The sequence below is a fragment of the Urocitellus parryii genome, chromosome 9 (assembly GCF_045843805.1).
Source record: "Urocitellus parryii isolate mUroPar1 chromosome 9, mUroPar1.hap1, whole genome shotgun sequence".
In the NCBI taxonomy this organism is placed as follows: Eukaryota; Metazoa; Chordata; class Mammalia; order Rodentia; family Sciuridae; genus Urocitellus; species Urocitellus parryii.
In genome coordinates this window covers 144,964,826-145,095,300 of record NC_135539.1, presented here as the reverse complement: position 1 = coordinate 145,095,300, position 130,475 = coordinate 144,964,826, and the positions used below count along the sequence as shown (strand labels likewise).

The window sequence follows — 130,475 nt, the reverse complement described above, 5'->3', positions numbered from 1 at the left end:
CTGCCCCCACTGCTACCGGGGCCCCCCAGAAAGTGGGCTTCAAAGCCTAAGTTGGGTCTGGCCACTCCCAGGCTTCAAATCCTTTAAGGACTTTATATTGCACTGAGAAGAAATCCCTGTCCATAACTTGGCCTCGAGGTCCCCATGACCTGGCTACTTTGTCATCCTAAACTGATGAATTGACCATGGTCACACAGGCCTCTTGGACGCCTGGAACGCACCACGCTCTTTCCTGTCCCACCATCTTCCAGCCTGCAGTCTGTCCCTGTCGGCCTTGCCAGCCCCCGTAGACGGTCCCCTCCTCAGGAGAGCCATCCCGGGGACTGGAGCCGGCACAGACCTCCCAGCGACCTCCCTGTCAGTTCATCTTTATCATTTTGTATCCACTGACCCACAGTGAAGATGATGTTGCACCCTCAGACTCTAGTTTCTACCAGCACAGGGATCTGGGGCCTGCTGACTTCCGCCTGGAAGAGAGGCCTGGGTACAAAACGGACTGTATCCACCCACAAGGTGCATGCCAACATCAGAAATCAACCACTTGACTCTTGGTGCTAAAATCCCAGTGACTCAGGAGGACGAGGCAGGAGAATCACAAGTTCAAAGCCAGCCTCAGCAATTTAGCAAGGCCCTGAGAAACTTAGCAAGAGCCTGTCTCAAAAAATAAAAAAGGGTGAGGATGTGACTCCGTGGTTAAGCACCCCTGGGTTCAATCCCTGGTACGAAATATACATATACATACACATAGATATATTTCCAAGGATCCCTAGGTGTTGAGAAAGATCACCATCACACACACACAAAAATCTAGATGAATAAATTAAGCCCTGACCCCAGAGACAACAAAACAGGGCTTTCAGGATGTGTTACGTGTGCACACACCTGTGTGTGTGCTTTTGGGCAGGGATGGGGGGGTACCAGGATTGAACCCAGGTTGCTCTACCACTGAGTTACATCCCCAGCCCTGGTTAGTTTTCATTTTGAGACAGGGTCTTGCCAAATTACTGAGGCTGGTCTCAAACTTGTGATCCTCCTGCCTCAGCCTCCCAGGTCATTGGTATTAAAGGCAAGTGCAATGGGTCCTGGAAAAATAGAACTTTTAAAACCATTCCAGTTGTGTGCTTACAGAGACTAAGAGAGATATTACACCCATCAAACCAAAGCAGTCGCTATAAGAACTAAAGACTCAAACAGCAAGAAACAGTTATTACAGATTAAAGACACTCTGCTAAGGATGTACAGGAACAACGGGAAGAGAGACTCATCCTCCAGACCACAGGTGGAAAAGACAGAGAAGGAAGATATCCGAGAGAAGGCGGGGGGTGGGGACATAAAGGACTGATGAGAAGGGGGTCATCCATTGATGGCAGCTCCAGAGACTGAGCACAGAGGCAATGGAAGGCAGAAAATAATCAGGAAAGAGAGAGGACGCAGCCTGGAGCTCGCAGAAGTGCCAGCTGCACACCAGGCCACCCAGTCGGAGCCAGAAGGCACCGGCCTGGACAACAGCCTCGAAGCTCCCCAGAGAGGGAAGGCAGAGCTGGTCACCTGCAGGACAACCACTAGCAGACCAACCGCCACCACCAAACCGCGCCGGAGGAGAGCCTCTGGGCCAACGGCGGGAGCTGGGTCCTGAGGAGCAAAGACCAGGAGGCCCCCACGCCCACTTCTGCACACGGCACTCAGAGACCCGAAGAGTGGACGTAAGCCTGGGTGCCGTGGGTGGCCTGGTGGCAGCCCCGGAGCATCTGGGACACAAGCCCTGCAGAAGGACGGGGCTTTGAGGAAAATGCCCTCCAGAGCCGAGAAGCTTCCCGCAGAGCCGCGGGAATGGGAAGCCACAGGAACGGGAAGCCATGGGAATGGGAAGCCAGGGGAATGGGAAGCCAGGGAATGGGAAGCCAGGGAATGGGAAGCCATGGGAATGGGAAGCCAGGGAATGGGAAGCCAGGGAATGGGAAGCCAGGGAACGGGAAGCCAGGGAACGGGAAGCCATGGGAACGGGAAGCCATGGGAATGGGAAGCCAGGGGAATGGGAAGCCAGGGAATGGGAAGCCAGGGAACGGGAAGCCAGGGAACGGGAAGCCATGGGAACGGGAAGCCATGGGAATGGGAAGCCAGGGGAATGGGAAGCCAGGGAATGGGAAGCCAGGGAATGGGAAGCCAGGGAACGGGAAGCCATGGGAATGAGAAGCCAGGGAATGGGAAGCCAGGGAATGGGAAGCCATGGGAATGGGAAGCCAGGGAATGGGAAGCCAGGGAACGGGAAGCCATGGGAATGGGAAGCCAGGGAATGGGAAGCCATGGGAATGGGAAGCCAGGGAACGGGAAGCCAGGGAATGAGAAGCCAGGGAATGGGAAGCCAGGGAATGGGAAGCCATGGGAATGGGAAGCCAGGGAATGGGAAGCCAGGGAACGGGAAGCCATGGGAATGGGAAGCCAGGGAATGGGAAGCCATGGGAATGGGAAGCCAGGGAATGGGAAGCCATGGGAATGGGAAGCCAGGGAACGGGAAGCCAGGGAATGGGAAGCCAGGGAATGGGAAACCACAGGAATGGGAAACCACGGGAACGGGAAGCCACCTGGAAGAACAGCCTGTCCTGCCCAGGGGAAGAAAGAAAGGCCTCAGGAATCCCAGAAGCATGAGCCAGAAGAGCCACAGTCACACTCGGGACAGGAGAGGGGTGTGCCTGAGCGGGGCAGGACAGCTCCGCGGCCAGAGGGGTTCAGCAACAGTAAAGCATCCTCTCCACGGCCCTGGCAGGCCTCAGCTCTGAGAGAAGCGTGGAGAGCGTCCAGTGCTGATCCTCGCTGGCCTTCAGTGTAGCACAGGAACAAGGCAGAGCGCTCCTCCTGACTGAGGCATGTGCAGGGCAGCAGGGCCGGGAGGGCCAGGAGGGCCAGGAGGGCCGCAGGGCCCGGAGGGCCCACAGCCAGGGGCAGCAGGAGGCGAGTTGGAAACAGGAGGCCAGTCCACAGTTGCGGTGTTGACAGTCACCCTCCAAAACCACACATTAGAAGCTATGATCTTCAATTTGAAGGGTCGGGCGGGGGCCACTCAGAGGCAGGGCAAAAGCTTAGCCTGCTTCAGGCACTGGGCTCCACCCGCAGCAAAAAATAAAATGTGTGGTGGGCAGACAATAAAAAGCCAAACAGGAGCTCACAGCTTCCTCTCCCATGGTGAAAACCCAGTGAACACTGATTACAGTTGAAGGCCAAGAAAAGGGTGTGACATCTACACAGTGGAGCCTGGAAAACTCCGCAGAAGAACCAGGAGCAGTGGGTGGTCGGGACAGCGGAGGAAGAGGACCAGCAGGACCGGCAGGAGGGGGAGGGACACGGGTACTCTCACTCCGCCTGCTCTGGGCTTGTACTGCTCTAACTATTAAATGAGAGTGAGGAGCAGGCGCCTGAATAAATGGAAGCTCCAGCTGAGAGGCTGGGCCCAGAGGCTGAGAGGAGATGCAGTTGAACAGAGGAGCCCAGGGAAGTCCCCAAGTAGAGCACCTGTCCAGGTGTGCTCTTCTCATGCACAAACATCCTAAAGGCTGGTGTATGGGTGTATGAGGTCTAAGGGGTCTGAGAGGACCACAAGCTCCGGAGGAGCCAATCCTGCAGGTGGTCTACACTGGAGACTCCACAATGCTGGGCTGATTGAAGGTCGTATGACTTGGTGGTCAAAAATCACAGACTCTGGATCAGACAGCCGAACTGGACGGTCATCACTGGCCGTGAGACCTCGAGCAACTGAGGAAAATAATCATACTCGGGGCTGGGGGTGTGGCTCAAGCGGTAGCGCGCTCACCTAGCATGTGTGCAGCCCGGGTTCGATCCTCAGCACCACATACAAACGAAGATGTTGTGTCTGCCGAGAACTAAGAAAAAATAAATAAATGTTAAAATTCAAAAAAAAAAAAAAAAGAAAATAATCATACTCATCTCCAAGTTTTGAGCCTAAGGGAGCTCATTTGGGTTAAGCCTTAGGACCCAGCACAGAGTGAGCATTCACTGTCCTCACAGCCCCGTCACACCTGTCCCCTCACTCTCCTCCCCAGCCCCGTCACACCTGTCCACCTGACCTTCCTCAGCCCTGTCTCACCTGCCCACCTCACTCTCCTCCCCTCCTCCCGTCTCACCTGCCCGTCCCCCTCTCCCGTCTCACCTGCCCCCTCACCCTCCTCCCCAGCCCCATCTCACCTGCCCACCTGACCTTCCCCAGCCCTGTCTCACCTGTCCCCTCACTCTCCTCCCCAGCCCCGTCTCACCTGTCCACCTGACCTTCCCCAGCCCTGTCTCACCTGCCCACCTGACCTTCCCCAGCCCTGTCTCACCTGCCCACCTCACTCTCCTCCCCAGCCCCATCTCACCTGCCCACCTGGCCTTCCCCAGCCCCATCTCACCTGCCCACCTGAACTTCCCTAGCCCCATCTCACCTGCCCACCTGACCTTCCCCAGCCCCATCTCACCTGTCCCCTCACTCTCCTCCCCAGCCCCGTCTCACCTGCCCACCTGACCTTCCCCAGCCCTGTCTCACCTGCCCACCTCACTCTCCTCCCCAGCCCCCTCTCACCTGCCCATCCCCCCTCTCCCGTCTCACCTGCCCGTCCCCCTCCTTCCGTCTCACCTGCCCCCTCACTCTCCTCCCCAGCCCCGTCTCACCTGTCCACCTGACCTTCCCCAGCCCTGTCTCACCTGTCCCCTCACTCTCCTCCCCAGCCCCATCTCACCTGCCCACCTGACCTTCCCCAGCCCTGTCTCACCTGCCCACCTCACTCTCCTCCCCTCCTCCCGTCTCACCTGCCCCCTCACCCTCCTCCCCAGCCCCATCTCACCTGCCCGTCCCTCTCTCCCGTCTCACCGGCCGCCCCCTCTCCCCGCCGCCCTCCCCTCCCCTCCCCTCTCAGTGCACCTCTGCTCCCTGAGCGCTGGAGCAGACTCCGGCCCCCTCTTCTTATTACTTTCAGAAGCCCCTGTAGGTGGAAGACATTTATTGGGTAATAATGGTGCTTTCTATTTTTAGAGCCTTGCCTTCTGCACACCCTGCAGATTGCCACGGCACTCTGGAGTCGGCCAGGGGTTCAAGAGTCTTCTGAAGGTCTTCCAGGAAGCCTCCTGCAGCGAGGCCGACTTCCGGAAGCCTCCCTTGGGCAGGTGGTGGCCTCCGCTAGCCCGACTCCGGAAGCAAACTCGGCTCCAGGCCAGTAAGCTCCACCCAGCCTGTCCCCACCAGCAGACCCGCTGCCCACCCCCCCCAGTCGCTCTCTCTGTGGGAGTGGGTGCCACCAACCCCTGATGTCCTCCTGGCCTCTAGCCTCCCACCCAAACACCCTTCCCTAAGGTTAGATGGGCACAGAGTTGTGGGGCCGCGAGCAGGGATGAGGATAAGAAAAGTGTCACAACTGGGGCACAAAAGGAGTCACCAAAAAGAGGAGCCAGGGAGGACATGGCCCAGGACAGTTGTTCCTGAGTGCTGGGCATCGGCTCAGCAAGGATCGCGGAGCAGCCCCGGGAGGCACGCAGAGCACTGTGGAGCAGAGGAGCAGGGCCCCGGATGACAGAGGGCGTGGGGGGGACCCCCAGTGGAGGCCTTGGGCAGAGGAAAGACCCCGATTTAAATGGGAGAAGAGGTGGCTTGAGCCAAGAGGAGGGGGCACAGGGCAGGGACCACCTCACAGCCAGGTGCAGGGCTCCACCCACTGTCCCCACCCACGTCCCTGCACAAGAGGCCCGCCCCTTCTGCAGGGCAGATGACCCCTGACCTACGGCAGTGTCCAAACAGGGCCAGGGAGAGTCTTGGATTTGGAGCCAAAGGCCTGGCTCACTCTGCCGCGCACACACTGGGTCACCTCGCCGCTGCTCCTCCTCCTTCCTCCTCCCTCTCCCCACCCCCTCCCCTTTGCAGGGGAGTCACCCAGGGCTGTGTGCCCTCAACTACATCCTGCCCAGTGCCTCTGTGTCTGCAGCTCTGAAGTGCAACAGGGGCCCCCATGGAGGCCTGGCCAGTGTCCAGCAAGAACTCACTCAGGGAGACTTTCTACCTTTCTTCAGCACTGGCCAGGGGGCTTTACCACTGAGCCACACCCCCATCCCTTTTTATTTTTATTTGAGACGGTATTACGTGGTGAAGTCCTGTTGGGCTTGCAGGAGGAGAGGGCCACCTGGCTGGAGTCCTCCACTCCTGCCTGGTGGGTGCCCAGGAGAGCCTAGACTAGGGCCGCACGTCCACTCCCTCTCTGTGGAATCTCCACTGGGGCCACACAGCCCAAACGGACCCTCCCCCTGTGCACTGCCCCCCAGCCTTGGGGTGGTCCAGGACGGGGCGGAAGGGGACCCACCACAGTTTCCAGGGCTTCTTCCCAGGACAGAGTCTCTGAACACGTGCTTTTCCGTGACATCACTGGCGATGGCCTTTGGGGCCAGCAGGGTGGAGTCCCAGGGGAAGGGACAGGCCTCGATTCTTTAGTCATCACAAAGCTGGGGATTGTGAGCTGAGCAGAGCTGGAGGGCAGCCTCCGGCGGACATTGTCTCCTGCTGGACGGGACGACTTTCCTGCCCCTGGATGCGGGGACTATAGTGAGCCTCTTGTTTCTGCACTTTTTCTATATTAAAAAGCACATTGTTGAGCTCAGAGGCTGGGTGTGTGTGTGTGTGTGTGTGTGTGAGTGAGTGCACGCGCTCGTGTGGCCTTGCAAAAGTGAATTTTGCTCCTAGAACAAGTGGCGATGATGTGGAGTGGAAACTTCCCAGCCAGCAGAGAAGCCCATCTCACATGCCCCCGGAAGGGAGCCAGGGGCGGGAGGAGCTGCTGCAGGGAGAGCCCCAACTGTCACTGGGAGGATCAACCAGCTCAGAGTCCACGGCTGAGTCCAGCCCAGCCAACAGCCAACTGCCCACGTCACTCAGAGGAATGGCCAAGAACTCCTGAGGAAGAGACTCAATTACCTTATTGACCTGGGATTTCAGCCACCTCCCGCAACACGCAACACACATGGGCACCACCTCTGACCTTACATGTGTTGCTGGTGTTTTGCTCCTTTTTGAAAGCTAAAGCACTGGCATGGCCTGTTCCACCAGTTTGGAACATAAATAACGTGGCATGTGTTTTTTTTATGTGCATATAAATCACTTAAGTCCCCACCTGCCCAAGTGGAAGAAGGGCCAGTCCATCTCTCCTGGGCTCTCCTCCCCGGTGCATCCTGGGCCAACCCGTTAGTGTGAAGAAGTGACTGAGAGGCCTGATCCATCCATCAGCCCCTCCCACCCGTTTCCTGCTGGTGGGGGCTGCGGGTGAGACCACCAGCCTGCAGACTGACACCCGTCGAGGCCGGGCCAGTCCTGCTCACCCAGACCCTGCATGGGCAGCAGGGCTCCCGAGCGCAGTGCTCCTGCTTCTTGAGCATGCGCTTACCTCACTCGTCCCAAAGCCAGGTCCTCCCGAAGGACCAGCAGACCTAGCCAGGACCCTGGTGCTGGGACTGCAAAGGGCCCAACACCCGTGAGTCCACACCCTTGTTTCACTATGAGGAGATCCGGGCCTCTGGCCGCGTGTCCCACCCGAGCCATCCAGGCTTGGAGTGACTCTGGCAGGTGGGAGGATGGGAGATTGAGCCCAGGGGTTCTTGGCTCAGTCCCTGCCCTGCAATTTGAATGTGACCCGTCCCCTTGACCCCAATGCACTGGTATCGAGAGGCCGTGGGCCTCTAAGAGGTGCCGAGGCTTTCAGGGGTCAGGGCCTTTCCATGTCTGGACTGCAGCGTGAGAGCAGCCGAGAGCAAGGCCACCCCTGGCTCGTGCCTCTTCACACAAGACACTTGTCCTTCTGCCATCCACCTGAGTTGGCAGCACAGACCTGCACTAGAGCATGCTGGCTGCACACTGTGGACTTCCCAGCTCCAGAACCATGTGCAAGATGAACCTCTCCTCTGCAGTCACCCAGGCTTCACTCTCCAGAAAAGCCACCTGTGTGCCAGCCTGTCCCCCACGCCACAAGGAAATCCTGGGAGATAATTAACTGGCAAAAGGAAACAGCTTGTCTTGGCTCGTGGTTTTGGAGTTTCCAGTCCAGTATCCAGGGCCCAGGGCCCTGACCTCTGACAAGGCAGCACACCTGGGCAGGAGCAGCCAGCTCAGCAAGGTCTGTGCCATCGTCACTTGCCATTTACTCATCAGGAAGCTCAGGCAGTGGTGTGCAAGGTTCACACCAGCGTGAGTCCCACCAAGCCTCACTTTCTTTGTCACCTTCCCGGTGGGAACTCGTGTCTTCATGCTGAATGTGAGGGACCCTGGACACATGAGGCTGTGGGCATGCAGACCTCCGCTGGCCCTCCATTGAGGTCAGCGTGTAGCCCTGCTAACATGTATGCACTAAGCGCCTGCCTGGAGCCCACGGCAGGCAACTGCTCCAGCTCTCGCGGTTCCTGGAAGACAACCAGGCCAGGAGATGCCCAGGGCTGGCTGGGCTCAGCATGGACATCCTGGGCCAGGTGCCCCGGAGACAGACGTCTGGCCAGGAGAGGAGGAGCAGCCCAATCCAGGCACAGGTGAGCTCAGGTGAGAAGCCTCTGCTCCAGAAGAGGATGGAGGGGGCAGGGGAAGCCGCCACACCATGAGGAGGGAGGCAGGGCCCCGAGCAATGCGTGACTGTCAGCAGCATCCCCCAAAACCCGAGCCAACCGGAGCCGAGCAGCGCCCGAAGGTCGTGGGCAGAAACAATCATCACCCTGACACCCACCAGTGGCTGGGCCAAGGGGCCTGCGAGGCTGCAAGAGGCGTCCTGCAGGGAGGGCCACGTCCATCAGGGCTGAGAGGCAGGACAGGCCTAGGCTGGCAGAGAGGAGCGGACAGGACACTTCAGGTGGAGGACATGTGGCTCACAAGAGCCCAAAGACTGGCTGAAGGAGGGGCTGCGAGAGCGTAGAGGTGGAGAGGCCAGCAGGCTGCAGGCCGGGGAAGGGTGACTCACTGCAGGTCCTGGAGCAAGGCTGTCACCAGGGAGAGGCTTTCAGGATCACAACGGCAGCTCCTTGCTGGTGGGCGACACTCTGCTCAAGGTTTCTGGTCACCAGACACTGCTCCTGGTTCTTGTGACCACTCACCACAGGATGGTTATTGTCTTTTGTAACCAAGGAAATAGGAAGAGAAATCAAAAGGTTTGCCTGCAATGACACCCATACAGGGAAGAACAAAATCCAGGTCCTCGTCATGCGCCGGGGCGGGGGGGGGGGGACGGGGACGCACAGTGCCTTGGGAAGGGGTTGCTCTTGGAAGCAACGGGTTGGAGTTCCAATACCTCCCGCCAGTTCCCACTAAGCCTGGGCAGATGGATCACCTCTCTGAGCCTCACTCTCTAAGCTTTAAGAATAAGAACTCCTTAGACCACAGGCCACAGAAGAAGGAACACCAATGGTCCACAAACACATGGAAAGTCTTCAACATCCCCAGCAATTAGGGAAATGCAATCAAAACCACACCGAGATTCCATCTCTCCCCAGGCAGAACGGCAGTTACCGAGAACACAAGTAACAGTAACTGCTGCTGAGTTTGTGGGGGGAGTTTCACTCATACACTGCCACACTCATACGGACCATCCATCGCCCAGCTGGTGGGGCTGCAAATTGGTGCAACCACTCTGGAAAGCAGAGAGAAGTCCTCGGAAAACTTGGAATGGAACCACCATCAGCCTGGTTATCCCACTCCCCAGTCTGTACCCAAAGGATTAAAATCAGCCTACTACAGGGTCACAGCCACATCAATGTTTATAGCAGCTCAATTCACAATAGCTAAGCTATGGTGCCCTTCAACAGATCAATGGAGAAAGAAAATGTGATATATATATATATATATATATATATATATATATATATATATATACACACACACACACACACACACACACAGTGGAGTATGACTCAGCCATGAAGAAGAATGAAATTATGGCATTTGTTGGTAAATGGGTAGAACTGGAGACTATTATGGTAAGTGAAATAAGCCAATCTAAAAAAAAAAAAAGCCTCTAACACAAAATAAGAGGGTGGGAAGCAGGATAGAAGTTCATTGGATCAACAAAGGGGAATGAAGGGAAGGGGGTGGGAAGAGGAAGACAGTGGAATGAGTCAGATATAACTCTCTTGTGTTCTAATAGAACATTCAACCAGTGAAACTGCACATCACAGAGGTGAGACAAAGAACCTCACCCCCCCACTGGCACCAAGGCCAAATTTGGGGGTCAACAGAGGTGAGGCAAGAACCTCACCCCCCCACTGGTGCAAAGGCCTATCCACAGGCGTGGCTGTATGCTGGACCAGTAGTCAATGATGGGTATGATCCAATTGCAGTGGTACCAACCTAAGACAGGAGGCTGACGCCTAGAGGTCAGCTCATCTGATGACGGGTAAGGACCATATGTAGTATTGGACAACCTAGACAGGCAAGGTCCCTAAGCCACATGCTTGGTGTTTAATTAAACAGAAGGGGGGAGATGCTGAGAGCCACAGCCGAGTCGGAATGGCCCCTGGCATTTTGCCAGAAGTAATGGTTGAGAGGCGAGCCATTCAGATGATCCTGGATTGAGGCAGGCTGTGTATTCAATTGTATATAGACCCCTGCTGTCCACCTCGGGCGACCGCTACTTTGGAGTTCTCCCAGGGATTCCTGGGGAGTTCGCCTTGGTTGGTGAAGTTCCGGTGGAGGGAGTTCTGGTTGGTGTCGTGTGCCTGGAAGGGCCGCTTGGGTGGCGTTCGGGGGAGTTCAGAAATTAAGTTTGTTCCTGCTTGGGTGGCTCGTGGTCTGTGCCCAGCAAGACTGCGGCACTGCACATCATGTACATCATGTACACGGGGTCCTAACTGGAATAACTTACACTCCATGTATGTGTAACATGTCAAAATACACTCTACTGTCATGTATATCTAAAAAGAACAAATTTTCTTAAAAGATTAAAAATTCACTAAAAAAAAAAAAAGAAAGAAAAGCAAGAATCCCTGGGCCGGTGTGGTGGAGGGCACGGAGGGCGTCCTGCCAGCACAAGCTGCCTCCCTCTTCCTACGTTCCCACTTGGGTCCCAGCCAAACCAAGCTACTGACCCACACCCCCTCTGTCCCCTGGGGGCCAATTCCACCCCCAGGACCAAGCAGCAGCAGTGCTCAGCCCAGCCAGGAGGATGAGCCCCTGTGGGGGGCTGAGCCTGAGGGGTGCTCTGGGGAGCCGGCCCCCAGCTTTCTCCGCAGAGCAAGCCCCATGCTTTTATCCAAGCAGAACGGGGTAAGTGACGCCCGCACAGGACTGTTAGAAACCCACCCTGACCTGTCCCTGGGAATAAAAGCCATTTCTTCTCCCCAGGGGGGCATTTCCACACACATTGCTTCTGTTGACCCTCAGGACCCGGCAGGGGGACCGTGGGCTTAACTGTTCCCTCAGATCAGGTGAGAGCCCAGGTGAGAACCCAGGTGAGAGCCCAGGTGAGAACCCAGGTGAAACCCGGTGAGAACCCAGGTGAGGACCCAGGTGAGGACCCAGGTGAGAACCCAGGTGAGAGCCCAGGTGAGGACCCAGGTGAGAACCCAGGTGAGAACCCAGGTGAGAGCCCAGTGAGAACCCAGGTGAGGACCCAGGTGAGAACCCAGGTGAGAACCCAGGTGAGAGCCCAGGTGAGGACCCAGGTGAGAACCCAGGTGAGAGCCCGGTGAGAACCCAGGTGAGAACCCAGGTGAGGACCCAGGTGAGAGCCCAGGTGAGGACCCAGGTGAGAACCCAGGTGAGAGCCCGGTGAGAACCCAGGTGAGGACCCAGGTGAGAACCCAGGTGAGAACCCAGGTGAGAGCCCAGGTGAGGACCCAGGTGAGAACCCAGGTGAGAGCCCAGTGAGAACCCAGGTGAGGACCCAGGTGAGAACCCAGGTGAGAACCTAGGTAAGAACCCAGGTAAGAGCCCAGGTGAGAGCCCAGGTGAGAACCCAGGTGAGGACCCAGGTGAGAGCCCAGGTGAGAGCCCAGGTGAGGACCCAGGTGAGGACCCAGGTGAGAGCCCAGGTGAGAGCCCAGGTGAGGACCCAGGTGAGAACCCAGGTGAGAGCCCAGGTGAGAACCCAGGTGAGGACCCAGGTGAGAGCCCAGGTGAGAACCCAGGTGAGAGCCCGGTGAGAACCCAGGTGAGAGCCCAGGTGAGAACCCAGGTGAGAACCCAGGTAAGATCCCAGGTGAGAGCCCAGGTGAGAACACAGGTGAGGACCCAGGTGAGAGCCCAGGTGAGAGCCCAGGTGAGAACCCAAGTGAGATCCCAGGTGAGGACCCAGGTGAGGACCCAGGTGAGCGCGCTGCGCTCAGAGGAGGGGAGCCGACCCGAGCTCCCCGCTCCTTGTCCACACGGCTCCCTCCCTGTCACTGTTTATGTCCAGGACCATCCATGGCCAGCTGGGAAGCAGGTCTGGAACCCTCCCAGCCCACTCAGCCCAGGTCACAGCAGTGTCCACAGGTGGGAGGGCAGGTACAGCTTGATAAGGCAGCCCCCCCGCACGGCCTGCACCTGCGGGAAACCCCTCAGTACTAAGGGGGTCCAGAGCCACAGCCCCCACGAACCACCCCAGTGCCCAAACTCCTCTAGGCTGAGACCCTCACAGAAGCAGCGGTCTCCTTCGGAGGCGGCGCAGCTGAGGTCTGGGCCAGGCTGTCCCCCACTTCACTAGAGAACTTCAATAGGTCCCTTCCTTCCCTGACTTTCTTAGGCAGAGACCCTAAGGAAAGCAGGCCGCTGACCCAGCCAGACTGGCACCTGCCGGCGGGAGACCTGCTCCACGCAGAGCGCCCAGGGCTGGGGGCAGATGCAGCGTGAGGACACGCAGGGCACCGGGAACAGACAGCCAAAGTCCCTCTGGGCCTCCAGTTCAGCAAAAGGGAGGCAGAAAGAACAACCAGGAGCAACTTGGAAAACTGGGGGGTGTTGGGGAGATGCTGTGAGAGCAACAGGACTCCAGGGAGAGGGTGGGCTGTGGGAGCCGCTGTGCGGCCACTGTTCATAGGACGGCCATAGGAGAAGTGGATATTTCAACAAAGACCTGACGGAGTGAGGGAGCCGCCTGTGTGTGTGTGGGAGGGAAGGGTCTTCTGGGGGAGGGGACAACCGGCACAAAGGCCCACCCCCAGGGAAGCCAGGGTGGCTGGCACAGCCGGGGTGGCAGGAGGGGAAGGAGGGAACAGGAACTGGGTCCTGTGGACTCACAGGGTCCTCTAGGATGTCTGAGCATCTGGCTTTTCCTCTGAGTCAAATGGGCACACTTGCAGGATTTTAAGGAGAGGACTGAAGTGACAGAATCCTTAGAGGGTCGTTGGCCTCCCGTTGTGCACAGACCGAATGGGGGAGGGCAAACAAGGAGCAGGGAGGGAGCGGGCAGGACCCACTGAGGAGGAAGGAGAAGTGGTGGTCTGGTGGTGTTCTAGAGGTGAGCCCAACAGGATTTCCCGAAGGATGGGGTGGGAGGCGGAGGAGAGGGTCCACGTCAACCCACCATGTGGAGGAAGCGAGGTCCATTTCTCAGCAGGACAGAGCAGGGGAGGTCCAGATGGAGCTCGGGTTTGGATGGTCGAGCCGAGATGGCCACTCGGGTCCAAGTGGAGATGCTGAGGAAGCAAGCCACTGAGGCCGCTGTGTCCTGGCTGGCACCTGCAGGCCACGAAGCAATGCCCACCTCCCCGACCCAGGCCCAGGGTGGACTGCCCTCAAGAGAGGCCTGTGGTCAGCCTGGTTGTTGGTCACCAGGGGTCCATCTTCCAGGCCTTGCCCAGGGACCCGCTCCACCCAGGAGGTGGCTCTGAAGGCTCAGCAGCTTGCGCACGCAGCGCTCCTGTCCCCTGACCACCTCATCTTGGTTTCCCTCAGTGCTCCTTCATGATCTAGGACTACGAGAGGTGCTGGCTTCTCTGTGGTTTCTCCTGCTCTTCCCAGAACAAGCCATCTCTCCAGGGGCCCCGTCGGTTTACTGGTCAGTGACAATTGCAAACCCCACTCTGGTTGCCAGGTGTGCCCTGGCCACTGGGTGTGCACACAGGCCCGTCCGTGGACGAGGTGCCGGCCACGTGTGCACTGGGCACTCTCTGCGCCCGTCTCCTGCTGGCACTCAAGCAAATGTGAGCTTACGATGACATCTCGGGCCCGGAGGCAGCAGAGGTTCACTCCACCCCTCCCCTTGGTCTGCAGCTTTGCGCCTTCCCTGCTGGTTTCTCCAGTGATGACCGATGCTCTCCAGTGTGCCCCGTAACCCCCGGGGGCTACTCAGGACCGGGCTGCTGGGACCGACCCAGAGCTGGGGCCTAGCAGTGTGCAGTTCTAGCAGCCCTCAGGTGATGCCTGGCCTGGGGCCTCCCTGCAGGAAGCCCTGATCCGCAGGAGCCTGGGCACCCGAGAGGGGCCTTCCCACTCAGAAGGTGGAGCTGCAGGCCTCGGGGAGCTGAGGGCTCTGTTCTGTGACCTGCCACCACTGACTCAGAGGACGCCTTCTGAGCTGGGACCCTGCCCATCCCCACTCCACCTCCCGTGGCAGAGACACCGCCTACTTGGCAGGCTCTGTGTCTCTGAGTCTTCATTCTTTCATCTTCTGAGAGGGGAAATCGTATTGCCTCGAAGGCTGGCTTTGAGGACTGAATATAGACTCACACCCCTTTCCCTTTAAAACAGTGCTGCAGAAAGTTGCTCCAGGAAAACCACGTTTGACCCTTTAATCCTGACTGTCCATAAAGCTGAGGTCTCTCACAGGCCACCGGCTGCTGAGAGGAGTGCTGTGGTCAGGCCATTGTGAGGAAATTCCAGGACATCCCGCCAGCCTGGGACATGTGTTTCACCCGTGGGAGGGAGAACGCTCTGTTTTAGATGCCACCCCGAGGGATCGTCCTGGTGACAGGCTCCTGTGTTCCCAGGGGCTGCAGAGCCCCTCACCCAGTTCTAAACAGCTCTGGCTCCAAACAGTTCCCCTTCTACAGGGCTGGAGGTGTCCCAGTGACAGCCACCAGCTGCGTGTGGCTGCTGGATTGGGCACCTGAAGTGCGGCCAGAACTACCGCCAACCTTTTTATTTTGTTTCATTAAATCTAAATCACGATGTTGGGTTGGCGGCTGCCCTGCTGCTGGCACAGCTCTGGGGAGCCCTTCCCCTTCTCCCACCTGGGAAAAGTCTCCTCGGACCCTCCTTCTCTTCCCTCAAAGAGGCAGACCCTCCGCAGGACCCCCAGAACCCCTCAGGCACGTCCCAGCATCTGTGTGCGGGGGAGTGATCTGGTTGTTCTGCTCCCCAGAACACAGAGCCGCGGGACGGCAAGGACTGTGGCCTCCCAATCTGTAATACCTGGCGCACAACAGGTGCCTATTTCACATTTGTTCAGCAAAACGGTGGTGATGGGCACAGGCTTCGTGGTTGTGCCCAGCCTGGGTCTCCTACTGCTACTGAGGGGAGAGGAGCCCGACCGTCCCATCTCCCCCTCGTCCTCTGACGGTAGGGAGGGAGAGGAGGCGAGAGCCAGGTTCAGACAGGGGCCCGCATTGGTGGGATCAGTATTCCCAGGAGGGACTTCTGACTTCGAAGCCCCCGGAGGGATAAAATACCTTTAAAAACAGGAAAACACGATAAGATCAGATCATATTTGTTAATGAGGCTGCCCAGTTTCTCCAGGCATTCACATTTGTGAAAACTATTCTTGTGGTCATCTGCTTCGTATTCTAGCACCTGAAGACGCCACACTGGAGTTTGTTTTAAGGAAGCCGCACTGGTGGCTCAAGTGTCCCCCAGGTTATGGGGGCTCAGGCTCTGGGGAAATGCCCGAGTCCCTCCAAAGCTGGCTGCTCACCACACCCTGAGGGTCACGTCATTCTTAAAAGCTGCACCACTTTCTTCAAAGCAGTTACTGAGCAAAGCACTGGCCACCAGGGCGCAGCTGGCCCCAGGCACGGGGGGGCCGTGTTCCCAGGTTGGCTGCTCCCCAAGGCTCAGAGACTCTGAGGGCAGGAGGGACTCTGGCAGGACTGCCAGCTCAGTAGGTGCTGCCTGGATGATAAGGTGGACACTGACTGGCCCGGATCCCGAATCAAGCCCTGAGAGGGACGAGGACCAAAGGGAAGAGGTGAGCTGGGCCCTGTCTCTTGCTGCAGCCAGCAAGTGGGTTGTGGGGTTGGGATGACTCCGCCCAGAAAAGGGACTGCCAGAGGAGCGGGGAGCAGGGAGGAGGGACCTGCCTGTCCCCGGGATGTGGCAGGCAGCTCTCCACTCAATGCCATGTTATGGGGCAGTTTTGAGGAGCTCCCGGGGGCCCAGGGCTCAGCCAGGAGGGAGGCCTGGGCCACCGAAACACAGTGGAAGAGTCCGCTAAGAAAGGAGAGGCCTTCACTGTGGGTCCACCACCTGTGCTGACCTCAGTCCACCAGGAGGAGGTGGGAGGGAGCGTGATGGCAGCCTGAGCAGGACCCTGCTGTCACCCCCTGCTGGCTGCAAGGCCCGGTTGTCCTGTGGTTAGCCCTCGTGGAACTGAGGGAGCTCCTGGGGTTCCCCAGAGTCCTGTAATGACAGTGTAGCCCCCAGGACCTCGAAGGTGACTGTGATGAGGGGCCTTTGGAGAGGCCACAGGGCAGGTCCCACGCCACCTGCCTGGTGCCTAGAGGAGAAACACCAGGGGCGGGAGCCAGGGAGGGCCAGGGAGGAGGCAGCCAGACGCCTCCATGGGACCAGCCTGCTGGCCCCTCGGCCTTGGGCTCCGCCCTCAGAACTGGGAGAATTCTGGCAGGCTGGTGGAACTGTGCCCTAGCGGGGTAGCACACGGGAGGCCTGAGCCAGGTATCCCAGGACGCTGGCCCCAGGGCAGGCCCCGGCATCTCACTGCCTGGCTCTGGGGTGGGACCCACCACAGTCTGCACACAGGAGCACTAACAGGGCACATGCCACACACAGCTCTGGTGACTCTGTCACCTATTGCCAGGTTTAGATGTTAAGGCAAACCTGTGGCTTTCACCCATGTCACCCAGCTGGGCACGGAGACCCAGGGAAGCCCAGGCCCTGAGTCCAGGTACCGTTTCTGGACCACGGCCTGGCTCCCTGGAGCGAAAGGCCAAGGCATGAGGACCACTCATTACTGACCCTTCCAAGGTCAGCTTGGTCCCCCCAGGAACGGCCACTGAGGTCTGTGTAAGGCCAGTGACATAGACAGAAAATATGTGGCAAGCCAGAATTCTACCTTTACTGGACCTTCTAAGCCCTACATCCTGCCCACCCGGCCACACCGAGCAGCTGGCTAAGAGGCCCGTGGACCCCGGGACCTCACAGGGTCACTTGAGAGGGGCTGCTGCTCCCACTGTTTCCCAGAACAGTGCTGCCAGGAGGGGTTACCCTGTGCATTTTTATTTTCTGTGGCTCATGGGCTGAACCCAAGGCTCCTCCTGCTAGGCCAGGGCCCTACCGCCGTGCCTAGTCCCCAGCCTCGACATCTATTTTTAATGGGATCTATTTATCATTTGGTGTATTTATAACCTCCTTCTCAGGGCACTTGTTTTCTTTCCAAAGTTGCAGAGGCTTTTTAATAGATGGACTTTGGCAGCAGAGAAATGATTAGAAGCAGGTGGGCCCAGTTGTCTGTGGGCCAAGGGCCCGCCCTGCTCCCTGCCTGCTCCTGCCTGCTCCCTGCCGGGCAGCCGCTCTCCATGAAGAACTGCCCTTGTGGGCTCCGGTCCTGTTCCTACCAGAGGTTGGTCTGTCCTGAAGACACAGACGGTGCTCGGTGCCTCCTGAGAAATGGGCACAGGCCAGCCCATGGCTGGGGTGGAAATCCTCTGCCCTCCCTCACAGGCCAACCACAGAGCCATCATCTGACACACGATGTTCTCAACAAAATTATTAGACACAATCATTGGAACAGGAAAAAGTCCTGGAGATTCTCTCCCTTTTGAGATGAAGAACAGGGAGTCTGAACAGGACTGAGTCCTGCCAGTCCAGGGTCCTGCCTCCTGGTCCAGTGGTTCTGACCCATCTGCGGCAGGGACACTCAGCCGAGCCTGGTGCCCACGCAGTTCTCTGTGCTGTGGCCACACACACACATCTGGGAAGGATCCGTGAAAAAATAATCAGAACTGACACAAGATGGAAAATAGATCTTTAAGTTAAGTACAGGGATTTCAACTGGACACGAGGAGACCCCTTCTGGCTGCCAGAGAGAGAAAACATCAGAATGCGCCATCACAGGGAACACAGAGATCCTCGGAGGCCAGAAATCAGCATGTGTCTTTGATTGTTGGAGGGTCACCTGACCCTGAAACGGGGAGCTGGCGGAGGAATGCCTTCATCTCACCCAGCTCTGCTGGACTTGAGCCCGACCCCAGCTGCCCCTGGAAGGCTCTGGCCAGATGGCAGCAACCAGGCCTGCAGCCCCCAGCTTCGACCTCGTTGGCAATCTCCTCTTAACCCTCCTGCGTCCTCTTGCTGTTGTAGTTTTAGAAGCCTTTGTCCTGGGCCTTTGTCCTAGGCACTTCTGGATCTTAGTTTTCCCAGAAGTGACATGCTGAGCAATTAGGTCCAGGCAGGCCCAAGGTCAAGTGCAGAGGAGAGCCACTGACCTGGGCAGGCAGCCAGCCACGGGACCACACAGCGGCAGGGAGCTGACCAGAGCAGAGAAGGCCGCTGCTTTCGATTCCTCTTACCTAACCTCCTAAATGGAGTTGCTTGAGGTTTAAGACCCACCAGGAGCAGAACGGAGTCAGAGGCCTGACCACCGTGGGGTCAGAGATGCCAGGATCTGCCCCACCCTGTGAAGCCACGTCAACACTAACACTGAGGCCAGACTTAAAGACAGGCAGTGGTGTGGCTAGGAAAATCGGGTCTGATATCGAGTCTAATAAAATGGAGTCCTTAAAGAAAAGGGGGTCTGATCCGAGCCCGGGAAGTCAGAGCTACACCTGGGAGGTTGAAATATTAATGTCCCTGAGGCCCTGCCCAGCAAAGAGGGAGGAGTAATCCAATCACCAATCACCAGCCCCTTCCTGCCCAGCTAACGCCTCCCCGCCCCCTGCTTTCCCCCTGAGGCCTTCCCACCTGCACCCCACCACATGCAGGGCAGAGGGAGATAATCGAGATAAAGGACAGGAATTCGGGAGGGCAGAAGAAGACCCTAGATATAAAAGGGATAAGACCGCCCAATCCCACAGAGTCCGCCTTTTGGGACCCCTCTTCCTGGGGTTGGGGGGGTCTTCTCTGCTATCCTCTGAAAAAGTCTTCTACTCTCCACTCTCCACTTGCTCAGTGCGCTTCCCAGTGTTGTGCCTCAGCCCTCGGGGAAGCAAGGACTCCTCGTGGTCACTGGCAGTATCCACATCACCCTGGGGACACCCAGAAAGAAAGGGGAACCCAACCCACCAAGGACCTTCCCATGTGCAGGAAAGGAGACAGTTCCACCCCCAGGTCACCCGAGGGTCCCTGCTTTCTCCCAGTGTCTTTCAAAATATGCCTTTAAGAGGCAGCTCTGCAATGTCCCTAACAGATGCCAGCAGCCACCTCCGTGCCTCCCTGGGACCCTCCTCAGTCCCTCCTCTCTGCTCAGTCTGGTTCCCCGAGAGGTCCAGCAATGGCCAAATACCTGTAACTGGAGGCTGCCTCCTGGGGTAGTTCCCCCTCAGATACCAGGAGGCGCCACCTGCCTGCCCCTGGGACCCTGCCCTGTGCAGAATGAGCCCCCATAGCTGCGGTCACAGGAGAGGTGGGCCCTCCCAGTGCTCCTGGACACTTGCTTCCTCCTGGGCTTGGGTTCCACCTGCTGTGTTCAAAGGCCTTAGCCAAAGCGCCAGAGGCGAGCAGAGCCAGGCCCTCTGGGCGGAACCACCAGGTGCCAAGTGCATGAGACTCGCGGCTCCGCAAAGCTGCTGCAGACTCACATGAAGGCGGGACCCTGTGCCGAGGCGACACGCAGTTCTGTCCTGCAGCTGGACCGCAGGCTCATCCTGAAACCCCACATCCTGTTGATGTCCTTACTCTTGAGCCAGAAGAGGACCCACAGTTGAGACTCGGCGGATTCTCCTTCCCTCTCTCCCTGTGCTGTGTCGGGTTCCTGCTTATATTTGCACCAGAAAAACATTCAGAAAAAAATCAATGCGCCTTCCTCCCCGCGTCCCCCAGAACCCAACAGAGAACTCGCTCCAGATGAACGAGGGTGTGGGCACGTACGTGTGTGCACGCACACACGCACACGCCACAGACACGGGCTGGCATCTGGCCGGCAGTGGAAGCCTCTTTTGACCACCACGTACGTGAAGAGCCCCAGCAGTGAGTCCACACCTCAGGGGACACCAGTGTCACTGGCCTGCATGTGTTCCCGTGCACCTCCGGGGCTGCTGGCTGGTTGAGGACAGGGACTGTGTCACTGCTTCAGAGTCCTGACCTCCAGCCCATGTCCAGACAGGACAGCACCCAATGCAGCTCTTCTCGAGTGAGTGAGTGAGTGAGAAGCTCTCCCTTTTCTGGAAATTGTCCCCAATAATTAGGAAAGGCTCCCCCGGCCCCACCCCCTCCTCACATCTCTACATCTGGGGAAATGAAACAGAAACTGCCCCAACCACGTGGGGACGCTGGGCCTCCAGCGACGTCAAAGCCAAGGTCTTACCTAGCGCTGCTCTGCCATGCCAAACCCCACCGCAAAATCACAGCCTCTCCAAAGGGTCGGTGCTCAGAGAGCCTTCCGGAAATGGATTCGAGGCACCCGGTCCAGGCACCTCTGCTGTCCACCACCCACGCCTGTCCACAGGGTCTCTGCAGCGAGAATGTGCAGAGCCCTGGGCGGCCCAGCACAAGCAGGGCCCTGCTGCTCTGTGGCTGCCTGAGCATGTGCCACCAGCAAACTTCCAATACGGAAACTGACGGGTTATTCCTGAAATTTTCCACGTACTATGTGTGGCTCATGCTTGACTCCAGGCACCTGAAACCACAGGAAGTGAAACCCTGGACCAAAAGAGGCTCTGTACTGACTTTCCCCACCAGAATCAGGGCCTTTGGCCTCTGCCTCCACTGACCCAAACATCGGCTCTGTGACGTGCCAGTCTCCTCCTCCAGAACCCGCCACAGTGTCACTCAGAACCTAGGCTGCAGGAGGCTGGAACCCGACCAGACTCATACTGCAGAGTCCACTGCGGCCTCTCCAAGGTCCTGCCTGACCACGCCCTCCCCTCAGGCTGGCCCTTGTGCCGGGGTGCACTGTGACGAAGATCCTTAGCTTCTCTGGGTTCAGCCTCACACACCTGGCTCCCCACCTAAAGGCAGAACATGCCAGGAGTCCACTGCCCGGTGCCCGGAGGCTCCAGGGAGGGGCGGACATGAACGTGTTCTCCTACAAGTGGCAGCTTCCCTGCCTGGGGTCTGACTAAGCGCCACCGGCAGCCACGGGGCCAGGAAGGCTCACGGAGCCGGGATCTGGTGAGTCTGGGAACGAGTAGGAATTTGACAAAGGAAAGGGAGTCGAGAGAAAACGGCCCAGCAGAAGCTCCAGGGGGGAGAAGGCAGGCGGCGCTCCGAGCCTGTGGTGAGGCCAGCAGAGGGCTGGAGAGGCCCGAGGCAAGCCCAGGATTCGGCAGTGACCCCCTCAGACCTCAGGAGTCGACGGATCCAGCTGGGATGTGAGCTGATTCGTTTTTAGGAAGGTAGGTCTGGTGCCAAGGGGTCGGTGGAGACTGGAGTTGGGAGCTGGGAGGGGCCTCAGTGGGGGAGCAGAGGTAAGTCTCCACCCCTCGTGGGAGCGCAGGCGCGTCACACACAGCAAACCTGACCTTGGGTGTAGTGGCTGTGCTCAGAGCCGGCGTCTGCCACCAGGGCCCCAGGGCCCCGCAGGCCACCTGGAGAGGACAGGCTGGGACCAGGACTGGGGTTTTCTCCTGGGTGCAGAGGCGGAGCTGAAGAGAGCAGCAGTGTCCAAGAGCAATACCTGAACCAGGAACCATTCCTCCACCAGGGGACGAGACCTGGCCACCCCAGAGGTCCCCAGAGAGGGTGGAGAAGAGCTGAAGAAGATGCTGGGTGCTCCCAGTTATGTCACCAATCTGTCCCAACATCATCATCACCTCAGCTCTCACCTTTAGTTGTCCCCTCTGAAACGCGCTGGGGACTTCCGCGGGGAAGCTGAGATGCAGAAGAGGAACCCTCGTCAGGACAAGAGCACACGGCCGACTGCCCGGGCCGGCCACCAAGGCACTGGCTTTAGCACTGCCAGAGCACCCTCCCAGAAACCCCGCCCTGGCAAACCAGGTGGCCGGCCACCCCAGAGCCACACAAGTACCGCGAAGGTACAGTGACTTCCCACTGATGAAACTTCATGGTGGATGGCTTAGGTTTCCACCTGGGGAAACAAGGTGGTCTATCTCCTGTGTGACCTTAGGACACCATTGATGGGAACCTGACGGCATCTCCTGTGCCAAGGCCCAACGTGGTGACTCCCAGAGACGGGGCACGGGAAGTCAATAGCATAGCGTCACACTGGGTGCTTCCTGCACGCCAGGCTCCGTCGTGAGAGCTCTGCACAGATCAAGTCACCTAGTGCCTCCTCCCAGGGACGTTCTGCAGATGAGAACGGAGGCACAGAGATGAAGTCCCCAACACATGTTCATGGGGGAACTCCGGCTGCCAGGTCCAAAGTCCAAGCTCTTAAATATTTCCTGGAGGTCAGAGTTGATGACTCGGTGTCCTGAGCACCTACTGTGTGCCGGTCACTTTACCCAGGGTGCTTTCCACACGGTGTTCCAGCTGACCCTCACCCTGGTCGTCTGGGACCGGATGGGCCTTCATCCCTGTCAACCTGGGCCTGTCCAGGAACCATGACATGGTACTTTTGTATGTGGAGGAGGCTGAGCTTCGGACCCAGACTGAGAGCAGGACCGGAGCAGTTTCTGAAGTGAGCACATTAGGACCAGAACATGGACGGCAGAGGGAAGGCGGAAGAGGAGACAGCAGGGTGACTCTGAGGTCTTCTGTACCGAGGGGCTGCTGGCGGGTGAGCCACCGTCAGGACAGGACCACAGAGGTCTGGTCTGAGAGATACCCTCAACCAAAAATCTGTGCCCTCAACTTCATATGTTGAACTCCTGCCCCCAACATGGCGCTGTGGACAAGGGGCCTTGGTGGGCAAAGCGGTCAGGGGCAGAGCCAGCTTGCATGAGAGCCAGCCCCAACCAGCCCACCACATGAGGGCACAGAGGACAGAGGCAGACCCCCGTCTGTGCACCAGGGCAGGCCCTGGCCAGACGTGGACTCTGTCTGCATCCTGAACCAGGACTTCCAGCCCACAGGACAGTGAGAAGAGAGCTTCTGTTGTCAATGAGCCGTCCGTCTGTGGTCATGTGTCACAGAGCCCCGAGGGACGCAGCCAGGAGGGAGGATGACCAGGACTACTGAGTTTCCACAAGCAGGCAGCACACGCACCAGGAGACTTGGCCAGAAGGCCTGCAAACCGTGTCGGAGCTCGGCAGCAAAGGCCGGGAGCCAGAGCCTCAGTGTGTGACTTAGGTCACAGGGTGTGTAAGGTTCCCCGAGAAGAGCAGACCAGGAAGGAGAGCCCCCTGGGGAACACAGCGTGCCAGAGACTCGCAGAGGGGAGTCGCCCAGAGGAGACGAGGCCCACAGGGGGAGGAGGAGGATGGGGAAGAGGAGGGGGGAAGGAGGAAAGAAGTAGGAGGAGGAGGAGGAAGGGGAGAAGGAGGGGGAGGGGAGGAGGAGGGGGAGGGGGAGGAGGATGGGGAAGAGAAGGGGGGAGGAGAAAAGAAGGAGGAGGAGGAGGAAGAGGAGAAGGAGGGGGAGGGGAGGAGGAGAGGGAGGAGGAGGGGGAAGAGAAGGGGGGAGGAGAAAAGAAGGAGGAGGAGGAGGGGGAGGGGAGGAGGAGAGGGAGGAGGAGGGGGAGGAGGAAGGGGAGGAGGAGGGGGAGGAGGGGAAGAAGAAGAGGAAGAAGAGTGGGGAGGAGGAGGGGAGGAGGAGGGGGAGGGGAGGAGGAGGGGGAGGGGGAGGAGGATGGGGAAGAGAAGGGGGGAGGAGAAAAGAAGGAGGAGGAGGAGGAAGAGGAGAAGGAGGGGGAGGGGAGGAGGAGGGGGAGGAGGAGGGGGAGAAGGAAGGGGAGGAGGAGGGGGAGGAGGGGAAGAAGAAGAGGAAGAAGAGTGGGGAGGAGGAGGGAAGAGGAGGAGGAGGAGGGGGAGGAGGGGAGGAGGGGAAGGAGGAGTGGGAGGAGGAGGGAGGAGGAGGAGGAGAGTGGGGAGGAGGGGAAGGAGGGGAGGAGGGGAGGAGAGGAGGAGGGGAAGGAGGAGTGGGAGGAGGAGGGAGGAGGAGGAGGGAAGGAGGAGAGTGGGGAGGAGGGGAGGGAGGGGAGGAGGGAAGGAGAGGAGGAGGGGGAGGAGGAGGGGGGAGGAGGAGAGTGGGGAAGAGGGGGAGGAGGGGAGAAGGAGGGGGAGGAGGAGAGTGGGGAAGAGGGGGAGGAGGGGAGAAGGAGGGGGAGGAGGAGAGTGGGGAAGAGGGGGAGGAGGGGAGAAGGAGGGGGAGGAGGAGGAGGAGGGAGAAGAGGGAGAGGAGAAGGAGGGGAGGAGGGGGAGGGAAGGAGGGGGAGGAGGAGGATCAGGCAATAGGCAGTAGCTTGGAGCGCACGGGCCAAACAGGAGGTGGCCAGCAGGGCTGTGCTGCAGGAAGGACACCAAGCCTGGGACAAGGTGCACGTGCAGGGTGGGGCCGGACAGCCACCAGTCACCCTGCTCCTGCCCTCAGTGCCCTGTGTTCCCTGGGGCAGGAATGAGGTCAGCCAAAGCCAGGGTCAGGCTGCCTCTGCCCCGGGCACCAGACTCCAGGGTGAGTCTGAAACTGAAGGCAGGTAGGCCACCGCTGCTCACAGGTGGACTCCCGGCTTCCTTCCGCTCCAAAGTCCCAGAGACACAAGGAAGCAGAAGCAGACATTTAAAAGCAAAACAAAACAAGAAAACCAAAACAATTGAGCTTTTTCCTCTATAGCAGGAGAAAAAGAAAAATTCTGCCCTGATGAAATCTCCGTGCAGGTTTACGGCTGCTGCTTACAGCCCCCGCCCTCTGACCCCACGTGGGAGATGAGCGCATCTTTCAGTTGTCAGCTAAAGGTAGTGCAGAGAGGGCTGAGCTTGCCAGGGCCCTTCCACCCCAGCCCCAGCAGCCTGCAGAGGCCTGCGGTTCTGAATGGGCGCCGTGGCGCTCACGGGAAGCATCTCTGCTTCAAGACACCCTGGGGGAAAACAGTGCTGGAGCCAAGGAGACCCCCACTCAACTCATGAGGGGGACACCCCACTGAAGTCAGAGGCTCGACCTGCTTGCGAGAGTTGCCGGTTATTTTATCTGCAGCCCTCCAGGGGTTTTGCTGGGTCACTTCTTAGGCTCTGAAACCAGGCTCCGTGCCCAGCCCGTGTGGTCATGCAGGCCTCCCGAGACCCCGCGAGTCGACCGCACTTCATTTTTCATGTAGCAAAAGGATCAAGTGAAGCATTCCTGTGGGGGAGACCCCGCCCCAGCCCCTCCAACCGCCTCTTTGGGTCTGATAAGCCTCCCTCGTAAATCATGCCAGAGAGGAGGCTTCCCAGTCACACAGCTTCCCTTCCTCCTGGCAGAACCCCAGCTCTGTCCCTGTCATAAATCCACCCTGCAGAGCCCCGAGGGTCCTGGGGGCAGGCGAGGAGTAAGTGGAGCCCTACACCCGGGCGAAGCCTCCTGCGGGCTGTTCCAAGCCTCCAGCTAGCAGCTGGCGCTGGCACTGTGCCCTTCTGGGTCTCATCGGCCTTCCTGCCAGAGCGATGCGGTAGTTTCCAGTCCTCCAGTCACCACCCCCATCCCTCTTCCCAGCGGTTGTCAAAGCAACAGGCTAATTCCCTGGGAGCTTCCGGGAGCAGAGACTGCAGGGGTGCACTGAGGTGAGACAAGCACCAGGTCCCACAGAGCCGCCCCCTGGCCCATCTCCACTGGCCGCAGGGCCCAGGACTGAGAATCACACTTCATCTCTGCACCACAAAAGCTGCCCATTCCTGGAACAAGAGGAGAGAGGGGTGCAAGGGGCTGGGGCTGTCAGTCTGCACCTGGCAGGCCAGGGTCCACAGCGGACAGACTCCTCCCAGGGCCTGGCCAGCCTGGCTGTCCTCTCCATTCAGGGACCCGTTGAGAACTGGACCAGAGGCTGCCACAACCGGCCAGCTACTGAGCACAGCATGGAGCCCAAGTCCAGCTCTTCCAAGTCCAACCACTTTCCCGTGGTGTCGCAGCCACTTGTGCGTGGTGGGAGGGTCCGCCAGGCAGATGAGCCAGTGTGGCTGCTGGGGCTCCTAAGAGAAACCCCGGTGGAGCTGGAGCCGTCCGCCCTATCAGCCACAGTGCAGCCGCACTTGGTCTTGGGGAAGCTTCAGACTCTGGAAGAAGGGGCGTCAGGGTGTTACGTGCCCCTGAACTGGGTCCCGAGGCTGGGAGGCTGTGGGGGAACCTGCCGCACGACTCCCAGGCCTTGGAGAAAGGCTGCGCGTCAAATCGCCACAGGTCTGCCTGGACACTCCCCAAAGGACTGGAGACTCCAGTGAGGCTGGTCTCCTTAAAACATTTAAAGTTAATTGAATGACATTATTCTGAGACTCGGGTGCGAACTTCACCATAACCTCACCTTGTCTCGGGCACTTAGGGTTCCTCCCCTGGAGCGAGCAGGGGTCAGTGCTCGGGGACCGGCCACCGTAACGTCAGGGAGCGCGGCAAAGCTTCTCCAGATCCCAGGCTCCCTCGAGGGCCACGCCTGCCGTGACCACCTCCTTGGCTCTGGCCCCCTGAGATCTCCAGCCGGGGCCTCTCCTAGAGCAGCTGGCTTTGGAGAGAGCTGGTGGGTTCTTGGAGGAAGGGGAGAGAGAGCAGCCATTCCTCCACAGCCACAGTCTCCCGATAAGAACGGCTGGCGTGCGTCACGCTGAGGAGGAGTGCAGAGGAAGTCCAGGGCAGCGCTCACCCCTTCCCCTCCACCCCAGCCCGTGGCATGAAGAAGGCTGCAGGGCTGTAAAATGCTGAGCTATCCCTCTCTGATTCAGCAGCTGTGGTGGGTCCCATGAGGCTGCTGCTGCTGGGGCCCACTGAGAACCTGTCTCTGCTCTGCCTCTGAGAGACTCTGCTGCCCCTCACCCTCCCCCAGCCCAGAACCGGAGCTCCAGGAAGGCCTGAGTGACAGGGGGTCAAGGGTCGCGCGTTTCCTCTCCTGGGTGGAAGCTAGAGAGGAAGTAGGAAAAGACCAGAGACCAGCGCAGAAGAGGAAAGGAGCAGGGAGGGAGGTGGGTGGGGACAGGGGGTGTCCTGGGGAGTGACACTGGCCTAATTATACTGTTACACTGTGTGTGTATGTGTGTGTGCCAGTATGTGACGATGCATCCCACCACTACGTACAGCCATAACGCACCAACACAAAATGTGGCAAACAAAGTAAATAGGAAGGAAGGAAGGAAGGAAGGAAGGAAGGCAGCCGTGAGTCATGCTGAGCAGCCTCTTGAGACGGCTCTAGTGGCCAGTCCTCCAGGAGGCCCAGCCACTCCTCAGACAGTGCTGAGGCAAGGCCTGGGCAGCTTCCCGGGGCCAGGTCCCAGCCTCCCCGGAGCCTCTCCAGGCGAGCAGACACTAGGGCCAGGCAGGGCTCGCCCCTTTTCCTATTTTCCTATTCTATGCTCCCATTTTGTTAAAAACACACTGTTGCTAATCAAGAGTAAGCTTCATCTGTTTGCGTAAACGATTCCCATGATGTTGGTGAAGTTATAAGTCACCAACTATAAGGTTAAACTATAAGGTTAGTTTATAAACTGCTCCTCCACTCACTCAGAGTGACTTCAGACCTGTGTGACAGCAGAATGCATGTGTTCATGGAAATCAGAGCCAGACAAAGCTCCGACTCGGCCACTCGGCAAGACGAGGCAGGGTGAAGCTGGCACATGGAGATGAAAACCTGATGAAGACTCAGTGAAGGAGACGCAACAGACTGAGATTCATGGTTCCGAGGAGGCTCTGTGGCAGGCACTCTCTGAAGGACACTCTGTGGTTAAAAAGCTCACCACAGATGTGGCCCACAGCATTCCATAATACCCCCACTAAATGTGGAAATGTCTTACACAGCACTTCCAGAGCTGCCCCCAGCGTGCACTTCAGGTCTGCAGAATACAGACCTCCAGGGACCTACGGGACCTTCGCGTCAGGCAGGCACCTGCCTGGAGCAGGTTTGCAGCCAGTATTTGGAGGGTGACTACTCTGCCATGTGGCTTTCGCCTCCCCGCCTGCAAGTCAGTATGAAGCACCATAGCTGCACGGTTCCCAGTGCCCCTGATGGGCACCTGGGCCGCTGTGGGGCTCCACTCACCAACTGGGGCTCACTTCAAGACTGCCACTAGCCCACCTGGCGACACTCATCACACAGTCTGATTTAAAAGTCCAGGCCTGGTGACGCACCCCTGTAATCTCAGCAGCTCGGGGGGCTGAGGCAGAAGGATTGCAAGTTCAAAGCCAGCCTCAGCCACTTCCTGAGGTCCTCAGCAACTTCATAAGACCCCCATCTCAAAATAAAAACAAAATTTAAAAGGGGTAGGGTTGTGGCTTAGTGTCAAAGTGCCCCTGGGTACAACCCCTGGTACCCCCAAAAAATTAGAAATTAAATATCCAGCTTTTGTCAAAAAACTCATGGACTCTCATCCAGAACGCTCATCAAATAACCCCTCAGCTAAGCTGGGTCTGGGGCACCCCCCTCTGACACTCTTCAGACCCTTCGTGGGTGCCAGGGAGCCCTGAGGCCAACATCAGGAGGCTGGGTTCTCATCCTGTCCCCTAACGCAGTGGCCCTGGGGCTCACTCCCCTCAGCCTTGGCTTCTCATTGGCCAAAAGGAGAGAAGGAAGCACACAAATACCCTCCTGACTAAGAAGGAACAAATGCCACCTCCTGTCTCTGGCCGTGGTCTCCACCAGCTCTCCTGGAGGTGGGAGCTGTGTGGGGTAGCCGTGTGATTCCCCGTGGCCACTGTGGCGCAGGAGGAGCAGCACGGTGGGTCAGGAAGCCGTCACAGAGCATCTACGCGGTTGGTCTTTGGAGCTTGGCGACCTGGTGGATACCAGGAGCTGATATGAAGAAGACTGTGCCCGAGAGCCAAGGGGCGTGACCCCAAAACTGCACCTTGAGATGGAAACCGGAGACGGTCGGAGCAAAACTCAGGAGACAGCCTGCCAACACCCCCAACTGCACTCGGCCTCTCAGTCCCTCACCAAGGGCAGCGAGGTCTGTTTAAAGGCAGGAGTGGCCGGCCGGCAGGGACCCTCTCGCCCAGCCTGACTTACAACTCACCAGGGGTGCTGCTTGCAAGCCCACCCAGGAGCAGGGAGCTCTAACAGGCCGGCCCAGCTTCCAGGCTCCCCTCGCCGGTGTCCTGGCCAAGATGCTGACCTCCGAGGTCAGGGATGAGCGGGGAGGAGGGGTCCACCTGCTGGAGTTCTCAAATTTGCCTCATTTCCACGCGGGCCCCACTCACAGAGGTCAGCTCTGGGTTGAGTTTGACAAAGTCCAGATTCCCCAGGGATTTTTCTTGATTTTAAAAGAAAGAGGTGGGGGAAGAGCCAGTGGTGTGGCTGACCCTGGGAGCGAACCCCAGGACATCGGGGACATCACCAGCCACAGGGGGAAATGACTGGACACCACTGCTCAAGCCAAGCCAACTCCCCAGCCTAGTGGAAATGCACAAGAGACGACGCAGGGTGGTTGTCCAGGGCCTGTTGTGTCGCAGGCACTCTAGGAGGGCCACCAAGGCCCGGGCCCTCTGCTCCCAGTGGCAAGAGTCAAGCTAATTATAGATGCTGCTCATCGCCTGGGCTCTTTGGTCCACCTTGATGCTAATCACAGATGTTTCTCCATAAAAGCACTCCAACAATTTCCTAATTTAGCTTCACTTATTGGGAATTTTCTCCGAACAGTGGTATTCAGATGTTGATTGCCAACAGAGAGGTCTGAAGCCAACTCTTTTTCAAATGACCTGTGGAAATGTGCACATTACCAACTGGGGTAGCCTGGCTACAGGAGGGCTCCACGCGATCCCACCTCCTCCCATCCATACCCTCCTGTGGCCTTTCCCAGAGGATATTCCAGGGTTGGTCAGGGACGGCTAAGTGACTTCTGACTGCCTGCACTAGGTCCTGAGACGCTCACAGCTCTGCCTCACCCTCTCAGATCACCTGAGCTGGGAGGAACTGCCCGCTGCTGTGAGGACAGCTGAGCCCTGTGGATAGCGTACCGCATTTCCAGCCACACGTGGGAAGCAGATACTCAGCCCTGATCGACCCTCCAGTTGACCACAGCCTCAGTTGGCACCATGGCTGCGTGGGGAGACCAGGACAGTGCCACTAATCTACTCCAGAACTCATAAAACAGTAAGTGCTCAGTGTTTAAGCCACTAAGTTGTGGGGTAATTGTTATGTAGCAACAGAAAACCTACCTATCTATGAATAACCCACATGCTGATTACAAATAGTTTTTATTATTCATTTAAACCAGATATCCAAAGCCATTTATTTCCCAAAACTTTAAAAACATTTCATAAAACCTTGTTGGTATAATTCTCCATCAGTATCCCAAGTGAACCTCGGGTTCTGGTATAGATTAATCAGTTTTTTACTTTGACCAATGGAATATTGTTCACCAAAGCTTAAGGTCCGTTCTAGCAATGGCCCACAGAGACAAGTCATCTAACAGTCCGTCTAGTGGATCTTTGTGGATATTTTATGATATTATTTGGGTTATGAATTAATAAGTTATTTCTGCTGCTTTTAAAAGCCATTGAGTCTCATTAAAAGACTTTATCTAAAACAATTTTATCTCATCAAAGGAATTTATTCTTCTCCCATAAATTTGGCAAAAGCTTTTAAGGTACCAGGAGAGAATGGGCAGCCTAGGTAGTCTCTGGATATTTTTGCCACCTGTAAAATAGATCAAAAGATTTCAGAATTACATCTTCCTGCGTAGGAGGAGTGAGACAGAGAAGCTAAAACCCAAGTAATTACCCCTCAACACAGGAGACGTGCCATCAGGGGTATCGTCCAAAGAGAATCGTCCTGAATCTCAGTGATGCATCCTGAGAGGCCGGCTCCGTCTCCTCGGGCTGCTGAGTTCTGAGAACACCGACCCAGCAGGAACTGGGAGGCCACAGAAAGACACGCTCCCAAGCCAACGTGGGTCGGGTCTGGAGCGTGGCCACCCTCAATTCCACGTGCTCCTTTAACTAGCGCAAATGATCAGAGCCAGCGATATCTGCAGAAGTCCTCGCCATGACTCATTTTCCTCAAGGAAGAATCCAATCCACCATTGTAGGCTATAAAATGAAAGAAATCAAACTCTCATCAAATTGTTGCCGAAAGGCCAAAGAAAAACAGGCTCCAGAGGCTGTTCCCCAGATCTTCCAGCATGACCCACACCAGGGAGTCCCCGGCGGCCTGGAGAGAACCCCTTCCCTCCGCCTGCTCCTGTGCCCAGCCGCTCACTCCCCCCCCCCACGACTCCTGCCTGACCACGGTGAAGCCCCAGGAACTGCTGTATCCTGCTTGTGGTGCTAGTCACAGGCTAGTTAATACCCGCAGAACTTTATACCCCACAAAGTGAATTTTACCATAAGTTTAAGAAAATAGAATTTTTAAAAAAATCTCCCGCATGAAAACTTAGTTGGAATTATCAACTGGGATCCATGGTCAACCTCCATTTAGATCAGTGCACTTAATTAAAAATTCCTCTGAATTCAAAGAGAACACTCAGACCCAAACAGCCAAACCTAAAGTGCATTCTGCTGCCAAAATCCAGACGAATCCACAAAGATTGCCAGAGAGAGCTGCACCCCTGGTTCTGTCTCCATGGGTGCTCAAAGTGCAGCCCCAGGCAGCTCTAGCAACCAACCCCTGGAGCATGTTCTAGAACCTCCAGTCCACAGTACCTTGCACTGAGGTGGACCCCCTCCACCAGAGAAATCATCAAGGTGGGAAAGACTGCACAACCCTGCAGCCTTCAAAACATTCCCCAAGACTTGCGAACTTGAGGCCCTGGGGGACGGCCTGGTTTATAAACAGGAGCTGTGTTCTAGCTTTGGTCAGGGGAGGGGAGTTTAGGAGACGCAAGTACAGAGTGTCTGGGAGAGGGTGAAAGGTGCTCCTGTGTCCCAAGGAGAAGCCATCGATGGCAGCGACACCCGCTATTAGAAACCTGAGGGCTCCCTGGCCTGGGGAAGGTCCTAGAACAGAAAGAGGAACAGGAAACCTCTGGGGTTCAGACGGTCCTGGGCTCTGGACTGTGGGTCCTCAAGGCCCAGAGAATTCTGAGACTGTCACTAGCCACAAGTAAACAAAGTGCTGTCTGTCGATGTTCTCTGTGACTCGGTCTGTCCACCACTCGGGGCTGAGAGCCTGCGGGCAGTGCCGTCCCCTTGGGGCAGGCTGCCACTAAGCAGGCCACGCTGCCCAGCTGGATGCAGCTTGATGTCAGATCAAGAGACACCACTGAAAAACAGCCAGATCTAGGCCCTCTGTGCCAAGATCCCTGCTCTTCTCCAGCTGTGATCATTTCAGGGAACTCCTGCCGAAGCCACAGCGGCTCCCTGGTCCCATCCACCCACAACCTCCCGCCCTCTCTACCTTCAGCTCCCTATGTGCCCTGGGCCGTCCTCCCAGGACGGGTCCACTCTCCCTCCCACAGCTAGGACACACACATTCACTTCAGAGGTGCCTTTGGCTGGTTCTCAGACGTCTGCTTTAATACGGATCTTGTGAAATTCTTAGGCAACCTTCTGGGAGCCAGTCGATATCTTCTCAGGTCTCACTGCAGTATCTTCTCATCATCGGGAGAAAATGAGGATAAAAGAGGCATGAACCCGTCACTGCTGAAACGTCTCGAGATCCTTCACTGACTGACTTGAGTCAATCGAGACCGACTCTGCCCCCTTCTGCAACACCGGACGCCTCCCATTGGGGCTGGTCCTTAGGGGCGGGCCAGCTCCTCACCACCGTCCTGTGGCTTCCTGGGTGGTCCCGATGCTTCAGTTAGCGTGGGTGCCTCCTCTCTGGGGAGGGGGGTGGAATGGGAGAAGCCACTTCAGGTCAGCATTAGCATCCCTTCCCGTCCCAAGATCCTGGGACGCTTTCACAGGTGCTAGCCAGCCTGTGTCCTGATGGCAGAAACAGGAGCTGTTGTGATTCATGTTGGAGCCCTGCATGCCCTGGAGCCCCAGGACAAAAGATGATGATCAACAGGACTTGGTGAGGAAGTCAAATGCCCAGGTGGGTCCTGCTCCAGGCTGCAGCCCCACCCTCTGTCGCTCTGACGGAGGAGGGTCAACTCAAGTACTTTATTTATTTATTTTTGCTGTGCTGGGGATCAAACCTGGGACACTCACATGTGCTAGGCCAGCACTCTGCCGCTGAGCTACATGAACTCTGGTAGGCACCACGTGTATGCACTGTGTGTATGCCAGGCTGCTGGGCATCCAGGGACATGAAGGCTCCTAGGACCAGGGACTGCCTGTGTCCACTGGGACTAGTTCAGCAGCATGTGGGGGAAAGCCTAGAATAACTGAGACTCAAACACAAGAAATGTCATTCTCCTGCACAAAAGGGATCTGTGGGGACCAAGTCTGTGATCCACGTGAGATCCACGGGACTGAGACTCCCTCCAACTTCCTGCTGTGCCTTCCCCAGGGCTTGGCTCCCACACCAATGGCTCAGGACGATCACAACAGTCTAGATGCTGCGTAAACTCCAGGCCCCCTGCTCTGCCAGCTGGTTACCGCTAAAGAGCCCCTTGGGCCCCAGGCAAACGCTCACCTAGACTTTAAGGAGTCAAGGGGCATGGGAAGTGGGTAGGCTGAAGGGGGTGCACTGCCGCCCTCCACGATACAGGAGTTCTGTTGTTGGAATGAGAGGGACGCGGCTGGGTGGACGGCCTGCAGCGGGGGCCACATGTCCCGCCCATCCTGTGGAGGAGGCCCTCAAGGGCTGCTGGTTTGACCGTCAGCCACAGGTGACCTGCTTACAAGTGGCTTTGCTTTTTGCATGGGTAAGAGGGCATCTCCACTATGGCAGGTAAGAGGGCTGCTCCCAACTCTGTGAATTAGGAATTGCCAAAGATAGTCTTCTCTTGATACTAAGGCTCTGTGTAAAAATGAAAACACGTCCCTTCAGTTTTCAGAACCATGACGTCTGGGTTGGATTAGAGATGGAACTCATGTCGGTGAATCTCCTGCACAGGGTCACCTGGATGGAGATGGTGGCATCTGAGAGTGGGCCAGGGCAGGCTCCCCCCAGGCTACCTACTGCCCACTCTCTCCAGAGGGAGGCCGACTCTGACGTTCCCCCAGCTGAAGAAAGGTGGTCTGTGGACCGTCTTCTTGTCCAGTCCCCACGTTGATAGAAATTCCTTGTCAGTAAGGCAAGGAAATGAGGGGCAAAGGGACTTCCTAATTCCAGAGGCAGACAGAGTAAGACTAAAAATAGGGGCTCAACTCAGCAGAGCCAAACTACTGGGGGACGGAGAACACCCACACTGCAAACCCAAAGCTGGAAATTCTGAACAGATTCAGGTACCCACGAAGTCGGTTGTCTTTTTCTTACTGTGGTACTGAGGGTCACCCAGGGCTGGCAAAGATTCTCTGCATCTGGCCCCGTCTGAGCCTGGTGAGATCTATGAAGTCACTAGTTTAACTCGACTGCTCCTTGGAAGCTGCTTGCTGATCAGGAACACACGGTGAGGGGAATAGGAAAGACCCTGAGGCACGTTCCCACCATCTCCACCCCAGGACGGTCTCCTCCCCAGGATGGTCTCCACACCAGGACGGTCTCCACACCAGGACGGTCTCCACACCAGGACGGTCTCCTCCCCAGGACGGTCTCCACACCAGGATGGTCTCCACCCCAGGACAGTCTCCACCCCAGGACATATCAGTGAACAGAGATGAAGTCCGTGACTGAGGGCTCACAGGAGTATCTCTGAGGCTTGCCCACGCCCAGAGGATCAGCTTAAATTCCTCTACCCTCTCTCTCCTCCCTTTAGAGCTGGAACATCCAGGACCCGGAGATGCTCAGTGAAGGGCCCAGTGTGGCTCAGCGAATCCCAGGAGACATGTGCAGACCCCTCCAGAGGCTGTTGGTCACCTCCATCTGTTGACCAGGACTGTGATCCCATCAAACAGGATGGAACGCAACGGGAGTGGGCCACGCAGGCCGCGTCTGCTCCCTTCCACTTAAGGGTTCCTGGGACCAGAGAACTCTGAAAAAGTCAGACTGGGTCTATCAAAGGGCATCCTGAAGTGACTTACACTCTTTTATTCCTGCCAAGAGCCAAGTGATGAAGCTGTACGGGACCAAAATACCCGTGTCTGTGTCCAGTGGGGTGCGCCGGGGAGGAGCCTACTCCAGCTCACCCCCCAGAGGTCCCAGCTGCCACCTCCTCAGCACAGGAGACAGCTGTGGTGGCTCTGAGGGGAGGGCCAGGCGTGCACGGGCGGTGCAGGCAGGCTCGGCTCTGCCACCGAAGGAGCCTCACCGTGGTTGGCCTGCCTCGGTCTCAGCCTGGGCCTGGTTTGCCTGCCGGCCATAGATGGGGTCCGTCTCACTTACGCTGCCCTCAAAAGGAGCGAGCTTTACAAGCAGTTAAAACTAAGGATCAGATGGTCCCACCCTTCTGCAGATCAGCAGCGACCGTCTGATTGCTGAAATTTAAGTGCAAGACACTCTGAAGGAGTCTAGGTGGACGTGCGACTCCAATGTACGTGACCCTCCAAACTTCAGATGTTGGGACTTCGACCCCAATGTGACAGTGTGAAAAAGTGGAACTCCAGGGCTGGGTGTGGTCAGTGGTAGCGCTCGCCTAGCACGTGTGAGGCACTGGGCGCCATCCTCAGCACCACATATAAATAAGTAAAGGTTCATGGAAAACTTAGGAAAAAAAGTGGGACTCCCAGAGAGGTTCAGTTATGAATGGGATTGGCAACCTTTGGAGAAGTTTGGAGGCGCCAGCTAAGCCTTCTCCCCTCAGTCCATCCACCCCGTGAGGACGCGGTCTGCATCCACCCAGAGGTCACAGCCAGAGGTGCCATCTTGGAAGCCAAGTGCAGCCCTCACCAGACACGGAACCTGCCAGAGCCTTGTCCTGAGCTTCCCGCTCCAGAGCTGTACAAAATAGAGACCTGCTCTTGATAACTGCCCAGCCCCAGGTGTTGTGTCGCAGCAGCACTAGGAGGAAGTCAGAGAAGAGCGCACTGGATAAAGTTGAAAGGAGAAAATAACTCATTCAAAATGCAGTAGAACTTTATTTCTCAAAGTCTTTAGATGCCATAGGAGGCCTGACTCTTAACCTGGGCCTCCTCGGTGACAGGTGTGAAGACGTCCGTAGCCATGGGACAAAAGCTCTGAAGGTGCCCAGGTGGACAGACCGCTTTTGCTGTAGACCCCTTTGGGGTTTTTGCTGTTGTTCTTGTTCACACACACACACACACACTCACACACACACACACACACACACACACACACACATGTCGGGGAGCACCAGTCTTCCTCCCCTCCGCGGGAAACAGTCCTTAATCTTAAGCTGTAGCAGCCGCCATCCCCAGCTGGGCACCATGTTGGCGGGGGCAGGAGGGCAGGGCGGCTGGATGGGCGTCCCCCCGCTCCTCGGTATGAAGTGCACTGTGTTTCTGTGTCTGCTCTTGGCCCCAAGCCCGTCCTTCCTCCGGCACCCCTGATGGCACTCATGGCTCCTGAGAAGCCGCGTGCAGTGAGGCGTTCACGAGGACAGGGAGGGAGGGCAGCAGGAGGAGAGGCTGGGGCTCAGGAGGGCAGCGCGGCCCGACTCCCGTGTTGTCTCTTCCCCTGGAACTGGCCAGGCTTCCTGTGGGCACCAGGGCTGCGAGCCCCAGTCTGGTGGCCTCTCTGTCCTGTTCATTCACTCTGCCCCACAGCACCCTGCCCGGCCACCACGCCCAGAAGTGATTCGCCGCCCTGTGAAACACACGAGCTGGTCTCCATGCTGCTGGGTGACAGGTGGGGACAGCGTGGGGAGGAGCCCTGCAGAACCCAGGAGGGCAGCCGAAACCAGGCTGCTACGGTTACCCGGCACTGAGTGGTCTGGCCACCCGTCCCCACAAGGCCAGCCCTCCCTGCGAAGCTCAGGAAGACGCCCAGGGCTCAAGCCCAGTTGGCTCTGAGAGCAGGGAGGGCAGTGATGCTGTCCCACTGCCCGCTGGTCACCATGCCAACAGCAGGTCAGGGGTCAGCAGCCTGGAGAGGAGAGCACCGTGGACCACCACTCAGCAACTAAGGTTAGAATGAGATCATGCCGCACACTGGAGACGGTGGGCCCTGAGCGCGGAGCTCTTCTGCTGTGCCCTGCTGTCCAGCTCGTTGCGGCCCTGGGACCTGGCCGCCCCGCCAACACAGGCCCGGCCCAGGCAGCACCACTCCTTCCACCTGAGCCTCACACTACGGCTTCCAGGCTCCAGATGGTGATCATGACTGTTAAAAAGCCGCCATTATGCCTGTTAATGAGGATAATAAAACCAAATGATTCCTAAGCACTGGAAACATATGGGGTGCCCTCAAAACACAGATTTACCCGGCATTATCAGGAAATGAAGTTTTCCACGTCAGTGAATACTCTGGAAAATTAGGGCCCACCTCTTTAGCTTCCATTTTTTCTAAAGATATTAACCATTTGGATGGAACTGTGTGTCCCATACATAACACGTTTTTCCATCTTGATGAACAGTTTCATAATGCAAAGACTTTATTTTTTCTGGATGTCTCCTTATCAACCATGAGGTGGCGGCTCCTCCAGAACACATTTGGGTCCTCACTAGGACCGGAGCCACTTGGCTGGGCGTGGTGTGCTATATGAGGGCTCCTGCACTCTACAGTAAGCTCTTTAAGCAAGAGCCCGGGCTTGTCGCTCTGTGACCTTGTGTGTCTGAGCCCTTGCCCCCCAGGAGGCGGCCCCAGGAACAGCCCGTCCGCAGGCCCGGGAGCCTGTCAGGAGGTGCCTCTCTGACCCACCCCAGGCCCACTGTGAGCTTCAGTCTAGATCTCACCTGCAGCTCCAGCGTGGCCTCTGCAGGGTAAGAGAAGCACTGCCCTCCAGCAGAGCTGGTCAGCAGGCCCCTGGCCAGCAGACCCCTGGCCACTGACATCCTGATCACCTGAAGAGCTTCGTAGGTGTGCAGGATTCAGGGAGAGAACCCCACAGACCTGCTGGTCCCACTCTGGGGTAACTGTGGTATGCACCAACCCTAGCAGAGGGCCCAGCTCTGGGCTGGCTCGTGGGACACTCTAAGTCCTGGTTAAGTGGGATGGAATGGTCATCCTGTCTCCTTCCCCATGAGAAGCTGAATGGAGTTAGTCCTTTCATCCAAGTCGATAAAATTCCCATCCTGATGCAGTGGCTGAGGCCTCTGCCTTACTAGGTGGAAACGCCAGACCCAGACGTCCATGAACCACATGAGCATTGACCTGAGATGTCCTGTAGGGACATGCCCACATGTCCAGCCTTCCAGGGACTGTAGGGGGCAGAACTGGGCAGCAGCTGCCAACGGGCGTGGGGCTTGTTTTCAGGGCAGGGAAGCGAAGTGTGGATTTGGTACACAGCCTCACAAACATGCTAACGCCCTGAACAGCCTGTCGAGGATGGAGTCTAACCACGTGAATCTGACTCCATTCTGGCACAGCCCTGGGATCCCCGTCAGGCCTCCTGAACTCAGTCCTCCTCCTGCCACATGGGAGCCTCGGACCCCCGGCAAGTCAGGACCTCTTCAAGACAAAACTCCTCTGTGAAGAGGATGCATGGTGTCTACTTGTGCGTCTATTATGAGATTTAAGGGGATTAGCAAAAAAAAAATGTCTATGGTAGGGCAAAACCTACCACCCCAAAATGTGACCGAGGAGAGAGAGTATTCCACCCTAAAATCAACCTCCTCGGTATAGTGACTGTCTCCAGCTGGTTATTTTGAGAAACTGCAGACACAGGAGCAGCTTGGCAAAGCTGCCCTTTTGTAAAAGGAAGTCTTCCTGGGAAAGACGTGTACCAAGAAGAGTTTCTAAGCCTTGCTCTTTGGGCTGGAGGTACAGGAGACCAGAGGGTGGGAGGTCAGAGAGACCTCGCTTCTGAGACCTTTCAGTGTCCTTCAGCCCAGAGTGCTCAGCACCTTGGGGTATCAGCTCTGAGCCCCAACATGGCTCATTTGGAATCCAACAGTTTTCAAACTTGAAAATGCAGAAGTATCACCTTGCAAGCTTGATAAAATGAATGCTCCTTAGGCTTTTGGATTTGCAAGTCTGGGGTGAGGCTTCAGGATCCGCATTTTTAATCAGCTTAGCATTCTGATGACAGATGGCCTGGACACGGCACTAGGAGAAAAACTGTCTGAACCTGGCAAACTAGGAAGAGAGTTGAACAATCCTTTAAGAATTACATGTTATTTTCCCACTCAGGATGTCGGAAACAAAGAACACTGCTCCTATCCTTACCCCAAAAAAATACATAAAGCTAGACAATCTGAGCTTTCATGAGTCCCCCACAGAGCTGAGGCTGAAGGGCAACCTGGGGAGCCAAGACCTAAAACACAGCACCCCCGGAGACAAAGGCACAGACACGTGGTCACCAGGGCAGAGGCCACCAGCCCCAGAGAGGAAAAATTCAGCTACAACTCTTAACAGATTGCTAAGGGCACAGCTCAGGCCAGGAAGAGACCATCAATCAAACTAGCCAGAGACAAGTACCAGAGACTACCAAGCCACAGCACAGAGTTTGACACCCTCTCATGGGCTTTTTTCCACGGACCTCACTGGGTACACACAGCCCAGGCACTGCAGGCCTTGGGAAGAGGAGCTGTGGCCGTGACAGATGCAAGGAGCAGCACTGGGTCCTGTCCTCCATCTCTCCTACAGAGAAAGACCTTGAAGTGTTGGTGGAGAACAGACACCCTCACTCCCGAGTGCGAGTGGAAGAGCCCTTGCAACTGAGAGAAGGGGGAGTGGAGGTGGAAATCTGCAGCCCGGGAAGAAGCAGGGATGTCCTCCAAGCCTCAGCCCACAGCTAAGCTGAAAGGCAGCCACTGAGACCCAGAAGGACAATAGGCTGCCACAAGAAGGCTCACCCCGCTCTCTCCAGCACTAGGCCACAGTGAGCATCTGTGGACGGGTAACAGTGGTCTTCTGCTGAGAGGTGTGAGGGCAGGGGAGACCCCACTGAGGCACGGTGCACAGCCAGGCCTGAAGCAGAGGCCAGCAAGTCAGCCCTGGTCCGAACACAAGAGGAACTCGAACCTTTGGATTTGCAAGTCTGGGGTGAGGCTTCAGAATCTGCATTGAGGATGACCACAGCCACAGAAACCCCCAAACTGGTTCAGCTCCCGAGTAGGTTGACTCATCCCCCACATTAAAGTCCAGGAATAAGAAAACATGACGATTCTAGGCATAGCCACTATTTAACTCAGTCCCTACCGCCCTACATAAGATATTTGAGTTTTGCAAAAAAAAAAAAAAAATGTAAGGTGTATAAAAAAAAAACTCACACAACAACAACAAGGAAAAAAAATAACAGTGCTGAGATGTAAAGCAATGAGCACAACCAGACACACAGCAGCAGATGGATAATGCATTCAGCAGGCTCCTTAGACTTGAAATTGTCGAGGAAAGTTAAGACAGACCAATAGAAATTACCCAAACTGAGACCCAAACATAAAGGAGCAGGCGAACAGAACCAGAGAGCACAGCTCCAGGCGCCTGCAGCCGTGCTGGTTTAATACGCGTACGGTGGAGTTTCAGAAAGAGCAGGAGCCAAAGAGGAAAATGAAGCAATGATGTGTCTACACTCCCTTCCTTCACTCCACAGTGGGTGCTCTCTGCTGCTTCTCTAACTAGGTATCCAGTGTCATTTTTGTCTGCCTAATAAAACGCCTGGCACTTGGTAGGTGCAAGTCTTGTGGCAAGATTGCTGTTTCCATCCTGTTGTCTGATGAGGTTGAAAGCTCCCTCATTTTTACTGTTTTCTGGTTATATAATTCTGGGTGGACAGTAAGTGTGCACTCCATTGTCTTCTGGCCTGCATGGTTTCCAGCAAGAAGTCTGCCGTATCTGTCACCTTGGATGGTCTTTTCCTCCACTCGTCTTCCAGGATACCTCATGTCTTTGCCTTTCAGTGGCTTGAGTGTGTGTGTGTGTGTGTGTGTGTGTGTGTGTACCTATCTTGCTTAGTGTTTTTTCAGTCCCTTGGATCAGTAGTTTAGTGTCTTAGCTTTGAACCTGTCTTTGGCTTATATTAGGATATAATGTTTAGGCTGAGAACTGAAGAATGAGAAAATCTGAGTCAAGAAGGAAAGGGTCAGAAGTGTTTCAGAGAAGAGGGCCTAGGAGATGGAGGAACAGCATGATGAATAACACGATTAAAGATCCTCCCCTCTAGGCAAATTAAAAAGACCATCATAGCTGAGTAAAAAGCAAGTGGGAAGGCGAAGTACACAAGGTCGGTCAGACTGACGGAGGACTTAAGTCACCGACACTTAGCACTTATCCTTAAGGGTTTATCAAGGTTTTTTAAGCTCAAAAATGGGACTCAAATCTGACAAAACCAGATTTAAATTCTTAACTTGATAATCCACAATGATCATTCAGCCTGCTGGGTAGAGAATGTGCCGAGTATGTTCTAGAAGTCAGGTCTACACATTCCCTTGGACACTCTCAAGCCATGGCTCCTCTCCTCCACCTTCCTCCCTCCACACATTGTCATCTAGTACCTACCTAGGCTGCCCAGGACTTACCATGATGTGGCCCTTTCCTTTGATCCACAGTCATCACATAGCTAACTCTATTTCCGAGCCTTCCTGCTGTTAGATGTGGCCATGTGCCTGAGTTCTGGCCAAAATGAACAGGAAATAAACTTCTATTGTTTTGCATCACTAAGGTTTAAGGATACTTAATCAGAGAACCTATCTTACCCTGAAAAATATACAGAGCAACCAACCATACAAAAATTAACTTTTTTTCACTGAATTCCTTCAATTGACAATTGCATACAAATATATTTTATAGGACTGCTGCAGATTTTATGAATAGGTTAAGAAACATAAGTAAAAGTTTGCATATTCCCCAACTCACACAACACGAATGGCCACACACTTAACCAATCTACCTCTACAGGGTTCCTGTCAAAATTCCTGGGACTCATGCTCTTAATTAAGCATGATATGGAACAATGGAAAGTTCCTTGCATTTGTAGTAGGAAGGCCAGTATTATTCTTTCTGAAATGCTACTGACCAGTCTTGTGGCCTTAGAAAACTTATTATTATTTTGATGTCCCTTTTTATCTATAAAAGGGAAAATAATAATGCCAGTCTTCAGGGACAAAGGATTATGCCGAATGTGGCAATATCTGTGTGGTAAAGGGCTGCATGCACCCATGATTTTCCCTTCCCCTTACCTACACCCTTTGCTAGGTGATTGCAACTTCATCAGCAAATGGAGTGAAGTGCATCTCCCCAAGCCTGGATGCTGAATGCAGCTACGTGACTTTCCTTGGCCAGCACATGAAGCCCTGGTGTTTCTGCTTGCTCTCTTCGGCCTCGTCCTCTTCCACCACCAGGAGACCACGGTTGAGTTAGCTTGATGAAAGATAAGAGATGCACAGGTCAGAGCTGAGTTTCCCAGGGCACTGAGTCAAGGCCATCCCAGGTCACCTGAGAGACAGCCAACCCCCAGATTTGTGAGCCCAGCCAAGGTCAGCAAAGCCACCTCACCAACCTCTGGACACAGGGGCAACAAACACATACTGTTGCACGCCACTGAGAGTCCGTGCTGTTTGTTACACAGTATGATTTTTGTTGGTGTATTGCTGTTGTACGTGATGACAGGGCTCATCGCTACCTATTCGTACATGCACACGATATGACCATAAGATCTGGGCCATGCCATCCCCAGTATCTCCCCTTTCTTCCCCCTCCTCCCTTCCCTGGCCCCTTCCCTCTACTCTCTTCATTTTCATGAGATCCCCCACCCCCACTTTCTTTTCCTTTTCCCTCTCTAGCTCCACATCTGAAAGAAAACATACAACCCTTGACTTTCTGAGTTTGACTTATTTCCTTTAACATCATGTTTTCAAGTTTCATCTATTTTCCTGCAAATGAAATGATTTCATTCTTCTTTATGGCTGAATGGAAGAACTCCGTGGCATATATATCTCACATTTTCTTTATCCAGTCACCCACTGATGGACCCCTAGGTTGGTTCCAGGGTTCGACAATTGTGAATCGTGCTGCTGTAAACACATGTTTTCTTACTATGACAACTTTCATCCTGTAGAATACCAAGGGGTGTTATAGCTGGGTCATGCAGAGATTCCATTCCTGGTCTTCTGAGGAACCTCCATTCTGATTTCCATGGTGACTGCACTAATTTACAATCCCACCAACAGTGTGTAAGTCTTCCTTTTTCCCCACATCCTCTTCAGCATTCCTTAGTGTCTGTATTCTTGATGACTGCCCTTCCGGCTTGTATGAGGTGAAATCTCAATGTAGTTTTGATCTGCATTTCTCTAGTCGCTAATGATGTTGAACATTTTTTTATACATTTGTTGGCCACTTGTATTTCTTCTTTTGAGAAGGGTCTGTTTAATTCATTTGCCCATTTAATAATTGGGCTATTTGGGTTTGGGGGTGTTAAGTGTTTTGAATTCTTTATTTATTCTGATATTAATCCTCTATGTAGCATTATTTTGACAATAGACAACCAGTAGTCTGCAATACTGGGTTGCCGTAACTGTAAAGGACTAGACAAATGTAAGTTATTAAACCCAGGAGAGACATAGATGTAGATACACCGAGGATCCCTTGGTCTAGGGTGTAGCAGGCCTTGAGAAAGAGCTCATTGCATCCTCTTCCAGGGCCCCAGGATCCCAGTTAGAGCTGGAAAGGCCTTGGAGACGCCTGGTCTAGCAGGGTACGAACACTCTTCTTTGTGCAGCCACATCCTCCTGTCTCTCTGTGCAGGCAGACGTGTGCTTTCTGGCACTTCCACACTCCAGGGGTCATAGAGGACCTCACCTTAGATCCTGCCCCCTCTCTCACAGTCCCTGGGCAGATAACCCAGGGGCTGGATCCCCGTCCCCAGTGGGCTGCGTCTAGGCCATGCTCTGATGGTGCTGGGGTCTGCAGTTTTCCAGGAGCTTCCACGTCAGCCCGCTCACAAGCTAGGTGCTGCCAACGCCAAGTCACTGGCCATCCTTCCCTGGGCATCAGGCCCCCCAGGACTTCCTCTCTGGGCCGAGGGGCCCGTCCACACACACTCGTGGAAAAGCGTCCTACTGCAATCCCCAGGATCAGAAGGCCACAGGAATAGGCTGGAAGGGAGAGCAGGCTTGAAGGGAGAGCAGGCCTGAAGGGAGAGCAGGCCTGAAGGGAGAGCAGGCCAGCTACGTTCATCCTCCGAGGAAGACTCACCCAGCTTGATGAGGCTCTGAGCGGCCTCTCGCAGTTCCTGCTAGAGGAACGCTTTTTGTTCTTCTTAACAATGAGGCAACCCGAGGCAGACCTTCTCTTCCCTAAAAGGAATAAGGAGTGTTTATTCTGCGTCCTGAATGGTGTGTTCACCTCGGCAGCTGAGGGAGCTCTTCTTCCCCTCTGCCCAGGGGAGGCAGGAGGCAGAGTGCCTGTCTAGAGAACTGACAGATGAGACATGACACACATGCAGAACCGTCACTTCTGTCACATTTCTCCCCTTAACTTTTTGCAGCAATTAAGGTTTCCATGAGCCTCCCACTCCTTTTCAAATCCTGCTCGTGAGGCAGTTGTAATTAAATCTCCTGACTCCTGGGCTGCTGTGTGACATGACTTTCTCTTAGGAAAGTTGCTAAGTTCCTGACTCTTCCTGGCTCAGACCCGAAGGTCAACAAGTCGCCTCCTCCGTCTCTTCTCCTGCTAAGTCCAGGGAGCGCAGCTGCCCCTCCAGAGGCCTTCCCTGGCCCAATCCCGCCCCACTGGGTGCCCCGTCTTCCCTTGGCCCACCGTCCTGTGGTCAGCACGCCCTGAGCCCTCCCGAGCTGGGCCTGGGGGCACAGCCTGGGGCTCTGCCTGGGCCACAGTGGAGCCTCCTCCCCAGGAGCACAAGTGGCAGCTTCCACCCCCGCAGCAACCCTCGTCCCCCGGGGAGCGCCGCCTCCTCCCTGCCTGACAGCAGCACCGGGAGGCACGACGCCCCGGTTCACCCCAAGACAGCAACCGGGGACCTCTGAAGTCTCCGCCCCATCTGAGGAATAAGCACAACCCCTGACACGGCTGCCCTGGTGCCACGAGACCCAACCAGCCAGGTGCCAGGCACCAAGTCTGCCTCACAGTGCACCAGCACCCGGTGAACCAGAGACCGTGCCAAGGAGGGGCGTGCAGCCTGGGGAGGCGCTGGGCAGGGGTCAGGGCGGCCAGCAGCGGGTCTGGAGGGAGCAGGGGCTTGGAGGGAGAGGCGCAGGCACAGCGCTTCCAGAGCACAGGTGAGCACAGGTGGAACTGCAGCCTCCTGGGACCTGGACACAGGCCGGCAGAGGAGCAGGACGGTTCCCAAGCCTGACCTCTGCAGTTCTCCCCACAGCAAGAACCGCCATCACCTCTGAGAGGCCTGTGGGCGCCGCCCTGAGCAGGGAGCCTGGGCTCAGGGAACCTGCACCAGGCCGCGCCCCTCAGCCCTCCAGAGTCCAGACCAACTCCTGGCCAGCGAAGCCGTCCCCCAGCCTGGACCTCCTGCACCCCAGCCCGCATGCAGGTGCACCCTGTGGTCACCTCTGTGCTGAACCCCAGTGACTCAGAGACTGAGGGGACGGAATTCCCAGCCTGGAAGAAGGCGGCCGCTGGTGGCTTCCCCCACAGCCCTAGCTCCTCCGCTTCCCAGAGGTGCTCTTCCTCCAGGGCCTCGCACGTGGACCTGCTGCCACCCCTCCTGCCCGGCGCCCTGTGTCGAGCTGGCAGAAAGAAACAGACAGGAAGGACAAGTCCGCACGGAAGGTCAAGGCGGAGCACCTGGGATGCGATGTCCCACCTGGGGCTACTCTCCCCTCGTGGCCAAGAGTGGCTTCTGCACATCCCTCTGACAGAAGCAAGCTGCTGCGGCTTCTCATCTAGGTGAAGAGTTGACCAGTGGCCACCCGCCATCGAGCGCCCAGCTAGCCCCTGGGAGCGTGCTGTGACCCAGCCTCTGGGCAGCCTCCAAAACAACGCAGAGCCTGGTGGCCACCCCCCAGGCCAGCCCAGTGCCTCCCACCTTTAAGTAACCCAGGACCCACCTCCCGAGGACCCCTCTCGACTTCTGAGGGAGCGTGTCCCCTCCTACCAGGCCCTGCCTCCTCACACACCGCCCACCACTCCCCTGACCCCTCCCAGCCCCAGTAGGGCGCCAGGCTCCTTCTGCCCCTCACCCTGAAGCTGGGTCTCAATAGCCGCCTCCTGACTCCTTTGTGGGTCACTCAGCCTCGACTACCCCGAGGGAGCCACTGTCCACCAGCTCCCCTTCAGGGCGGCCCAGCACTCTCAGTCTCCGCCGACTGCTCCTAGTGCTGTCCGCTGCCCTGAGAGTGCTGCTGTGTGGCTGTGCACCATGTTGTTCAGAAAACAGCGGCAAGGAGAGGTGTGCAGGTACCCCGGCAGGGCCACGCTTTTCCCCAATGCTTCCAAACCGCAGCTGGTAGGACCTGCGGCTGCAGAACCCACGGTACCAACTGCACTCCCACTGGGCCACGTGGTGATGACTCTGAGGACCCACGTGTCCAGGGCACTGATAAAGTGAATCCATGGTCACACTTTTTCCTCCCACGTAACTCTGAAGCAGACTTACATTTTCCTGTCTTAATCGGAAAATGGAGGCCAAGAGAGGCTGAATAACTTCCCTCCACTCAAGTAATAAACGGCACCGGGAAAATTACTTGGGAATAATTCCATGTAGATGTTTCACCTGACACCATAAGACAAATAAATCGCAGATGAATTAAAGGTCAAACATTTAAAAATTAACAAAAAAACAGAGCTAAACGTTCTTCCTGGTCTGTAAATAGGGGAGGATTTTTTAGGAATAAAAGCACTGGAGGAAATTCTACAACAACCCCCAAAATTAGCGCATTGGTCCATGTAAAAATGGGGAACTTTTATATGTCACGAAGCCAGATAAAAAGCCAAAAGCCCGACGGAAAGCCGCTAAGAAACAAGGGCCTTCTCAACAGCAGACTCCATGCAAATACCTATTGTGAATCTGTCTTAGAGTAGGAGGAGATTTCAATGGACAGACAACTTGCAGGACGTCGACACAATTTCCTAATAAATATTTCTAAGAGTCAGCTTTTGAGAGAATCAAAGACGTGCAAAATGAACACTTGAACCTGTCCATGTGATTGCAATGGTGGTTCTCCCCGGTGCAGGGGAGGGTGGTGGAGGGGACATGGTCAGCACACAGCAGAAAGCATGAGCCACTGAGACCCACCGTCAGGAGCCGTGAGAACACCCAGACAGGGGATCAAGACGCTCCATCTGAACCCACACTGCAGAAGCCGCCAGGGACACTCAAAGATGACCCTGCTGTGTTCCTCAGTGATACTTTAAGTAGCAATCTGCTCAATGCGACCTTCTATCATAGCCACGTAATAAGGAAGCAGGTACGGGCAGGACAGCTTCCTTCTTATCTCCCTGATACACGGGACCCAGGTGGGGACGATGACACTCAAGTCTCTGCTGTCCTGACCCGGGCCGTGCACCCCGACCTAGACACCCTGTCACTCCTGGATACGGGCTGGCACGTGCCTCAGGGACCCTGAGTCCAACACACTGGGGGCCTGAGCTCGGCCATCTCCTCCCCTGAAGAGAGAGGAAGGTCCAGGGGCTGGGACCCAAAGCCTGGGACGATCTTGCTCCCTCTCCCCCACCTCCTACGTTCCAGAGGCCTTCGCCCCAACACAAGCCTACGTCCCCTCGCTGGATCAGGGTGCGGCCCTGCCCCTCATTCTGGCCACACAGCAGACAGAGGGTGGTGTTACACCACAGATGGCTACCCTCCCCCGCCCCACTGTCCAGTGGCTTCCTACACCCCGAGAGCAAACCCCGACTCCTGGCCACTGCTGCAGGGCCCACCGGCCTGTCCCCTGCCTGCCTCCTCCCGGCTACACCCACTGGCTCTGCCCCAGCCACCCGGGCCCCCTTCCTGTCCTGCCGACTTGCTGTCCACCTCCCCACCCAGGGCCTGTGACCACCCTGCCCACGTCACGATCACTCCAGCATGTCCCTGGTGGCCTCCCCCGGCAGCTTTCCTCAGAGCCGGTCCCTTCTCTGCTCAGGCTGCTGTCCCTGGGCTCAGCAGCACAGACCCCCACCTGACGCACACTCGCACCCCGAGCCTGCTGTTTTCTCCCCAGTCACAGAAGGCTGAGGCTCAGGCCTGGCTGGATCCTCCACGGCTGGATCCTCGGCCCAGAGCAAGCAGAGCCGGCTCTCAGGAGGCAATTGAATATTTGTCGAGATGATTGATGGATGTATATGCATCACAGAGCAATCTCCAAGATATACTGCTGCATAAAACCACGTGCAGATGGCGCCCAGAACACCTCTGGAGCCCGCGGAGGAGCTCTACCCAGCCATCGCCTGTGGGAATGGAGAACAATGGCGCAAGAGGCGGATGTCGTTTTCAGTGACAGGTTTTTTGTTTTTATTATTGAGTTATTTCCATGAGCATGAATTACTTTTCAATTAAAACAAGTCTTCTGCCTGGTCCCCTGTGTTGCTCTGATTGCCCCATCAACTGGCCCCATTGGCCTTGACCGTAAAACCCAGGCTCCCCGGCTGCCCTCCAGCCCCGTGAGCTTCTCCCAGTCTCTGAATGGTGCCCTCGGTCCCCTCCGGGGGCATGGAGCTGCACTGCTTGATGGCTCCAGGAACAGAGGCTCTTCTGTGGAAAGACACTTCCACTCCCCCCAACAAAGCTGGGAGCTCGGCTGTCCCCTGCTCTCGTCCCCTGCTCACCCTGGGGCCACCGCATTCCCCGCCTCCAGGAAGCCAGTTCCAGATCCCCTCCCCCAGGCCACTGGCTGGAGGGTGCTCTCTGTCAAGGACAGCTGGGCGGCTCCAGCAGGGGCCAAGGGCTGTGTCCTGCCCACTGCTGGCCTGGCCCGGCTCCGTGGACCCAGAGACCCAGAGGCAGTGTCTCTTCTCTCAGATGAGGACAGGGCCGCACAGTGAGGTTCTGAAAGCACCGTCCCAGACCCTCTCTGATTTTGTCCCCCAGGCCCTGAACCCCACCAGTCACCCGCCCCTTTGCCTCTGGTTTTGAGAGGAGGGAGGAGGAGGATGGGTTCACAGCGGGGTCTCTGAGAGGCAGCAGCCTCTCCTGGCCCAGGCAAGCACGCTCAGGTGCACACGTGCGACTCTTAGGGACACCCCAGGACTGTCCTCAGACACTGGCACACCTTGAGATGCTCATAAGTCTCGACAGTCCAGAATCAGGTGTACCCCAAGTCCACCGCGAAACCTTCTCCTTCAGCAAAGAGTGGGTTGGTAAGGACAAAAGTAGAGATCCAATGATCCCATGAAGTGACTCTTCTCCTGGGTGATGCGTGACCACAGAGGACAATGTCACCTGATTTCTAAGGGATCCTTCCTCAGGTGTCCCACCCTCCCCTCTCCTAGTCCAACTGAGAGGCAGGACTGGGGAGCCACAGGTCTCAGGGGGCGTGAAGCAGGAGGCAGCCCTAGGTGTGGCCCTCCCGAGTCCCCAGACTTCCACATCAGCAGGTGACACTCTCAGAGGGTGGCTCTGTGTGGGGACCGGAGGTCGGCATCCACAGGCTGTGTCCTGACCTCCCCCAGTGGAGGGTCCAGAGACCTCGCCACTGGTCTCGCTAAATGCTAGCAGGTGTTCAGACGCACAGGTCGGACGCACAGGTCGGAAGCACAGGTCAGACGCACAGGTCGGAAGCACAGGTCGGAAGCACAGGCCGGAAGCACAGTCGGGGCAGCTTCTTTCTGAGGGACGGCTGAGCCAGGCAGCCTCAGAACTCTTCTGGAGGGGCTACAACCTCCGAGGGTCTCCACTACCGGTTAGCAACGTATTCCAACTCACCCACCAAGTGGCATCTGTGACAGCGACTGCTGCTTCTTTGGGAAAGCGTATTATTATTTTATTTTGTATTGTCATCACGTATTTTAGGAATGACTCAGAACCACCGTAAATTCAAAGAAAAGAGCTCCTTTCATTGAACATTCTCATCTCCAGGCACCGGGCTCACCAAGTGGCTTGAGCTTCTCACTCAATGCCCAAGCCAACCTCGGTGACACACTATGGTCATCTCCAGTCTACAGAAAGTGGACGGAGGAGAAGTTCAGCAGGCTGCCATGTCCCCTGCCGGGAAGCCACCACCAGCCACCAGGTCAAGTCACCTGCCAGCATTTAGTACTGACGAGGTGCTGCTGCCATCAGGAAGGAAGTAGTTTTTGTAGACTCTAACTTCCAGCCTTCTGCTGGTTAACCTGAGAGGTAGCCACGAACCCTCCGTTTAGCTTTATATACTGCAGCCAGGTACCTGAAGAAAATCATCCTTCAATATGGAATTGCACAACTTTTGCACTTCATTCTTTGTAGGGCTGGGGATCAACCCCAGAGCCTCCCACACGCTAGGCAAGTGCTCTATCACTGAGCTATACTCCAGTGGCAAACTGCAGAACTTTACAGGCATCACCACGGATAAGACAAGACAATTGCTCCCTTAAAAAATCGTTATGGTGGGCAGGGGTTGTGGCTCAGTGGTTTAGGGCTCACCTAGCACGTGCAAGGCCCTGGGTTCAATCCTCAGTACCACATAAACGTAAATAAATAAAATAAAGGTATTGTGTCAAGCTACAACTAAAAATGTCGATGTATTTCTAAAAATAAAGTTTATTAAAAAATCATTACGGCATCACAAAGCGTACTAACTGCCAAAGTGACATTGTTAACTTCATTTCTTCAACAGGAGGGATTCAGGAGCTGCAGGACCTAGTATGTAAATACGCAAATTAGTAAAGCCAGGTGCCTGCCCTCAAGGAGCCCAGCCAGGGGAGAAAGGCACAGCCAGGGGCACTGTGAGGAGAATGTCATGAAGGTACAAGGTCTGAGGACGCTTAGGGGCTCGGCAGGAGGAACCCCAGGATCTCACGCCCCAGCGGGTCTCACAGGGTGAGCAGGAGCTCGGAGAAGGAGGGGGCTGGGGCAACCCGAGTGACCCCAGAGCTCTCGGGCACCGACATAGTGGGCGTGGAGGGCAGCTGGGGTCCAGACCCGGAAGACTGGAGGACCCCGTGTCAACAAGGCTGCGCACCCCCAGACCAGGGCAATGGGGAGCCAGTACAGGATCCTGGCAAAGAGCAGCACCATCGACACACTCCCCGATGAGGGGCCCCTCTGGAGCTGCAGCCGTCCACAGATTAATAGGTGCCTGGGTCTCGCAGATCTGAGTGCTCTGAATATTTAATTAAATGAATTTCCTAAACACAAAAAGCATGATACATTTTAATGTGCTCCTCTCTCCTTCTCTATGGCAACTAATCTTAATTATCTCTGAACGCTGAGCTCAAGAAGAAATCTCGCCAGCTCATCTTCAGAGAGAGCAAGTCAAGGGTTTACTCGGAGTATTAAATGTGCATTTTTATAGGTTTAGGGCTTAATTAAATAGCACGGAATCCATGTGCAGGTTATTGAAAGTGTAAGTACCTGGAATGATGGGAAAATATTTAGAAAATTGCCATGTTGAAGCGGTTTAATTAAAGAAGAGGAGAGTCCGTGGAAACTCACGCGGCCCCCACTCTGTTACCTGCAGGGAGCGAGGCTTCAGAGCATCTCGGCACCAGGAAGTCAGCGAGGAAGCCACCCACGCCTACCCCTCGTCCTCTCCCTCCTCACCCCGTGGCACACAGACTCTCTCCTACCACCGACACCGGCACCGTGACCCAGTTCTGCCGGTGTGGCATTCATGACCCCGAGTTCTTAAAAAGTCATCCCAAAGCACGATAAGTCGGGGTGACCCCCAGGAGAGGGGCAAATGAAATAGGGGAACCATGCTATTCAAGCAAGCAAAAGGGGCAAAGCTGCAGAGGGTGGATCCAGGAGGTAGGTCCTGAGCTCACCAGCAACCACGGGGCGCCTTCTCCTCACCGAGCTGCATCCGCCTCTTACCAGGCCCCAGCTGCACCAACCATTCAGAGGAAGAAACTGAGGGTCAGAGAAACTCATTCACTTCAAGACCAGGCATCCACCAACTCCCCAAGGGGAACGTGAAGTGAGGCAAAGTAAACCACGGGGAGAGGTGAAGACCGAGCCACTGAAGGCTGAGCACAAGCTTCGGAGACCATGTGTCACGCAAGAAGCCCCTGTGTCACACAGACCCAGTGAGGGCACTGCGCACCCCAAAGGCAGGCAGTCTAGCAGAGCAGGGTGTTCCCCAAGCCCACCTTCTCCCCAGAAGTGAGAAAGACCCCACTGCACAACCCCCACCGAGGTACCCCGGGGCCGGGGCGTGTGCTGGGAGGGTGCTGCGGACTCTCGGGCTGAGACCCTGCTCCCAGCCACTCCTGCTGGGGACCGGCCGAGAGACCTCTGCACCAGGATGACCCCGGCCAGCCACTGGCCCTCCTAGAAGTCAGTCAGAGACCCCAGACACAGCCCCACCTGTCCCGCAAGGCCTGCTTGCTCTGCACCAGCTCTGCCCCCCAGGCCACCGTGCCCCTCCCTCCACCACCCAGTCAGGCGACTGACACCTTGGTGCCGTTCTACCTTCAAAGACACTGAGCGGAGCACTTTCTGTACCTGGGCAGAAAAGCCCTAAGGATTAGCCATCCACCATCCCCTCCACTTTGCATTGAAGAAAGTGAGACAGAGAGGTTAAGGATCTTTGCTAAGGTTGTCCAGCCTAGCAAGAGCCCTGATTTCAGAGACAAGCTGCATGTGAACCCATGCACTCAAACATGCACTGTGTGCCTCCAGCCCAAGGTCACTACACGAGGGCCTCCTTTCCCACTCCTCCTGGCTCTGTCCCAGGCCCAGCCCCCCGCCAGGACCTGCTCTGCATGCAGCAGGGCTGCGCTGGGCTTGGTAGGGTGGGTGGATGGGGGGGGGCAATCAGGGTTGTGAGGGCCAGGGAGGTGGGCGGTGGGGCTTTATCCGGCGGGGCGTCTGAGCCTGAGGAAGGGTGTCGTTGAGCCGTGCAGCCCCGTGGGGAGCACGCTCAGGTGGCGGGGCCGGAAGTCGGGCTGGGCACGAGGCGCAGGGTGGGAGTGGGGCGACAGGCAGGCTGCGAAGCAGACATTACCTCACCGCACAGCGAGACTGGAACTCAGCTAATGGTCCTGTTACCAGGGCAACAGCCGCAGCACCCATCCCAGGAAGCCCTTGCGGAGCATTCTCCGTGGCAGCACTAGAGGCAGCACTAGAGGCTCTGAGGTGCGAGAGGGTGAAGGCCGGGGGCTGCTGCCAGGCGAGGGGCGCTGCCCAGCACTGCCCAGACAGCCCGACCTGCGCCCTCTCAGCCAGCTCCCCAGGGAGGGAGGCAGCAGGGCCACTGAGGCCCACGGCAGACTGTGGATGCTCAGGCCAGTCTGAGACACCAGCGGTGCTGGGGCCCCGCGTCGCATCACAGACTCGTGGAGACTCGTGCAGGACGGCACGCATTTACCCAGAAGCCAACACACGCTCGCCTCCTGGCACTCGGCACCCCTGGAGCACGGCCAGTGTCCAGGGAGGTGTGGCAAGAGCCCTCCCCTGGAGGACCCAGGGGCTCCAGGTGCAGGGAGCCCGGCTGCTCCCCCAAGGCCCCAGGGACGTGAGCCTTCTTGCCGTGACCCCTCGGCTCACCACCTGTCCTTCCGTCCTGCCAGGACCCTCAGGATGAGCTAGGCCTCTCGTCCAACTGACCACTCTGAGTTGCCCAAAGGAGCAGCCCCCCAGAGGCATGAGGAAACTTGAGGCCCAGGCGAGAGGAACACGGGGTCTCACCTTCCAAACCGTCCCTCCCTGGTGGAGCAGCCTGACCAGCTGTCCAGCACCTGTGTTCAAAGCCCTCACCTCTGCGCCTCGCGTTTTCTCCAGACCCTTTCCATGAGATTGCCAAAGCAGAGAGGAAACAGGTCTCAGTTTCCCTCGGTCTCCTCTGTGACCTCGCCAGCCCGCAAAACACAGATACAGGTTTCACTGCCTCCAAATTTGTGTTTAGACGACTGCTTGAGGAGGAGTGGGGGATGGGCAGCTGTCCCTGCTCACAGACAGACTTCCGCAGAGCACTGTGCGCCCCTGGGCTTTGCTCTGCTTGTGCCAGTTTGCCCAGTGGGCACAGAGCACCCTGACTTCTTGGAAGGACTCCCTCCCAGCAGGAGTGACTTGGGGGGGTCTGAGGCCCCCCAGGCCTTGGAGGCTGACTGTAGCTGGCTCTAGTGCTCCTTTTCTGAGTGAGCTTAGACACTGCTTTGCCTGTTGGTTTATTCTCCCTGCAAAAGGAAGAAATTTATACTGAACAATCTCAAAGCTCAGTGTAAGCACTGAGAGAGCATCAGAAGCCTCTGAAAGACAAGGAGCCCCAATATGTAGACGATTGCACTAAAACAGTGGCCCGATCCCATGTGAAGTCAAGGTACCCTCGAGTGCAAAGAGGTGACGGTTCCCTGCGGGGAGCTGAGAAGGACGACCGAGCTGTCTCCAGCACTGGCACATGACTGGTGCCCCAGCTCAGCAGCGAGGGCCTGCGCCGGCCCAGGCCAGTCCTCCCCAGCCACTGTGCTTAGAGCTCCTGCTTCTGCATCCCTAAGATGGCCGGCTGGAAGGACCACTGCCCGACACAGGCGGTCACCATGGTTCCTCCAATCACAAGCCTCCTGTGCAGCAACCCGGGCACAGCTGCACCAGCACCCGGTTTACTAAAGAGGACACTAAGGCCCACAGAAGGCATCACGCTGGCCCGAAGCGCTGGGTGCGGCTTCTCGTTTCAGAGCCCCTGCCCCGCCACGCGCTGAGATCTGCAGGAGACCCACAGCAGAGCCCCTGTTGTCCCACCGCGGGTTCTGAGGGCTGCAGTCCTGGGGCACAGCCTGGCCCAGGGTTCACGCACACACAGGGCAGCACACGCCTGAGCGGAGCGGATCCCATCCCTCCCGGGACCGTGCCCCGCTGAGGCTGCCCTTGGAGCGCCCTGGAGAGAGGGTTGCAGAGGCGCTGCCTGGGGCCTGGAGACCGCGGCACCTGGGACCCGGGCTGCAGGCTTCCGCTGGCTCCCTCTTTCCACTCCCCAGTGGGACCATGCACCTCAGTGCTGGGGCAGACTGGGCTCCCACCTCCTCCCACAGGCTCCCACCCCCCCCCCCCACACACACACACAGGTTCCCACCCACACACACACACAGAGGCTCACACACACACACACACACACAGGCTCCCACCCCCACATACAGGTTCCCACCCACACACACACACAGAGGCTCACACACACACACACACACACAGGCTCCCACCCCCACATACAGGCTCCCACACCCACACACACACACAGGCTCCCACCCACACACACACACATAGGCTACACACACACACACATACACATACAGGCGCACACACACATAGGCTACACACACACACACACATACACATACAGGCACACACACACAGGCTACACACACAGGCTACACACACACACACACAGGTTCCCACCACCCACCCACCCCCCCCCACACACACTCCCACCCCGCACACACACACACACACACACAGAGGTCCCATTCTCACACACACACAGAGGCTCACACACACACACACACACACACACAGAGGCTCACACACACACACACACAGGCTACACACACACACACACACACACACACACGTTCCCCCAGCTGGCCTCCTGTTCGTCTCCACCCGTCGGCCCTGGGAGTTGCCCCTGCCCCGCCCACACTCCCTCAGAGTGCCCTGTCCAGGCAGGGTCAAAGTCTGGGTGAGTGGACCCTATGGGCAGCTTCTGCACAAAAGCCCTTGAGCTTTGACCTTCCTTAGACAGGAATCCTATTTCCCTGTGTGGGAAGCTGAGAATGCGGACTCCTGGCCCGGGTTGCTAAGCCCGTGGAAGTCCTGAGTTGAGCACACTGCAGTTTTCATAAATCCTCGGGTCCGGCAAGTATCCTACTATTTTCCTCCTGAGCCATAAAAGTGTGCCAAGATCAAATTCCCCTTGGCCCTATGCCAGACACCTGAGGGGCCCGCTCACAGGCACAGACCTGGCAGCCCTCGACTCTGCCCTGTGGCTGGGGTCCTGACACTTGGCCACATCTGGATGCAGTCTTTAGCTGGGAGGGCCTGAGCGTCTGTCTTCTCTACAGACAGGAAGTCAAGCCCTGTGTCTCTGCACTGCTGCCTCCTGCCCTTTCCTGCCCCTCAGGTCACCTGTGTGGAAGCTGCTGGCACCTTCCCACCCCCAGGTGGGGACGCCACAGACACAGCTGCCCCCACCCCCCAGCTGAGCTGCACCCGGAGGAGCCTGGGGCTCACCTGATACCCCACCTGTCCTGGGAGGGCCGTGGGCCAGCTGGGGACAGGGGGCCACTGGCTAACTCCCTGGGAATAGCAGGACCTGCTGTTGCAGCCCCCTGATAAGTGGGGTGAGCTGGTGTGGTAAGGAGCAGGCTGGCTCTTCTCTTGGCCCCCGATACTCCCCCCCTCCGCTGGTTTTCTGGGTGATGCCTGAGCCCTTGCCACAAGGGGACTGAAAATCCTAAGGAGACTCCCAAGTCATCTGGCCCTCCTCACCCAGACTTTGACCCTGCCTGGACACTGGGCACTCTGAGGGAGTGTGGGCGGGGCAGGGGCAAGTCCCAGGGAAGACGGGTAGATGATAAAATAAAGCCCAGAGAAGTTAAGCAACTCAACCAAGGGCAAACAGCCTGATCCAGACCCTCCCAGAGCAAGATTTCTGAAAAAAATAATCATGCAAGTTGTTCTCTGGGGGTAAAAAGTGTTTGTTTGTTTGTTTGTTTAATTTCTGAGATCAGGGAATTTGGGGAATGGCACACTCCCATCCTCCTTCTTCTGTCTATTCATTCTTCATTTAACAGATATTTGTTCAGTCTGACGGAGGGACCCATTTCAGGGATCTGGTCCAGCCTGGCAAAGTGGAAGTGAGCCCCACAGTGCTCAGGCTTCAGGACCACCGCTGCCCCGCTACCTCGAGCCGCAGGAGCGTTGCTCGAGGCTGGCCGTCCACAACGCTTTGCTAGCACTCCGGGGTGAGGCACGGCCGCGTCTTAAAACATCAGCCTGGACAAGAAGGCTGGAAATGGATGGCCGCAAGCCGCAGGTGCAGGCTCTGTGCAGGAGAGAAGCAGGGAGAGAGCCCTCCAGGAGCCCCAGTCAGGCGGCCACCATCTGTCCTGCAGAGGGAGAGGACGACGCACCCCTCCCAGCAGGGCCCTGCCACACCGGCCCACCCAGCCGCCTCCACCACGCTGACCCCCCCTCACCCTCCGGCTCCCCGGGGAGAACCCATTCTATTCTGCAGAGGACGTGTAAATTCCCCTCCTGGGCAATCCAGGAGGCATCTTATAAGATCCAGGCGGGTCTTATTTTTTTAATAGGTTTTTTTAATTATGTGGAAAGGGTGGCTCCCTCTCAGTTAAGTCATGGTGCCACCTGTACAGCTGTCACTGGGGTCATTAGAGTGAGTGAGTGGGATTGCTGCTGAAACAAGGTCACTTTCCATTAGGGAAACACTCCTAGTCGTCCCTGGGTCACGGTCGTCGCCCAGGAGTGCTGACTGAGCCGCTCCGTCAGCACCACCCACCAGCACCTCCCTCTTGGCAGAGAAGCCAACAGGGAAGCAAACCACCAAGACGGGCACCTCTCTCCTTGGACAGCTGAGCACCCCGGGCCAGGGCCACGCACCCTGCGACGCCAAACACGGACTCCACGGTCGTTAATACTTACCGCCAAGTTACATGTGAACGTTTTAAGGAATAAAATCCCATTTCCCCAGAAATACAATTCTCACTCCTGAGACGCTCCGTCTTGGTCTCTTCTGGGTGACCTCTCCCACAGGTGAGCATCCTGTGCTGAGGCCGCAGGCTCGGACCCTGCCTCCAAGCTCCCGTCATCCTCCGGGGAGTGGTGAGTGGGAACTCGTACCGGGAGGCACTCGGGATCTCCCAGTCCTGCAGGGAACAGGTATAAGGAACACTCAGGGTGTTTGGCACATCGGGTTTGTTTAAGGAAAGTAGGTTGTAGGTGATGGGAAGTTATGGAGAACACTAGGTTCAGAGGTTCCCCTGCAGACAGGCGAGAGCGCAAGCCAGGACTCACTCAAGGTCGTTGGATCAGAGGGTGCCCCGGCTGGTCACAAAGGGGCACCCCTTTGTCATCTTCTCCTGACAAATTGCACCCCTCCCAGTTCCAAGCCCAAGGAAAGACGGACTCCGAGCTGACCGTCATGTCGTCACTGGCCGGCTGGGGGGAGGTCCCCCAGTCCCCATGCCTACAAGTTGGGGTCCAGCCTGGGTGGACCCTCCCTGTCCCTGTGTGAGGAGCTGGCAGGGACGCAGCACACGCTGACCTTCACACACACACACACACACACTGAACCCCTCGTGTCCCCGCCCCGCATGCTGCAGAAGCCACCGAGCCCCACTCCCCCAGGCCAGCAGCTTACCGGACACACACAGACCCACAGCGCCCAGAGGAGGTGTGCCTCTCCCTCAGCCGGGCAGTCCCCCGGGCTGCTGACATCACAAAGGTGTCAACTGGCAACCTCACTGTCATGTGGCTCTCCCCTGGCTCCCCTTCACTTGCAAACGCAGGGAAAGGGTGAGACCTTTCAGAGCCGCCAAGTGGGCCAGCTTCCAGCAGCAGGCTGGGGCCGAGAGCCGCCGCGCTGGGCGGCAGGGCACCAGGCCTCGCATTTCAACTTCTGCTCAGCTCTCCTGTAATGGAAAATTGCTCTGCACAAAGCTAGAGTGTTACAGTTCTTTCCAGCATCCCTCCCCCACCTGCCCGGGGCAGCCTTCAGATCAGAGGACGCAGGGAGCCCAGGAAGTGGAACGAGGGCAGTCCTGGCTTCTTACTATGTCCCTGGCTTCGGGCGCGGGCCCCAGGTGGTTGCTCTTTTCCTTCGGAATGGGGCTGGTATCGGGGTCAAAGTGTCCAAGTAACTGTCAGTGTCAAGCCCAGGAAGTGATCTGCACGGGCAGGCAGTTAACAGAATACCCCCGCAACGTCCCCCTGGACACCCGGAGGCTGTACTTGAACAACAACAAGCTCGCCGACCTGCCAGCCATGCCCCTGGGCCTCCTCAGCGACCTGGTCTACTTGGACTGCCAGAACAACCGGATCCGGGAGGTGATGGACTACACCTTCATCGGGGTCTTCAAGCTCATCTACCTTGACCTCAGCTCCAACAACCTGACCTCCATCTCCCCGTTCAGCTTCTCCGTGCTCAGCAACCTGGTGCAGCTGAGCATCGCCAACAACCCCCGTCTGCTGTCCCTCCACAAGTACACCTTCGCCAACACCAGCTCCCTGAGGCACCTGGACCTCAGGAACACCGGCCTGCAGACCCTGGACTACGAGGCCTTCCACCACCTGGCAGTGCTGCAGACCCTGCACCTGAGCGGGAACCCCTGGAAGTGCAACTGCTCCTTCCTGGACTTCGCCATCTACCTCATCGTGTCCCACCTGGACCACCCAGGTGAGCGCTCGCGGGCGAGGGCCGGACTTGGGGGCTGAGGCTCAGTGGGCCAGCTCTGGGCAGGAGCCCGAGCAGCGGAGCTCTGGTCAACTTGCTCTCACTGGTTGGCTGCCCTTGGGAAAGTCCCCACCCCTCTGAGCCTCGGGCTCCTGATTCAGAGAGTGGGTACGTGGCGTGGCTGTATCCTGGTGTGTGTGGAAAGTACCGCAGGGACGCTGCGCCCTTGGTGGACAGTGCTAGTCTGCGTCCCTCGGGGGCTGAGTCTCTAGGCTCTGTCGGTCAGCTCCGTCATCGTGGGCCACAGAGAGCCCAGTGGTGCAGGAGGCGTAGAAGGAAAGTTCAGCGAGGAAGGAGGGGAGGCCTGGGGGAGGGAGGACGGAGTGGGCAGAAGAACCTCCTTCCCAGGGCTGCTGTCCTTCCTCCCGCTGTCCTCAAAGGCAGCAGCGAGGACGCAGCCCTGTGCAGATCCATGGGGACGGGTCACAGTGCTGGCTCTCCAGCAGGGAGATCCCAGGCTACAGGGGACCCTCAGGTCCTAGTGGGAAGTCTCCAAGCAGGCCGTGACCACTCTGCCCTTGCCATGGGTGGCTGCCCAGGGCCTTGTGCCCTCTCCTTGGGGGCTTCACTCTCCTGTCCTTGTCCCCCACCGTCCTCTCCACCAATAGCATGACAGTCCAGCGAAGTCAGAGCTCCCGAGAAGTGAGAGATAACTACCCACAGGAAGCCTGGAGCCACCTGTAGGAAGTTCCCCCACGTGGTGGCCATGTGTTAGGAATGTCCCTAGCCAAGATGGCAGGCTGCAGAGGACGGGCAGAGGGAGCCTAGGGGGAGGGCAAGTACACCTGGCCCTCCCGCCCTCCAGGACATGTCACCAGATCTGCAGGCCAGGGCCCAGAGTAGCGGAGCAAGTGGGGACTCGGAGGTGAGTGTGTGGTGCCCAGGTGCCTGGCCCTGCTCCGGACACTCCAGCTTGAGCTGTAGAGTTCACCAGGAGACTCTTCAGACCACCTTCTGAACGGTCAGCCGTTGCCCTGGGCAGGCTGCCTGGCTTCTGTCCACCACCTCCTCCAAGAGCCAGAGACAGTCTCCTCCTTCTGTCCACCGCTGTCTATGATGGTTTCTAGAAAGGGTCAGTGTCAGCCTCCTCCGCAGTCCTGGTGGTTCCTAAAGGGCCCCTGTGGGGAGCCACCTCTCAGCCACGTGAGGACTCCTCTCCCGCCCTCCCCACCATACACACGGGTCTCCAGGGGCCTTCTGCCCTAGCTGGACAGAGCAGAGCCGCTGGCCCCTGTCCCTCCCAAGCCTGCCGCTTTGGTCCCGCGCACTTCCCCTCTCAGACTGCGTGGTAGGCTGAGCCTTGGAACGTTGGGGTCGGCTCCTCGACTGGGATTCGGTCCAGGGCTGAGCAGGTGATAGACCAGGTCTGTCTCCTGATGTTTGCAAGGGAACCAGAAGGGATGCCCATCTTACCAAGCTCACCAGGCCTCAGGAACAAGGAGTGTGTCTCTCGAGGTCAACAAACCCTCCGTCCCCTGGCCAGTGGGACCTGCACAGGCACCGGCAGCTGCTGCCGCTGGGTGGCCCGCGGGACCCCACCAGCCCACTTCATGAAGAAGCACAGCCCCGTGGCCCCAGGCCCCGTGGCCCCAGGCCCCGTGGCTCCCGTGCACCATTTTCACGTCTGTAAGACGTGCAGCTCTGGAGACAAACCCGAGAATGATTTACACGCTACACAGCTTTGCTGCTGGGACAGTTTTCTCACACACCACGTCACATTTCCCTTGAGTGTCACATGACCCCTAAACTTTGTGCCCTCGGCCTTGGATGGAAAGCAGACCAACCCCGAATCACAGCCAGTGAGTGGCCATAAAGTGACTTGAGATTTCAGATTCAGTTCTTACTAGAGGCCATGTCCCTGCCACTGTGACCACATGCCGGAGATGATCTTCTGTAAACAGGGAAGGTTCTCTGGGTCACAGTTTGGAGGGGCCAGTTCAGGCAGTTGTCCTGCTCTGGGCCTGGGGAGGTGGCGCGGCACAGTGGGAGCATGTGGCCCAGGGAGCCTCACCTGAGGGCAGCCCAGGACCAAGGGAAAGGAGAGAGCCCACTCCCCTCCAAGGACAGCCCCAGGACCCTTTCCTGCCCCCAAGGCCCAGCTCCTACAGGTCCACCCCCTCCCCAAAGCCCCAGGGGCTGGAGATGGAGCCTTTAACTCATGGCCTCGGGGACATCGAGCCAACACGGCAGGGTCTCTCTGTGGCACTAGGCCAGCTGTGAAACCCACAGTCACCTCCTTCCGTCAGTCGGTCCCGCGGTGACTGTGAGTCGCGGTGCGGGCCCCAGCAGGCAGCGCAGGCTCGGCAGCCCAATGCCACGTCCTCTCCTCCACGGAGGCCCACACACCCCAGACGGCCTCGCTGGGGAAGACCAGCCACACGCACTGCCTGGCGGGCCTGCCACCCCCCGCAGGCCTCAGGGCTCAGTCTCGTGGGCCGCGTGCAGGCTGCCCCCTCCCCCACATCCAATCCCACACACACGTGAACACGCCTGCACACGGCATGGACTCACACAAGTGCAAAGGCATGCCCCAGGTATGCACGCGTCCCAACCATACACGTGACATACAATGTGAGGTACAGGTGCACACACACTCACACACGTGCACAGCCAGATGTCCCCGGGGCCTCTCCGGCCCCCCAGCCAGACCTTCACACACGGGAGATCTCATTCCCTTCCACCTCACGGTGCGGCTCCTGGGGGAGCATCCACTCGGACGCATCCTTGGTGACCCTGACCCTGGTGGTCTGAACGTCGCTTTCACACTGGCTCTCAAAGTGGTGACCTCTGCCTGGTTCTAGAACAGAGCCGACCCCTCTCCCGGTACCCACGTTTCAGGGTATAGGAAGAACCGTTATCAGATGCGCTGAGCAACTGGCTGTTTACACAGCGAAAGCCAACTTAAGACGCGGGAGCTCCGCGGCACGGGGAGCGCTGACCTGCGAGCGGCCTTGGGGGCAGCGTAGTGGCCTGCCGTGTGCGCAGCCCTGGCAGAGCAAGGCAGGGAGAGCGAGCGGCTGCACGCCACCTGTTCCTCTGCTCACTGCCTACTGTGCCCCAAACACAGCTCAGGGGTGTCACGAGCCAGAGTCCTGGGGCTGTGCGGGAGAGTCACAGAACTCCAGGTCACCACACGCACGTCCCAAGTTCCAGTCAGGCACAGCAGAGCGAAACAGCAAAAATGGCCTGACTGTGCCTAGACACGCACCTGGGCCAGCCTCCGCTACAGCCGTGGAGGACGGCCATGCACGGGCAGCCAAGCCCAGGGCAGGACTCTGGTCCTGCAGGGAAAGACGTGGGGGAGAACTCTGGCCCTGCTGCTCACGACCTGAGAGGTCTCGGAGAAGTCACTCGACCTCTCTGAACTGCAGTGTCCTCATCTTTAAGACAGAGATAATAATAGAACCAACCCACCTAGGGCTGTCACAGTGAGGAATGAGTGTTCGTGAGCCCCCGTCAGCTGTAGCCTGGCACAGCAGCGGCTCGTGCACAAACAGTGGTGGGACCAGGAGGTGCAGGGGACGAGGGAGCCAAGCAGCCCAGTGGCCCCTGGTCCAGCGGTGGACCCACCAAGGCTCAGCAAGCTAGGGACCGAGGACAGCGCGCTCTCCCAGGAGGCAGGACCAGGTGCGGAAGGGGAGCAGTGGAAAATGTGACGCAGGAATCGTGGGAAGAGTTGGGGGTTAGATGATCATGAACACAGGGGTCCAGACCCAGTCAGCACTGAGACTCAGGCTGGACAGCAAGGGGGTGCTCCTGACTCCCCCGGTCTGAGCTCAGAGCTCACCTATGAAAGTCCCTAATAGTTAATGAACAAATAAGAAAACTTGTAAAGAACGTCCCACTTGCAGAGGCAGGTAGAGGTGCAGGCGGCCCTGGGAGGTGGGGCAAGACGCCTTCCCGCTGTGGGGGGCACTGTGACGTGACCTCGGGGGACAGAAGTCTCATGATTTAAGAAAAACCTCCCGACGCTGCCTGCCCCTGAGCTGAAATCATCCAGCAGAGGTTCCCCCCTCTGAGTCCCAGAATGTGTCAAGGTTTTGGAGAGGACCCTGCAGAACCTCGGGAGCCCTGGGAGACCCACAGAAGCCCCCGGGCCTGGATGAGCCCTGCCTCAGGGGGAGAAGCCCGCTCTCGGGACACCCGACCAGCGGAGGGTGATTGGCAAGAGGGAACCCTGGAGGGACAGAGGCCTTGGAAGGAAAGGGAGGGGGTGGAGAAGAAGGGGGGGGCAACCACATGCCCCGTTCCATGTTGGCCCAGGGCGCCCCCTGCAGAGGGGTGAGAGAAAGTGAACGTTTGGTCCCCCTGTTCCAGCAAGAGGGTACGCTGACACTTGCCCAAATCGGGCAGAGATAGGGTGCTGTCGTTGAGGGTCTGAGTCAAAAGAGACCCCCAATGTGCCCCCACCAGATGTGCTGAGAAGAGCCCGTCCCCAGGAGCCACATCCTCACTGTCCCCAGCCGGGGTGGGGCGGGGCTCCCTGGGCCCAGCAGCACAGGGTTAAAACACACCCACGCAGCCATTTCCTTTTTAGCCCAGGTCAGCAAGTAGGGGAACAGATTCCTGGCCCAAGCTGTGATTTTCCAGTCCCTGATGCCGTCTGAAGGTGAGCGAGGCAGTGAGTGTTCTCTAGCAGGTCAGGGTCGGATGCTTCTCAGCGGCTCTTAAAAGCATCGGCGACTCTGAGCTCCTGGACTTCAGTGATCTGGCCTCCCACATCTGTGTCCCTCCATCCCAGAAGTCTGTCCAGCAGATGTTTCTGCACTAGTAGGAACCATTTACATATGTGGCCTCCCAAGCAGTGGCCACTGGCCACATGTGACTCTGGTGCTCTTGAAATTGACCTCGTACAACTGGGGCATTTGTAATTCCACTTCATTTCCATTCCTGTAAATGCCACTCAAGGCGGTAGCTACCACGGTGGTCAGAGAAGCCCCTGCCGTGGGGTGCCAAAGGTAAGTGGCTGGAGTGTAGCCCCACGTGGACAAGTCCTGACATACTCAATGTCTCTCCAGGGTCACGATGCTCCTTGTTTCCTGGGGCGTCCCAGCCTATTCAGTGTGAGATGTTTCTGTAGCTCACCCTGTGTCCAGCATTGTCACATGACGCTGGGGAGGTCTGATCCCAGAGAAAGTCATGATCCTGTCTTCCTGTAGGACATACAGCGCTCCAAGAGATGTGACATTGGGGTGACAGCCAGGAAGCCCTGCCCTAGTCTCAGCCAAGCCACGGTGTGATTTGGGGAAAGTTATGTCCTGGTCAAGTCTCACTGTTCTTTAGAGTAAGGGAGCAGGATCGATGTCTCTGAGTCTCCTTGTGCTGTAGGTTAAGGACTTAGATATACAGGGAAGACACACGTGATGTAAGAGGAGAGCAGCTGTCAGCAGACAGGGTCCCAGAGAGCGTGCCGAGCTGGCGCCCAGGTGGAGGTCTCCCGGAAGAGGCTTTGGCTGCAGAGTTAGGAAGGGCACTTGGGAAGGAGAGGCCTCGGCGGCCTGCACTCTCCCCCTCCCGCCGTGAGCGCCCTGGGGAGGTGGAACACAGCCCCGTGGAGGGTCTCTGTGCCCCCGACTGCTCCACTGCTCAGACATCGGTCCTCAACCTCCAGCGAACACGAGGACCCTGGCTCATGGCCTGTGATTGGGATTCAATGAGCGCCCAGTGCAAGTGCCCTTAGACCAGCTTCCAGAAACCCTGGGCCATGTCCTGTGCTCCCCAGCTCGGGAGCAGCTCCCACTGCTGAGCAAATTGATTCTCACTGAGATGCTAATGGACGATCATGTTCTGAAACGTCTGCTCCGACAGTCACGGTTTGACCGGGAACAAGGGCCAACGGTGATCATGCAGAAGCGTCAGGCTACCGGGGGTCAAGAGGGGCAGTGTGAGGACGGAGGGTCCCTCTGTGTCACTCCCTCTGTGTCACTCGTAAATCACAGTCCTGAGGCAGCCCTGTGGCGGGGCCCAAACAGCAAGGAGGGGCCTGGCACAGTGCCACAGAGGCAGGCGGGGGACAAAGCCAGGCAGGGACATCTGCAGGGAGCAGATGGGCTGGGTCGTGTGCTGCTGCGGGTCCAAGTCCTCTCGAGGGCATTTTGAGCAGGGAACATCCTAGTTTCACTCCAAGGCTACCACTTCCCATGCTCCAGACTGCTGTCATAGGACAATGGCCCCGTTTCAACTCACCAGGTACAAAGTCACCCACAACTGCCAAAACGCAGATTCCCAGAATGAATTCAGGTCCTCGCACGATTCCACCATGAGCGCCAGCGTCTCCTCCATCAGGAAATTGAGATGGAGGCCAGAGGCCAACACACAGAGAACCGCGGGCAGAAGCAGCTGCAGGCTGCCCGGGGCTCCGCCACCTGGCTCCTGTGCCCTCCCACCAACTCCCTGGCCTGGTGGCCCCTGCAGAAGGCCGGAGGGCAGCCTCCGGGGAGAGCCAGGAGCCCAGACATCCCAAACCCAGGAGGGGCGGGAGGGGCAGGGTGTGTGTTCAGGAGGGTCCCGGGCAGGTCCCCGTGTGGCAGGGTCTGAGTTCCTGCAGCTCAGATTCCTCAGACCCACACACGGCCCCGGGGCGCCCGGCCCTGCTGGGCCTGGGGAGAGCAGCAGAGGAAGGCCGAGGAGGAGCCAGCCTCACCCTCTGCCCCTCGAGGAGGAGGGCTCCGGCCTGGGGGACCTGGCAGAGAGCGGATGCCTGGCCGGGTGTTGAGCGACTTCCTGGGTCACCTGCTCCGGGGTCTGGCAGGCCCAGCACTAGTGCCAGGAGGGGACTTCTGCAGGCCTCAGGTAGGAGTGGGAGGCCTTGACAGGTCCCAAGGAAGCTGTGCCAGGTGGTCCCTGTCCTCCCACGTCACCAAGAAGTCTGCCTCACTTTCTCGGATGGACTGGAAGCTCTAGGGGAGCCTGGAGCCCACTCACTGACCCCTCGCAGGCACACTCCCACAGCCCGAGGACTGGTGGCACCCCCTAAGAACCCAGCCTCAAGCACACAGACCTCTGGGGACATGGGCCACTCTTGAGGCAGGGACAGTGAGGAGGTGGGGGAAGCTGAGCCCACTGTGAGCTGTGGAGAGGGAGGGTCCTGCGGGTCAGCAGCCACCCACACGTTCTGACCTGAAATGCAGAGTGGAGGACAGAGCAATGCGGTTCTCAGCTGGGGTCACCATCCGCAGGGAGTCCGGGGGAGGGGAGGGGCCTCACAGTGACCACCTAGGCCACAGCACTCACCCGGTGCTGGCCAGGCACAGTGCCTTTGGTGGCCTCCAATTCATCCAATTAAAACTGTTAAGACGGGGCTTGAGGCCCGTGGGACCAGCCCTTGTCATTTCCAGTGTGTCTTCTAACAGCCGAGAGGCTCTGGCCCGGGCATTTGGCAGGGCGGGGTCTGGGCATCATCACCCAGTGGGTATCAGTGTGGCCAAGGGGTCCAGCCTGGCTCCCGAGTGCACTCATTGCTGACCGGTCACTGAGGCCAGGAAGACGGGGACTGGGAGCAGGCGGGGGTCCAGGCGATGAGCCGGAAGGGAGGGCCCTCTGTGAAGGCGGGACTTTCACGTGTGATTCCAGCTGAAGGTGGGAGGCAGGCCAGGGGAGAGGGGACGCCCTGTTCTGCCTGGCCCTGGGGAGGGGACGCCCTGTTCTGCCTGGCCCTGGGGAGGATGGCACTGCCAGGCAGCGAGGGTTCTGTGTGGCTTTTCAGAGCGTGTGGCTGGTCGTGGAGCATGTCCTGCTCTAAGCCACACTGACTGGCCACTTGAGGTCTCTCTAGCTTCCAAGGTCCAGCCTGCCGCCGTGGCTCGCCTCACACTACTGCTCTCGAGGTGGCAGCAGAAGTGCCCTGGGTAGGACGAAGTCATCTCAAGGCTTCACACTGTGACCTTCTCTCCTGCTGAGATTCTAATACACCAGAAGGGGTCACAAGGAAAGGGGGACCCCCTGAACCCACAGGCCACAGGCCGGGCCCGGAGTCTAAATACCTGCGAGCAGGGAGCATCGGGGGAGCCTGGCCTCCAGGTCTCCTCTACGTGCCACGGAACCCACGAATCGTGTCCAACCTTCGAGACTTGGCGCTGCCCATCCAAAGGGGAATCCTGGGCCCCAGGCAAAGCTGGGTTTGTCCAGGTCCCGGTGACTTGGGCTTCTGCAAATACAGCTCTGCCTGGTAGGTTCGAAGACACCGGGGGTCTAGACAGCGCAGCGGGGTCGTCTCTAGGGCCAGTCGTGGATACTCCAGGCTCGTGGGTCTCGGCTTCAACCACTGGATTCTGTCATGGGCACAAAAGCAGCATTCAGAAGCCCACAAGAAGGGCAGAGACGGTGCCCAGCAGAGCTCCACGACGGAAGCAGGTGGCCCCTGGCTGCCCACGGGCGGGAGCTGAACCCTGGCGTTCACCTGCGTGGGACAATGGCCAGGGGTGAGGAGGGGCAGCTCCAGGTGAGCAGAGGTAGCGGCCCATCTGGACCAGAGGCGCCCGGAGGACCATGCACGAGGCTGGCCGGGTGGCCGGGTGGTGTTGGAGATCGGCTGCCAGCATAGGCTCCCCGCTGGGGAGCCCCTCCTCTGGAACACCCCAGAATAAACAACGCCTCCAAATTTCAGCTGGGACTCGGCCCTAACCGCAGACCAAAGACACGGAGGTTAAGCTGAAGGAGCTCTGACCAGGAACCACCCGTCCTCGTGTTCACATTGGACAGACGTCCCTGGAGCACTGGCCGTGCACCAGGCCCTGGGACCAAAGGTGGCTGAAACGTCCTCTGCTGGCTAACAGCTCCGTGCAGTCATGGTGGGTAAGGACCCCTCTGCACCAGTGTGACAGTGGCTCTTCCACCCACATCACGGAGGACAGAGGAGGTGTCCTTCCCAGGTCAAGGTGACCCTCCATTTGGTCCTGGAGACCACCCACTCCTCCGCTAGGAACTTCACACCCCTGGCTCACTGCGTCCTCCCCAGACTGACATGGCACGGGTGGTGACTAGCGTTCACCTGGTGTGGACTAACCCAAGGTGGTGGGAGGGGGGCTGACCCACCTGGTCCCTTTCCTCCAGCCGAGCAGCGTGTCAGCGTCAGGAGCCAAGGCTGGTGACCACAAGTACGTTCAACGCCCCGAGCTCCGTCTCTGTTAGACACACAGGACACCACAGGGGACAGAAGAGACAGAGGAGCACATCCTCAGAGCTCACGGCAAGAAGGCAGGTGAAGAGGCGGCAACCCGTTCCTTTGACGACGCAGGATCCATCGGAGTAAGAGGGGGAGGAGCCTGCACCTCTGCGGGGACTCCTGAGCAGTGGGACACGGGTCTCCTCTGGGTTCAGGGGGAAGCTGACAAAGGCAGGAACAGAGCTCGCAGGGCCTGCCTGCAGGTCTCCTGTGAATGAAGCTCCTGGTGTTGTACAGCGCACTGTGTGCACAACAGTGCCTGGTGACCCTCTGTGACAGACAGGGAAGTCAAGAGCGCCAGAGAGGGAAGGGCTGGTCATAGTTCATTCATTCCACAGCGTGGGAATATTTAAGCCTAGATGTGGGTGGTCCACAGTTCAACCTAGAGCTGAACATTGCTAAGTACCTCACATGATAACTAGCAATATCCTGGGCTCCAGGATCAGTAGAAGGGTGTTTGATCTCCAAAGCCGTCATCGGGAGAGATAAAGAATGTACGGCTAAAAAGCTAAAGAAAAGGAAATGAAATCATAAACAAGAAGCCAAGAAGGGGAAGGGAGGGCAGGAAAGCAAACCTGAGGAACGAGAGGCCAACCCAAAAACATCGGCAAAGTCACATTGAGGGTCAGAGTTTGCATCCTAAACAAAGCCCAGCTTCATGCTGCTTAAAACACGAGCTGAACGCAGGACGTCGACAGAGTGAAGGGTGCAGAGGGTGACAAGGCAGGTGCTGAGCAGCCTCCGTGCGGCCATACCAAGGTCCAACGCAGAACCCTCGATGGCAAGAAGCGTCACGGGAGAGAAGGGCGCTGCTCGGTGCTTGAAGGAAACCCCCAAGGAGACAAGCCCCAGCTCTCGGTGTCTCTGATGATATCGCTTCCAAATGTGCAAAGCTAAGTGGACAGAGTGTCCAGAAGAGACGGACGCACACACACTCATGGGACAACAGACGTCTGACAGGCACGGTGACCAAGAGACCGGAGACGTTCACAGGTGAAAGCCACAGAGACAGGAGGTCTGTGCCCCGCACAGACACACAGACCCACGCACCCCACAGAGGCAGACCTGTGTTCAGAGCATAAGGAAAATCCACTAAAAGTGGCCTACGCTCACCCACAAAGCAAATTCCCACGAAGTTTCAAAGGATCAAACAGAATTCAACTAGAATCCATTACTAGCAAACCCCCAAATATTTACAAATTAAGAACTTAGGCAACACACGAGAGCTCTTATTAACAGGAACAAGAGCGTCCACGCGGTCCACGCCTTCAAGAGCTCAAGGTCTGTGGGGGAAAGATGCACATGTGGAGAGCCATTGTGCTGGGTGGACAGGGCTGAGCGCGGACTGGGAAGCTAGGAGGCCTTGTGCATGCTGGGCAGGGGGACAGCTCAGGTCCTCGGAGCTGAGGATAGTGGCAGGAAAGACCTCGGAGGAGGAGACACGCTGAGGCTAAGCCTTGAGGAGTGGAGGAGCGTGTCGAGGCAGAGTCTGGAGAAAGCGGCTGGAGCAGAGGGCGGTGGGAGGAGGCCGCAGCAGGCGAGCTCACGAGGACGGAGCGCTGGACGCACAGCCCGGGCAGAATGCAGAAGGGACAAGGGGCAGCTGAGGGCCCCACTGAAAGGCCAGGTGGTCTGGATGTCACTTTGGGCCCCACGGAGAGCCAGAGGAGGGTTGGAGCCAGGGTAAGCCGGGGGAAAGCGAACTGGCAGGAGCATGGGGAACAGACCACGAGGCGGGAGAGAGCCCACCCCCTGGCAGCAGGAAAACCCAGGCCTCCCCCCGACAGAGCCACCCACAGCCCCCTTAGCAGCAGCCTGACAATGCATGAAGTCAACGCCTAATCGCGCCCTTCAAAGTTAATGCTCCAAAATGGGAAATGTGTATTGAATGTTTAGTCTCATCTCCGCCACCCAAACCCCAATTTAAAAGCCAAATCTTTTTAAAATAGAACGAGACAAACCCCTTAGACACAGCTCAGACCCTCAGAGTCCCACGGTTTTCTTTTGCAAATACACCTTTCCTTGCATATCCTGCGTCTCTGGCAGTGTGGGCCCCTGACCTGAGCCCCTCTTGAAGGAATCCCAAGCCGTTCCCAAAGCTTCTGGCCCCTTCCCAAGCCTCCTGGGTACAGCCCACCAGCCCTGGAGCCAGGTGGCTGGAAAGGGACCCGGGGCATGACTATGTCCCTTCCCCTCATGTCCCTTGCCCCCTCCCTCCCCTCAGGTGCTCTCCCTGCTGGTCCTCGCTCCTCCAGAGAGCACCCTCCCCTCCCCTCCCTCCCCTCCCCTCCTCTGGTCTCCTCCCCTCCTCCCCTCCCCTCCTCCCCTCCCCTCCTCCCCTCCTCCCCTCCCCTCCCCTCTCCTCTCCTCTCCTCTGGGGTTGTGGCAAAGGGAGCATGTTGGGCTGTCCCGGGCTGGCTTCCCTCCACAGTGAGGCCCAACAACATGGCTGGCCTCCTGTGGTCGTCCTGGGGGACGTCACTGAGGTACTGGCAGAGTCGAGGTCCCAGTAGAGCAGACCTGCTCTCTCCCCTCGCCCAAACCATCGCCCTCCCCAGCCCACTCCTGTCCCCTCACATTTCCCTGATTCTCCTCTTCTGGCCCCCGCTGGGGTGTCCCCAAGTGGACCTGTTTCCCTCACTTCCTGGGTCACCAGGCACATCCATGCTCCCACAGGGCTAGCCCCTGCCCCAGCGTTTGGAGGCAGCTCCCCACTGCGGTGTCTTCTGATCCAAGCTCCCACTAAGCAGAGCAGCCTGTGTCCAGGGCTCTCTGGAGGCAGGTGAAGCCTCCTGAGTCTCTATTTCTTTATTTGCAAAACAAGGGTGATTTGTGCCTCGAGGTTTCTAGAAGAATTCATGGGGGCTGGGCTGGGACTCAGAGGCAGAGCTCGCCTAGCATGCACCAGGCCCTGGCTCCAGCCTCAGCACCACATAAAATAAATAAAATAAAGATATTGTGTCCACCCATAACTAAAAAAATAAATCTTAAAAAAAAAAAGAATTAAGTGAGATGACATTTGTAAATCACTCGGCAAGTGGAGAAGTTTAGGATAGATTAGCTGCTATTATGATTTTGACTGTGGTTATCTCAGCCCGGGCCCAGACATGCACATTGAGCACCCACATAAGCACAGTTGGCATCAGCAGGGTGGACTGAGTGGGCTAGAAAGGCGCAGGGCTGGGACAGCGCTCCGGGGACTCTGCCCAGAGCCTGCCTCTCCCTGCCTGTCAGTCCTGCCCACTTCGCTCAGGTAGTATCCGTCTTTGCCTGGCAAGACAAGAAGTGGGATCCAGAGACGTAGTCAAGAAGCCTTCAAAGTTTGCAGAACTTTAGCATGTGACAGAGTCCAGACTGGAGCCCTGGGGTATCCCGCCCCAGAACCCCTTCTCCTTTCGCCACCTGCTGAGGTCTGCATGCTGGATGTGGGGAGGTCTCGGAGGAGGACCAGGGAGGTGAGTGCCCTGCTGGGAAGGACTGGAGACTCGTGCCGGGCCTGTGGGCGGCCAGCGAGTGTGAACACCAGGAGGGGGGCTGCCTCTGCTGGGACCCTGTCTCCTGAGAGGTTTCCAGGAATCTCGCCCTTCCTGCAGCTGAGGCAGCGGTTTGTGTTGCTCTTCGGTGGTGCTGACGGCCTCTGCTGGGCTCAGGCACAAGTCAGGAGAGGGACAGGTGACCTGGGGAAAGGAGGGGCAGGAAGAGGGACAGGGAGGAGAGGGAGACAGCAAGACCCACAGGGCTGCGAGTTCCAGCTCCATGTCAGCTGGTGCACTCGTGGTCCCCGCCTGGCCCTGGGGTCTCTCCCTCCCTGAGGACCCTCGAAAGCCCCTCTTTGTGTCCTGAGTGCACCAGCCTGGAAGAAGAAGTCGTCCAGGCACAGGCTTGGCCAACTGTGATGTGCCACCAAGTGCCTGGGATGGTGTTGGCATGCGGATTCCCAGTCCCAGGCCGGCCAGGGGCCTGAGGCTCTGCATTCCTGAGAGGGTCCCCACTAAGTAGCCAGGGCCCAGCACCCCCGGGTCCCCTTGGGAATTTCTGCTCTTTCATCTCCCCCGCACCCTGTGCTTCTCTTCCCAGATGACCAAAATGCCACGTGCATGAAGCCCACGGAGCTGCGAGGGTGGCCCATCTCGCAGGTGGGGAACCCGCTGCGCTACATGTGCCTCACCCACCTGGACCGTCGGGACTACATCTTCCTGCTGCTCATCGGCTTCTGCATCTTCGCTGCGGGCACCGTGGCCGCCTGGCTCACAGGCGTGTGTGCCGTGCTCTACCAGAATGCCCGCCGCAAGTCCAGCGAGGACGAGGCGGACGACGAGGCCGGGCACAAGGTGGAGGTGGGCCGGCGCATCTTCCAAACCAGTGTCACCTCGAGCCACACGGCGTTCCCTCACCTCATCTAGCTGCCGGGACCCCCTCCCGCTGCGCCCAGGCCCCCTGGCCCCCTCGGCCCCCTCTCTGCCGTGGAGCAGCCTCAGGGACTGAAGCTTTCTAGTAAAATAAATAGTTTGCTGGTCATTCCAGAGTGGTCCCTTCCTGCGCTGCCAACCCCAGCCACCTCCCTGAGCTCAGCAGGACAGAGTGGAACAGCACAGAGAAACGGGGGCACGTGCCGGGGAAGCCCCCAGTCAGCGGGCCCATGTCCAGCGAGCACCTCCACATCCCAGACCAACTTCCCAAACCAGCTTCAGCAGGGAGGGCTACAAGAAGCACAAGATCTAGGCCCCTCCCCAAAGAGCAAGCAGCTAGCGGGGTCAGGATGTCCCCAAGTGCCCAGCCCCGCACTCCACCTCTCCGTCATCACAGGACCCTACAGTCTTGACACGCTTGAACAGTGAAAATCCGAGACTGGGCATGTGAGGCCACTGACCTTTGTCACCCCGTGGTGACCCCACTGGAAAGTAGCATAGCCCCCCAGAGACCCCTTCTCTCCTGTCGCCATCTGCCTCCCTGGGAAACACTGAGAAACAGGACCCAGGGATCATCACACAAGCCGTGGACAAAACCACAGTGTGGGCACACAGAGGTGGCCACCACTCGTCCACCCTCCTTACCACACCCAGCACCGTGCCCAGCTTCAGACACGTCCCTCTTTGGTGGCCAAGTTCGGTGGCCACGGCTTCTCTGGTGTCCTGAGGCTCAGATGCTGGCCACCAGCTGGAAACCACACAGGAAGTGGACCAGGCTGGAGTTGGGTGGCCAGCATCTCGGGCCTCTAGGGAGCAGTGTGGACTCCAGCCTGGTCCAGCTCTCAGGGCAGCTCAAAGAAGGGCAGGGACAGAAGAGGGCCTGGCTGAGCCGGTCACACACCCCGAGCAGGTCTCTTTTTCTCTTACCTGATCAATTGTTCTCATATCAAGCTCAGCGTGAAGCCCCCACCCATGCTGTCCGCAACCCCCAGACCTGTTGTGTCGTCTGGTTTTGTGTGAGGTGCTGTGTTGGAACCCAGGGCCTCGTGCCCGCTGGGCCACCCGCAGCCCAGTCTGCGCTCTCTCCAGCTCCACTGTGACAGCACGCCCTCAGTCAGGACCCCCATCCTGTGGCGCGTGCTTCCTAGCTAGGTCTCGGGCAGGAGCCAGCTCCCAGCCCTACGCTGCACTGACCACTGTGTGAACCTGGTCCTCCGCCTGTGGTGGTGGCCCTGCGGGCAGAGGCCATCTGTCCCGGTCTTCTCTCTCCACACAGCGCGTAGGTGGTGGCTCCTGCCAAGGAGGCTCGGTGTTTACTCTGCAAGTCCCTGCTCTGTGTCCTGAGGTGAGGGGCCCGGGGACAAGCATTTGCCTCTGTGTGGCTCGGCTTCTTCATCTCTCACGGCAGGCGTTACAGGCTCAAGTCACCTGGGGAAATGGTGAGGAAGGTGAATATGGCTTATAATAGGAATCATCTGAATGCCTTACGGCATAATTCAGACTTACAGAAAAGCTACAGGGTCAGCATAGAGGGTTCCCACAGCCCCCACCCACTTTCCCCTAGTGCTACCCACACTCCAGGGTTACCTCAGCCGAAACTGACAGCTGGTAGGGAATTGCCACTCTCAACCAACACTGGACACTTCTAAGCACATGTATGTGTGCGTGTGTCTGCACGCATGTGTGCATGCCTGTGTGTGTGTCTGCCTAAGTCATGTGTGCAAGTGTCCTGTGTGCACAGGTGTGTGCATGAGTCTGTGTGTGCATGAGCTCACTGATCCTCGTAACCCAGGAGGAAGGTACAACTATACTCCCACCAGATCACAAAATGAGGGTTACGAGGTGAAGTGACTTGCTAAGGATCCCACGGCTGGTCAGGCCAGGAGTCACCCAGCCGTGGCCAGTCACACCTCGGGGCACTCTCCGTGGGGAGCCTGAGCACCCAGGCACCTTGACAAACGAACCTGGACTGTGGTTCCTCACAGCAGCCAGCACCGAGATGGAGCCTGGACCTTCCCCAGCGGCCTCCTCCCCAAGATGGAGCCTGGACCTTCCCCAGCGGCCTCCTCCCCGAGATGGAGCCTGGACCTTCCCCAGCGGCCTCCTCCCCGAGATGGAGCTTGGACCTTCCCCAGTGGCCTCCTCCCCGAGATGGAGCCTGGACCTTCCCCAGCGGCCTCCTCCCCGAGATGGAGCCTGGACCTTCCCCAGCGGCCTCCTCCCTGAGATTGAGCCTGGACCTTCCCCAGCGGCCTCCTCCCCGAGATGGAGCCTGGACCTTCCTGCAAGGACTCAAACCAAAGAACAAGGAGCATCCAACTGCCTGAGGGGCCACGGGAGGAGGGGGACGAGCCACCGGGCTCAGGGGCCCGCCTGGCTTGTGGAGAGGAGAGGCAGGGTAGGCAGTGCGCTTGGAGCCGAGGGAACCCCGGAGGGCCCTCTCCAGGAGGCAGTGGGTCCTGGAAGGCTTCCCAGAGCAAGAGGCTTGAGGGGAGGTGGGTACCCAGCAGGGGGCTAAGAAGGGGTGGCAGGGAGCCCCCTGAGCAATGCACACAGTCCTGGGGTGGGAAAGAGCCTGACCCTTTCTGTGGCTGGAGGCTGGGCAGCCCTCCTGCACCCTGAGGCTGGGCCCAGGGCGTGGCCTCAGAGGTCCACCCCAGGGCAGAACTAACTGGCTGCAAGCTCCGGCTGCCTGGGCCTGGAAGCGTCCAGTCACCTTGCTGTGGGGAAGGGGTTCTGTGTTCCAGGCAAATAGAAGGCTGTGGTGCACAGGGTCGCCTCACCCTCCCCAGCAGGGAGCTCGACTGCCGGAACCCGGCCAGCGTTCAGGCTTGGGAATGGTGTCATCCTCTCGCCTGGCAAGCTCACCATGCGTGGGGCGGGGCGTGCTGAGCGCAAGGTGCTCGCCCAGCCCGCGTGAGGCCTGGTGTGGTCTCGGCACCACGAAGACAAGAGAGAACACAAGCAAGGTCCCTCTCAGCTGTACTGCGGAGGAGAGGGAGAGGAGACCAGATACCTCAGTGTCAATGAGGGCGATGGGCGGAGGCCCTGGTGGGAACCAGGAGGCCAGGTGAATGCAGAGGTGGCGTCAGGGTGGTCGGCAGGAGCACCCGAGTGACCGGACCTGGGCAGGAGGATGGCGGGGGCGGGGCACACTCTGGTCTGTGCAGCAGTGGCTGGAGGCCCAGGTCAGGGGGCAGAAGGCAGCAGGCTGGACACAGGGCCCAGCGGAGCGAGGAGGCCGGGGGAAGAGGAAGGCACGGGGCAGGGTCAGCCCCTCCTCTGCAGTGGACGTGCCTAACCAGACGGCCAGGTAGCAGCAGGGTGTGCAGATGCTCTGGCCATGGGCTGAGGGACGACAACCAGATGCATTTTAAGTGTTGCCTCCGGAGGGGGAAGAATAAGGTCCCAAAGGACAGGGAAGATGAGCTTCATGACAAAGCGGTGCAGCGGCGGCTCCACGTGACAGTGTGCGTTCCGTGGAGTGAGGTGGGGGGCCACACTGGTGGAGGTGCCGCGGCTCCCTCCAGAAGCAGCCCAGGCCCGAGAGGGCCGCGCCCCCACCACCGCCGCACCCCCCACCACGGGCGGCACCCCACCACAGACAGCGCCCCACCACGGCCGGGCCCCACCACAGACAGCACCCCACCACAGACAGCGCCCCACCACGGACAGCGCCCCACCACGGACGGCGCCCCACCACGGACGGCGCCCCACCACGGACGGCGCCCCACCACGGACGGCGCCCCACCACGGACAGTGCCCCACCACGGACAGTGCCCCACCACAGACAGCGCCCCACCACGGCCGCACCCCACCACGGCCGCACCCCACCACAGACAGCGCCCCACCACAGACAGCACCCCACCACAGACAGCACCCCACCACGGCCGGGCCCCACCATGGACGGCGCCCCACCACAGACGGCGCCCCACCACAGACAGCGCCCCACCACAGCTCGGGTAGCGCTCATGCCCCCGCCACGCCTCTCCACCGACACTCGCTCCTGACCTAGGTCCCAGGAGAATCCGGGAGGGCTTTCTAGGGGACACCATGCCTGGCCTCGATCCTGAGACATCCAGGATCACATAGGAAGAGGCCTTTCAGAAGGAGGTGAGGACGGAGGCCTGGGGACAGGAGAGCTGGGGATAGCCATGGTCCCTCTGCAGCCTGAGAGATGACCAAAGTCACTGGAGGAGGGGGACAGACCTATCGGGCAGCTCCTGAAGCTGTCTGCTGAGGGTTTCTCCAGATAAGGTCCTTCCGCAGCAGGGTCTGGTGGGCTCTCAGTGCTCCGCACCCACAGGAGGGACAGGCCGGCAATCCTCTGCACGTTATAAGTTCTCCACTGAATCTCTTTGTTTTTTTTTTTTAGTTGTACTTGGACACATACCTTTATTTTACTTATTTATTTTTATGTGGTGCTGAGGATCCAACCTAGCACCTCGCATGTGCTAGGCGAGCGCTCTGCCACTGAGCCACAGCCCAGCCACCCCCTGAATCTTATTCACCTGAAATTTGAGAAACGCTGGTTGAGCCAGAGGATAGTCCTAAATAAGGCAGGACTGTGTAAAAGGGAAGGAGGAATGGCGGTCAGACCCAGGGCCCCCAAGCTGCCTGGGCCAACAAGCCGGGTCAAGGGGCCTTGCAGGTGGTGGGGACGGCAGAGCCCTACAGCTCCTGCCACCTTCCTGTCTTTCCTGCCTTGGTAAAAGGCTCCCACGTCACCAGGTATGGCGGAAAGTCCTGATTCAAGCTTCCACGTGGGGTCGGAAGAAGTCAGTTCCACGCTCGGGTCCCAGTTTCCCCAACTGTAAAACAAGGTGGTTGGACTAGAGCACCCCCAGAGCCACCTGTAAATCTAACCTGCTAAAAACAGCAGCCGGCGATATCCAGAACACGTGAGGAACTCCTGCAAATCAAGAAGAAAAACACAGAAGCCAGGTAGAAAAACGGGCCTGAGAACATGAACGGCGGTTTGTGGAAGGAGCCCCCAGACTGGCAAGCCCTCCGGAGGCTCTCGATTTCTTAGTGATCAGAGAAACACGAACTACAACAAGAGGTGCCCACTCAGTCCTGTACAGTCAGCAGCAGGGGACCTGGGTGACGGTGGTGGCTGGGCTGCAGGAAGCCCGAGTGGCTGAAGGACCAGGCACACACAGCAGCTGGAGAGAGCTCTGGCTTCCTGAGTCGCATTCGGGCCCCTGAGGCCCAGCCAGTGCGCTCCACCCTGGGTGCCGCCCCCACAGAAATGAGCACAGGAGTCCCAGCGGAGCACACCTGCGGACATCTCCGGCAACAGGACTGGCCACGGCAGCTGGAAGAGCCACCCGTGAGACGTGGAGCGCCGGAGAGCAGTGAGGAGGGCCAGCTGGGTGCACCTCTCACCTGGATGGACTCAGGCTGGACCAAAGGAGAACTGAGGGGAACCCGACAGCACTCTGCCCCAGGCGGCCCCTCCCTCACGCCCTGAGGCCTGCACCACCTGCCTTCACCTAGTCATGAGCGGCTATTCCTGTGGCCATCGCTCACCCTGCCCCGGCCACACCGGCCCTCACCCAGTCCCTCACCTGGTTACTCCAGTCCCTCCCCCTGCTCAACCTTCAACCTGACAATCATCAGAAGAGACACAGGAGTCACACAGAGGCTGGAAGGTGACAGGTGTCCACCCCTTCCCACTGGAAGGCAGCCCCTGAGCAGCAGCTGGGCCTGTTCACTGACGTCTCCCAGCGCCCAGAGCAGAGTCTGCCGCCAGGGCACTAATGCGCTTTTAGAAACGCTACATCCGCAAGGGAGCGGCGATGACGAGGTGCAGGACTAAGTCAAGCAAGAGGGGGCGTGGGGCACCAGGGACCGCATGCCGTCTGGGAGGAGCAGGTGTGCCCAGCCTCCTGTAGTGTCCGCTCGCCCTTCCCGGAGGCCACCTGTTGGGATTTCTGTCTCTGCCAGGGCTGTGCCCAGTCAGACCAGGCTCTGGCCGAGGGCAGCAGCCTCTGCTCCTCCCACAGAGCACGGCCACCGGGGGGCTAGGCAGGCCCAGGGCGACCTTCAGTGTGCACCCACCACCGCCCAGGCCTCACACCAGGCCCACCCGAGGGGAAGGCTCCGCTCAGAGCCGCACCACACTTCCCGAGTGAGGTGCACTCACCGGCCGGAGGGACATCCCTGCCCCCGGGTGGGATGAGAAAGCCAAGGCTGGACAGGTCCCAGGGCCCTCCTTCACCCCTGGACCTGCCAGAACGGAGGGTGCGCCACCCAGGCCACCTGGCGCCAGGCTCCTGCTTTCCCGACCAGTTTCCTCTGCCTCTTGGCTCAGAGGAGACTTTCCTTCCTGGGAAACCAGTGAGCCACGTGTTCCCAGACCCAGTTTTGCTTCTGATGCTGCTCTCGGCTCTCTCTGTTTCCTTAAGATTCAACCCAAAACCTGTGGATCTGGCACCAGGGGTCTAAAAGCGAATGTTAGAAAACAAGGCCAAACAAACCTGGAGGACTGTTGAGACGCTAAAGGGATTACTCGCTCTCTGTGGAGCCAGATGGTGGGGATGATGCACGGAAACAGCTCTGGCAATGACGGTTCTGACGCCCCCCGGGGGCACCGAGGAACCCTGAGGATGGGGGCCTTGAGTTCAGTCCTGAGTTGGACGGAGTCAGGTGACAGGGTGTGGCCGGCTCTTCAGGCCGACCCAGTACCTGGGCCAAGAGGCTACATGGAAGAACAAGCACCCGGGGTGCAGCCTGGGGACCGGTAGCCTGCCACCCCTGGACTCATGAAAGTGACGTGGGTGCATCTCCAGGCAGCAGGCTCTGAGCTGGCCTCAGAAATGACTGGCAGTTCTTGGCCTCGGCTGAACTTGGCTCAGTGCAGGACACACAGTAGGAACTCGTGACACTCCTGGACTACAGCCCTCCCAAACCAGCCTGTGCAGCCCCCGGGAGCCTGAAGCCACAGTCTCCTCCTGGGGAGCCCCCCAGGGATTACCAGGCCCAGGAGATCGCCTGAGGCTGATCCAGGCTTAACCCCTCATCCAACAGACAGACAGAGAGAAACTCAGCACCCTGAAGGGACAGCACAGCCTGAACACGTGGCCAGCTCTCCCCGCTCCTGCGAAGGGATGAAGCTCGGCAAGTTAGCCCCAGGAGACTCCGTACAGAGGACTCAATATGATCCTTGGCACAAAGGAGGCCCTCAAACATGTTGGTTTGGGAGGCAGCAGCCCCCTTGGCACCCCACGCAGGGGAACTGTCCCCCTGAGACAGGCCTCAGGAGATGCTGGCTTTGGTTTTGAGGTCAGCACACCAGCTGCGTGGCTTCAAGAGGGCGAGCCGTCCATCCATCTAGGTAAAGGCTGTGGCCGAGATCGCCGATGTCCCCTCTGCCTCCAAATTATTATGCTTGTAAATAGGAGGGTTAGTCCAAAAGAGCTCGCGTACCAGAAAAAGGCTGCGTTCTGTGTCCATCTCTGCCCACAGGCGACTGTCACCTGCTCCCTGTAGGCCACTGCACGGTCCCTGGGAACCCAGCCCCGTGTTCCTCCCTACCCCGGGTGGTGGAGCCCTCGCTGCCTTCTGCATCCTGGGAAGTTTAACTCTCAAACGTGGAGTGGCGGAGATAAGCAGGCTGGCCATGGGGTGGTGAGGGAGGAAGAAGAAGAAGTCTGAAGGTCCTGCTGTGCCCCTGGCCCCTCGGTGACTTGGAGAGCTTGACTCTTCCCTCCCGGTGTCAGTTCCTTGGTGTGAAATGCGGATGGTAACAGTTAACGGTGGGTTGTCTGGAGGTCAAATGGGAGGCAAGCCTCGCTCCTCCACTTCAAACAGCTGCCTGCTGACCAGGTGAGGTCTGCTGTCCCTTACAGAGCCTCCAGCTGCCCCAGCACCACAGAGTAGACACACTCTCTGCCTCGTGTCTCAAGTCCACTCGTGTCTGACCTCCAGAGTCACAACCTCGGAGCTGAGTGAATTTCAGACCACCCACTTGAGAGAGCTGCCAGCCCAAGTTGCAGGGTGGTGGACAGCCGATCTGGCCCTCCAACCCCAGGCCATGCCCACCCACTCTCTGGCTGTGCATCTCCCACCATGGCCTTCAGGAGACTCAGGAGGGAGGCACAAACTCTCAGAAAGATACTGATTATGAGACTCGTGCACCCAAAACTACAGATCATGGCTGAGAGAAATGAAGGAAAATCTGAGTAATGAAGAGTATTATGTACTCCTCGTGGATTGAAAAGCTCAATATTGTTGCCATGGAAATTGTTTCCCCAAACTGATCTATGAGTGCAACAACACAAAAACAGATGTTGGGAAATTCAGCAGTCTATTCTGCAGAAATGGAAAAGCTGATCTTAATATTTACATGGATCACTTCTTGGCCTTTTGGCTGAGATCAAGTGTAGTGTCTTTTCTTATCAGTTTAATAACTACATGAAGATGCAAAGGACCCAGAGTAGGCCAAACAGTTTTAAAAACAAAACAAACAGAAACAAAGTTGGAGGATTACACTTTCTCATTACAAAACTTCACAAGTACTTAGTCATGCAGACAGTTGACAGAGACCATAAAGATACACACGCACACATCTGAGAGAGGAAGTGAGGCCACATTCACCCCTTGTATCCATGGTAGATTGATTTTAACAAAGGCATCAAGCAATTCAGAGGAAAGAATAACCTTTCCAAAAAATGGTGTGGGAACAATTGGGTAGCCCCAGGCCTGAAGACTGATGTCGAGCTCTACCGAGATCAGACACAAGAACTCACTCACATTAATGAGATCCACGCCCAGTACTGGTGTGTGCCAGTAACTGCAGGAACTTGGGAGGCTCAGTTAGGAGGATCACAAGTTCAAGGCCAGCCTAGGCAATTTTGTGAGACCCTGAGGTCTCACAAAAGGCTATGGATTCAGTTCAGTGGTAGAGCACCTTGGGTTTAGTCCTGGGTACTGAAAAATAAAATTAATCTTATCCCAACTATAAGAGCTAAACTATAAAAAGTTTTAGGAAAAAATTCTAAAATCTAGTGGGAAATCTTTGTGTTTTCTTGAGCAGGCAAAAATGTCTTAGATATAACATCAAAGTGTGATTCAAAAAAGACAGAATGTGCCTCATCAAAATTAAACATGAGCCAGGTGCAGTGGCACACGCCTGTAATCCTAGCAGCTTGGGAGGTTGAGGCAGGGGGACCACAACTTCAAAGCCAGCCTCAGCTACGTAGTGAGGCCCTAAGCAACTCAGCACAACCCTGTGTCTAAATAAAATACTAAGACTTAAGATGGGCTGGGGATGTGACTAGTGATTACGAGGCCCTGAGCTCAATCCCTAGATCCAAAAATAAAAAATAAATTAAACACAAGCTTCAAAATAAAGTAAAAAGAGCCAGGCATAGTGGGGCTCACCTGTAATTCCAGATACTTGGGAGACTGAAGAGGAGGCTGGCAAGCTAGAGGTCAGCCTGGGCAACCTAGCCAGGCCCTGTCTCAAAATAAAATTTTATAAAAGGCTGGGGACTTGGCTTAGTGGTAGAGCACTCACCTAGTTCATGTGGGGCCCTGGGTTCAATACCTAGTACAGAAGGAAATATGGAGGGAGGGAAAATGGGAGGTAGGGTAAGTGAAAAGACAAGTCACAGATAAAATATTCGCAAATCAGATATCTAATAAGGGACTTATGGTCCTAAATACATACATATGCTTAAGGTGGCACATAACTATGATCTTAGCCACTTGGAAGACTGAAGCAGAGATTCATAAAGGCCAGCATGGGCAATTTCGCAAGACCCTGCCTTGAAATAAAATAAAAAGCAAGGTTTAATCCTCAGTGCAAGAGATGGGGGCGGGGGGAGAATCATAAGAATAATAAGACAAGCAAACAAATTTGAAAATGGACAAAAGATTTGAGAAGACGTGAAGCCAAACCTGAGGTCTGGAGGCAAACAGCACATGCAAGATGCTCTCGCCCTTGGCCACCCCGGAAAGCAGCCAAAACCAGGGACACACAGCTCCGCTCCCAGGATGGACGGGTGGCACTGTTGGAGAGTGTGGGTACGCTGGCACGGCTCATTGCTGGTGGGATGTAAGTCAATAAGGCTCCTTGGAGCATAAGTCAGCTGTGTCTTAAAAAGCTCAGCATAAATGTACCCCAGAATGCCACGAGCCCACCCCCGGCTAGTTACTCAAGAGAGACGAAGGCTCATGTGCACCCAGCAAGCCAGGTGGGCTGTTCCTGGAGCAAACCCTCCCAGCAAGAGGCAAGGAGCCAGTGCCACCAGCTGAGAGCAGATAAGAAGAGGGAGCTGCACATCCCCTCGGTCAGTGCCAGTCAGCAAAAAGAACAAGAAACAAACGCTGGGGCAAGCCACGGCCCCGACGAGCCCAGAACTCCACAAGTGGGAGACGCCGACAGGCCACACTGGGGTTGGCCCCGCGGGAGGAAATGTCGGAGGAAGGAGAGGCCTCAGAGACAGGAGGAGGCCCCAAGCTGCTGGTGAGGGCTGGCGCAGCCCCGCCCTGAGGCGGGCACCCGGTTTGGGGGGTGATGGAAATTCTAACGCTGGACTGTGTGGCGGCTACAGGCTGCCGGCCTTGGCTGTCCAAGACTCACTGAGCTGTATCCCTAAAACAGCCCAAGTGACAGTTTGTGAACTGTATCTCAACAAGCACCGTCTTGTGAATGGTCTTGATTCCCCTGCAAAATACCATCACCAAGGTGGACGAGGAGCCTAAGTCCCCTCTGCCGCCTTCCTGCTTCAGTCCTCGGGGAGGGACAGAGTCCCAAGCAGCCGGTGGCAGCTGTGCCCCGCTCCTGGTGACTCACCTTGCAGAAACACTGTACGTGTTATAAATACTTCAGGACCTCCGGGAGCCCTGTCGTGCTCTAGCATGGCACTGGTGACCTGGGGCAAGGGAGCCTTATTCCCGGGCACACCGCGTGTCAGGGAGCAGCTGGGCTTGGGTAGCCCACCAGCTGTTGTGGCACAATCAACTGTGACTTTCCTGCTGTAGTTGGAACCCTACGATACCATGGCCTCATAAAAGCTAATGCTACAAGCCTAGTGCGGCCAGCACACCCTGGGACACACAGAAGCCCACTCACCAGGTGGAGGAGCGGGGAGACCTCCGTTAGAGGGGTTCCCGACCTCAGCCCAGGAAAGAACCCCTGGCAAGCTTTCAGACCCGCAGCTGGATGCCAACCACGGAGAGCCGGGCTTTGCTGGCCCAGAGTGTGGTCTGGGCATCCGTACTTCTTCAGCTTCTGGTGATTCTGCCACATGCCCAGGGATGGGAATGGCCAGGGGACAGTCAAAGTGGTCAGAGCGAGTCCCCCACTAGTGACTCACAGAGGCCTGAGCTGCACTGCCCCAGCAGGAGGCACGTGGCCAGGCCCAGGGCAGACAGGAGGCTCCACTGCCTCACAGTGTCCCGGCAGGTCCAGGTTCAGGGTCAGGCCACACACACAGCCTCAGTGGAGACCAGAGGAGCAAGCGCCGGACACTGCAGGTCAGTCTAGACCAGAGGAGCAAGCACCGGACACTGCGGGTCAGTCTAGACCAGAGGAGCAAGCGCCGGACACTGTGGGTGGCCGAGAGGCTGAAAGTCTTTATCAGCATTTCGGCACTTTTGTCTACATCGGGGACCAAAGTAAAACAAGGAGCACAGAGTGCGACAGAAGGGCCATGTCAAACATCAGAGGGCAGATCCAACACGCGTCCCCGACACCAGGGGTCACGCTGGTTGACAAGAGTGTTCCCTGCTGGCCTCAGTGACAGCAGCAGAGCCCCACCGAGCTGGGTGACAGAAGTCGAAGAGGGGGAGGGAGGAACTAAAACCACCACCAGGAGTGACCACAGGAGCCATCGGCACAAGCCAGGCGCCGTCACACTCACCCCAGAGCCACCGAGGTCTCTTCTGTACAGTGAGGAAATAGGGACTCAGAGAGGGCCAAACGCGGCCCCAGCTCCCAGTCCGCAGGCAGGATCGGAACCCAGGGCACCGAGTCCACCCAGGGCAGAGACAGGAGGCAGAGTGCAGATGGGGGCAGTGCTGGGTGGAGAGGCTGACATTTTTCAGAACACCTAGTGGTGACCAGAAGGTACGAGGTGGGTTTTAGCCCCAGGGACATGGGCAGGGAGTCTGTGACAGGCACAGGGGAGACGGGGTCTCAGCCAGAAGAACACGCCGTGTGGAGACAGCAGGGACACGCACAGGGACAGAGGCGGTCCTGGCAGAACCGACTCACAGAAGCCCAGTTGTCTGGGCTTTCCCAACACTACCACCTGGGAACAGAGAACCACTGAGAAAGACAAAAGGGACTAACGGAGGAAACTGAGGAACAGAGGGAGAGGTAGAGGGAGGGGGAGGGGGAGAGGGAGGGGGAGGGGGAGGGGAGGGGGAGGGGAGAGGGAGAGGGAGAGGGAGAGGGAGAGGGAGAGGGAGGGGGGAGGGGGAGGGGAGGGGGAGAGGGAGAGGGAGAGGGAGAGGGAGAGGGAGAGGGAGGGGGAGGGGGAGGGGGAGGGGGAGGGGGAGGGGGAGGGGAGGGGGAGAGGGAGAGGGAGAGGGAGAGGGAGAGGGAGAGGGAGAGGGAGAGGGAGAGGGAGAGGGCCAGCATCTCGGTGGTATTAGTGGGGTGTGAGCTCACTGAGCAAACACATCGGAGGGTCGGTCAGGAGCCTCCTATAGACCCCTCTCAGCCGCGGAGCCGGGACTCTGGACGCTCCGTCCCTCAGGGGAGCTCAGGCCTGCTGAAGCCAGGGCTCCCGGGTCCCTGGCCCGGCACCTGCTGCTACACGGGCAGCTCCAGGCTGCTCCGGACCACCTCACGCCCAGACGCTGTCCGAGGCGAAGTCCTGGCCCATCAGATGAGGACAACATGGGATTCAGAGTGCTTCGTGGCTCGGCAGTCAGACGCCCATCCAGAGCCGTTCTGCTTCCTCCCTGCAGGAGGGCAGGCACTTCTCGACCCCAGGGCGTGTGTCCGCAGTCCTCAAGGATTGCTGGGGTGCGGCTCAGGGGTAGAGGCAGGCCCAGGCTGCGCGAGGCCCTGGGCTCAGCCCAGCACAAGAGAGTCTGCTTGGAGGGATGAGCGGGCAAGAGCCTCGTCTTCTCCCAGCTGCCTTTTGGACTGGACATCCTAGAGGGATTCAAGGGCAGCTCTAGGAACACACTGGAGTCAAACGCCTGCCCAGCCGCACCATCGAGGGCCTCTGCCTTGAGTCCCCCTGACTCTAGTTCTCCGCGGCTCCTCGGAACACTGCGGCCCTCCTGGGCCTGCAGCCTCGGCGCGCACTTCTCTCTGGACAAAGGTGTCCACGCCACACACCTGAGACCCTCCTGGTTCTCCAGATTCTGTCACCCTGCAACCTCCTGGTGAAGCATCACCTCCTCTAACACCTCCCAGACACCCACCAGGCCCCACCTCACCCACACCCGTCGCCAGGGACCCACAGGAACCTGGGCGCGAGCTGCCATCGGGTCACATGGCAGCTGGTCGGGTCTCGCTCCCCCCAGGCCACGAGCCCCACAGAACACCACCTGCTCCTCTGTGTCCCAGCACTGACGTGGCACCTTGCTGGGCTGAGCTCGTGGGATCCTCATGTAAAAGGTGGATCGTGGAACTGCTGTGTTCGAAAGCCAGCTTACGTCGGAGGAAAAGTAATCACCCTAGTTTTCTTTTTTAATTTGAATCAGCATTATTCAGCTTGGTCTACCTGATTCATGAATTTGGTTCAGATTTATACCGTCCACCTCAGAAAAGAAATATGTACCACCATGAAGGGCGCGAAGACCATCTGACCCTGGAGGCAATCTGAGGCCGTGCCGTGAACACGGAGCCAGACCTCCCCTCTACAAACTCCTGGAAAGCACCCAGGCAGCGCCCGAGCCCCCAGGTGCCGCCCCAGGTCTGCAGGCTGGCGTGGTGTCCGTCCTTCATGACAGCTGTGGTGCAGGTAAGAGGACACTCCACACCAGGCTGGCCTCGCTGCCCAGAAAACCCCCTCCGACCTTTCACATTCCAGGTCCTTTCCACCCACCAACGGCCTCTTCTAACAACCCTCTCAGTTAACAGCTGCTGTTCCCTGCGTGGCCCTAGGTGCCAGCTGGCTATTCGAGGTTCTCTGTTCATGCTATCACCTTAAATCCCACACAACCCACCATCAAGTGTCACAAGCACCTCGGTCAGTGGCGGATCCAGGGGCCACTCCAAAGCCGGTGGTCTTTGTAGCAGCTCCACATAATGCTCTGGTGAGGCAGATGAGGGGACCAAGGTCCAGAAGGTCACAAGACTCCTCAGAGGGACTCCAGGTGGGTTCAGCACCCGTCACTCAGGTCTCTGCAGGTCTGCCAGCCGCTGTACTGCCAACCCCGCAACCTGCCGCAGACCCGGCGTGGGGCAGAGCGGAGTGATGGAAAGGTGGCCCCTCGACGGTCAGCCTGGCTAAGGGGTGTGGGCTTTTCAGTCAAAGCAGCTGGTAAATGGTGATTTTTCTTTAGTCTGATTTTGTACAGTCTGAATGTTTATGCCCCCAAATCCGTATTTTGAGTCTGAAACCCTGACCCAGGTGATGGTATCAGGAGGTGGATACAACAGGGTCATGGGGGGCAGTTTCACAAACAGAATTGGCACCTTATGAAAGAGAGCTAGGAGAGACTCCATGCCATGTCCACCACTGAAGACACAGAGAAGGTGCCACCCAGGAGCCATGGCACCGGCCTCACCTCGGCTCTCCCAACCTCCAAACGGCAGGACAGGTCTGTGTTGACCCCAGCCACCCCTCTGTGGAGCGTTGTTGTGGCAGCCCAAGCAGACCCGACACCGTGACTGCCTACTGTTTCATGCAGCCCAAAGCGTCGTGTCTGATACAAAACTGAGCGCCCGCCAGCCCAGGTCACAGGAACGTGGGTGACTTCTAGACTCGGTACCCAGGGTTGGTGGTCCAAATGAGGCAGATCATTCCCCATGTCACCCAGGGTGAAGGATGTAAGTCTGTGACCAGAGAAGGGGCTGTGGAGATCACAGGGCTGACCGCTGACCGAGCACTGGCCAGCCTTCTAGTCAGTGTCACACTTTGCCAGCGTGGTTACCGCTGCTGCTGGAGGAAGTAGCTCAAGGAAGAGAAGTATCTGCTTCTACTCACACTCAGCTGCGGCTCCTGCGATCAGTTAGTACAAGAGAAGTCTGTTCTCAAGGTTGGTGCATAATTAATGAGCAACCCGCTTCCTGCCCCTGAACTAACGGGCTTCAGATAAAGTATCAGTGCCCAGCAAAATCAGACCTCGAGTCCCGGAAGTTCAGACAGGCTCGTGCCAGGGTGACCTCTGGCCTCAGTTCTCCTCTTCCCCACCCTGACTCTGCTGAGACCCAGCATTCGTGGCCCAGCGGGGTCAGTCACAAGACCATGCTGGCCACAAGCCACACGACGGGTGACAGTGGCCAAAAGGAATCTCTCCGTGGAGCTGGGCCATCTCTGTCCCCGTGAAGGAGCTGCTCCTGGGCATCGGACAAGAGCAGAGTCCTGGGCCTCAGGCCTCCAAAACAAGGACCTCGGAATGCAAATCTGAGACGCCTGGAGGTGGCTGTCCCCGCACCAACAGAGCCACGGAGATGGGACAGCTGGCTTCCCCGGCCTACTCCCCACAGTCCTCCTTGGCATTGCCTCGCATGGAGTTAACATGCAGTTGACCTCTCGGTCCCTGCCCAGCCACTGGACAGAGTGGGAACTCGTGACAGCGAGCCACGTCCCCACACAGGGGGCCAGCTGCACCGAGTCCACAGGAAGAACGGGCAGCTCTCGGCGAGGCAGGGAACCTCCATCGTGAAATGAACCGTCTCAAGACCCTCCCCCCCACTCCCACAGGCACAGGCAGCCGTCAGGCACAGGCTCCCAAACACCCCAACTCCCCACGGGCCTCAGCCTGCGCTCCGCGTCCTCCTGCTCCTCTCTGCTCTCCCCAGCGCAGCTCTCGGGTTCCCACTTCTCATCGTCAGACTTCACAGGACAGAAGCGGCTGGCCGTCCAGGAGGGAGGGAGGGCCCTAAATGTGCACCGCATTGGCCTTCTGTCTGCCACGTTTGCTCACCAAAACGAGCCTTCAGTGTAGGTAAGGAGGCTGAGAGCCGAGGTCAAGGTCACCGATGGTGCTGTGGGCCACCTTGGAGCAACTGACCCAACTTCCTGGCCTCGGCTCCTTCACCTAGAAATGAGCTGCCAGGAAGCCTTCTCCCGAGATCAGGGGGACCAGGCCATTCAGGGCGCTGTGGCCATGGACAGGAAGCCCTCTTCACGCGCACTGGGTAGCGGCTAAACGGAACCCGTGTTGTTGTAACCACGAGCAGCCCCACGCACTGGGCTCCCCGAGCTGCCGGCTGTCCTCCCTCCCTTGGTGAGGATGTTGTGTGTCCACCACTCGAGGTCATCCTCTCCAGGGAGGTCACTCTCCAGGCTGGGCCAGTCTTAAAGGTCATCTGATCTGCTGACCTGCCTGGTGTACTCCATGAATTGAAATCCATCAACTCTAAATCTGAATTCCTCATTCTCAATCCCAGGCTCCGCATAAAATTCCTGATTTTGAGGGGGGGGGCAGTGCTAGGGGTCAAACCCGGGGCCTCACACCTGCCAGGCCAGTGTTGTGCCCCTGAGCTACACCCCAGCCCATCGTACAAAATGTCTGAACCTCAGTCCCCTTTTTAAAAGACCCCCGTCTAGTTTTCTGTTCTAGAAATCAGGATGCCTGCCAGCTCCAAGTTCCTTATGAACAAGCAAAACCGTAAGACACGGGTTAAAGCAGGGCAGAAGGTACAGAGGCTGACTTGAAGGGAAATCATGTCGAGCCCAGGAGCACAGGAGCAGAGAGTCAAGGAAGGGTCTCTGTCGTGCTGACAGGAAAATGCCAAAAGCCGTCCTTCTAAACAGGGTGTCAAAAGAAGGTTGTGAGTACGACCGGCCAGTGCCTACCATCCCAGGGATTGGGAGGCTGAGGCAGGAGGATGTAGGTGGAGACCTGCTGGGGCCACGCCAGACCCTGTCTCAAAAGATGAAAAGGGCTGTAGGTGTGGCTCAGTGGCAGAGCACCCCTAGGTTCAATCCCCAGTACCACATACACACTCACACACTCACACACACTCACACACTCACACACACTCACACACACTCTCACACACTCACACACACACTCACACACTCACACTCAAATACACTCACACACTCTCACACTCACTCACACACACACTCACACACGCACACTCAAACACACTCAAACACACTCACACACTCACACTCACACACTCACACACACTCACACACTTACACACTCTCACACTCTCACACACTCACACACTCTCACACACACACTCACACACTCACACACACTCACACACTTACACACTCTCACACTCTCACACACTCTCACACACACACTCACACACGCACACTCAAACACACTCTCACACACACTCACACACACTCACACACACACTCTCACACTCACACACACACTCACACACACTCACACACTCACACACTCACACACTCTCACACACACACTCTCACACACTCACACACACTCACACGCACACTCAAACACACTCTCACACACTCACACACACTCAAACACACTCTCACACACTCACACACTCACACACTCTCACACACACTCTCACACACACTCACACACTCACACACTCACACTCAAATACACTCACACACTCTCACACACTCACACACACACTCACACACGCACACTCAAACACACTCAAACACACTCACACACTCACACTCACACACTTACACACTCTCACACTCTCACACACTCACACACTCTCACACACACACTCACACACGCACACTCAAACACACTCTCACACACACTCACACACACTCACACACACACTCTCACACTCACACACACACTCACACACACTCACACACTCACACACTCACACACTCTCACACACTCACACACGCACACACTCTCACACACTCACACACACACTCACACACACTCAAACACACTCTCACACACTCACACACTCACACACTCACACACTCACACACTCACACACTCTCACACACACACTCTCACACACACACACGCACACTCAAACACACTCTCACACACTCACACACACTCACACACTCAAACACACTCTCACACACTCACACACACTCACACACTCACACACTCTCACACACACACTCACACTGGGAGGGACCCCCCAGGCTGTGGGTTGCACATTGGGAATATGGTCATATGGTCCCTGAGGGCCGAGAGGAGAAAGAACCTGTGGCCCCTGCAGCACCTGCTCCAGAAACGCAGCAGGTGGGGGTCTCCTGTCACCCTCCACGTACAGCAGGACCAGGGTGCCTTGCATTTTAACAGAGAGGTGGCATTTGCCTTGGTTCACGACTGCCCACTAGCCAGCCCATCTCTGGACAGGAAGAAGGAGTGGGCAGGAAAGGGTGGGGAGGAGCAGCTGGGGGCCGGCCGTCTTGGCTGGAGACGGCCCAGGGAATGAAACTTCTTACTGATCCTATGGCAGAGAGCGAGTCCCCGTCTCCCTCCCCTGCAAGGCCAGCTCTAGCTCTGCCCAAGCCGGTGGAAGTAAGAACTGCACTGCCCACACACTCACACGGTACGCTTTACGCTTGACGTGAAACCAAGTAAACGTCACACCAGAAGACGGTTTCCACGGGTCCCTCCCGCAGTTCCACTGCATCTTCTCAACATCCCTCAATGGCCAGAGGTGGCCAAGACCCAGGCAGAGCAGGCCCAGCCACGGAAACCCCACACTCCAGGTTGAATTTCACAGGCAGGACAGACAGGCACCACCAAACTGGATCCCGTGGCCTGGCGGTGGCTTCCAGTTCCCTAATCGGGTTCTATCTATGATTCAAGGGAAACCTGGAAACGTAATACAGACTCCAAAATGAAGCTATTTCCAAGGGATCCGTGTTCCGTCCCCAAGACAAGCACCTCTTCCTGTCAGCTCTACACCCACCTGCCCCGAAGGACGACCAGTAGACCCCCCCACAGCGGCCAGGCTGGGTGCTGAGCTGCTCCGAGACCTGCAGGTCACACAGTGCCGTTCTCTAGATGGCAGTGAGAAGCCAGCGTCACCCCGAGCCCTTCTGTCACCACCTAGCTGAGGGGACACAGTACTAGGGAGGCTCCGCTGGAGGGACCATCAAGAAGGAAATATCTAGGGTGGCAGAATCTGCTGGTGGCATCGGGAACCACCCAGCCAGTTAATAAGTCGACCTACCTGCACGCCCAGCCCAGGTGTGGGCAGGGTGCGGGGTGGTGAGACGAGGTAAGGTCTAGACACCGATCAGTAACAGCAGCAGTGGTAAAGTGGGGACCAGCTGCCCCCGGAGGCCGTGAGGCCACAGCCAGGGCAGTCCAGCAGAGGTTGGAATGACTCTGGAGGAGGGACCAAGAAAAGCTCCACAGAGATGACCACATCACAGAAGACCTTCAAAAGACGAGCAGGACTCGGACCCGCGAGATACAGGGAAATGCGCCGCGGGAAGGAGGGCCGCGCACACCTGGGGTCCCAGGAAGCGCACTGGCTGCTCCACTCCCGCTGGACAGCAGATCCCCCGCACGTGGGGTGGGGGCAGAAAAAACAGTTAGAGCCACTTCCTGGGTGGCCTCGGTGGAACCCGTGTCCTGAGCAGAGGCCAGCAGGGGAGGTTTCGGAGCTGCCGTGAGACTTCAGCCTCTCGGCACAGTGCGTGGGCAGAGGACACGGCCAAGGCCAGTCAGGCACCTCAGGCAGAAAACAAGAGCCGACCCAGGGGACAGGTGGGGAGGGACAGCTGGACGGAGCAAGGTGGTCTAGGTGGGGTCAACAGGACGTGGCATGGGTGGTCTCGTGAGACGCGGGCATCAGAGCCCAACAGGAGGGGAGCTGCCCGTGGGACACCAGGTGCTTGGGTTTGCCACCAGCCACCATGTGGAGCAGGTGCCAGGAGGCCAAGGAGCCCAGATGGGTCCCGTCCCCGTCTGCACTGGGTCCCAGCAACCTTCGCCACTGTTGGCCGCTCCCTCCTGAAATCTCTGTTTCTGGGCAGTGCGCTCCTGTGCTGCTCCCCCCCGGGCACCTTCCGCCTGGTCTCCATGACGTCCTCCTCCACCACTGTGTCACAGGTGGCCCCACTCCCCAGAGCTCGGCCTCAGGCCTTCGCTCTTCTCCTGCCCGACCCCGTCCCTCCAAGTCTCATCTCCACCTGTCCTTCAACTTCACCTCCCTGAAGATGCCCTTAGCCCCCAGCCGTGGAGAAACAGGCTCTGGACCAGCCCTGCTGCTGGCAGGCCGTGACCCTGGACCATCTCCCTCAACTGTCCCCGTGGCTAGAGGGATGCTAAGAGGGTTAACCCAAGAATCAACCCAGAGTGTGTGCCACGGTAGGTCCTCAGCAAGCGGCAGGATCATCCAACAGGACGCAGCTGGCACCCACCTCTTTTCCTTCACAGTCGTTCCAAACAGCTGTCTCCTGGGCAGGTCCTCTGAAGTCACCATCCCCAGCCCTGCCCTCCCTCTGTATCCCCAACAGTCACCCTATGACCCAAGCCTGGCAATCCTTCCACATGTCCCCGACTCCCTTAACCCCACATCTGTCATCGAACCCAAGAAGGTGACATTCAAAACCACTCAGCGTGGCTCACCCCTGCCTCCCTGTGGACGCTCATCTCCCTCTACTCCCCGTCCACAAGACCCACATGCGCCTCCAGCTTCATTCCAAGGCTCCTGCTGCTCCTCACAGCCCTCAGCAATCCGGGGTGAATGTCTCTCCTCTGCCTGCAGCATCCTGCTCCAGGCTTCCCAAGTCCAGCTGGGAGGACTCCTGTCCGTCTGCCCTCAAAGGCTCAGCTTGGGTCCTGAGGGGCCAGGGACTCCCTCCACCGCTGTCAGGAGGCAGGCTCCCCTGTGGTGACACTGAGCGCGTCCCAAGTACCTCCTGGCCTGTCGGTCTTCTCCAGGGAGCTGTAAGGACGCAGGCGAGGACCCTGACTTAGTCTCCCCTCAACTCCCCTCCCTTCAGCCAGCACAGAACTGGCACACGGCGGGTCCCTAAGACATCAGTACAGAAATGGTGTGCAGATGGTTGAACACGCCGAGGGCAGCCGCGGTGTCCTGGTCCTGTGTTGGTGTGGCTACTCGCAGAATCCACAGGCCTTGACTCACCGTGCGGAAGCCGTCCTGGTGCAGTCCTTGCCTCTAGAACAAGAGCCAGCAGTCTTTTATCCTAGTTTCCAAGATACACGTCTTTTATCACTAACAAGTGGTTTTTATTTTCTCAGTGGTGCTTTTCTGCATTCTGTAAATTTTCTCATGTCAATCACTGGTCAGACCAAATCAGTTAACTGGGGCCATCTGACAAAAATCAGCAAAGTTAAAGGAAAGCCTAGCGGAACTTCAAATCAGCCAGTGCACATGGACAGAGAAAGACCAGCACTCAGAGCGCTGCACCACTGTATCGGGTGTGGGGGAAGTGCAGAGAAACCGAGGTGACCAACAGAGAGAGCCCACAGCCCTCCTCGAAAACACCTCCTTCCAGGTCAGAGAGCAGCTCTCGGGAGGGGACTTGGAGAGCGGGAGAGCCGCTCCCGGTGATTACCGGGAACCCCAAGACCAGGCCTGGATGGCTCTCCACAGCCTCTGCTAGCCAGCCAGCCTCTCTGCCCCTCACTTCTCCCGGGACCTGCTGCCCCCTCTCAGTGGGCACCTTGATTCTGGGCCAGGCAGACTCTCAGTGTCTGATGGACTCTCAGTGTCTGACTCTCAGTGTCTCTGTTTCCTGGGTCCTTCTAGCACACTGGCAGCTGACAATGTGGTCCAGTGTATTAGGCTCTTTTTTTTTTTTAATAACCTTATTTTATTTATGTACTTTTATGTGTTGCTGAGGATCTAACCCAGGGCCCCCCACATGCTAGGCAAGTGCTCTACCGCTGAGCCCCAGCCCCAGCCCCTAGATTAGGCTCTCTGATGAAAAGTTCTCTTGCGGGTGGAGAGAATGAGCCACACAGACAATGACAAGGCACCACAAGGAGTTAACCAGGGACAGCCGCAGCTCCGAGCCATGTCTTAGGCAATGCTGCCGCCCATGGGTCAAGAGCAGAAGTACAGCTGGTCAAACGGAAACAAAAGATGACGAAATCAGAAGGACTTAAAGGAGTATTTCCCAAGGACTTGGAATGCCAACTGGACCGTGACTGCCATCATCACTGGTGCTTCAACAGTACTAAAGCCGGCCCACGAAAGGGCCTGGGGCAGAAGTGGAGGTTCTGGGAATGGAGAATAAGGAACCAGTTCAGGCCCCGAGAAAGGGAGTAGAGGAAAAGAAAGGCTGTACGGAGGACAATAGATGGGGTGCTTCCACCCCTGTGCTGACTCACGAGGACACGTCCCAGGAGGAATCTGATCCAAGCCCTCCCGGCCCCGCAAGGCAAGCAGTCCTGTCCCATGAGTAGACCTCTGGGGTGAGGGTGGCTACAGACCTACAGATTTTCACAGGCTCCCAGCCCAGACGCAGCGGGGGTGGCTTGAACTCAGGTCTCTCCTGACCCCAAAGCCATCCTGTTCTACAGGACAAAAACCACCTGCTCAGCCTCTCAAATCAGGGCAGGCAGGGCGCGTACAAGGAGGGTTTGATCACAGTTTCCTGGAGACCTGTGCATGAGGTTAAGGGGAGTGGAGAACAGAGGGATGGCTACTCTGGGAAACCTGGTGCTTTCTCCATCAGGGGCATCCCCCACCCCCAAAAAATCTCCTGCCTAACTACAGAGTCAGTAACAGCTTCACCCATGAGTCCCCAAGTTTTCAATTTTGCAAACATGCTAAGTATTCAAGAATTACGTCAAAGTTAATGTCAGTGGTGTATTGGTTGCTCAATTTGAGTTCCTGTATGTGGACCACATCTGGGACCAAGGGACAAAATGGGTCAAAGCTGCGCTGCTGCCCTGATCAGCTGCCGAGCACTACCTGTGGCTGTCGAGCACTTGAAATGTGGCTAGTCCAAATCAATACTAAAATGCACACTGATTCCAAGACCCCACGGAAACAAAAGTGTAAACCATCTCCTGTTTATATTGCCAGCACAACATGACGCCCTGGGATGTATTAGGTTAAATCAAGTAGAGTGTGAAAATCCTTCACCTGTTTACATTTTAATGAGACTACCAGAGTCTTGACCAGCATGGACAGTAGTCTGTCTCCATCGCCTGGCCCAGGCTTAGGAACATGCACTCGTGCTTCTGTGTACAGGCCCCTCGGTTGTGAATTCCACGGGTCTCTCTCAGGCCTGAAACAGAAATCCGTCGCCTCCGGTGAGGGGCAGGAAACCTCCACCTGAGGTGGGGTCAGACAACTCTAATTATCAACCAGGAGTCTGACCACGGGAGGAAACCAACGAAGCTCGGTTTTCTCTGGCTGCCCTGGTGGTGACTGGCTTGGCTGCTCATTATCGAGAAGTTTTCATTTTGTAGATGGCATTAAAAACTGCACTTTCCCTACCAGAAGCATGTGGCCTAGCAGGCTGACAGGGAACCTCCTTTCTCACACTGACGAGAAGGGAGCTACTGCTATGCCACTCAGAAGTGTGTTCCTAAGAAAGGCTGAGGGACCCTCTTCCCCCGCCTCGTCAGTGTCTCCTTGAGACAGAAATGCTACCGTGAGTAGACACAAGCCGTGACCTGGGGTCACACCTGCCCACCTCACAGACTCTTTCCCAACTCACAGAGGGTCTCGGCAGGTGTATCCTGAGTCATCCAAAGCCCTGGAAGTTTTGCCTTAAAGAAATCTCTAGGTCAGGGCGGGGCTGTGGCTCAGCGGCAGAGCGTTTGCCTGGCATGTGTGAGGCACTGGACTCGATTCTCAGCACCACACATCAATAAATGGATAAAATAAAGGCCCATCCACATCTTTAAAAATATTTAAAATAAAGAAAAAAATCTAGGGCTGGGGATGTGGCTCAAGCGGTAACGTGCTCGCCTGGCATGCGTGCGGCCCGGGTTCGATCCTCAGCACCACATACCAACAAAGATGTTGTGTCCGCCAAAAACTAAAAAAAAATAAATATTAAAAAAATTCTCTCTCTCTCTCTCTCTCCTCTCTCACTCTCTCTTAAAAAAAAAAAAAAAGAAAGAAAGAAATCTAGAGGTCAATGGGCTCCTCTAGACAAGATGAATCCAGAGTTCCTCAGCAGGGATTAAGACGGGTCTAGCGGATGACTCCCAAGGCTGTGAGCTAGTAGTCCATGTGCAGCTGCCTCTCCCGCACGCCCTGAGATAGCAACCTCCTCTAGACCACACCAGGCAGGGGCGTGCCCCGCCCCCCAGGAATGTCCAAAAGACTCCTTTTGCCCCTTGGACTCTATGCCCCATGATGCTGACTCTCCAGGTGGGAGGAGGATGGACTAGTTGGTTTCTCAAGTCCATCTTCAAAACCAGACTCTGATCCCTACTCCACACGCAAGGGAGCACATCCCACTGGTTAAACTGAAGTAATAATTACCCGGTCTGAGGTCCCCCAGGAGCCGTCCCAACAGTACACAGTGCAAGCTGCACAGATACCCTCCGCAGCTCTTTTCAATTTTCTTTGCTATGTGTGATATTTTCCATGGATGAGACCAGAGATGCTTGGTCGCAAATGACTGTCAGATGTTTAAACAATGTTGTTGCTGAAATGTGATAACTTCCAGAAGCCCCTTTCAGTACTTGGTGTCTTTGGTGGGACCCACCACAAAGTAAGAGGGTTGTGCAAGAGGGTGGTGGAAGAGCTGGAAATGCACCAGGAAACTGGACTGTGTAACGTGTCTCAGACAAACAAGACCCAAAAGCAGTAATAGGAAACAGGCGGCTTTCAAGGGTCACGGAAAGAATACGCATGGGCTCTCGGCAACTGGCCCAGTTTCAAAGTCAGTAACCTCCAACTTGTCAGGCAGGATTGTGGCTAATGCTATGAGGGACATGTGCTGAAAGGCTTCCAGGCGCCCTGGAATTCCTGGATTTCTGCTCAGGATACCAAGCCGCACATGTGCAAAACAGAGTCTGGTACGGTTGAGATGGTCCTGCTGTAGGTGAAGCCAGATTTAAAGTTAGGTAGTCAGTGTAGTTAGGTAAATCGGGTCTAATATCGAGTGAAATCTAAAATGGAGGCCATGCTGGGAATGACTCAGGGAAAACAGGACAACTCATGGAGTGTTAATAAAGTTCCGAAAAGGCCCTAGGCCAAAGTCCACCTGGAAGAAATGTTAATGAACATCCCCCAACAGATTCGAAGACAGCCCATCCCAAAGAAATGTTAATGAAGCCCAGGATACAGCCCCCAACAGATTTGGAGATAGCTCATCCCAAAGAAGTGCTAATGAACAGCAAACTTGACTCGGAAATGACCAGATTACTCCTTTGTCCCAAACCCTTCCCACCTACATTCCTTCACCAAACCTATAAAAAGGGGAACACATTGCCCGCTAACTGGATTCCACCTTTTGGGTCCCCTTCTTCCTCCGGGAGAAGTCTTTTCTTCTGTCCTTTAATAAATTTCTAATTTCTACTCTGGCCTTGCCTCGGCGTGCTTCTTTGGTGTTATTCTTCAACATCGGGGAGCAAGAACTCGTCACCGGTCAACAGCGGTAACATAGGGAGCCCAATATGTAAAATCTTCACTTACAAAACCAATACTTAGGAGGTAACCCTTTATATCAAAAAAGGATTTACTTTACAATACTTCTAGTAAAATTTCCCTTTTCACATATTGGGTTGAATTATAGGAAAATATCAATATTGGACTGTTTTTGATGCCCCCCCCCAAAATTCTGGCAACTCCGAGTGATTTAATGTATCCCTTCATTAACTGCGTAGGTGCTGGAAAAAAAATTTAAAGAGCATTAGAAAATACTACAAATTACAATGTGGCAAAGTATTTTTTAAAAAATACTTCCCAAATTACAATTGAAAATCAACAGGAAAATGTTTTTTTTCAATATGTTTTGTCCAATATTTTCCATTTCTATCTACATAGTTATAGCCTATTTTAATCTGGATATTGCTATGGGTAAGGATGACGTACTATGTTTTTAAAACTAGAAAAAAGGATTTTGAATGGTTTTCACTATAAAGAAAATGGTATGTACTTTAGGAGAAAAATACTTTTACCCTGAAAATAACGTTACACCATGTGTACATCTATCAAAACATCATATACTCCCCCATAAATATATACCACTTGTATCTTTCTAATGCATCAGTTAAGATCAATTAAATTCAAATTCAAGGAAAAACTCAGTTGACTACCATGGGGTGCAGTCAGTAATGACTGAGAACTGGTGGTGAACCTGGCAATGTCCTCAGTTTATGCCTCTACATTTTTATATTTCAAAGCAACTTTAAATAAAGTGCATCTATGAAGCCACATCCTAAGATCCTGTTTTGAAAATGAGACAGAGAACAGGGAGAGAAAAAAGGAAAGATGGATGTTTAAGTTACTAGAATTTACACTTCCAAATGGGGATTGCTTTTCACAGGATCCTCTCCAGAGTTCCGTACCCAGTGCAGGCGACCCGCCACATGGTGGGAGTGGTATGCAGTCCCTCCTCGGTTCACCTCAAGGCTGTGTGAGGACAGTGCAGTCCCTACAGACACCAGTTTTCAATTCCAAGATGGCACCATTCTGAAAGTTCTTCATCTTTTGCTAAAGCACACGTACACACGACATGAAATTTAAAACTCTGGGGCATGTGGGCGACACGCAGAGGCCAGGAACGCCTGTGCCCCTGGTTAGCCACCTCCCACAGCAGCACCTCCACCGTCCAGGAGAGCCAGGCCTTGTCTCTGGAGCCCGAGCTTGGGAATGAGAAGGCGAGGGGGCTGTCCCCCAGAGGCCACTGGAGGCCCCCTCACTTCAGCCTGCCCTACTCCACCTTCTAACGTGTCTGAAAGCACAACAGGGTGAACAGCCGCTACCTGGGGGGGGCAGGAACCCAGGATATGGGACCCACATAGGAAATGTAGGGGCCACCTCGTCCTGGGAGACTGGGGGACGCTCCTTCTCCGGAAAGGGCCCACGCCTGGAAGCGGGGAGGCTGGCTGCGCTCACAGAGGTCTCCCTCAGGCCCTGCTCAGGACGCGGGGCTTTTGCTTTGAGGCCGGTGACAGTGACAGTCGTGGGGTGCAGGACGGCAGTGAGGCTCCCGGCGCCCCAGGGGGACGCGGGAGCAGTGGCCGGAAGGGCAGGGCCGGAAGCGCCGAGGAGCCCGGGGCCTGCTGCCCACGGTGGTGAACAGCCCGGGCCTGGCGCGCGTCTTGCCCTGCTCGGCTGAGAGGGGAAAGCAAAAGTCCCCCTTAGAGGGGACAGTTGCTGCAGGTCATGTGATTGCGCAGGCTCCCGGAAGATTTGGGCCTGTGGGTGGAGCCAGGTTCTGAGTGCGGGAGGACACACTGCTTCGGAGAAGAGGACCCCGCAGAGTGGTTTCTAATAAAGGCATCCGTGAGGCCATGGCCCTTCTGGCCTGGGCTCTGCAGACTAGAGGCGGGACAGGGACCAGAGATTCAGGAAGAAAGGGCAAAATTAGTGGGAGATCACAAAGGGGAGCAGACAGAAATATTTGAAAAGTCTGAAAAAGGGCAGGAAACGGCTGAGTCAGTGCAAAAAAGAAGAAAATCGGCGATTGTCTGTGCTCTGGCCTTGTTCTCTGGCCTTGTTCTCTGGCCACTATCTGATGCCCAGGAACAAAAAGCCAGTGTCCTTGAGCAGTCATGGCTGGTTTGCTCCAGTCCTGCCCCTGGAAATCCAAGGTCTGCGTCAGTCTGGTTGTGGGGTCAGCTCAGGCCTGAACTCACAGAGGGGCAGAGGGCATAGCAAGGAGCCCTGGTCACTGGGAGGGACCCTCCCACCTGCAGCACAGACCACAGAAAATGGTCCGTTCCGGCCTGGGTCCAAACTGAGCAGGCCTTCTCCTGGCCCAAAGGGGATAATAATGCCCTTGTAAAGCACCTCTGAGTCCCTGGCATGCGGCTTACGATCCCAGGAACACTATTCTTAAAAGTGAGGGGGTACACCATGCTGCTTACCTCATGCTCTGATGGTCTCCTGGGCACTGTCTCATGAAACCAGATTCACTCTAATGATCTCTCTCTCTCTCTCTCTCTCTCTCTCTCTCTCTCTCTCTCTCTCTCTCTCACACACACACACACACACACACACACCAGCAGCTCTGCCCAGTCAGTCTCCCATTTGTCCTCTGGTGTTTCTTTGGTGCCCTGTTGAATCTTAACAGCTGGAATCGACACTCAGTGGGAGTCTGGCTCTGGGCTGGCACAGCCAAGTGAGGTGCTGCAAGCAGCAGGTGGGTCTCGTGAACACTCCGGCAGCAGAGTGGCAGTTGCTCAGCTCTTCCTTCCTCTCTCCACCTTACTGATGTCTTCAGTCCCTGCCAATGTTCCGATGAATGACAACTGCCGTCTTTCAGACCACTCACGGGGCCAGCACCACTGTCCACCTGGGCACCTCAGATCCACCGGCCTTGGGTGGATCCACAGTACCACTCCCCCAACATGGCAGGCTGGTGTGTGTGTGGCTTTTGATGTCACCTTGCATCACTTACATGGCAATGGAAATCGCCTGCCCCAGCCCCTGCCTGCCCTGTTAACGCCCCCCCCCTTTCTCCTTTGTTCCTGCATCAGAGGGTCTGAGTGGTTGGAGCGCTTAGGAAAGAGGAGGAGCACCAAGATGCTCAAGTGAAGCCTCTTCTCAGAAGCACCAGTCGGGAGGGAGGACGGCGGGGCGAACTGCGCCAGGAACAGAGGGCACAGAGGGACGGGTCCCCAGGCAGGTCTGAACTACCCGCTCGAGTAGAACCGGGTGTGAGCAAGATGGAGCACAAGCTCCTGGCCAGGGGCCGCTCCGGCACTCGTCCTCAGTTTGCTGCCTGTAAAGGGGGATAATAAGGTGCCGCCTCACCGAGGGGCTGAGAGAACTGAGGGAATTAATAGAAGGGCTTAGCACGGGACCTGGCAAGTGCTACGTAGACACTGACTATTGTCTCCTGGGCCCATCACCCAAACCTACCACCCGTGCGTGTCTCTGGCTGAGTCATTCTTCAGGTGGGGAGAGCGGGGCACCTTTCCCGCCCCCACTTTCCTTTCCACCAGAGGCGTCACATGTGTCCAGGGGAATAACTAAGCAAATGAGCTGGTGAAAGCCTGCTTTTAGTAAGAGCACCAGAGTCCGATTTCATTTCCATTACAAAACCAGGGTGCCTAGGGATCACCACCCTGACGATGGGGTGTCCCAGCCACAGGCTGCTTCTCATGTGGCCTCAAACCTCCCGGGATCCCCCTGCAGACCCCTCAGTGCCATCCAGGAAGTCGGCGCCTGGAGACCCCCCACAGGGTGGCATGGGTGACAGCAGAGGGCGCCCACTCTCCCAGGGGACTCCTCTTGCCCCTTGCCTGACTGCTGCGCTGACCCTCCTCCCCCTCCACACAGCTGGCACCTGTCCTGAGGCACTGCCCCTCCTCCGTGGCCCACCAGCTGTGGTCCTTCCTCCTTCCGTGGTCCACCGCAGCCCTGCTCTTCTTTCGGCACATCCCGGTCCTCAGGAGTACAGCCACCAGCCCTGACTGCTGCTCCGGTGCTCAGCACTCCCGCTCCGAAAGGTGGGCTCCCCCCACCTGCACCTCTACCTCTCACGCTCGGTGGGGTCTGAGGGAGGCGCCCAGCAGGGTCTGCTGGTTTCCACACTCACCATTGGGGTCAATGGGGCTGAGTCATGGGAGGCCACTGGTTTGCCTGGGTCACCTTCAAACACACCCCCAGCAGCGTCCGTCTGCTGCATTTTACGACCTACAGAGGAAAGCGATGGGGCCACTGAAGCTCACTGGGTTTGGGCTAGAGGTGGCTGCCCAAAGGCAAGCACCCAGGACTCAGGAGGCTGGGCTCCAGTCCCGCCCTGGTACCTGGGCCTCACAGCCAGCCACCCACTTTTTCTCAGGGACATCTCCCTGTCCACGACTGGGGGTAACATCCACCTGGTAGGCCTGACAGCTATGTCGTGTGAGTCAGCCTCTCGTCACTGTGACCAAATGCTTGGCTGGAACAACACAGAGAGGAAAAGTCCAGTTGGCTCTGGTGTCAGAGGTTTGGTCCGTCGGGGACTGACTCCGTTACTCGGCACCAAGGTGAGGCCGACATCATGGCCGGAGAGCGCAGTGGAGGAGAGTTGTTGAGCTCTTGGAGGCCGGGAAGCAGAGAGGGAGAAAGAGGCTGCACCCACCTCCCCGGCCACACCCCACCTGCCCACAGTCTCCACCCAGCCAGCCGCTCCAGCTGGGATGGACTGATTAGGTCACAGCTCCCACAGTCCAGCCATCTCACCTCTGAAGGGCCCTGCACTGACACAGAAGCTCTTAGCCCTCACATGTGGAAAATGTCTCACCAGTAAGTGTGAATTCTCCCTTCTGCCTCAGATGCAAAATGAGGGGCACCTCCCAGGGTTAACGGCCTTTGTCGTGTCTTCCCATGACATTCTGTGTTCCATGAACTTTCATCATGAATGGGCAGGAGACAGCGGCCAGTGAATAACCGAGGGGAGCAGGAGTCATCCAGAACTACTCTGGGTGGCTGCAGACCGCCCAGGGCCAGTTCTCTAGGAGCTTCACAGCCAAGTGCCCAGGCTGGGCGGCTGGCGCTGGGGAGCAGATGTGTCGTCTCCCGACGCTGGAGACCTGCAGCCAGGAGGACAGTGTCGACAGGTGTGGGGTCTTCTCCATCCTCACTCCTCGTCAAGAAGACGGCCGTTTCCTCCTGGGGTCCTCAGAAGGCCGCCCTCATGCGAATCTGTGTCCTCATGTCCCCTCTCAGGAGGACAGCAGCCATAGGGGCCGAGTCTGCCGGAGTGATGGAAACCTTCCCCAGGGCTCCTCTCCCACACGGCCACGCTCCAAGGCACTGCTGTCTACTGAGTGGTAGATATCAGATTTGGGGGAGACACACGTCAGCCCATAATACTTCCCAACATTGAGAACCCATGTTCTACCACATTAAATCCTGGAAACAACCACTCGGGGGCGGCCCTGAGTGTGAGTGTCCAGGCCCTGTGGTCATGAGCTTGAGTCCTGGCCTTGTATAAAGCTAGCTCTCTGTTTAAGGCCAGGAAGCAGAGAGGGAGGAAGAGGCTGCACCCTCCAGGCCTCTCGCCAGCCACACCCCACCTGCCGGAGAGGGTTAGTGGGTGGAACCAGAAAGTTTAGGCTAGAGGGTCGCTGCCCAAAGGCAAGCACCCAGGGACCAGGGGGGCTGGGCTCCTGCCCTACCTGTGCCTCGCGGCCAGTGACCCACTTTTTCTCAGTTATCCAGGGGACGTTACCAAGACGTGCGCTGATTCTGCCTGTAAGGCTCCACCAGAGGCCTCTGCTCGCCCAGACCTGCTGGCTGCTCTGGAATGAGCGTCCACTGCGAGGGGCCGTTCCTGGAGGTTTGCTGACTGGGCAGAGGCACCCTGAGGGCTGACCCTGAGTGTCCGCCTGAGACCCTGCTCGCTGCTGCCTGTGCTTAGTTCAAACACTTGCGGCTCTCTGTTCTGTCCTCAGAGGAGCGGTGCCACTTGAGCCGAGGGGTCTTGGCCTTTGAACTCAGGGTGCAGAACTTTATTCAGGAGAAAAGAAGACTCCAAGGAAACAATACGGGGCAGCCAAAAACAGACCAGATCCACCGCTGCGCTAAGGGTGGCACTTCGTACACAGAGGAAAAGAACGGATTCACTGGCCATCGGCTGGGGGACAGCTACTGCCCGCCCCCACTTGGGAGCCTCAAAGATCTCGACGTGAACTAACGAAGACTCACATACATTAGGGAGCTGAACACAAAACCAGGCACATTCCTAAAGTAAACCCAAGGGAAGGCAGACAGAGCCCTTCTCCAGAAGGCTACAGCCTAGGGCCAGAAAGCAAAAGATCCGCAGATGGGAACACAAACTATTTCCTCCCGAGAGTGAAAGCAGTCTACGGGACATCTACAGTCAGCATCAAACCTTCTCAGTAAGTAACACAGAGAAGAGCTGGTTCCCTCAGCTTAATAAAGCCTGTGTAATTAACGAGGAAAACGATAAACCAAATGGGGAAAAGATGCGGACTGCCGGTCTCCAGAGAAAAAGGCCATGAATAAGCGAGTCAGACTCACCCTTTGTGTGCTCCTCTAACCAGGTAAGCTCAATCCATGTACCGCTAACTAGGACGGGCACACCAGGACCGAGGGAACCTGTCGGGGGCCCTGGGAGGGTCAAGAAGCCTGATGGCGGCCAGGGTGGCGGCGACAGGCTGAGTGGGGTGACTGAGGGAGCCACAACGTCCCCAGTGCCTTCAAGTCAGCATGGCCACCACTCGGAGGAGACACACGACACACACACTTACAGAAGCCACCAAGGCCATCTATGGGGTTGGGTTTATGACCGTTTTGCAATAGCAAAAGCTGGTTAAAGCGAGACAGAGTGAACCGAATTTCTCATCAGCATAAAACTTATGAAAAATGATTTGATAGTCTGCCACCAAGTGCTGGCAAGGCTGCTGCGCGACCGACCGCCTGTTGGGAATGGGGCTAGGCTAGGGGGCCAGGGACATTCGAAGCAGTTTGGCACTTCCTGATGAGCTGCCCTACCTAGTGCCGATGTCTTGGGGGGCACCAGAATCAGGAGGCACCACAGCTTTGTAGGTTCAAACAGCAATTCTTGATTCCCGATCTCACACCAGCCTCCACACACGTTCAGGGGCAATTCCAATATGTCCGATCCCAAATCCTACTCCACGAGGCTTTTTCCAAATCCCGTTTTAATCTCACGAGAACTCAACGGGAACAAGCAGCAGGAACACCCTAATCCCAGCATCAATAATCTTCAACCTCAACTTCCCTAAAACTCCTATTGTCACGCCCTAAACCCAAGGACGGGGATACTTCCTGCAGGAATACACTCTAATCCTGGATCCACCCTGGTGATTGAGCAGGGTCACCTTTCTCAAACACACAAGCAAGGTCGCAGCAAATTTCCAAGGCAAGTCCATTTAATATGGGGTACACTGGCAAGGATTACGATGCGTCATACCTACTTGGTAATGGCCCTCAGCACCTAGGGGCTAGCAACTCCAGGCCTTTGGGAAATGGTACACCGGGCACCAAAATACATCTGTAAGTACAAGTGTCCACAGGAGAATTCCCACCCAGACCCCAGGGGAAGCCACCCAATAGCCACACACCTAGGACTGCTGAGGTTTAAAGTGTGATTTCCTCACACGTGGCATGCTGTTGAGTCTGCAGGGAATGAGCTCAGCCCCGTGCGCTCTCCAGATGCATCTCATGAGCATAACCTTGGGGAAAAGAAGAAACAAAATTCATAAAGCATACTTCACAAGAGCCAATAACCCCAAAAATGAAGTGGACTCTGTAGACATGTACCCACAAATGGTTCTTAAAATTAACACAAAGAAATTATCACAAAGTCAGAGAAGAGTGAATGCAGGTCAGGGTACAGATGTGGTGGGTGGCGCCCTGGGCGAGTCCTGGGAGCCGGTGATCCTCTAGTTCCTGCCTTAGGTAGTATTCAAGTGTGCGTGCACAGGGGTGTGTGTGTGTGTGTGTGTGTGTGTGTGTGTGTGTGTGTGTGTAAGAGGCAGAGACAGAGTCGGTGGAGCCCTGGCTGTGGCTGGGGGCGTGATCCTCTACTTCTGCTCTAAGTGGAACTCCTGGGAGGCGGGGGTAGCACTTTCTGTATGTTAGCCGGCACAACAAATAAGAAAGAAATACTGGATGTCTTGTGGGAGGATGACGGATGAGGATAACATATAAAGAGAAGGGAAGGGGGGCTGGGGGTACAGCTCCGTGGGTAGAGTGCTGGCCTCACATGCACAAAGCCCTGGTTCAACCCCCAGCTCCAAAAAAAAAAAGAAAAGAAAAAGAAAAGAAAGAAGAGGAAAAAGAGAAGAGGTGGAAGAGGTGGCTCCTGAGGTACACAGAAGACCTCTGTAAAAGAGTCTCAAATAAAAGAAGCAAGACAGCAGAGCGTGCGTGGTAGGAAGTCTGCTGCCACGTCTGTGGCCGCTGATCCAGGAACCGGAGCAGGGATGAGGGGATGAAGAAAAGACAGACAGACACATAGAGAAAGAGCTGGGCCTGGGAGCCAACCCTGGTGAGGCTGACGACACCAGAGCTAGCTCAGCACGGTGACTGTGTGGGCTGCCGTCCTCAGGCCATTCATGAGGAAATTTTAGCAAAGCGGGCAGTCTGAAGGACGCAGGGAAACTTGCAAGACATCAAGGTCATCCTGTGGCACCCAGAATTCTCTACCCCGGGAGCTGGCCTCTAATCCAAGGCTCCGACTCTTAGAGCTGCCTGCCTTCAAAAGCAGCCACCCCGGCTGGCATCACCATGCCACTGGGCATCCTGACCTGCGTGTTTGCACAGTCAGCTCCCAGGGCAAATGCAGCCACCAGGCAATCAGAGATCAGGGTTCAAGTCGCCACTCCCCACAGTCTCCTGAGTCAATAAAACAGATGGCTACGTGGATGACAGATACATGGATACATCCATTCATGGGTGAAGAGATGGTGAGTGGAGACAGGTAGACACGTAGGCACAGAGAGAGATGAGATCAATGGGTAGAAACTTGATAGATACTTAGATGACACATGCACACATACCTGGACACCTGGGTAGACGCATGCATAGAGGACAGAGACACTTACATGGAGGGTTAATAAATTGACAGGTGAATGCATACACAGTTATATAGAATTCATGGCACAAAGAGACATAGAAACACACGAGAGTTGCAGAGATGATAGGTACAGTAACTCACAGGCATATGGACACACAGACATACAGACCTACAGATCTGTAATGTGGATAGCAAAGGGGTGCCTCCCTACAATGTCACAACATCCATCCCTCCACACCATGACGTAGTCTTCATTACTTGTGAGTATTTGCCATTTTGATGTTTAATTTGATGTCATTGTAAAATATATTTTCTTTTATGTTCATAGAAAAAGAGGTGGGAGGACGTGAACAGAGGATGGGGGTGAGCAATTCCTGGTGGCAGAACCGTGTGGTTCGCCCCATTCCCCCTTATTTAGCTGGGCCAAGCCTTCAACTATGAATACCTACTTTTTATTTTTAAATGTATCTGTCCCTTGGCCTGGGGATGTGGCTCAAGCGGTAGCGCGCTCATCTGGCATGCGTGCGGCCCGGGTTCGATCCTCAGCACCACATACCAACAAAGATGTTGTGTCTGCCAAGAACTAAAAAATAAAAAAATATTAAAAATTCTCTCTCTCCTCTCACTCTCTCTTTAAAAAAATAAAATAAATAAAATAAATGTATCTGTCCCTAAAACCTGAGAGCCATCAGCAGGGAGCAGATGATGCACCCCACCAGGCCACCCGGCCGGAGGCAGGGCGAACACGCTTCCCTGCCGGGTGGGCATGGACCAGAGTGCGAGGCCACGTCACACCAGCCCCTCACCTGGCCTTCCCAGGACTGCAGCACAGTTTCCAGAAACCCCCTTCCCAGGTCCTGAGGCCCCCGCCAGCCCCCTGAGATGCCAGTGCTGGGGACCTGGAGCCCCAGGCCTGTCACAGAGAGGAGCAGGCCCTCTCGCCCGCGCCAAGAGGCAGCCAGGTCTGTGGCCCGACAGGAGCCTCTCTGCAGTCCCCAGGGGACTCAGGACACTTGGACGATAAAATTTGTTGTTTTCTGAGGAAGGTGACTGAGTAGCCAGTCAAACATGGGGTAGAGACCTTCCACTCCTGTAACTTTTGAATTCTAAACCGTTTTATCAATGAAGTTGCTTTAAAGGGGGGGAAAAAGTCAAGACTTAAAAGCAAACAAAAAAGTCATCTTAGGACCCTGAGAGGAGAAGCAGAGTTGCCCGTGGGGAGGCTGATTCCCACGGCAGGAAGGCCAGCTGCCCAGTCCCTCTGGCCCAGTGTGCCTGGTGGCAACTGAAGGAGCTGAACGCAATTATCTAAGTTCTATACAGGTGCCTCAGGCCCCGGAGCTTCCCCTACGGATGGATTTAAAACTGGCGCTCGCCTATGATCCCAGGGACTCAGGAGGCTGAGGCAGGTACAGCGCAAGTTTGAGGTCTGTTGGGAGCCATTCTCACACGTGATCGGGTGCCTCCCGTTGAGGGTCTGAGGCACTTTGGCAAATGTCGAAGTTTTTCCCGGCCCTCTCCTGATGAGAGAGCCCATCCGTGTGGGGGTGTGCCTGACCACTGACCCCGGGGACCCAATCGCTGACCCTGACCTTGGAGTGCAGCCCCCCCCTCAACCTTCATTGGATGGAATTCTCCCCTGAATCTCTGGTTCCCTAATAAAAGGCTACTCCCCGGCGTGCTCTCTCTCTCTCTCTCTCTCTCTCTCCTGCTAGCCCTGAGTAATCCTTGCTGCCCTGCTGGGCGGCTAGAGGAGCGAACCAGAGAGGGGAGCCGTCTCGGACCTAGCAATAGAATTAAGGTAATTGAGTCTTGTGTTTTTATTTCGATCTCGTCTAACTAACTTTATGCCTAGAACCTCATTAATGAAACCACTGCGCAGGCCGCGTGGTAGAGAGGTCAACTTCAGCAACATAGTGGGACCCTGTCTCAAAATAACAGTCAAAAGACAAAAAGGCTGGGAACACAGCTCAGGGGTTCAGCACCCCTGGGCCAGTTTCCCAGTATCACACACACACACACACACACACACACACACACACAAAGTTCTTTTGCTTTTGTTTTTTTAAATAAAAAGAGCTCTGGTTAGGGTTTAGATGCGAGGTGTTCCCCAACAGTTCATTTGTGAGACAAATTCTCAGAGGTTTAATGATTAGATTATGGGAGGGTAACCTCACCGGTGGATTAATTCACGGACACAGGTTACCTGGGCAGCAGCTGTGGGCAGGTAGGGTGTGGCTGGAGGAAGGGGGTCCCTGGGCCTTTGGGGTTTCTTCCTCCTTGGTGGGAGGGGCTCTCCCTCTGCTTCCCAGGTGCCATGTCCTGGGCTCCTGTCCTCCGCCACCCTCTCTGCCACAGTGTTCCACCTTATCTCTGGCTCAGAGCTGTGGAGTCCGCCGACTGTGGACGAACCTCTGAAATCATGCGCCAAAATAAACCTTCCCCTTTACTTGTTCTGGTCAGATCTTTTGGTCACAGTGACCAAAACAGCTCCCAACTCGGACAATCCATCCGCGAATGAGGTAATGATGGCCGAAGACCAGCAAAGCCCAAGCCACGGAAATGGTCATCACTGTTATCATTATCGCCTTTTTAAAAAGAGAGGGATACCGAGGCTGGACTTGCAAAGTGACCAAGAATTCTGGCTTGTCCAAGACTGGGGGGACTCCCAGGGTGCAGGACTCTCAGTGCTAAACCCGGTGATGGTCAGGCATCAACGTGACGCCAGTCTTCATCCAAATGAAGCTGTCCCCACTCACTCACGTTTCTCATCTGTTCGAGTGGGAGTGGCACAGGGTTGCTGCTGGGATAAAACAAGCAAGTAGCCCATCAAAGTCCTGACGCTCACCCGGAGCTCCATACACAATGCTGTTAACCACCACGGCTCCACTGGGTCACGGCAAGAGACACCCAAGGATTTGAGGTCCACGATCTGATTCTGAGCTACCAAGGAACATTAAACTGTGAACATTGTTCCTGATGTGCACCATCAGCCACGTGGAGCGTGCATTATGATGTCAGGCATCAAATAGGGAGAGGGCCCCCACCACAATACTTCATGCCACTGTAAAAGCACACATTGTTGTGGTGTTCACACTAGCCATTAAACTCATAGAATTGATCTACAAATTATGAAAGATTAACCATAGTTTCAGGACAAAGTACAAATATTATTCAGGATATTGTTGAGGTATTTTAATGGTCAGAGGCAGGAAAGCAGAAGCAGGGTAGAGGGGCAAAGGCTGAGATCCAACGAGGAAAATTAAGAGCTGGCATCCCATAGACACGGAACAAACGTCTGCTCATGTCAAACGAGAGGATTCTGGAGAAGTGACTGGGAGCCACACTGGTGAGGTCTTGAAATGTCACATTCGAGAGTCTGCGGTTCACCCACTGGCACTGGTCACGGCCACTAAAGAGACCTGCTTTAGGGAGACAGCCGTGGTGGCAATGATGGTGAAATTTGAAAGGAGGACCAGTTGGAAGACTTCTGTACTTGTGCAAAGCAGAGGAGGCTTAAGGTGGAACTAGGCAGAGGACCCACAGGAACTATCCTGAGGTGCCATCAACATGAATTGGCAATAATAAAGCCACCACGTGTTAACTGCCTCCAGGAGGCCCAGACTCTGTGCTCCCTTCCCGAGAACCCAGCAGCATTGGTCTTAATATACTAATTTTACAGATAAAAACGCAAAATATGTTCAGAAAACATGTGATTTTTCCCAAAGTCACACAGCTCAGCAATGGCCATGCTGGGGTCTGTGGCAGAGCAGTGGGATTCCCAAGTCCAGGAGCAAAGGTCAAGGGGTAGTGCGGGTTTCTGCCTGGGTACTTTCTTAGATGATGCCCTTGGCTGCAGGTGACTTCAAACACCATCTCTGTGTCTTGATTTCCAAGTGTGTATCTCATGTCCGACCAAGGTCCAGACCCCACCTCCCCCACAAGCCTGTCTTCTTTGTGGATGCCCACAAAGTCTGACAGCACAGTAACCAATGTGACCTTGACCAAGGGCATCCTGGGGAGGAGCCGTAATGCAGACAGCACCTGCAGGAAGCAGAGACTGGCTGCTGGCTGGCTCACAGGCAGAACTCCCAGGTGACTGTCAGGGCCACAGCGTTGGCTGTAGGCACAGGCTTCATCAAAACCCAGGGAGGTGCAGAGGGCTAGTCGTTCATTCATTCCCTTAACAAGGAGTTACCGCACGCCCACCCTATGCCAGGCACTCAGTGATACAGTGGCTACTGCCTTCAGTGAGTGGACAGACTGGGTACATTTGTGTCATTTACATCTGAGTAGGGAAGTCAGATGATAAGCAAATAAGTTAACTAAATAAAAAATACCTAAGATGGTGGAAAATTAACAAGAAAAGGGATTAAGGAGTGCCTTGGGAAGAGGGAGGCTGCAACTCCTAATGGAGTGGTCAGGAAGGACTGTCAGAGAAGCCTGGTCCCCACTGCCCATCACTGATGAGTCCTCCCAATGTCTGCGTTTTGCTGTTGATTCTCTTGAGGGGCGAGTCCTGGAACTGAACAGCTGATTGCCAAACCCCAAGGCCCACGCCCACCCCCTTACCTCCTCTGAGGGTGGGAAGAGGGAGAACTGGCCCTTTAACCTCAGAGATTCAGTGGCTACTGCCTTCAAAGAAGACGCAGAAATAAGGGATTCTCCCAAAGGAGGAGGGAATCTGGGCTCTAGACCACCAACAAGTCCCAGCAATAGATGCGATCAGTAAGAGAGCGCCTTGCAGCTACCAAAGGGCGCACAGAACTGGAGGGCCGTGCCTCGAGAATCTCAAACAGGTTTCCAGAGGCAGGGAAGGGAAGGGGAGCCAGTGAAGGAGAGCAGAAAGGACCAGGAGGGAGCAGAGCCTGAAAGCCCACGGAGAGTTCAGAGGCAAGTGGTGACTGTACAAGAGCAGTCTGGAGAGGTTCCAAGCAGAGCCGGACTGTGACTGAGAAGGAACTAACGGTGGGTGGAGTCTCAAGTCGGACAGAGCAGCTGCTGAGCCCTAGCCAAGCCCTGCTCCCGTGGTTGTTAATGGGACGCTGTGTCTCCACCTCCCTTGCACTGGAACTTCCCAACAGCTTGCGGAAAAGGTCTTATTCCCACTTGGAAATACATGAAAACTGATTCCATACCCAGGGTCAGGGGAGATTCTCTTTTCCAGGAATACATGTTGTCCGTAGATATCAAAATGCATTTCCTGGCCCAGAAATTGCTCTTTAAAGAAACTGAGGCAAAAGAAATCGCCAGAAGTATGCACGCAGACTTTCCTGCACAGTTGTACCCCGTAGTGGGAAAGAATAGGGGTTCACCCTGGCCAGGAAGAGACCTGCAGCCACTGCTAAGCCCATCTTCGGAATGAAACACTCAAGAAAGGAAAGGGATTCTCTGCCTCTGGACAGTGCAGACGACAGTACAGAGAGTATGACTCCATTGTGTGTGTGTGTGTGTGAACTTCTTGGTTTATTTTCCCCTATATTTTCCAAAATTTCTACAATAAACAAAGACAACTTTTATAATGAGACTTAAAAGAAGGTGCTTGTTTGTGGTCCAACAGGCCTATCTGGGAAAGGAGGCCGGGATTCTCCTAATTCTCCAACCTGCCTTCCACCGCCCCGCGGTTTTTCTTTGTGCCACAGTCAGCAGGGGAATAAGATCTCCCTCGATGACGCAGCAGTTTTGCGGTTTGCTGACTTTGTGGGGTGCGAGGGGTTGAACCCAGGAGTGCTAAGCACTGAGCCAAAGTCCCAGTTCTTTTTGTATTTTATTTTGAGACAGGGTCTTGCTAAATTGCTGAGGCTGGTCTCCAACTTGCGATCCTCCTGCCTCAGCCTCCCCAGCCGCTGAGACCACAGGCCTGCGCCACGCACCCAGCCCCTCTCTGGCGTCCAACCTTCAACTAGAGCAAGCCCTCTAACCCTCGCCGGCACCCTGAACACAAGCTCTCGCTCGGGGAGGAGAAAGCACACAAAGCTGGAACCGCGGAGCGGCAGGGCAGGCGCTCGGGGCCCTCGAGTCCTCCCGGACGTGCGCGCCGGACTCGGGAGCCCGGCCGGGGGGGACAGGCTCGGGCCCGCCTCCCCGAGGTCGCGCCAGCTCCCGCGCACGCGCCCTGCGTCCCCGGGCGTCCCGCGGGTGGCCGGCGCCGAGCTACGGTGGCCCTGCGGGGCGAAACCACGGACGCGCCACCGCTCTGCACACCCGACCCGCGAAGACGGCGCGCGGAGCAGCGGGCCGCGAAGGCGCGGGGAACCGAGCGGACGCACGGACGTAGGACGGAGGGGCCGTCCGTGGGCAGCCAGGGGCAGGAGGGAGCCCCGCCGCTGGGTCCAGACCGGGGGCGTGGTCGCGGGGCGGAGCCTGCTCGAGGCCCCGCCCCTCGCCCCGCCCGGCGCAGCCGAGAGCCGGAGCCGCGCCCTGACGCGCTGCGCAGCTCGGGTCTGCACCAGAGCTCCGGAGGTGACCCAGGTGAGTGCCGCACCTGGGGCTGCGGGAGGCCGGCCCTCGGGACACTTGGGGGTCTGCACTGGGCGCAGCCTGCGTCCCCGCCGCTGGGGCTGAGCCGGGCCCTCCGCCCGCTTCCTTACCAGATCTGAGCTCCGCATCCCATGCCTTTTGCTCTCCACCCCCTGATCCCTCCCTGATGGAGTGCTTTGGAGCATCCCAGCGACGCCCGGCCTCTAAGTCAGGGGGAGTCTCAAGGTCAACCCTTCCCCGGCTCCGTCGTTTCCTCGCCGGCTCTCCTCGGCCGTGCAGCCTTCTGGAGCCCCCTCCCACCTGGCCAAATCAGCTCTGGTACCGAAGGGCGAGCGCAGCACCGCAGAGGAGCTGGCCGTGAGGCCTGAGCGGTAGCGCTGGTTTCTAAAGGGCCTGCGAGCGCGGCGCCAGCCCGAGGTGTTGCTAGGAGCCTTCGGGGACATCCTCCAGGGAATTGTCTTCTGTCCGACTCTGGAACATTTGTGTTGGAACCTGTAGGTGGGTCATTTCCTACCGCTGCCCTAGAGCAGGAGACCCCTCTAGGTGGGTGGGGGATCTGCATTCCTCTCCTTTGAAGTTCAGAAACGTGCCCTGCTTAATTGGTGCCACCGCCCCGGGAGGCCGGGAGCCACAGAGGTGGGGCGCTGGGAGGGACTGGAGACTAGTTCATGAGTCATTGCCTGAAGTTGTGGCTTCTGCTAATACTTTCCCTGGGAGTCACGAATTTACGAATAGCCTGGGAGACAGTGAGGGTGGGAAGGGAGAAGAAAAGCAGACAGCAGGACAGAGGGGGTGAAGGAGTACTGGGCCCTGGGACTTAGTCCCCTAGCCCAGGGTGAAGGGCGCTTCTGGCCGTGTACTCTGTGGGCCTAGGTGTGGTTTGCAGAATTGCTGCAGATTTGGGGGTGGGAGCTGGAGCGAGGTGTCTTGGGAAGTCTGCAGGTCACCTGGCGCCTTCTGGAAAGCACCCAAGGTTTTTAGTCAGAGTTACAGGCATGTTTTACTTTAGTGAACTTAGACATGCAACAATGTTATCTCTCTCAGAATTAAGAATGTTTATACATACAGAAGTTAAATAAGGAATTAAACATTCCAGAATCCAAACAAATACTTTCACCCCTGGGAAGACATTTTGTTAAGCTTCCCTCCTGACACAATGTTACAGAAATAGAAAACTTTGTCAAGTGATTTTTTTTTCTTTTACCAATGTTACTATATATAAAATGACAGTGATACTGTGACCAGCATAGAAACTGCACTCCAGGGGCTTCTGTAGATTAGGGAACAAAATCAGAGAACGGCAGCCTTCCCCCATATTTGGTTTCCTCCTGCTGGCCTGGAGTTGGAGAAATCGTCCTGAGGGGGACCTCTTCACCTGGAGGTTAGCACTCTACCATTATCCAGAGATGCTGAGAAGCCCCTGGCGGTCTGGGTAAGGGGGTGAGATCAGCAGGAAGAGCAGTTCACTGCATGCGGCACATCTCACTGTACGGAAACGTCCCAGTCCCTATATTTACCCATTCTGACTATTCAGAGCACCATTGCTGGCCACAATTGACCCAGAACCATTTAGCATTCTAAAGCAATATTTGTCTAGAAGAATATGCTGCTACTATTTTTGCAATAGAATTTATTAGTATTATTTATGAGCATGCCATCCTCCTGAACAAGAAGCCAGCAGTTAGCAGGTAGATTATTTCTGTGTAAAACAAAATCTCTTGCAGCACTGACTTCCCTGCCTGCCTGTGGGGAGGAATGCAGCAATGAGGGGACAGAAGAACTGTGCCATCTCCCAGATGCGATTGCAGAAACCTTTCAGGACCTCACAGGTCTCCCTGTTGTCCTCCGAGCACCTCCTAAACTTGACCTGTTCGTTGACTGGAACACGGATTTTAAGATCTTGATGCCTTAGTCCCACTTATTATTTTTTTTTTTAAGAAGTGACATATTCTTCAGAAATGCAAATGATTGGGCCCAAGCTTGTTCCTAGTGGAGTCAGGTGTGAAGATGTGGAGGCTGCAGTAGGCAGGGGCCAGCGGCTAGGCGGGTCCTTCCCTGGGGGGCTGGTACCCCAGCGGGGATGCAGCATCTGCTAAGAATTAACTGCACTCTGCCTGCACTTCTAGTGGGAAAATCCAAGTGTGTCACTGTGACTCATTCAAGACTTCCTCTTGGCTGGAAGTCGCAGCTTAGCGCCCCCCAGGACTCCCGAGTTGTGACAGTTAAGGGAATCCTGATGTCACAATGGAGTGCCAGCTTTGGGCATTCTGCTTCACGCAGACCTGTGCTTTCCCGCCTCTGATCTCTGCTCCTTTTGACACGCCCAGGGCTGACAGACAATAAAATGGAAGTGTCCCTTTCTCAGTCCTTCCCAAGGTTTCCAATGAGAAACATCTCAGGCTTTAATCAGTCATAGGCTTGGAGTTAATTATTAGCTTTCTTCTTATTAATTTATTTGATGCTTAGGAGAGGGTCAGGGGAGGTGGAGATATTTCAAAGAGGTCAGATGTTGTCAGACTTGCTCTTCAACCTCATTGAAAAGCTGTGGAGCATAGACTCTGCAGCCAGGTTGCCAGGGACTGTGGATCCAGGCTGTGCTCGTAATAGCTGTGTGATCTTGAGTTAATTATTTAACCTCTCGGATGCTCAGTTTCTCATCTGCGAAATAGGGGTAGTAATGTATCACAGAGATGCTGTGAGAGGGATCCTTCCCTCCCGCCGCCCAGCGGAGCATCAGTGGGTTTGACCCATCCTGAATAATGTGCTGACTGGTGTCTACAGTAATGGATTTTCCTCCCATGCTTCCTCTGACCTGACCCTTCCCTTCACCCTTTCTGGGTGCACCTGCTGTTGTCCTTACACATGTCCCGACATGTCATTGGCGGTGTCCTTCAGGGCTCTCTTCCCAATCTGTCACGTTCGTTTTATGATCCCATGTCGTCGCCTCTGCACCCACACCTGCCTGGAGTGTCACAGCAGATGGGCGTTGACGCCCTGCATTCCTAGAGTGAGTCCTGGAAACAGTCATTCTGAGGAAATGCTAAAGAAGGTGTTAGGCTGGGACACTGGGGTCAGCGTCCACTGGGTGAAGTGTGTCCTGCACCATGTTGATCCAGTCACCTTCATTTAATGAAATTTGTGATAATGGTGCTTTTTTTTTCTTTTTTTGCCTGCACGTCCTGCAGTCTCTCTCCTCTCCCCCCTGCCCTCTGAGGTTGCACCTTTGACCTTGAGGAGCACCCAGTGGGCTGCCTCTGGGAGCCCATCCCATGGGCGGCTCAGCTAGCCTGGCCCAGGGCTTCTAGGTTAGGTGTCACAGGGCCCTAAGCATGGACACCTGTTGGGGAAACTGTCCTCACGCCTGCAGGGAAGCTGGGTTTCACTCTGTGTTCCCACAAATCCCATGTTCCTGAACCCCTGAAGAGCAGACCTGCTCGCGGGTCCCAGGGGAGACGCGGCTCCCTTCAGCTTGTGTCCCGAGCCCTGTCACAACCCAGCTCCAGAGGCCCAGATGAGGCCACTCCCTGGCCCTGATCCTTCCCTCCCGCCGCCCAGCAGAGCAACAAACAGTCGTCCCCGGTCCCGACGGCTCACCACCAGGCTGGGGTTCCAGCGCCATCTGAACCGGATTCCACAGCCAGGCTGTGGCTGTGTAACTGAGCACATGGGACGGCAGCGTGTTCACCGCCCGAGGGACAGGTCTCCAGCCTCCTCGCTCACAGTCCATGGGAGGTGTTCTGCCCGCCATGCTGATGAGGAACCACAGGGTACGGGGGCGGAGGACCACTGCATGCCCTGCGCCCGCTGTTGGCCTGCCTGCTGGCTGAGGGATGGTGCCTGCTCAGAGGACTGACCGCCCTGGAGAACTGTCTTTGGGATACGCGAAGCCACCGCAGGAGAAGAGTTAGTTTTTCACCAGGTTTTTATTCCTTTTCAGTCTAACAGTCATTTGAAGGTTTGACACTGAAACAGACTCCTTCTGTGTCGTGTGGAAGTGAGCCAGAGCTGCATTTTGAAGCTATAGGGAGAACTGGAGAAATCCCAGGGACAGCCGGCTTCTGGGTCACTTCCCTCCGACTCCTGCATTTCTCTTTGATCTCCACCTGGGCTTGGGAGGGTCAGCTGCCCTACCTGGAGGTCACTTGGAGACCTGTTGCTCTGTAGGCTTGAAGTGGACTGGTGGGCCCCCGAGTCCCCTCAGAGTTTCATGAACCAGCCGGGGTCAGGGACTGGGAGAAGGCCATCTCTCGTGGTCAGCCAGCCCTTGAGTGGCCGTTCCTACGGGGAACTCACAGGGATGTCGACTCTGCCGTGTAAAATAGGTGCCCTACATGAAAACAGTGGGACACAGCACAGGCACCAGACGAGGACACACTGAAACGTGGGGCAGCAGAGGGGATGTGTCCTCGTCCCCTTCCCACAGGTACGTTAGGGTAAGAGACACCGGCTGAAAACCTGTAGCACAGTTTGAGGAGACAAGATCACAAAGGGAGTAGAAGTCACTGGTGTCCACGCTGGTGTCTGTGTGTGGCCCGAAGGCTCCAGTGATGTTTACTACGAGGTCTGTGCCGGAACGGGACTTGTGGGGACAGTTGTTGAGGCAAGTCCCTAAATCCACAAAGCCTGCCTTTTCTTCCGGGTACCACCCGGGCGGTGCCCTGGGAGTTCCTGCTGGGCAGGCAGAGGGACGCGGGTGAAGTGGAGGGTGCCTGGCCTTGGGCAGTGTTCCCACAGGGGAGTTCAGGAAGCCTTGTGGGTTCGCCCTGCTGCGCCCAAAGGAAGCCTGCCCCAGGAGATAAGGCCAGCAGCGGCCCGGGAATTACAGGTCAGGCCCAGCAGAGCCCCAGAAGAGTCAGGTCCCCGGGAGAATCAGCAGATTCCCAGAGGAGCAGCCTCGGCCTCACTGAAACCCCGCGCAACCCTCAGTACTGGGTGAGGGTGACTGGGGTCACACCAGCACTGCCTCCCTATCATCTGGATCCCATCCTTGATGGGCCTTGCCAGGGTGCCTGTGGCTCACGGCCCCATGTGCTGTGGCCTCACTCGAGCTGCTGCCCTGGGTTCCACCCCACGCAGACCTCCAGGCCCCACTGGGCACCGGGCAGCTGCCCCAGGACCTGTGCCCCACCTGGTTTCCTTCCCCCACCTGGAATGTTTGGAAGTAATGAATACTTTGACAGGCGTTAAAAGTTTTAAAATAGAAGTGCTGCTGTTTTCAGTATTCTGCCCTAATAATCAGTTGCTAAAGTGACCTCTCCGCCTCCTTTACATCACGGTGGATGGTGGAAAGCGAAAGCTTCTCCCTAAGATGGGATCCGGCGGGGAAGCTGCTCTTGGTCCTGGTCGACAGCCAGGGCCATCCGTCAGGAGGAGGACACTTCTACTGAAAAAGTGCTTCCTGCTGCAGGGACGCAGCAGGCCTGGCCCTGCCTCGGATCCCGTCCCGCGGGTGAAGTACCCCAACCCCTGCCAGCTCTGGCCTCCCCTGGGCTGCCACCGAGGCTGTGTCCCTCTCCTTTTGCTCTGGGAGTAGCTGCCCAGGACCAGGTGGCAGGACTGTCCTGGACTGAAGCCCACAGAGGGGCCCTCCCCTGCTCCTGGTCGGGGAGGAGCCATCCAGCCTGTAGGTGGGGGGCAAGCCCAGCAGCCTGGTCCAGACACCAAGAGCGTGAACACTGGTGTCCATCCGTGCTCAGCGCCCCCCGTGTAAAGGGGTGAGGGCAGTAACTGCCACACAGGGCGTCTGAGGGCGAGGAGCACTGGCAGGTCTGCTGAGCGCCCGGCGTGTGGGGAGTCCTTACGGACTGTCTCGTACTTGGGCACTGAGCACACATTGTGATGTTCTGTCCCCTTTCACTATTTCTGCCAGGTGGGAGGAAATTCCACGAGAGGCTCCTTGGTGACCCCATTAAATCCTTACGTAGCCTCCCACTTGACGTCAGGAGAAGTTGAGGCACCCCCGATCCTTGGTTTTAGATGGGGTGGGCCCCCAGGTCAGCTCAGCATAATGAGCATGGGGGCCCTTAATCTCCTATTCCTTTGACTGTGGAGAGTCTGGTCTGGTGATGGTGGCCATGACTGTGAGGAGCGGTCCAGGAACCCAGTGGCTGTTACAAGTTAGGCTGCAAAACGAGTCTCAGAAGAAACTGAGCCATCGTACTGCCTGCTCAGCCTTGAGCCCTGCCTGAGCTGAAGGAAGGAACTGGTCTCCGGGGAGCACGGGCGTCGCTGCATCTCGGTGGCTCTGCAGAGGGACCTCGGAGCCCACCATCATGTTCCAGGGACACGACAGGAGAAAGGTGCCCTGGGAGCCTCCGAGAGCTCAGCAGAATGTGATCACCAAGATGAGGCTCTGCTTCTGGTTGAATCAGATAAAGAGAGTCACCACCTATTGTGTCCAAAATAGTGACAGAAATTTGCCACATTAGATGTGGAGCCTGACCCAAATCATCAGCATCACCTAGGAACTTGTTAGAAAGGCACAGTCTTCAGGACACCCCTGGGAGTGGGGTGCATCCAAACAAGGCCCAGGTGATTCGATGCCACCGAGGTTTGAGAAACAGGGATCTAGAAGACAGAGTAGCAGCACTCTATGGTTTCTGTCTTTGTGCAAGTTACTACTAAAAAGAAGAAAGAAAAGAAATAGGAGCCATCGTCCCTGTTCTCTGTGTCAGCGAGTGGCCAGCCACGGGAGAGGTGCCGCAGGGCTGGCCGCAGGCACTGCAGCCGCCCCTCAGTGTTCAGGAGCCTGTGATCTGTAGGAAGCAAAGCTGCAGGAGTCGGAGGCGCAGCCTCTGCACTGTGTCCAGCGCTGGGTAGAGGTCAAGGTCTGACCCTGGTTCCACCTTGAGAACCTTATCTTGTTGCGTCTATAAAAGGGCTGCAGATGGGTGAGAAGAGGTGGTCAGCACGTGGGCACCTCCAGCCAGGCTTCTGGAGGCACACGTCTGTGGGTTCCCCATCTGGAAGCGCCTTGCCCGCAGGACATCCATGCAAACCTGAAGAGAAAGCAGTCTCTTCCTCATGAGCCACGGCGTTTCAGTTATACGGAAACTCCAACAGTCGTCATCAGAGAGCCTGGGTGAGCTCACACAGCCTCAGCAGGTCACCCCGCCACTTCCCCTCAAGTTCTTCAGTTTGATAAGGCTATAAATTCAGCATTGGCGCAGAGGGTCAGGAACAGTCAATTTCAGGGGCTCTCTACATACAAACAGATTCTGCGATGCTGTGTGGGCTTTTGCATTGAATGATGTTGAATTCAGAGACATGACAGAACTTATTAAAGTGGATAAAGTGAAAATTGTAGCCTGTGATGGTAAAATTACTGGCTCCAATACTACAGACTGAATAGAAAAAAGTTGACTTTTTCAGGCCATCTTCTGTTATTATTCATCACTATTTGAAGAGAAGCAAAGAAGAAACTTTAAAAATTTATTCTAGCATTGCATAAATGACTACACTGTACTATCAGAGAATTTCAGCAAAAAGAAGCTTATAACTATTCTCTTACATTACCTTTATTATACAGCGTGAAGAAACATACCTTTTCTTTAATGACACATCAAAAATTTATGCCTTCTTAAGAACATTCTTTAATAAACTCATTTTAAAACTCAAAAAAGGGTGGGGGGGCTGCAGATGACACAGAGCAGGAATGTCATCAACACAGTGCCATCAGCGACATGCATGTGTTCCACAGGATGCTCAGGGCCCACACAGCCCAGGGTGTGGCTGGGGCTGCCTGGGTGGGCACCCTGCACTGGGCTGCCCTCCCCTTCCTTTGCGTGCTGACACACTCAGGCACTCTGGGGGCTGGGGACCTCCACTCCATGCCCTGGAGCCTGAGAAATCAGGGCGGAGCACGTGACTGCTGTCAGGAGGTTAAGGCCTCCTTCCAGGCCTGGCTCCTGGGCAGGGTCTCCCGCAGCTCCAGTAGAGGAGCCCTGCAGGGAGAGCAGGTCCTTTGCTGCCCCGAGCCCTTCCCCTGTCCCCACCCCTGATGGCACAGTCCTCTGCAAACCATCCATGCTGGCCCTAGCTGGGCTCCCCCTTCCTGTCGATCCCCTGCCTTCCAAGGTGCCTCTTGACTCTGCTGTGCGTATACCACCAGCTCATGCTCCACACGTGTACCTTCCTGCAGGGAGCAGAGTGACTTCTGCCAGGAGTGAGCACCTAGCAGACTGCATTTGCAGTTGTGAACATCCGTTTTTAATTCCTGATGAGTCTCTTGCTGCTGGGTGCAGTGGCACACCCGGGAGGAAGCAAGTTCAAGGCCAGTCTCAGCAACTCAGCAAGAAATAAAAAGGGCTGGGGATGTGGCTCACCCTGGGCTCAGTACCCCCCCCCCAAAAAAAAAAAAAGAAAGTCAAAGGACTCAAACACTTTCTGGGGCTAGTTCTGAAGTGGTGATCTGATGGCAGCCTGGTTCCCCGGAGCTGCCAAGCCCATATTCTAGGCAGCTTCATAGGCTGGGGAGCGCAGCCCTGCCTTCAGAGTCCTGGAACGGGCCGTTCAGCTTGCGACTTCAGCTGCAGCTGCACCCGGGCATGTGGTGGGTGTTGCTCTGGTGGCCTCTCGAGCGTCTCCTGGGCCTGTGTGTGTGCGTGGCTGTGAGGCCCGCGCTGACGGGGCCTCGTGTGCATACCCCCTCCACAGAATCACGATGGCCGTCCTGTCCAAGGAGTACGGTTTTGTGCTCCTGACTGGCGCTGCCAGCTTTGTCATGGTGCTTCACCTGGCCATCAACGTTGGCAAGGCCCGCAAGAAGTACAAGGTGGAGGTGAGTGGCCAGCCGGCGCTGGGGGTCCTTGGGACTCACCTTCAGGCACAGGGGAAGGGGGGGCGGCCAGGGACAGCTGGGGGCTGTTTCAGGAGACCCAGCTCCTCAGTGTCAGGAGAGAGGCTGGAGCTGCTGGGAGGCAGTGTCCACTAGTACTGTTGGTCTTCTCTGCAGCAGGACCAGGGCGCAGGTGTGGCAGGGTGTTTCGCTGCAGCCGTGCTGGGCAGACTGTGTCTCCTGAACAGGGCTCCAGGCAGCACTGCGGGACCATGTCTCAAGGGACTGCCTGTTTCCCAAGGGGGAAGGGGGCCACTGTGCCCAGGCTCACTGTCCGGCACAGCAGGGGGTGTGTTAAACACCTCCTTTGGTTCCGGCTCATCTACAAGGGATAATGTCTGAAGTTGTCCCTGATGAGCAATTAGATGTCTGTCTCTGTTTATAGTTGGACTCCCTAATTGGAGCTTCTTTTAAACTTTCCATATCTAGTTTCTTCCATTTCCTCCAGTGGACATTGCATGAAAACTCTCACACTCAATCACACCTGTGTCCCCACTGGGGGAAATCTTAAAGATGTGGTGATGGATGATCTCGGGAGAAGCATCCCCAGGGCGTCTGTAACGCACCCGAGACCTACACTGATGCAGACACCCATGTGAAGCATGAGTCTGTTACGTGCCGCTCCTGTCCCCTGTCCCTGTGCAAGCTTAGCTCTGAGGTGCACTCCTGGAGGGTTAATAGACACATGGAATGTACTTCCGAGATTGGGACTCTGTTGCTGAGAATAGTTAAGTAGAAATCCAGTGGTCGTCCATCAGTAGGTGATGATTAGGAGGCATTATTTTTAAGTTGATCTTAACTCTCAGAACTTCATCTCCCCGTGGCCATGTGTGTTTTTCCCCACAGTACCCTGTCATGTACAGCACAGACCCTGAAAACGGGCACCTCTTCAACTGCATCCAGAGAGCCCACCAGAACACGTGAGTGTGGCCCTGCGGGGTGTCGGAGCCCGGGCAGGGTGGGCATCTGGGCTGGACACCTCCACCCTCAGAGCTTGGTGTTTGCTGAGCGATAGCCATGACCATGGTCATGGGCACTGCATGCCCAGTACTGTTAAGAAATCGTGTGTGAATGGACTGGCCAGGAAGCAGAGTCCAGAGCTCTGCCAACAGCGAGGTTTCTGGAGTCTTTCCAGCAGCAGCTCTGCACCCGTCCACACAGAGCTTGGCCCTCCCTGGCCCAGACAGCGGGGAGAGGAGCCCACTCTGACCTGCAGACCTTCCTTCCGCCCATGTGTTCTGAGTCACCTCTGCTCCTATCCAGCACAGAAGAGGGTGGGGTCTGTGGCTGGGCCTCTCCCTCTTTCAGTGTTCATGTCTACTCTGATTTCTGACCTGAGAACAAGAATGGAAATGTCTCTTGGTTGTGTGTGGCATATTTACACAGGGCATTTTTTTTAAGAGAGAGAGAGAATTTTTTAATATTTATTTTTTAGTTTTAAGTGGACACAACATCTTTATTTTATTTTTATGTGGTGCTGAGGATCGAACCCAGAGCCCTGCACATGCCAGGCAAGCGCGCTGCCACTGAGCCACATCCCCAGCCCCACACAGGGCAATTTTTAAAAGTTATCTCTGTGTCTTCCAGGTTGGAAATGTACCCTCCCTTCCTGTTTTTTCTAGCAGTTGGAGGTGTCTACCACCCGGTAAGTTTCACGGACTTGGGTTTAGCCTCCTTTGCTTCCTTCCCTGGATGAGTCTCAGTGCCCAGGCACCATGCACTTAAAAGAAATTCAACTATTTCTTAAAAGTTCTTTAAAGTACATGGTCTTTCCCCCATTTTTATAGATAGGGAAAAGACTCTTGGACACTATTTAACTTTTATGAGCTCAGCCACCAAATAGAAGAATAAGACTTTGAACTCAAGCCTGATTCTAGGAGGTCTGCGAGTGTGAGCGTTTCCACGTCCACGTTCACCCATGCCCACAGCGAGTTGCCCACCACCCAGGGTATGGCGGTGAAGGACACAGAGCCAGTCTCACTGGGGTGTAGGCAGCCTAAGTGGATTACCTGGCATGCTAGAAGGTGCTAAAAGGTGGTGGTTAGTGCACAGAGCCAAAGCAGGGAGGTAAGAGGGAGCATGGCGGGCTGTCCTGAACAGGCGGTCAGGAAGGAGGGTCTTGCAGAGGTGGCCATGGTGAAGCAGAGCTCAGTGAGGGAGCAGACTCCGTCTTCTCCAGGGTGAGACCAAGGCTGTTCCCCAGGCTGAGCCTGCTTGTGCCCTTTGGGGAGCTGCATGAGGCCCCTGGAGCAGGGAGAGGAGCAGGGATTGGCGGCAGAGCCGCGGTGAGAGCGGACACCGCCGTGGAGGCCTCCACGGCAGCCTGGGCCACACCCCTGCCTCCAGAAGTTGACGTAAACCCAGTTAGTTGCCATTTGGGCTTTGCCTTCCAGGGGTCAGTTTCTCTGAGCTGCGGCCCCACATCCTGGTTCCAGGCCCTCCTAGCCCTCCATCTGGGAACGGCCTGGTTGTCCACGGGTTGCCAGAGGCACTGCTGCAGTGCGTGAGCGGAGGGCCTGTTGTTTCTTATTTTTAAAAGAAACATTAGCTGCTCTTGTGTCTCTTAGGGAGGGTGCGTCTTTCTGGTCCCCATTCCTAGGAAGCGGCTGGACTGGCCGTCTGGACAGCCCTGTCTCTCCAGCATGACCTCACCTGGTGTCCCCTCGGCCCATCCCTGTTCCACGTCCCTAAATCCCACTCCTAGTGCTCAGTTCTTAAGGACGCTCCTAGAGCTGCTCCCCGCACAGCGTCGACCTTGTGACGACCCTGTTTGCCATCATGGAGGTTCCAGTGAGGCCTGGCCCGGCAGAGGCTGAGAGCCTGCGGGCACTGACCTGGGAGGCTGGGCCTTTATCGCAGTGTCCATCCTCCTGCTGATTTTTGACTCTGTCCAAAACCACTCCAACTAACCATGACCCTGACATCATAGGCTGCCACACGGACGGTGCTGGCTGCCAGTCGGAAGGTGCTGAGCGTCTGCCCACACCCTGGGCCCCCTTCTGGTCGGCACCAGATGGAAGGTCCTCGTGCATGGTTTTCTCCCTCCTCCAGGGCACTGGGGGCACGGAGGCCTTCCCTGCAGGGCCCCTGTTCAGGTCATAACCCGAACCCTCTCCCCCTCTCCTGGGAGCCCCGCCCCTCGTGTGCTGCTGCTGTTTCCCCACGGCCCCCTTCCTGTGGTGGCGTCACTGGAGATGACACAGCACGCTGCAGGTGGAGTGCAGGGGACACTGGGGACCACGGGGCTGCCCTCTGGTCAGTCCCTCTCTGGCTCCCCTGGGCCTGCCTGTCCTCCCCTGAGCTGTGGCCCCAGGTTTCCAGGCTGGGATAGTGATTCCTTTGCAAAAGGTTGGTCCTCAGCTGCAGGCCATCAGCAGGTCACAGAAGAACTGAGGTCGCGGGGTGGGGGGATACCCTGGCCACCCAGAGTCATCACGGCCCAGTGCTTCTTGAGCACAAACCCTGACTCTGCTCTCTCGCAGCGGGTGGCTTCTGGCTTGGGCCTGGTCTGGATCATCGGACGAGTTCTCTATGCCTATGGCTACTACACGGGAGGTGAGTACCCGCAGCATCTGCGAGGAAACCGACTGTGGGGGTGAGGGTGGGGGCAGCCTGGGCATGGAACCCAGGACAGAGACAAGCTCTCTACAGTGCCACACCCCAGCCTTATCAGGACCCAAGAAAAGGGGAAGTAGCTGAGTGACTAAGGTGAAAGGCCTCTTCTAATTTTACTAAAATTTTTGAATCATTGGGGGACTGCTTTTTTTTTAAGCGGGGGTCTATGTTGTCTAGGCTGGTCTCAAGTGACCCTCCTGCCTTAGCCCCCTGAGTATCTGACACTAGAGTGCACACCACTGTGCTGGCTACAAACATCTGTGTGTGTGGTGCTGGGGATGGAACTCAGATCCTAGCACGTGCTAGGCAAGTGCTCTGCTACTAAGCTAATCCCCAGCCCCTTTGCAGTTGTATTCTGAAACAGGGCCTAAGTCATTCAGGCCAGCTTTCATCGTGATCCTTCTGCCTCAGACTTCCCAGTCCTGGGACTACGGGTGTGCATCACCATGTCTAGTGCTAAACTTACTTTTAATGATTTTCCATATGCCAGTTGCTATTTTGCATGTTATTTAACTTTATAGCAACTCTGTGTTTGACAGTATCTCATTCTGCAGAAGAAAAACTGAGGCTTAGAAAGAGTGGGACTGTGAGTCACCCAGCTGCTAAGCACAGACATAGGGTGACCGCAGAACCTGCCTCTGCTCTCACACTGCAGGAGGCAGGTGGCCCTCGGGGACCCAGGAGGATGTGGGCTGCACTTACTCTTTAAGAGGGAGATTCTCCCAGAGCCCTGGAGCACAGCTGCTTCCCTCCCGCCACTCTCCTGAGTCCCCTGGCTCCTCTTGCAGCATCTCACAGACCCACAGCCTGGGGCTGGCCGACCTCAGGCCAGGCTGTCCAGGGGATCGTCCCGGATGCCGTCACTGAGTGGCCTGTGGACATCCTGGAAACTCTCTTCTCTTCTTTTTCAGACCCCAGCAAGCGGAATCGCGGTGCAGTGGGCTCCTTCGCGCTCCTTGCCTTGATGGGCACCACCGTGTGCTCTGCGTTCCAGCATCTGGGCTGGGTTAGAGCTGGCTTGGGAGGGGGGTCCAAATGCTGCCACTGAAGAGCTACAGGAACCTAAGGACTCATTCGTCTTGAGTGACTTACCTTCACTTCCAGTTACTTTTTTTTAATATAATAAAAACTTATCTGGCTTCGGCCTCAGACCTCAGCCTCCTGACTTGCCGTTTCTTCTTGAGCCTCTCAACAGGACCAGCCTGTGCTTCCTAGATGAGAAGGGCCCCAGGCATTGAGGATCCCCCTCCCCTGCCAGCAGACTCCTAAGCAGCTTGTAAAGCTGAGGAAAAGTCCGACCGTGGTAATGTTCATAGTCACGCACAGCAGTGAGAAAACAACGAACTCTCTCCCAGCTCCATTAGGACACGTGATCTCATCACTCTGCACTGATAATTAAAGTAAGGTCTTTAGAACCTCTGTTGAAGAGTGCTTCTAGAGCCTGGGGTTGTGTAGAGCACTCACCTAGCTCTGCGAGGCACTGGGTTCCATCCTCAGCACCACATAGAAATAAAGATAGATATTAAGCCAAACTGCAACTAAAAAATATTTTTAAAAAGAGTGCTTCTGTTTGCTCAAGAACAACTGAAGCAATAGACTAGATCTAAGGTGGGACTTAAGAGGGAGAATGTCACCTTACGTGCTGGAGTACAGAGACCTGACTGCATGGGTGCAGCTGACCTAGAGGACGCTGCGAGTGGGCAGAGTGTGACTACTGACCCGAGAACTCACGGGGCCACTGACAGGACACGGCCTCCAGACCCGCTGTCCGGCTCAGGCCACATTCCGAGTGTTGAGAACCTGTGAGGGCTCAGGGAGAGTGTGGACACAGGCCCGACGCTGGGGTCCACGAGATGTCCAGCCCACCGCCCCACTGCTTACGCTTTGGGGCCGAGTTGGTGACCGAGTGCTGTGGTCAGCCTTGGCCTGGTGACCACGTGGGGCCCTTACCACTCAATTAGGCGTTGGACCAGGTCAGTGTGTGCTCTAGTGTCAGTTCCTAAGAAATTTTCACCAGCGAAGAAAAAAATGAGTTTGCCACACTTGGATCTACCCTTTTTTACATTCAACGCTCCTGTGTATGGTGAATGGTAGGTGGGGTGGGGGTCCTCACTGGAAAAGGTGAGGCAGACAAGCCCGAGCTGCTCCTGCCTTGTACGAAGCGCACCTCGGGAGGCTGGAGAGCGCCCGCTGACGCCAGGCCTCGGCAGGGAGGCCAGAGAAGGTGTGTGTTTCCAAAGCACCCTCCTTGGTCCACCTTGGTCACGTTGGCTGTTGCAGAAAGGACGCAGATGGGGTTCCATAAGGAACAGAGCGCCCCCAGTGAAAGCTCTTCTAGGGAGCCCCGAGGCCTGGCAGAAACCAGCGGCAGAGGGCCGCAATAGGGAGCAGCCCTGTCTGCAAAGCCGTCCCTCACGTTACGGAGAAGACGACGGAAAAGACCCTGCGACCACCTGATCACCGTCAGCAGGTGAGCTGTTGGCACCACACATTCCCAAGTCAACTTGCTTCTACAGGGAAACGCATTCTGAGCTTTGTAGATGGAAAAAAACCAACCACAGCAGTCTAGAAAAGCCTGATTAATCCCTACTACCTATGGGTAGCTGTGTGCCTGCGGACAAGTCGCTCAACTTCTCTGAGGTTCAGCGTGCCCGGCTCTAAGTTGGTATGCTAGTAATACTTCATGGCTACAATTCATTTTTCAATTTTTAAACTGAGAACTGAACCAGGAACATTTTACCACTGAGCTACATCCCCAGTCCTTTTTGAGACAGGGCCTCGCTAAGTTGCTCAGGCAGGCCTTGAACTTGCCACCCTTCTGCTGCAGCTGGGCTTGTGGCTGTGTGCACCGCGCCTGGCGCCTGGCTAGGACTAAACTTGAAGCCAGAACAGTAAGGCCTGCGCCCTTTGTAGTGGGAGAGGGAGGGTCATGTGACCAGGGGCTGGGCTCTAGCCCAGTCAGGCGTGGAAACACGGGAGCCACCTGCTGGCGAACTCAGCAGAAGCCAGCAGCCGTGCCTTCCTGGGAGTGCTTTTTTCCTCTTTTTTAATTTTTTAAACTTATACATGACAGCAGGATGCATTACAATTCCTATTACACATATAGAGCACAGTGTTTCCTATCTTTGTATAAAGTATGCTCATGCCAATCCATGTCGTTATACATGTACTTTGGGTTTTTTGTTGTTTTTGCATTGCAATTCTCATTACACATATAGAACACAGTTTTTCATATCTCCTTGTATATAAAGTATGTGCACACTCAATGCGTGTCTTCACACATGTACTTTGGATACAGGATTGCCAAAGTGCCCACTTCCCTCTCACCTCTAAGGTACCCTCCTCCTTCATCAGGACGGAGCCATCTCTGAGCTCAGCTCTCTTTTTTTTTTTTTTTTTTTTAAAGATTTTTTTTTTTTAAGAGAGAGTGAGAGAGGAGAGAGAGAGAGAGAGAGAGAGAGAGAGAGAGAGAGAGAGAGAGAGA

At 56.5% G+C, this 130,475-nt stretch overlaps 2 protein-coding genes, 1 long non-coding RNA gene and 1 pseudogene across 6 annotated transcripts; 3 read left to right on the top strand and 1 right to left on the bottom strand.

Moving 5' to 3' along the window:
• Positions 1-9,036: 9,036 nt before the first annotated feature.
• Positions 9,037-58,776, bottom strand: LOC113197264 (uncharacterized). 3 transcript variants are annotated; one of them, XR_013344322.1, is made up of 4 exons: positions 58,709-58,776; positions 57,991-58,214; positions 42,470-42,650; positions 9,037-9,113 (listed from the first exon to the last, which is right to left on the bottom strand). It is a non-coding gene; the product is annotated as an uncharacterized LOC113197264 (long non-coding RNA). The 3 variants fall into 3 exon arrangements; XR_003302665.2 differs by lacking the exon at positions 9,037-9,113 and adding an exon at positions 30,544-31,339; XR_003302666.2 differs by lacking the exon at positions 9,037-9,113 and adding an exon at positions 41,821-41,903.
• A 153-nt stretch (positions 58,777-58,929) lies between these two features.
• Positions 58,930-73,481, top strand: Lrrc52 (leucine rich repeat containing 52). Its single transcript, XM_026409512.2, has 2 exons — positions 58,930-59,743; positions 73,041-73,481. The coding sequence occupies exons 1-2, from the start codon at positions 59,122-59,124 to the stop codon at positions 73,364-73,366; spliced, it is 948 nt and encodes a 315-aa protein (XP_026265297.1). The 5' UTR covers positions 58,930-59,121; the 3' UTR covers positions 73,367-73,481.
• Positions 73,482-81,726: 8,245 nt separating this feature from the next.
• LOC113197272 (U2 spliceosomal RNA) lies at positions 81,727-81,894 on the top strand (annotated as a pseudogene).
• Positions 81,895-114,423: 32,529 nt separating this feature from the next.
• Positions 114,424-128,147, top strand: Mgst3 (microsomal glutathione S-transferase 3). Of its 2 annotated transcripts, none has more exons than XM_026409510.2 (6): positions 114,424-114,531; positions 123,196-123,319; positions 124,223-124,296; positions 124,964-125,021; positions 126,859-126,931; positions 127,903-128,147. In XM_026409510.2, exons 2-6 carry the CDS (start codon positions 123,203-123,205, stop codon positions 128,037-128,039), a joined length of 459 nt encoding a protein of 152 aa, XP_026265295.2. In that variant the 5' UTR covers positions 114,424-114,531; positions 123,196-123,202; the 3' UTR covers positions 128,040-128,147. The 2 variants fall into 2 exon arrangements, with proteins under 2 accessions (XP_026265295.2, XP_026265296.2); XM_026409511.2 differs by lacking the exon at positions 114,424-114,531 and adding an exon at positions 114,805-115,038.
• Positions 128,148-130,475: the final 2,328 nt, after the last annotated feature.

Bases quoted from the DNA above. Each gene is read 5' to 3' on its own strand.
- Lrrc52 (XM_026409512.2), top strand. From the start codon at position 59,122: ATGTCCCTGGCTTCGGGCGCGGGCCCCAGGTGGTTGCTCTTTTCCTTC. The intron at 59,744-73,040 runs GTGAGCGCTCGC...TTCTCTTCCCAG, and splicing joins GTCCCACCTGGACCACCCAG to ATGACCAAAATGCCACGTGC.
- Mgst3 (XM_026409510.2), top strand. From the start codon at position 123,203: ATGGCCGTCCTGTCCAAGGAGTACGGTTTTGTGCTCCTGACTGGCGCT. The intron at 124,297-124,963 runs GTGAGTGTGGCC...TGTGTCTTCCAG, and splicing joins CAGAGAGCCCACCAGAACAC to GTTGGAAATGTACCCTCCCT. The intron at 126,932-127,902 runs GTGAGTACCCGC...CTTCTTTTTCAG, and splicing joins CTATGGCTACTACACGGGAG to ACCCCAGCAAGCGGAATCGC.